Source organism: Amborella trichopoda, chromosome 6 (assembly GCF_054954075.1).
Source record: "Amborella trichopoda isolate Santa Cruz 75 chromosome 6, AtrichopodaSantaCruz75HAP2 v2.0, whole genome shotgun sequence".
NCBI classification, from domain to species: Eukaryota; Viridiplantae; Streptophyta; class Magnoliopsida; order Amborellales; family Amborellaceae; genus Amborella; species Amborella trichopoda.
Window position 1 is genome coordinate 25405739 of NC_142341.1, and position 144179 is coordinate 25549917.

A 144179-nucleotide genomic window follows, 5' to 3' on the forward strand; every position below is an offset into this window, starting at 1 on the left:
GCACACGTAATGCGCAGGGAACGGAGTTTTAAAGTGTTTAGGAAAAGCTTCTCCTCCTATGACGTCGTTCCCTCCCTCTTTGCTCTTATAGGCTTCTCCACAGGAGATGGCCCCCAAGCCATGGTATATGTTGCACAGGACTGGCTGAGCTAGGGCATACTCACGCCCTCTGGCCATGTCATAGGCTACGTATAATACCCCTAGACAAATGTTGTCCCCTCAACCAGGAAGCACAAACTTACATAAGAACAAGGCCAAGTAGGCAGCCAAGAAAATACGGTCATCACCAGTCTTCAGTTGATATATGAGAGGCGTCACTTTTGCAACTACCTTCCCTTTCCCCTTCAGAGTACCCTGACCGCCCTCGGGATAATCCCCATAAAAGAATTTCACCCATTCTGTAAAGGTGACCTTGCCATTAGTAGAACGGTCAACAATAGACTGATAGACCTCAAAGATATTTGGAAGACTGGCTGGCAGCTTTTCATCTCCCAAGTTAACACTACCGAAGATGACTGAGTTTGAGGGCACAAACTCGTCATACATGGCACTGAGCATCGGGAGACCTCCAATAAAGTGAAGATCCAGTAAAGAGATTCTTGTTTCGCCATGACCAAGAAGCCAATTACTACTCACATGGCTCCATGTCTCCAGCAATACCTCTACTGTATTAGAGCAACAGTCGTAATAGCTGCCCGAACACTGGACCACTACTAATAGTGAAGCACGCTCAAGAATGCTTCCATACGAAGACAATACCTTTGCAGTCCAGGAAGGGTATCCCTTCAGACATCGATGCTCTCCCTGAATTCAGAGGCCTTTTGCTGACCACCTAAGTAATCCCTTCGCCTAAACCATTCACTTCCCCAAGGTGGGCAAGTTCTCCCCAAAAGCTATGTTCTGATGCATACAGTGAAGAACTGTCGTCCCTTCTTCAATACAGACATTGCCATCATTGCCCTCCCGCACTTCAAAGCGGTCAGTAATGAAAGTGATGCTAAGAGGCCACTCTGGCTCGTACACTGGCTGGGTCAGGGTTTGCCCCTGATAAAACTTCACCCATAAAATCACAGGTGTTGATTTCCTCTTCCCTTGCGAGCCTCTTCACATTGCGGATTTAGTAAGAAGAACCAGCCATAACAAACGACTTAGTGGTTCACTCTTAAAAAGTTGCTAAGCCACTGGAACAGCGCCGGTTGAGTCTGTCCAACACTTAGCGCCGGTTGAGCCTCTCAAACACTTAATGCCGGGTGAGCTCCTTAATGCCCAGCACCGGTTACGCGTTAACGATTAGCGCCGGGTGAGTTTGTCGAACACTCATTGCCGGTCAAGTTTCTCAAAGCCTAGCGCCGATTGAGTGCCAACAACTAGCACCGATTGAGTCTTTCAGCACTCAGTGCTGGTTCAAATTGCCAACACCCCAGCGCCAATTCATTTTTTTAAAGGCCAGCACTAACTTAGAGAAAATCCCTCTGTCGTGACACCTCGAATTCAGTTGCACCGACTGACAACCATCACCACGTCCTTCAACGCTGCCTCGCACACGAGCTACTGATAACCATATGCTTTCCAAGGACGATAATTCACCTTTAGCAGCTGTACACCCCTCGCGACTATTAACCTTCAGCAACTGTATGCCTTTCCCCATGGCGGTCCACCTCCTACGACCGTTCGTCTTCCATCAAAACTTTTCCTACATGGCCAAAAACTCAGAGGAAAACCTTCCCGCCTATCTCTTTGGCCTCAACTTCACTAGAACCTCGTCGGGAAACCTCTGCGACACCAATAATAGGGTCAAAAAGTGGAAATAACCCCGGTAAACCTCTTGAAAGTGCCCGAAAACTTCTCCAACACCACGAGTGATGTCGAAAAACTACCACAACCACTGAGAAACCCCTACCAAAAAGGAAAACGACAGCCGGAATTCCTTCCCTTTAGCGAAAAACTTTCCGGAGGACTCCTTTCCCTGCCACACTCTCTGCAACATCACCAAATTCTGAGCAAAATCCGCACACCGAAGGTTTTCTCTGTAAAACCCATGCTGAAATCCTACTGCCTGACGAAGAATCTTACCTGCAGAGACTGTTGCTGAAGTCCCACTGCTCGCTAGAAACTTCAACCGAGCGCTCTCTCGTAACGGTTAAAGAAAACTTGAGTTTATGTTTTATTTTACCCTTGGTGAAAAATAAGGAAAGACGGGGTTTTACCGCCTTATATAAACTACACCACCCTCAAAAGCCCTTCACAAACTCAGAATACCAGTTGCGTCCAAGGGAAGCTAAGAAACAATGAGCCGGGTTGGGCTTCGACATAAGGCTTGAGGTAACTCTCATCGATCCATCCCCAGCACTAGTTGACGCAACACCGGGTGAATTTCAAAACAACCTTATCGTCGGTCGACTTAGCGCCATGTGTGTTTCCAAATAAAACCTTAGCACCGGTTGACTTAGCACTAGGTGTGTCTCCAAACAACCCTAGCATCGTTTGACTTAGCTCCGGGTGTGTTTCCAAATACTACCCTAGAGTCGGTTGACTTAGCGTCGGGTGTGTTTTCATATGCAACCTTAGCGTCGGTTGACATAGCGCCAGGTGTGTCTCCAAAACGACCCCAGCACTGGTTGTCTTTAGATAATACCACAGTTCAGTCACAACGCCAGCTAAATAGCGCTGATTGTGCTGTGAGAACTAAGCGTCGGTTGAATATTTGCAATAAACCATCAATGCTACACATGGCGTTGGCTGTATTTCAAGCAGTGTATACCCTACAATTATCCCTAGTGGAGTTGTACCCAAGCCAAAATGTGTCATCCCTAGTGGACTTGTCCCCCAGGTCGTTTCACCTAAATTGTGACGTCCCCAATGGAGTCAGGAGTTGTCCCTCATCCCCCACTAGGAGTCACACCCATATTGTGGCCCATCATCCCCACTGAAGTTAAGGTCACTCTTACTTCTCCAATCCCTAAACTGCTCGGTCTATATTGCATGACCCTAAACTGCTCAGCCTCGATCCATACTGCATGACCCTAAACTGCTCAGCCTCAGTCCATACTACATGACCCTAAACTGCTCAGTCCATACTGCATGACCCTAAACTGCTCAGCCTCGGTCCATAATATTTGACCTTAAACTGTTAAGCCTTGGTCCATACTGCATGACCTTAAACTCCTCAACCTCGGTCCATACTGCATGACCCTAAACTTTTCAGCCTCAGTCCATACTGCATGACCCTAAATGCTCAGCGTTAATCCATACTACATGACCCTAAACTACTCAGCCTCGATGCCTCGGCCCATACTCTAAGACCCTAAACTGCTCAGCCATGGTCCATACTACATGACCCTAAACTACTCAGCTACGGTCCATACTGCATGACCTAAACTGCTCAACCTCGGTCCATACTGCATGATCCTAAACTGCTCTGTCTCGGTCCATACTGCATGACCCTAAACTGCTCAGACTCGATCCATGTTGTACAACCCTAAACTACTCAGCCTTAGTCTATATTGCATGACCCTAAACTGCTCAGCCCCATAGTCCACAACGCATGACCCTAAACTGCTCAGCCTCGGTCCATACTGCATGACCATAAACTGATCAGCATTGGTCTAGATGAACAACCCTAAACTGCTCCGTCCATACTGCTCAGCCTCGGTCCATACTACATGACCCTAAACAGCTCAGCCTCGGACCATACTGCATGACCCTAAACTTCTCAGCCTCGGTCCATACTGCATGACCCTAAACTGCTCAGCCTAGGTCCATACTGCATGACCCTAAACTGCTCAGCCTCGATCCATCCCTAAACTCCTCAGCCTCGGTCCATCCCTAAACTGCTCAACCTCGATCCATACTGCATGACCCTAAACTGCTCAGCCTCGGTCCATCCTTAAACTGCTCAGCCTTGGTCCATACTGCATGACCCTAAACTGCTCAGCCTCGGTACATACTGCATGACCTTAAACCACTCAGCCTCAGTCCATACTACATGACCCTAAACTACTCAGCCTCAGTCCATACTGCATGACCCTAAATTGCTCAGCCTCTGTCCATACTGCATGACCCTAAACTGCTCAACCATGGTCTAGATGCACGACCCTAAACTACTCGGTCCATACTGTATGACCCTAAATTTCTCAGCCTCGGTCCATAATACATGACCTTAAACTGCTTAGCCTCGTTCCAAACTGCATGACCCTAAACTTCTCAGTCTCGGTCCGTACTGCATGACCCCAAATTGCTCAGCCTCGATCCATACTGCATGACCCTAAACTGCTCAGCCTCGGTCCATACTGCATGACCCTAAACTGCTCAGACTGCATGACCCTAAATTGCTTAGCCTCGATCCATACTGCATGACCCTAAACTACTCAGCCTCGATCCATACTGCATGACCATAAACTTCTCAGCCTCAGTCCATACTGCATATCCCTAAACTACTCAGCCTTGGTCCATACAGCATGACCTTAAACTGCATAACCACTGTCCAACTGTATAACCTTAAACCATAGTGCATGTCCTAGCCGCATGATGATAAAAAGCTCAGCACCACGGTCCGAACTATATGACCTTAAATTGTAGCAGAGGTCTAGTTGCACGACCTTAAACTGCACGGTCTTAGTTGTACGACTTTAAATTGCATAACCACGGTCCAGTTGTGTAACCTTAAACCATAGTACATGTCTTAATTGCACGACGATAAAAGGCTCACCACCATGGTCTGACCTTAAACTGTAGCGGAGGTCTAACTGTACGACCTTAAACTGCATAGTCCTAGTTGTACGACTTTAAACTGCATAACCATGGTCCAGCTGTATGACCTTAAACCATAGTGCACATTCTGGCCGCATGATAATAAATTCCTTCGCGCAGGTCCTAGAGGCATGACCATAAACTCGCCACCACATACGCACACACGCCTTTTTCATGCACTTTCACGCATGCCTTCTCTAACCTACCTGTTAGTGTGTGTGCACCACCTTCATTATCTCCCTAGTGAGTTCATTCCTTTCATCATCCTACATCATTCCCCAGTGAGTCTCACCCATGCTCACAAAGCGGCGAACCATCCTGCCATTCATACTCGTCATAAGTTAGTGGGTCACCATCATCCACTCACATTTCATACATCGTCCATCTCTCATAGGTAGCCTCGAGCCATCTCCTCAAGTGAGCCAAACCACCACCATACTCACTCCATGGCCTTCATAGACTGCCCTCCATCACCATTACGGTCCAGCTGTATGACCTTAAACCATAGTGCACGTCCAGGCCGCATGACATTAAACTGTTTCACACAGGTCCTGAAGGCATGACCTTAAACACGCCCTCACAAAAAATATATATATAACAGGCACGGTCTATACCTGAACAAGGGAATGCTATGAGTAAAAATGATGGACGGGAATGGTCACGAAACCATGAGTAAAAGAGTTCTATGAATAAAAACTTGGCACAGTAAAAACCCGAAAGGGCATTGTGAGTAAGAATGGACAAAAGGGTGGACATGGCCGAAGGGTCATGGGTAAAAGAGCCCCAAATACAAAGACGTTGGTGAAAACCGTCTCCACGGTGCCGCTTTCCAAGTTCAAGCAAAAATCTGCAAAGGACACTTGGACCAATAAACAGGTTGATGCAGCACTCGTCTCAACAGGCAGCTTCAACCCTCACTCCAAGGAAGAAAATCCCTGGTGGGATAAAACCAGGGATCCAAAAATATGAGGTTCAAGGAAAGGATTCCGACAGTTTGAGTCTAGTTGCAAAAAGGACTTGAAAGGCAGAAGACTCGCCAAGATGATAAGATAAGTCTCATGACAAAGAGCATCATTCTCACAAGGTCATCAACATACTTTCAAAAATGTTGAATATGCCCCAAGGAAGTTTAGTCAGCTATGACCTTGGACCGACAATCGAGGCGATTGTCCTAGCTGCACAGCTGTGGGTAGGGGTGGTTATACCCAGAGCTAGTCACCTCGACAAACTGAGGTACCCCACTCCCCAAGGAATAACGAGTCAGTCAGACTTTGGACCGGCAATCGGGGTGATTGTCCTAGCTGCACAGCAGTGGGTAGGGGTGGTTGTACCTAGAGCTGGTCACCTCGACAAACTGAGGTACCCTACTCGCCAAAGAACGACTAATTCATAAAGCAAACGGCGCCGACACAAGCCCCTTCAGCACACCATCCATCCGCGAAATGTGGATCAACACCAGAGGATGCAAGAAAACCCATACCAAATGGGAACAATGCCCTTCGACATGCCACTCAATTGTCAGATGGGTCTGATTCAAAATCACAAACAGTCCATATGAGGGTGAGGACTTTGAAAAGATCCCTCATAAAAGTCTTTCTCCCCCTAAAGTCTCCATGGACGGATCCGCAAACAATGCATCCCTATGTCTGGGCAGCCTAGTTACACCATTACATGAATCTTCTCGATGTTCATGTGGTCCTGTGGCTAGGAAGGAAAAAAGAAAAATCATAAGGAAACTTTCCAAATTCTTGTCCTTCTCACTTCTCTTGAATCACAACATTCGGCAGGGCAAGCTGTTTGAATGTATTTTTCATCACCTTTGGTCCCTGGTAGGAAGCAGATCAATAAAGCCTACAAAATAGTGGAAATTCCCGACAGCCTCAAAAATGTCCCTCGGAATGGGTCAAGATCGTCATCAGCACTCAAAAATACCACCTGCCAAGTTTCGTCGCATTCCGATATGTCTAAGGCAGTGAACACAAGGGAACAGTTTTCGAAAAAATGGTCTCTAACACCTTGAAACAGACCCTACAAGTGGAACTACTTTTTCAGTGTTTCAAATCACTTTGGGACCACTTCCATTGGATCTGAAACAGTCTAAAACCCTTATGGGCCAAGTTTCAATTTAATCAGATACTCCAAAACAAAGGTATGAGAAAGACAATGAAACAGGAGGGACCGCACACTATTCCCGTGTGGCCTCACTGTACCAAAACACCATTTAAGGTGGTTGTTTTTACAGTCATGGGAAGTCACTTTTGGGGCTCGTAACTCACTCGTTCTAAATCGGATCGCTCCTAAATTTGGTGAGAGTATTCGTCTCATCAAGACGAACAATTGGATATATGGCACGCCTCAAGACAATGTCTGAACAGGGAGAAAAGCTAGAGAGAAGTTGTCAATCCGTGAAGAAACTGCTGAAAATTTAACAGCTCACTCGATGGACCAAATCACGACGCTCGTGCAACGAATCAACGCGAAACCAATTACATTGTGTGTGTAAGGTCCAGGGCTACCATTGGTATCCGTACATGATGGACAGTCAGATTTCGTGCACAAATCTGACAAAATAACTGAAATTCCTGCCGTCGAATTCTAGATTCTGGCCAAAACTCAAAAATTGTGAAATCTTCGTTCGGGCTCCAAACCATGTCCCATTTGTTGCCACGCAATTGTGACGGCATGCTCAGTGCAATACGACGAAGAAATCACAGAAAAACATTCAGGAAACACCACACTACCAATCCGTTCAAAAACTCAAACTGCACTACCAATCCGTTCCAAAAATCAAACAAATTTCAAGTCTCGTGATCATGGCTCAAAAACATGATTCATGGCTCGAAGTTGGTATCAAAACGATCGTCATGCCGAGTCCTATAAGAAAACAAAAATCTTTTAATTAAATGGGCATCAGAACACTCGCAGGTCAGCCATGGAAGATCATGTAGATCTCGGGCAGCACCAGGGACTGTTATGGAATTCCACGCATTGTTAAGCAGGGGTAAAACAGTCATTTTACACCCATTTTTAGAAATTCTTTTAATTCTATTAAATCTTAATTTTCAGCAATTAGGTCTAATTTTGATCAATCTACCCATGTTTGGGCACACTTCTATATAAACAGGCATTGCCTCATTATAAAAGGGCCCCTCCTGGCCTTCAGTTGATTCTTTGAAGATTGAATAAAATTTTTGATTCCTTGCTTGAGCCTGTGAGTACATCTTGGAGAGAGAGAGAGGAGAGAGAATGAAAGGGCCGATACCCTTTGAATAGACAACTTTCTCTCTCCTCCCCTCTCTCTTCTCTCTCTCTTTCTCTCTCTCTTCTCTCTCTTTCTCTCTCTTTCTCTCTCTTCTCTCTTTCTCTCTATTCTCTCTCTTCTCTCTCTTCTCTCTCTCCTCCCCTCTCTCTTCTCTCTCACTTTCTCTCTCTTTCTCTCTCTTTCTCTCTCTTCTCTCTTTCTCTCTTTCTCTCTTCTCTCTCTCTTTCTCTCTCTTCTCTCTTTCTCTCTTTTCTCTCTCTGTTCTCTCTCTCTGTTCTTCTGTCAACTGACGAGACCTAGCGCTGGTTGGTCTTTTCTATCTTCTTTTATTAACTAGCGAGGCTTAACACTGGTTGGCCTTCTCTTTCTTCTTCTACCAGTCAGCAAGACCTAACATCGATTGGTCTTCTCTCTCTTCTTCTATCAGTTGGTGAGACCTAGCACCGGTTGGTGTTCTCTCTCTACTTTTATCAGTCAACGAGACCTAACACCGATTAGTCTTCTCTCTCTTCGTCTATCAGTCGGTCAGACCTAGTATCTATTGGTCTCCTCACTCTTCTTCTATCAGTCGGTGAGACCTAGTGCTAGTTGGTCTTCTCTCTCTGCTTCTATCAATCGATGAGGCCTAACACCGGTTGGTATTCTCTCTTCTCTTCTACCAGTCGGTGAGACTTAATGCGGGTTGGTCTTCTCTCTCTGCTTCTATCAGTCAGCGAGACTTGATGTCGGTTGGTCTTCTCTCTCTTCTTCTATCAGTCAATGAGACCTAACATCTGTTAGTCTTCTCTTTCTTCTGCTATCAGTCGACGAGACTCAGCGTCGGTTGGTCTTCTCTCTTCTGTTATGTCAGTCAGCGAGACCTAGCATTGGCTGGTTTTCCCTCTCTTCTTCTATCAACTGGCGAGACTTAGTGTCAGTTGGTTCTCTTCCTCTCTTCTCATCTGACACAGTCGGCTAAGCCAAGCACGGACTGCTTCTTCTCTCTCCCATCTCCTAAAACAGTTGACAATGTTTAGTGCCGATTGCATCTCCTCTTCCTTCTTCGCCCTCCTCCCTTCCTTCTTCTCTCTCCTTTCATCTATTCCCTTCTTCTCTTTAATTATTCCTCTACTACTCTTTCATTCGACCAAAAGGGATCGAGGTTAGCATCTCATGGAAGTCTTGTCGTCTAGCCGTAATGTTGTTGCTTCAGGTTCGCTTGGCCCGCTTTACTGCCACGACAGACTGACCATCATGCTTAGCTAGTCGATATTGACAATAGCGTCTAGTAGCAATCCCGTGAGCCGGTCTCAGTTACTGAGCCCGTTTCGCTACCATGTTATGCTAATTATCCACCAGCCTAGTCACTACTATGATCTTCTCGCTTTGTCAAATTCTTCTCTCCCCCTCGTCCTTCTTTCTTCTTTTTGAATACACGTGCCTATGTATGATCATGAATGAGGAAAAGGATGAGGCCTAACCCACCTGGCCCATAACCTTTGCCATATATGTTTGTGATTGCAGGAAAGCAGAAAATAAGAAGAATACGAGCCAAGCGAGGTGATTCTGAACCAATTTCATCACTGGGGGGCTTTCTTCGTGATCTAAGAGGGCACCCACGCAAGGCAGCCCGAGTAAGTCCCGAACCCACCTTTAAATTCCTCTCTCATCGGTTGGTAACACCTACCCCCGTTTTCGAACAAGGTTCCCGAGAGAGCGATCTCACAAACGTCCTGGGTCTCTCCAGAAACCCGAGACGCGCACCGCCCTATCCTCCAAGGATCCGGAGGGTGAGATCGAGGCACCTAACCAAGGTGCTTACCTAAAAGAGGAGGAGCAGGTAGGAGAAGGGCAAACTCATGACGATGCCTGAGTCGGAAGCGAGGGGCAATCTGTGACAGCGACACGTGTGTGCCCCTTGGAGAAGGATCACAGGTGACTTGGGGATCAGCCAGGACTCGAACAAGTGGTCTGGCCTTAGGAGGCCAAGAACTGTTAGTAGGTGTCTGTTAGAGAATAGGTGGAAGCTTGCCCCTAGCAGAGTGTGTTAGTGTGTGCTGAGTAGGAGGACGAGGGGTCGTCTTTCATGTACTCGGTCGGGTTGACGCAGCGACGGCGTTGCCCCGAGTAGTAGGATGCACATGCATAACATATGCAAGACCCGGCCTTAGGAGGCCTGATGTCACGACCCTGCCCCCTGACCCTTGCTGGAGGGCGACAAAGTGCGAGATCGCTACCAGAGGTCGCGAATGTCACTCAGGTGGGAGTGGCTCAATGCATAAAGCACGAAATCAAGAGCAAACCATGAAAGAAAACTAGAATAAATCCATTCAATAGGCACAATTTTTTACATCTCTTCCAAGGCACTACTGGCTCATAATACACCAAATAAAATGTTTAGCATATTGCTGAGACCACCAAAACATGCTTTGAAAGTCTTCGGAGGACAGCTTTCCAGCTTCTAAACTTCAAGCTTCCACCCCCAAACGGCCACCCACCTAAAGCACTTATGCCACCACTCTTCACTCTACAGTTATGTAAATAAGATGGAATGAGCTAAAAGCCCAGTAAGCAGATCTACACCATTGTATTTCAACTAGCATAACAATGATAACAATATGTATATATGTGTTCACAAGGTATCAAATGAAGTTCCTCAACACCCTTCTCAACATTATAACAGTAATATGATAAAAGCAGTTCAATATACAATGCATAAGTCACAATCACCTTACTTAAAGTAGAACAATGAGGACAATAGCTCACAGTAGTAAGGCTTACTCCCAAAGTAGAAGTCTCATCTCTCTGGTTAAGCTAATCATATGGCTTGAAACCTCTACCTTCAATCACTAGGGAGGACAATGACAAGTGGGTGCCCCACTTCGTAATGCCCTCACACACACATACACACATCCCCAGTGTGCTTTGGGGTTTTTAATAGGCAGTGGCCTTACAGGACATGACCCTCTCCGTATTCCCTTCTAGCAAGAGAGTGTTACACTAACATTATGTGACTCAATGGGTAGTGCCCATATAGATCTGAGGGCGCGACCCTCCCAAATATTCACATCCTGACTCCCATCCTATCATGGAGAGTTAGGGAAGGATGGCCGCTACCGACACCATCATTCACACAGTAGGTGCCCTTTCCATCAGGCAACTGCCACCACCATCATTCACACAATAGGTGTCCATTTACTTATCACATAAGCAGCACGATACCATCATTCACACAGTAGGTACCCATTCACATATCACATAAGAAACATGGTACCATCATTCACACAGTAGGTACCCATTCACATATCACATTTTGATAGTGGCATATCATATTTAAGCAATATCATAATGACAGTACCATAGTAATAGTGACATTAGTCCGGTTAAGCCTTACCGCTCAATTTCCTACCATCAAGGGCAAGGACATGTACTCACCATTAGGGTTGTAACTTTTGGACCGTGTAGAGTTTGAAGACGGTTCCAAAACCAATTTTGTACTAAACACAGCTATCTTTCAAATGAGGGTGGTTTAAAGATAATTGGATGCTATTTGGCCTCTTAAAGGTTCAAAGAGGTGAGGGTTTTCTAGCTGCACCCTACTTTGTATAGTGGACAGGAACATACCTGCTTCATACCACTATAACTCTCAAATCGTGAAGCAACTTGTGACGGTTTCAAAATCAAACTTTAATCCAAGACATATATCTTTCTAACAATGTAAATTTGACGTAATTTGGACTCCATTTGTATTTCAAAGATTCGTGCCAAACAAGATAATAGTTCTAAATTTTATTAACACTGCCCATAGTGACCTACCTTCATAAAATGAAGTATAACTGTCAATCTAAGAAGGGTTTCAAAACAGTTTCTCATGCAAATTTTAGCTCATTCAAAGATCTTTCAAATGGCTATGGTTTGGCTGAAAATGAACTTCGTTTGTTTAGTTAAAATCAGTGACCACAGTGGTATTAGTGAAAAATTCAGGAAAACAATCAACATTGATATACCCTCTCCATTTGAAAAATAACTTCATTTTCATTAAGGAATTTCAATAGTGGGAAAAAACAAACATTTTGCTACATACATACACCTTTCCAATGACAGTGATTTAAGGTCAATCAGACCTCGATTGTTTATTCAAAAATCTCTTTCAAAAACACACATATTTCTAAAATTTCTTAGTAGCATATGACATGTTTCAAGAACACATTCCATAACCATCATTCCATGGTAAAGGACACGATAACAACCATACTCTCACAATGTACACAAATAACATGAATTTCTTACATAATCTAAGAATCATACATTCATTCTGAGCATCCACTTCCATTATAGAGTAAAAACCCCAAGTTTCAATGAAAAAGGCATAAGAATTTCTACCTCACTTACACATTCATTACTCATCTCACAAGCATAAGGCTCATGCATCTTTATGACTACTATGCAATGGTGATGGATCCACTTACCTGAACAAAAATGGTGCTTTCTCCACTCCTCTTCTCACAGCTCACACCCACCCAACAATGGTTGCTCACCAATCTTCCCCAACCTTACCTTAGAGAGAGAGAGAGAGAGAGATGAAGGAAGAATGAGTGGGGTGGGTGAGAGAAGAGGCTAAAGTACTCTTGTGTTTGAGGTGGCTGACCAAGTGTCACCAAGACGCTCAAAAATCTGGACAAGTGGCTCTTAAATCAGCATGCATTTAACAAGTGTCACCTACCACTCATGCATGTCAAGGACACAGCTAGCGACAGCCCACTCTTTGCACGACGTTACCTTTTGCACATGTAGCCCTCACTCGCCTCGCCTCGTGCCCTTCACTTCATCGCGCGCTCTTCTCTTCGCCACGCGCTCACTCGTCGCTTGCCCTATCGTCGTGCGCTCTTCACTTTGTCACGTGCTCTTCTCTTCGCCGCACGCTCACTATCAACATGCACTCTTCTCTTCGATGCGCACTCACTATCGTCGTGTGCTCTTCACTTCATCGCTCGCTCTTCTCTTCGCCCGCGCTCACTCGTCGTGTGCCCTATTGCCACGCGCTCTTCACTTCGTCGTGCACTCTTCTCTTCGCCATGCTCTCACTATCGACGCGCACTCCTCACTTCCTCCTCCCTCCAAATCCCTCCATGCACGCTAACTGGCCGGGAACAGTCTGAGTCATCACACCCGATCCTGGACGCTAGCTCAAGGTAAAATAATGGTTGCCCCGAGGTGTGGCTCGAGTGGATGACTCACAAGCCTTAGGGTGTGTGCGAGAGGTGGAAGATCCATGGTCTCTGCCTCGATGTGTCAAGCCTTTAAGCATAAAGACTCGTGGTGGTGCAGAAATGTAGGGGTAGCCTTGTGGCGACCCACTGAAGCAATGATAACTTCCTTGTCTTTTGTACAAAGGGATTGGGCAGCCTTCCAGCATACCTCAGCAATACGACCGATAAGTGACTTGCCACTGACAGGGTACATTCTGTGAGTGGTGGCGTGTGTGCCACCGATGCAGAGTGCTTTGGTGGAGGTTCCACTAGAGCTAGGAGATGGGGAATTAGGGACTTTTAAGTCCCTTCTCACACTTATTCAGGACCTAGGAGCTAGACACTGGGTCTTTGCCTAGAAGGAAAGTTGGGAACGAAGTTTGAGGAACTCGTTCTCTGGGGACGCTCGTGAATGCAGGGATGAGAAAATCCCTTATCCGGATAAATGGGTTAAGAAACCTAAAAGCAATGTATGTGCAGAAAACAAAAAACAAAGGAGAGACTAGCCAAACAAGGACGATCCGACGAAGGGGTGGTGTGTCCCCAGTAGAGTCGCCAAGCTGGTTAGGTGCCTCGATCTCGCCCTCCGGTTTAGGTTGACCTGGTGGCACGTGTCTTGGAACCCGGGACTTGAGATCGCTCTCTCGGGAACCTTGTTAGGAAACAAGGGAAGGTATACCAACTGATGAGAGAGGAATTTTAATATGAGGCATGACATACCTCACCTGGGTCCGTGATTCACTAGAGCTGACTCGCGCGAGCGCCCTCTCAGATCATGACAAAAAGCCCCCCAATCCTACAAATGGTTCGGAATCACCTCCCTTGGCATATACTCTCTTGTTTCTGCAATCACATACACAGTTAATTTATAAGACAAGTGGGTCGAGTAGCCCCCCCTTATCTTTGGGCAAATGCACAGAGGCATGCACATTCAAAAGAAGAAAAACAAAAGCAAGAGGATAGATGAAAAGAGAAGAGAGAGATAGAATAAAGGAATGAGGAAGATAGGAATATGACCAAGTAGCTAGACTAACACAGTAGCTAAAACAGCAAGTGATTGACTCGACGTGGTAGCAAGACGGGTACGGTAACTAGACCGGCACAACAGCAATACTACTAGACGATAGAACGATCATCAACCAGCCTGATAGTAACACAGACACGATAGCTAAGACCGGCACAGCGATAATACTGCTAGAAGATCAGACTACCATGACAGTGTTTGACTTAGCCTCCCTTGGTCAAACGAGGGGGAAAGGAGAAAGAAGAGAGAGAAGAAAGAGCAAAAGAAGATAAAATCAAAAAGGAATAGAGGAGAGAAGAAGGGAGGAAAAAAGAGGAGGGAGAAGAAAGAGAAGGGAGAAAAGGGGGAACGAAGATAGAGAATAAAGAAGTATGAAGAGAGAGAAAGAAGAGAGCAAGGAGAAGAGAGAGAAAGAAGAGAGCAAGGAAAAGAGAACCATGGACGGCGATGAGGTTCCACCGTCTAAGACAGAAGGGGGAGAAAGGGAAAAGAACATGGATGGCGATAAGCTTCCGCCGTCCATGACAAAGGAAAGAGAAATAAAAGAAAATATGGACGGTGATGAGCTTCCGTCATCCATGACATAGGAGAGAAAGAATAAAAGAAAACATGGACGGCGATGAGCTTTCGCTGTCCATGACAGAGGAGAGAGACAATAGAAGAGAACATGGACATCGATAAGCTTCTTTTGTCCGTGATAAAAGAGAGAGAAAAAGAAGAGAACATGGACGGCGATGAGCTTCCACCATCCATGATAGAGGAGAGAGAGAATATAAGAGAGCATGGAGGGTGATGAGCTTCCACCGTCCATGATAGAGGAAAGAGAATAGAAGAAAACATGGATGGCGATAAGCTTCCACCATCCATGACAGAGGAGAGAGAGAATAAAAGAGAACATGGATGGCGATGAGCTTCTGTCGTCTATGATAGAGGAGAGAGAGAGTAGAAGAAAACATGGATGACGATGAGCTTCTGCTGTCCATGACATAAGAGAGAGAAAATAGAAGAAAACATGGATGGCGATGAGCTTCCATCGTCCATGATATAAGAGAGAGAAAATAGAAGAAAACATGGACGTCGATGAGCTTCCACCGTCCATGATAGAGGAGTAAGAAGAGAGAGAAAACATGGACGGCGATGTGCTTCCATTGTCCATGACAAAGGAGCAAGAAGAGAGAGAAAACATGGACGACGATAAGCTTCCACTGTTCATAACAGAGGAGAGAGACAAGGGAACTTTGACAGAGGCTTGGCCCGTCACTCGGGTTAAGGCCTGGCTCACTGTGTATGTCCCAGGAAGATGAAGACATCATACCCAACGATAGGCTCTGCCATGCATGAATGGAGAAAAGAGAGAGAGAACAGGGAGAAAGGAGGAAGAGATAGATTAGGAAAAAGAGAAAAAAGAGGAAAGATAAAAGAGAGGAGGAAAGTGAGTAAAAAAAATCAGGAAAGAGAGAGATAGATAAGAGGAGGAGAGAGAAAGAGATAGACAAGGGGAGGAGAGAGAAAAAGATAAATGAGGGGATGAGAAAAAAAGAGATATAAGAGGAGGAGATAGAAAGTTACCTTCACCAAAGGGTACCAAACTTTTTCTTCTCTCTCCTCTCTCTCTCTCTCCAACACCTACCCACAATTTCAACATGAAAACTCTCAAATTTTATTCATCAGATTGAAAAATGAGGGGTGCTTTGACAATTAGGTTTAGTATGCATTTATAGAATTGGGCCCAAACATGGGTGTGTGCAAAAAAAATATCCCAACAGATGATAATTATAATTTATTTGAATTAAAGAAAAATCTAAAAATGGGTGCAAAAGGACTGTTAGGTCACGATTATGCGACTCAAAATTTGTATAGATCTTGAAAACTTATGATCGATAGTGTGCTTGTTTCTTGATGTTTTTCTTTTGTTTCTTCGCTGAATTGCACTGAGCATACTGTCATGATCACGTTGCAACAAATGCAGCTCTATTTTGTGCCCAGACAAAGTCTTGAGTTTTTTGCCAGAATCAAGAAATCCGGCGATCGAAATCTGCAGCAATTTTGACACCTCCGTGTGCTTAATCCAACCGTTCATCATATGCAGGGTTTGGACCAGACATAGCCTCAGACCTTACGTATATAATGCAATTGGTTTTGCATCGATCGGGTTTGTGAGCGTCGTGATATGGCTACTTGAGCGAGGTGTGTTGCTTCTAATTTTTTACAACTATCTTCACGAATCACCAAGTTCTCTCTAATTTTCCCCCCTTCTTGGGTATCGTCACGGGTCGTGCCACATATCAAAATGCTCGTCTTGACAAGATGAACATGCTTGCCAAATTTGAATGAGATTCGACATGAGATGAGTGAGATACGAGTCTTCAAAATTGCTGCTTATGACTATGCAAACCAGTCTCCTTTAATGGAGGGTGAGGAAGGCCACATGGGAATAGCATGCGACCTACCCATTTTTAATGTTTCACCCACAACTTTGTCTTGAAACGTTTGTTTAAATCAAAACTTGACTCCTAAGGGTTTTTGAATGTGTTGGATCCAATAGTTGTGGTCCCATAGTTATTTAACGTACCGAAAATGGAGTTCTAGTTACGAGGTCCGTTTTAGGGTGTTAGAGGCTGATTTCTCTGAAATTGTTTCTTTGTCCATGATGCCTTAGATATGTCGGATTGCGACGAAACTTAGTAGGTGGCCTTTTAGAGTGCTTAGGAAGATTGTGACATATTTTGGGAAAATTATGAAACTGTCAAAAATTCCACTGTATGTCAAGGCTTTATTGACCGACCTCTCTTTGTATTTCGCATCGGGGACCCAAGATGTGGAAAAATTTCTTCAAACAAAGAGCTCCTGGTGTGGACCATGGGCATTCCATGAGATGTCCTCCACCAGTAGCTCAAGTCTCTTCTCCCCCCTAAAGTCTCCATGTCTAGGTCTACATGCCCTTAAGCACGACCCCAGATGTCTGAGCACCTTGGTCACCCCTCCGGGAAGAATCTTTGCATGAGTATCCCTTCGACGTTCGTGTGATCTGGTGGTAAGGAAGAAAACTAAAGTTGAATGACAATTTTGATTCCAAATGTTGTTCTTCTCGCTTCTCTCGAAGCACAACATTTGGCAGGGCAAGCTGTTTGAAGGTATTTTTCAATACTTGTATCCCCAATGTGAATAATGACAGAGCACTCCGTAAACTAGATCTACAGGTACCGAAATACCCATAGACTGCAGAAGCTGTAGGGCAATAAGCCTTGATCCAAAAGTGAAATCTTTAAAATGTCTCAAAATGGCCCAAGAAAATTCAAGATCATGCTTAAGGATCTCCTAAGAACACCTGCCAAGTTTCATTTTGATTCGATAAGCTTAAGACAGTGCAGACGCAAAAATAGTTTGGAAAACCCGGCCTCTTTCGCCCTGAAAATGGACTTTATAACCATAGCCCTATCACCAGAGCATCAAATTACCATGAAACCACTTTCATTAGATCCGAAATGTCCTAAAACTCGACTTGATCGGATGTTTTTGGACCAAGTTATGGCTAAATTACCCAAAACAGTTAGGCCTCACACTATTACCATGCACCCTCAGTGAAGTATTTTCTATTAATGGAAACTGTGTTTTTGGGTTTTGAGCTGAACTTTGGAAGGCCATATCTCTCATGTCCCAGGTCGGATCAAGCTCAAATTTTGGGAGCATGTTCATCTTGTCGACCTGAGCTTTTCAACATGTGGCATGACCCATGTTGTGGCACGAGCCGGGAGAAAAACAAGAGAGAATATTGTGATTCAAGGCAAGGTTGCAGAGACAAAAACTCGATCGAGCTTCCATATCACGATGCTCACACATCGGATCTGCATGAAACTAGACCCATTATGAGAACGAGGTCAGATGTTTCATCTGAGCCGAACCTCGCACATGATGGACGGTCAGATTCAATGCACGATGAGTACGAATTTTTTACACTTTTCAGCCACTGGAAACTAAATTCCGACCAAAAAACCAAATTTGGAAAATGGTCGTTCGGATACCAAATCTAGCTACGTTCGTTGCCAAACGCTCCTGACGGCATGCTCATCAAAATACAGTGAATAAATCATGAAAAAACACTGAGAAATTAAAGATCGTACTTTTCTCACAATTCTCACGTGTCGCGATCGTGGCCCAAAAGTCCGATCCATGGCTCGAAATGGGTATCAAAATGATCGTCTTCCCAAGCTGACTAAGAAAAGAATAATCTTTTGGCAGGATGAAGATTGAAAGGACCCCGAACGGATCTCGGAAGATCACAGAAGTTGCATGGCCATGACAGGGACTTAATTGGAATTTTTTAACTTGTAGGTGAGGGGCAAAATCATCATTTTTCCCCGAATTTCTTAATTTTCTTTAATTCATTTAATTCCTATTTTTCCACAATTAGGTTAAGAATTAGGCAACCACCACTGTTTGGACTTAAAATTTATATAAACATGTGTTGCTCACATGTAAATGGACCCTTCTTTGCCTTAATCAAATATTTAGGCTTCCCTTTGAATCTTGGGTCATGTTTCTCTTTGCTTTGAGAGAGAGAGAGAGGAGAGAGAATATTTTGGATGGTACCCCTAGCCATCTAAGTAACTTTTTCTCTCCTCTCTTATTTCTCTCTCCTCTCTTCCTTCTCTCCTCTCTTCTTTCTCTCTCCTCTATTCTTTCTCTCTCCTCTCTTCTTTCCCTCTCTTTTTTTCTCTCCTCTTCTTCTTTCCTTTCTCTCTCTTCTTCTTTCCTTTCTTCCTCTATTTCTTTCCTTTCTCTTTCTTCTTCTCTTTCTTCTTCTCTTCTTTCTCTTTCTTCTTCTTTCCTTTCTCTTCTACTTCTTTTCTTTCTCCTCTACTTCTTTCCTTTCTCTCTCTACTTCTTTCCTTTCTCTCTGTTCTTCCTTCCCATCTCTTTTCTTTCCTCTTTGTCTCTCTTCTCTCTTTTCCTCTTTGTCTCTCTTCTCTCTTTGTCTGTCACGATGGAGTACATTGTTGTGTGCAATCTTTCTCTCTCTTCTCTCTCTGTCGGGCACGGTGGGCTATGCCGTCGTGCACGATCTTTCTCTCTCTTTTCTCTCTCACTGTCTGGCACGACAGAGTACACCGCCGTGTGCGATATATCTCTCTCTTCTCTCTCTCTGTCTAGCATGGTGGGGTACACCACCGTGCATGATCTTTCTCTCTTCTCTCTTTATTTGGCACGACGGGATGTACCGTCGTGTGAAATCTTTCTCTCTCTTCTCTCTCTATATTTGACACATCTGCGATCTTTCTGTCTCTTCTCTCTCTCTGTCTGGCATGGTGGGGTACACCGTCGTGCACAACATTTCTATCTCCTCTCTTACATCTTTCTCTCTCCTCCCCTCTTTCTCCCTTTTGCTTGCTTGACCGAATGGCAGGCTGAGACTTTTGCTGCGATGCTTGTCTTATCACAGAGAAGTTTAGCCGTCATGTCGTTTTAATCACCATGCCCATCTAACTGCCACACCAGACTAGTCGTCATGCCAATCTTGCCGCCGTGCCAGTCTTATCATCGAGCAATTTAGCTATAGTGCTGGTCTAACCATCGTGCCTGTGTAACTGCCGTACCAAACTAGCTGTCGCGCCAGTCTTACCACAATGTCAGTCTTGCCGCCATGCCAATCTTGTCGTCGTGATAGTCTTGCCGCCATGCAGTTTAGCTGTCGTGCCAGTCTAATCACCATGCCCGTTTAACTGCCGCACCAGACGAGCCACCGTGCCAGCCTTGCCAATATGCCAGTCTCGCCGTCGTGCCAAACTAGCCGATGTGCCAAGCGTTTCCTCTCTCTTTCTTTTCTCACTTCTCTTCTTTTCTTCTCTCCTTCGTCTCATCTCTTGTCCCCCTTTTGAAAGGTTTAGCGAGAGCCAAGCTAACCTTCACCCTCTTTCTTATTCCTTTCTTCTCCCTCTCTCTAGAACAAAAATTTTTCTCTGAAGAGCTAGGTGAAAGTCAAACTATCCTTCGTTCCTATTTTCTTACTCGACTTTATTTCTCTGAAGAACTAGGTGAAAGCTAAACTGGTCTTCGTTCCTTCATTCCCCTATTTCCTCACAATTCTATCTCTTCTCTTTCCTCTTTTACTTTCTTCATCTCACCCCCTTCCTTCATTTTTCCACCAAGGAAAAGATGTTTTAAGTCCCCTATTAAGAAGATGCTAGAAGGTTGTCCAATTGACACGGATCCAATAGTATCACTCACTCATTTTCCCCTCGGATGCACACGCTTGTGTGCATTCATTCAAAGACAAGGCGGTGTCTTCTGACCCACTTGTCTGTATTCTAACATGTGTGTGTGGTCGCAAGAAAGAAATAATAGTCAAGGGAGGTGATTTCAAACTGGCCACAAGTCAGGGGACATTTCCTGTGAGCTAAGAGGGTGCCCATGCAAGCCAGCCCGAACGTGTCATGGATCCAGGTGAGCTAAGTCCCGCCTCACGACCCAATTCCTCTTTCATCGGTTGGTATTCTTGCCCGCGTCCTCCTTACGTGGTTCCCGAGATAGCGATCTCAAGTCTCGGGTCCATCTTGAACCCAAAACCACGCCACCAGGTCATCCCTACCAGGAAGGAGAGATCGAAGCACCTAACCACTCACACTTACGAGGTACATGGCCTCCTTTGTCTCCGTGGTCACCCCATTGAGGACCTCACCGAAAGCACCAATGCACACATTATCAGTAGGGCCAACTACCGAAAAGGGACTCCCACTGGTAGAGAAATGGGCATTAATCAGAAGCTCACAGGCCTCCCCTGGCTCCCTAAACACAGCCTTCGTCTAGACAATTTTCAGCATGTAAGGACAGGCAGCATCCATGAGACTTCCATTAATCTCGTATGTCCCACAGAAGTATACCGAAAGCCACCCAAGGACATAGTGGACTGGGAAGCTCATCGTGAAGCGCTCGGGAAAGCCCTTGCCTGATAGGACCTCGCTCCTGATATCCTTCGAGGGAGCCATGTTGTGCGCAATGGACCTCAACCAGTGGTAGATACTGCACAAAATAGATTGTGTCAATGCAAAAGCCTCCCCCTGGGCCATCATGCAAGCCACATAGAAGCTGCCCGGCCAAATGATGTAGCCCCTCACCCATGGTAGAGCAAACTCGCACAAGAAAAGGACCAAGTAAGCGACTAGGTACACACGGTCCTTCTCCTCTTGCCAGAGAGGGGTAATTATTCTCTTTGCAGCCTTAATTGCCTCCGCTCTTAGCACCTCATTCATCCACATGGAAATAGTCTCTCCTTGCTTCAAAATGTACCCCTCCAAACTTGAGTTTGGTCTCCGAGTGCAAGAGTTAGTAAATCTCAAACAAATCACAAAGACCAAGAGGGGCTGGCTTATCATTAATGAGCTAATTCCCAAAAAAAGCCCCGTTGCTAGATACAAACTCTTCATACATCTCTCCCAGCATAGGCAAATCGCCCATAGAATACAAATCCAGGGGGGTGATTCTCACCTCACCTCCATCCAAATGCCAACTATTGGTCCTATAACACCACATCTCTAATAGAGCTTTGATGGTGTTGGAGTAGTGGTCATAATAACCAGCCGAGCACTAGCACGCTGCGGCTAGCCCACATCCTCTCAAAATACTAGAATTAGTGTTGAGGACATCAAATATCCAAGTGCTGTACCCTGACATATATTGGTGTTCTCCCTCAAAACGAAGAGCACCAGGGGCAAAGTGAAAATTCGTCTTGGCCAACATCCTCTTCCCCAACGTAGGCAAATCCTCACTGGAACCGAAATTCTTGTGAAGAGCATGATAAAGTGGCACACCATCCCTTTGAACGAGAGGTTCCCCACCAACATCTTCGTACCTACTGAGCTGAGCATTCTCTCTTACATAGGTGATGCTCGGAGGCCACTTTAACTCTTGAGAATGTTGAGGGTCCCAAGAGAAGTCCCTCTAACGAGAGAGACACTGGTATAAGAATCGGTTCCCAATTCCCCTTCACAAGGCAATCGGTTCACGTTTAGGATTTTCACTGCAAATAACCAAAATAGAGAACAAGAATAAATCGTGCAATAAAACGTACACGTGCAAATTCGAGTACGCGCAAGAACAAGCGCGCAAAAGAATGTGCACGCACAAAGCAAAGCACACGCAAATGACCAAGCCTGACTCAAAGCATACACACCAAGTCTTACCAAGTCTCAGCAACACATGAGATGCCTCGTGTAAGCCTTCTCAGCCAAGAGCGAGATTTGCTCACAGCTAACCTCGTCGAACCAAGCCACGGCTTGGCTGGAAAGCCAATGACCCACGAACACAAGCATAAACATGCTTAAGCACTATCAACACAAACCAAGCAACCATAAACAAAAGGCAGCAAAAGAAGTTTTCAACAAGAAGAAGATTCATGCCAATAGGACTCAACAGACAGCAAGAATAACTCAAAGAAAAAAAAAAAAAGAAAAAGGAAGCAACGCCACGGTTGTCCAAACATCCAAGACTCAGTAGAGGAACAAGCACAATAAAGAGAAAAAAAAAAGAAAAAGAGACCAAATCAAAGAAAAAAAGGGACCCTACCTTGAGGAGGGGCCAAATTGGTGCTAGCCATTACTGTTAATAAACACTCAAGTATAAAAGATTATACTCAAGAACGGCGGTAAAAAGAGGCGCAGGCAGAAAAAATTAGGGTTTTTTACTTCGGATAAAAATCTCAAGAAAAACAAAGGAAACTACCCATGCGTGCCTCTTTTATAACTGAAGAAGGATAGTGTATCATGCAAGCCAATGAACTGACATGTGGCCCAGTCACATGGAAGCTTGAATGGCACGCGAGCAAAATGTTGAGTGATTCAGGTGCGCGGAAGCACGATCGACATGCGAAGTGAAGCGTCACACGAGCGAAACGTCGCGTGATTTAGGTGTACAGAAACACAAAAAGGTATATGAACCGAAGTGTCACATGAGCAACAGGTCGCATGTTTCCGTCCCAAGGAAACACAAGAGGCATGCGAAATGAAACGACACATGTTTCCATCACACAGAAGCACAAGCAACCACTCATTTGAGTGAACTTTTAGAGGAGTACCGACAAATCTGTATTGAGTGCAAGAGAACGAAATGACGTGTTGAAGGCCTGAGGATAGTTTGTATCAAAACCGTGCTGGCTGACAGCCGGACTTCGTAATTGTTCTAAGAGGGTGAATTGTCCCGGTGTGTCTCGAACCTCAAACGATGAGGTAAGCGTCTAAAACGCACCCGCATCTCAAAATCTCTCTCTTTGTTGGTTCTTATCCGCGTATAGGAGAACACGCGTGCACACACAAACGTGCATCGCGGGTGGACCCTCCACGGTTGTTTGAGAGAAGATTTTTCTCGCTGTACACCTGAGGAAAAGTCAGGCTCGACCACAAACCTCAGCTCTTGTATTTCAATTCAAAGGAGAGTTCTTTGGAGTTTTCGAGTAAAACAGTCTTGCAGAATACAACATACTGCCCCTGAGTGCTCGGAATATCTTTGAATTTCCAATTTCGTTCCTTCACCACCTACCTTTCGAAGGCTAGATGATTGATATCGTTAACCATGTTTTACTAGGCTAATGCTCATTGATTTTTTTTTTACACCATTTTGACTCAAGAAAGGGACTTTAGAGAAGAGATGAAGAGACATGACTTTCTACTTTTTTCTCTTTTTCTTTTTTTGTCACCCCGGGGTCACTTTCGGGTGTTCAACCCAATAGTCTTTTTCCAATGCTTGGGGTTCTTTTCAGATTTTCAGCTCAGTAGATTTCTTTTTTATTTATTTTTCATCGCCCTAGGGTCCATTTCAGTTGTTCAGCCTGGTTACCTTTTTCCAATTCTTGGGGTTCCTTTTAGATTTTTATCCCAGCGGAATTCATTTTTATTTATTTTTGAAGAGGCGATGGCAAAGGAAGAGGAGTAGGAGGAGTAGGAATATGGTGCCCTTCTTCTTCTCTTTTATGGCAATTTGCCCTAAGATCATGTAGAAATTTGATCATTTTTCCTTCTCCAAATGGGAAGGAGGTTCTAATATCGGTTATCTTCTGATTTCCCTTGCCCCAGGTTGGCATCCAATATCTCTTTAATAATGCTCGTCGAATTCCCCTTGGACTTGTCTTTTGAATTTCCCTACTTGAACCTTGATTTACAAACTAAGAAGCACTCTCAGTTTCCTAATCCCTCAATCTTTTGCTTGGACGGACAAGTTCATTATGTTTTTCATGTTAATGGGATAATTTATGTTACTCATTAGGCATTAATGCCTTTTGAAGTTTGAGGCGTGAATGCCTAATTTGGTTATTTGCAAGGGATGAGTGATCGCCCAACTCCTTTTCAATTGTCTCTTTCATTCTAGATTTCGTGTTTCATTTTAGGAGTTAATTACTTAGTAGGGTCCTTCTCAGTGCTTAAGCTCGGGTGAGACTCTTGCACAAGAAGAGTGACTGAGTTAACATTGAATGACCTTATGGCACGTTGGGAGTTAACAAATAAGAGCTCAATCTCATTAACTGCCCCTGTTGCTTAATAGGAGATTGCCCCTATTAAGCAGTTTGATGGGGTTGCCCCTACATGGGGTGCCTCGATTATTAGAGTCATGCTCATGTCGTTAATTACTTTTAGAGAGTCTGCCTCTTGAGGAGGTAACATGGTTGGATTTTCAATATCCAGTTTTTCATTCCATATTGGTGGATCATTCAAGAAATCTTGCGAAGGTGGTTCAGGAGGTCCCTTTAGCATTGTTAGAAGGTCATCTTTCCTTAGTGGTTCTGGTTATTGAGGTGATAAGTTTTCTTAAAAAATTTGTTCTTGTCTTTCCTCTTTAATAACTATCCTTGAACTAGATTTGTCTCCATGATTCCAGGAGTCACTAGTTTTGGAGCCTTGATCGAGTTTATCTCAGGTTCATCTCGGATCCCTCGAGAGTTTAATTCACCATCCCATGTGTGTGTCATCTTCTATTGCATTCACTTGGAATTATGGGTTAAAAGAATCATCAATGGAAGTGAATTCCCTTAACGTTGAAGTATGCATCCTCCATGTGTTTGAGTAAGTTTTAGTCTCTTCTCATGGCTGGTTTGCAGAAGGGTCGCTTTTCTCGATCAAGTTCACATCTCCTTCTTGAGAGGGTTCTTTGCCAGTCAAGTTCTCATTCCCTTCTCTTTCTTGTGGAGGGTCGACTATCATTAGGTTATGAAAGGCTATGAGCTCATCCTCCTTGGCTCGCTCATATCATGATACTCTTTCAAGCATAGCATCAAAAAAGCAAGGGATCGCCCCCTTGCTGAAGAATGCAACATATTCAAGGGTCATGTTCTCTAATGTCATGCCTATCTTCGCAAATTTAGGGAGGGGAGTTTCAACAACTCGCATAGCAGCATCTCTAAATCTTATTATAAAGTCAAAAGGAGACTCCCCTGGTTTTGTTTGATGGAGTTAACTCCCCAAGGGTGATAGGTCTTGGTCTTCCCCAACAATGATAGGAAGAAAATTACCTGAGCATTTCATCAAGAGTTGCTTGAGAATTATCCTTCATGAATTTTTTATTCCACTTTAGAGGCTCTTTTGATAAGCTATATGAGAACATGACCTTAAGTTGGTTAGGTAGATTTCACAGTGTATGGACAATTAACAAATAGGCATTGATGTGTGCCTTAGGATCCTCTTTCCCAAAAAAATTATTTATGAATCGTGGCATCATAAACCCTACTCATAGATCTTCTAGGTATCTTAAAGTCTCTTATACGTAGGCTTTAGGAATTGAGAAATCTCATATTCTCGTTCTCTCAAAAGAGTCTTGGAGGTGTTTCATGTTGATGAATTGGGTTGTTGGTATAACGATGACCTGGCTTGGTTGCATGGTCTGTTGAACCTGAGTATGCAGTATATGGTTTGCATAAACTGGCTGGGGAAAGTGTTGAACTTGGTATGTCGATTGTCGGCTTATAGACTCACCCGAATTGAAATGGGCTAGAGTTGACCCATCGACTGGAGTTTGAACTACGTGGCCATGCAAGAAGGCTTGCAGGATAGGATCACCACTTGACTACGATAGGCGATGTGAGCTGCTATGATGACTAGACCTTTGACCTTGGGCAGTGAGGCCCGCCTATCCCTGACTTTGGCTAGATTTAGGATATTATCTTGCTTTAGTGTTAGATTCAAAGAGTAAAGGAAGGCCAAAACTACTACTAGATGGAGTATGCCCTCGAGGTAATCCGAAACTAGAGTAATGACTTGAGATAGTCCCCTGGCCCTTGGATGGATTGACAGGTTAGCATCCCTAGGGTTATCTTAGTTTGAGCCGACAAGTTGGACATGACCTATAACTTGAGCTTCTGACCTAACTTGCATAGATTAACTATGCTGGATGGTGTACCCTCGGTCAAGTCTTGAAAGAATGCATGCACCTTAGGATTGTCTTGATTCCGAGTTAGGTTAAACCCTGACCTTTATTAGTGTTGGGTTGCTTGGGTAGACTTTCCCTAGCTTTGTGTGAACCCACTTGCCCCCTAACTGGTTAATTGTTAAGACTGTAATGTTGTGCTGCTAATTGAACATCGGGATTAACCCGACTGGGATTGACTAACTCAGAGATTTGGGTTGAGGCCTTATTGGTATGTCGACTGAATATAAGACTAACCCCCATGTCTTGGAGGATTGCCCCAGGCTTAACTCCTTGACTGTTCAGGGTGTTATGAATCCTACGAACCTGTTGGCTTATGACTTCTAAATCATGGCCTTGAGGGTTACCAATTGGGCGGCTTAGACCACTAGGTATGGTTCCATGCAGGTTGAAACTTAGCTCACTGACACAAGTACTATAGATTTGTGAGGGAGCATTGTGACGGTGCCTCTCAGACAGACTAGGTTCCCTAGATTTAAGCTAAGCTGGAGCATAGGATTGGACCTTACTCTTCTTTGATCCTTGGCCATGACTCCTAGACTTGTGCTTGATTAGAAAGGTTGGACCTAGCTTGGGGTTGGACCTAGACTAGGCTATGACTTGAACTTAACTGGACCTAGTTGGACTAAGACTTGAATCTGGCTAGACCTAGGCTTAATATAGGTTAAAATGAGGCCTAGACCAAGGGTGAGCTTTGTTTGGATTTTATGGACAGACTTGAAGTCAAAATCTGGTTTAGACCTGATTCAAGAGTAGAGCTTAATTAGGCATGAGCCTTGTCCTAAACCTAGAAAGACCTGGGTCTTGACTTGATGAACTCAGGTTTGAACTCTAAACTAAAGTGAACCTAGTCTAGTTCTAGGGGCAACTCTATACTTAGAACTAGGCTAGGACCTAAAAAGGATGGATCTTGCTAGACTCGATGGGTTTTGGTTTGAACCTAAGCTAAGATGAACCTATTCTAGTTCTAGAGGCAACTCTATACTTAGATTTAGACTGACATCTAGGCTAGATGGGTCTGAGTCTTGGCTTGGATCGAAAGGGGGGCTAGGTTCGAACCTGGGCGTGAACCTGGTTCGGACCTAGGTTAGGCTGAGTACAAGCCTGGGCTTGGACCTATAAGGATTGGATATCAGACCGGGTGTTGACCTGGACTGGATCAAGGTTGGGTTAGGCACGAGCCTTGGCTCAGATCAAAAGGGGGCCTAGGTTCGGACCTAAGTGTGAACCTAGTTCGGACCTGGGCTAGGCTGGGCATAAGCCTGGACTTGGACCCAGAAGGTTTCAAATTTAAACCGAGTGTAGACTCAGACTAAGGTATAGGTGAGATTTGGTGTGAGCCATGGCTCAGACCAAAAAGGGGACTAGGTTCACACTTGGGTGTGACCCTGGTTTGGACATGGGCTAGACCGAGTACACGCCTGGACTTGGACCCATAAGGTTTCAGCTTGGACCAGAAATGGATCTGGACTAAGATCTAAGACTAATCAACTCTAATAAGCAAACAAAGCACTCAAAAACTTTCCCCTAAACTATGGGTAGAATAGATCTGAGTGGGTTACTAACTATAAATATGTAACTAGGATGAGTGAGTCCTTACGTAGATCTTAGCCACATGTTAAAAGGAATCATTCATGTCCTATTGTGTGTGGAGTTGCTTTGAGGCTAAGGATTATGGAGGGGCACTCACTGTCAAAGTTAAACAAATCCCAACTGCCTTGGCTCTCAAGGCTAGGTTCCCCTCACGACAGTTAATGTCGAATTTTGGGGGTTTTCAAAAAAAAATGTTGGTTTCCCTGGCTTCCCTGATCCGTTGTATACAGTATGTGTAAAGGAACACACAAGTGAAAAGAAAATAGCAAATAAGCAAATACACAATAAAAGAATGTGAGCAGTTTGTACAGATTGTGCCAAGTGATGTGTGCTTCAAGTATGAATTCAACCGATCGAGAGCACAGTTGTGGTATAGGGGTGAACAACCCTTAAGAATATAGACAGTTAATAAAAGTGGAACCAGGCACAACCCATGCCTAGTTGAGCACGCCCCGAGTCGAGGGTGACTCGACCAGGGCACAATTAGAGAGAGAGTATATGTGACTCTTGAAAGTTTATCTTTTTTTATATATAAAATGAATTAGAGAGTAGTGGCCAATGCTGAATTAGAGAGTAGCTCAGAATACCCAACGTTGGGCACCAAACTGTTTTGGGAGATCTTCAATTGAAGATCCCTCAGATCTGGACACCACAAACTCAATTATTAAAAGTGATAGAGAGTGGGGGTCAATCGAATTTTAATCTGAGGCCATATCTCATCAGAAATGAGGAGATCTTCTCTCATATTGGTAGCAGAAATAACATTGATAAAAAAACACAAAATATTAAATGAAATAGGAATAAAATCCTAGATCTAATAAAATAACTGAAAAATAAAAGAAAATAGGATGAGAAAAATACCTGGTCGGGCTAGTTGGCTCGGCAAACCCGAAGCTTCAAGGCCTCGCCCTTATCAGGATCGCGACTGTAATTTCCACCACCGTGGATCATCCATATCTCTCTTCAATGTTGACCAAGCCTTGGCTTGGTTGAATAGTTTTCTTAGATCTAATCTGAGCTTAAAGATGCAGGTTTAATGGCTAGGGCTTGTTCTGTTTTTTTTTAGATCTAGGGTTTCTCACAAGTTCTCTTTGGTCTCTAGAGTCTCTCATTTTCTCAGCTTTTTCTCTCTCTGATTTCCTAGGTTAAGCACGTCTAACCCTAAAAGAATACACATCCCCCTCAAAAGAGGTACACACATAATTGTATTTTCAAAAGAGGTGTAGAATGGATAACTACTAAAAAAATCACAAGATTAAATGGGTGTAGAATGAATAACTACTAAAAACCACAAGATGATGTGTATGTTTTATAGATTCAAAGGGGTGTAGAATGGATAACTACTAAAAAAACCACAACATTAAATGGGTGTAGAATGAATAACTACTAAAAAACCACAAGATGATGTGCCAAGATACTAGATCAGGATGAGGACCAGGATGAGGACCATGGATTAATATGTTTTATGGTTTAAGGGATTTCTAGAATAGAATATCACAAAAGTTTTCAGTTTTAAAATGAAGTGTCTACAGTAGCGCTCATAAATAAACATGAAAATACAATAAGAGACCATTTACTTTAATACAAGGAGGTCATATTCAAATGGGTGGTTGTGAATGTATTGTTGACTAGACTCAAAGTTGATGTTTTTTTGGAGAAAGCTTTCTATGCTTCCCCTACAGCATAGAAGCTTCCCCCACTTTTTCAACCATTGATTTAAAATAAAGAGCTGAGATTCGTTCACTCAAGTTGTCACAAAATGGGGGCACGGGCTCAACCGGTAACCCATTTGAAATAGCCCGTAGTACAGAGAGATAGTGTCCAATTTTTAGGTTTAGAGAGAGAGAAAGTACGGGAGAAGAAGGGAGAAACACAGGTAAGATGGTCTATTCCACTAAAAATTCTTTCACTTTTTGTTTATTTGTTTTTGTAGGTTTTATCTCCTTACTTTTTTCTTTGCAATAACAACTTTGAATCTCCATTAATGGTCGAATTTGCAAAAAGAACTCTCTGTGAAGTACAACCCTAAGCTTCATTAAAAGACTTTATAGCATAGCTTGTTCTTTGAAAGCTACTCCAAGCTTCTTTAATTGCAGATTTGTAGAGGAAGCACTGAAACATAGGCAAGGACTGCATTGCGGAGAAACTGAGCTCTATTAATGGTGGATTTACAGATTAATCTCTAAACAGAGAGGACCAATCTTACTCTTTTGTAGAGAGCCAGAGAAATACGTTGAGTTTTGTAAGAACCAATTGGAGCTTCATCAATGACGGATTTGCATGGGAAGCTTTGAATAGAAAAGACCATCTCTCTCTAGTACGGGCTTATTTCAAATTGTTATAAGTTGAACCCGTGCCCTTATTTTGTGACATCTTGAGTGAATGAATCTCAGCACTCCATTTTAAATAAATGGTTAAAAAGGTGGGAGAGGATAGAACTTCTATGCTATAAGAGAAGCATATAAAGTTTTCCCTTTTTTTTTTTTTTCAAATTTTGTGAAACACCCTTAGCCATTTGGTATTTAATGGCAAGTAGCAATTGTGACCTTCTTATAAGGAAAATAATTGGTCTCATATTACATATTTGGTGTGTGTGAATATACTTCATATAACTTGAAAGAAATTCCTTCATGTGATTAGGTGAGAAAATATTTTCACACTAATTAACTTTTAATTAGCGTAACATAACGCTTCGTAATTAATTAGCCAAAAAAAAAAAACAAAAAAAAACCTACAATTTATTATTATTATTATTTTTTCACTAAAACACTTTATCGCAAGTATTTTCACACGTTCTTGACAGCTGGTGACTCAAAATGTCTTCATATTTCAGATCGCCTCCCTGAGGTTTGCAGGCACTCAATTCCAATGATGTTTTGAGAAGAGCATGAGCCCCATCGATTCTCTCTCCCCAATGACTGACAATTCCTGAGATGCATCTCTTCTGCTTCAATAAACACACGGACAGTAACATCAGTGGAACCATATAGCATCATCATTCCTTGTTCTAATATTGTTTCCATGAAACTGGTTCGCAAGGATCTCATCCCTAATGGTCCTGGCAGTGCCAAGGTTATTCTCCCAAATCCTTTTCTTCTTTTCTCACAATAATATCCTCTCCAAATTCATTTCTTTGCCATCTAAATTCAGTTTATTTGCACCTAAATTTTTTATTTATTTTCCATCTAAATTCAGTTTATTTGCTTTATAAATTCAGTTTATTTGCATCTGAATTCATTTCTTTCCCATCTGAATTAAGTTTATTTACTTTTTCCTTTTTGTGCTGCAGATGATTCCCGAGGAACCTGATGATCTATGGCATGTCTACAACCTTGTCTCTCAGGGCGACAGGGTTATGGCTGTCACTGTGAGGTATACTTCCTCTTTATCTTATCTCCTTTCGTTTAGTGGGGTAAAATTGTTGTATAGTTCCAGTACAGATAAAGTTTTTAATCCATATCTGTTGTTTGAACTTCCAAATTTGGTTGTTATTTAGTATCATATTTGCTGTGCATAACTCATTGTATTAGATGCAAAATTGTAGCTTCAATTTCATGCAATGGGTCGTAAGAAGTTGTCATTTATTGTTTTACATGCAAAATTTGTTTGGAGCTAGAATGCCTTCTTTTTTGGTTGTTGTTTGACTTGATTTGTGTTGGTCTATGTCGGTTTTTGGTCATTTGGGACATGCAGAATTGATTGTAAAGGGAATGGATTTCACATCTAGTAAATACCCATCTTTGCCTAACTTGGTTTTCGGCTAGGGCTTTCTTTCCTTGGCAGAAAGTGGTTAGTATGGCTTGTTAATGGGTTTTCTACTTTCCATCCCCTTTGGTCCCCATTTCTATTCTGGGTAATCCTTTGTCCATAAAATAAGGTAGACATGAAACTAAAATTTGGCTATCTGCAATTAGAAACAGTAAATGTTTTGATGAGCAATGCTCCTTTTCAGGTGAAAGAGAAGTGATGTGAGGCTGTGAACTGCCTGAACAGCTACAAAAAGCTTTCCTCTTTGACTCAAAAAAGAGGAAAATCCACCCCAAGAACTAGAAAATTTACAGTCAAATAAGTAAAGGACAATGCAGCCAGCATATGTAGACTTGAATTAATAAAGTCAATGTTAGGTTTCACATATTTAAATTGAACTTCTTCTTGTTGTTACTGAAGTCCATCTTGGAAAATAGCGACTGTTTTTACTGATAAAAAAAAAAGAATGAAAAAACAATGCTGCTGTTTTCTTATTCTATATTTATATTCACCATTTAGTTCTTTGAAAGCCAACCAAGAAGCTGATTGAATCTCATTTTTGCTTCTGGTGTGAGTGCCTGTCTCCTTCAAGCTAAAAAAAGTCAAATGGGTGATTGCATTGCATGATTGCTTGCATTGCTTTCCTATTTATCTTTCTGATACTTATTTATCACAGTTTCCCATTGGGTTTTTAAACAATTGGGGTCTCCTTTTTTAAGATTTACGGTCTTCTAGGAGTTAGATTTGACCAATAAGTTGCTGCTGCCATATTTAATCAATGTAGTTTTACTCCCAGCTATTTTTTACGTTGTTACAGGCTACAGGCATTCATTAATTGGAATAAATACTTTCAAGCTTAGCTCTAGGAACCCTAATCAACTACGCTGTTTGCCATTGGATGTGCTTTCTCTTTGTGTGATGTGCAATTGTAGCATTAAGGTGGCTTTTGGAAAGGCTTCTGAATGGACTCTATTGCTATATACATGAGATGGTGTTGGCAATCAACAGTGCTGGTTTGCCGACATCATGTCCCTGATATAATTCAAAATGCCACTAAAATTGGTGTTTGGCTTTCTAGTTGAGAAGGACTCCTTACAGTTTCAACAAAGTGCTGATACTAATGGCTCAGTCTCATCACCCAATACTGATTCCAAATGAAGCATAAGTTTTGCATATAACAGAAATTCAACAACAGAAATTTTGGAAACAATGTAGTAATTTAGCAATATTCTAGTGTAATTTTTAAAGAGCACAAGTTTTATGATGCCAGCTGATATGGTTTAAAGAGTCTCCCTCATTACCCAAAGGAAATGAGTTAGAACCAATAGTAATTCTGAGCCCACAGATTACTTCTTCCTACTTTTAGCGCTATGAATTCTTCCATGGCATTGCTCTCAGTTTGTGGATAGAGTTGATATCCAATCAATAACAAGTCGGACAAGTCTCAAAAGTGTTCCTGCAGGTGCAACCCCGTGATCACTGGGAGGGAATTCTTAGATCTATAATTCATGTGGAATATCTCTCTCTCTCTTGCTCTTATATGCATTTCATGTATGCATATACATGCTGTCTAACAATGAATAGCTGCACTAAATTTGTATATCTTTATGCTTTCTTTGCTTTTCAAAGTTTATGAATATCTTGAAGAGAAAAGGCTTGTTGCATCACTCTACTTTGGAATTTAAGCTCTATGGGTGAGTCCTAACGTGATCCAATTATCAATGGTTGCTTGAAGTTGTTTCTTCAAACCTGCTTCACTAATACATCTGAAAATAGTTATTAATGAGTTTTTGGAGTGCGTTTTATAATTTGGAGTATGGAATAGTCTTTTGGGGCTTCTTACTCAGTAACTTTTGGAAAAAGTTATGATTTCTATTGGTCCCGGTGTGCTTTTTGACATATATTTGATAATTTATAGGAAAGTCCAAAGGGAAATGGTCTCTGGAGGAAGGGATGTTGAACGTGTGAAACTAAAGCTGGAGATTGAAGTTGAGGTATAATAATGTGCTATTAAAGGGAACATTCTTCAGTTTTCTTGGTAGTAAATAACTATTTCATTTTGTGCAGTTTTTCTTCTTGTTATACAAAAGATGTTTAGGATGTTCCTTAATCGTTATTTTGTAGTTTCCTAATCAGTTTATTTTCTTGCTTTAATGCAAATATTGACAAGCATTTAATCTTGTACTAGTAGATTTATGTGCATTGCACATAGAAATATAATTAGAGAACCAAAAAAAAAAAAAAAAAAAAAAAACTTTATATGAAACAGAAGTAATGGCAAAATAAAATAAATAAAACATTTAACAATAAAAATATAGGAAGTAATTTATAAAGAGATGGGAAACACATACCTCCTTGTGAACTTCAATCTTATGAGTGGAGATCTCTACATTTCATTAAACTTTCAACCAACAAAAGCATTAGAAATCCAAATTGGAACAGTTCATGTTTCATCAAATGCCAAAAAAAGGAACAAATTCAGATTTCAAAGAAAAGAAATACTAAAGATAAAAAGGAATATGAAGACAATAATTTTAAATTATAAAAACTATAATTTTATGGGTGTGGTTTCTATAAGGTTGCAACCTTAAACAATCCAATTAAGGCGCACCTCCAAATTGTACCATAACATGTAATTTAGGTGAAAACAATTATTAGGATTATCTCAAAATCTATTTTTATATCTCATTATAAAATTTAAAACTCCAAAAAAGATTAAAATTAAGTAGATCTATAAACATATGAAAATCTTGAAATGGACGGTCTAGTAATGTATTGCAAGATGTATTATTTTTTAGACTCAATATATATATTTTTTTCCATAAGCATATAGCTCGATGTCGAGATGACCAATTAGAGGTTTTTGCAACATTAAAACAACATTTTCCGATGGATTTTTGAGGTGCATCTGTAATTCTACATTTTATGGTTGCAGCCTTATATAAACTTTTTCCTTTAAAAAACAATATATTTTAACAATAATGATTTTAAAAATTATAACTTTAAATAAGTTCTATAAAAATTGTTTAAAATAAGTGCGAATGTTTTAAATCATAAAAATAATATTTAAAATAATAATTTTAGATAATTAGTTTGAGTTGGTTTATTGAATATCAAGGTCACCTGCCCTACATTTTATCTAGGAACAGTCTTGGTGTATTAAGCCAAGTCCAAGTGACACATTTTAAATTTTTTTTGTCATTGTAAAACAATAAAGCTCCAAATACATTGGTTTTACATTCAAATTGTCAAGAGTACATAACTTCCAGCCACTAAACTTGGCTTTACACACATTTGAAAATAAAAATACAAGTCTAATTGGTCCCTTTGATAAAATCCAAACTCAAAATACAAGAAGGAGATTGAATAAATACAAGACTCTACTCAAGTACTCAAGTGCTCAAGTTTACAACACTGTACAAGTTAAATTCCGCGTTAGAATTGCATCGAACACTTCAAGATCAATACCCTTCTCCACCCAAACATATATTTATATATACATAATTGACTTGATCATGGTAAGGAAAAATTCAAAATTCAATTTGCGTGGTCTCTGGACAATGATTTATGATGGCATTAAGGCATAGGCTAAATGACATAAACACAAACATACTCCAAATATAATCTGCTCAATTCCTCATGGCACAAAATTTATTTACTCTAAATTGCAGCAAATAAAATTGTAAGCAATCAATGGGAAGCCAATGGTCGAATCTTGTGTGCCCGAGTTACATAGGCAAACCTTTTAAGGACTTAGTTTTGTCTCATAGATGATAGCACGGATGACTTATGTCATAAGGGCTAATATCACTCACACAAATGGGAAGCTTATTATGCTCACCAATATACCACTTGATTATACTCAAAATGAGAGAGAAAGATGAAAATTTAAAGCACAAGACCATTTGATGAAGCCAAGTGCGAACAACTCATTTAGAGCACATGATTATAACCATATAGTGAAGCAATTTCTCAAACACTTTTCTCAAAACACATACTCTAGAAAATGGTATTCAAATGGTCATGAAATACTCATTGATTCTCATGAAAGGGGTGCTCAAAATCTCAAAAAAAACAGGTGCATTAAGTTTGAAGAAAATGGTGCCTAATGGTAGGATCAAAGGATTATACTATGCCTATTATGTAGTATACATGCATAATTTAAAAAAAGCTAGTACAAGATCATAAAAAACTCAATGAAATATAGGAAAGATGCTACTGTAATGGACGATTTACAACAAGCAAACTATGAGGAAAAAGCGCAAAATAGGAAGGGAAAAGGTCATGAGGATTAGAAACCTTAGATCATGAGGATTTGACACGTTAAATTTACCTTTAATCATGAGGACTAGACACTTTAGAGCTTAGCATGCACAACCATTGTCATGTGGCTTCACCAAGGGAAAGAGAAGAGAAGCTTAATAGAGGAAAGGGAGAAGGCTCAAAAGGAGGGGCGTGGAGGCTACTCTCTCTTCTTTCTCTTTCTAGACAGGCTCTCAAGTGTGTAGAGAATGGGGTTGGAAAGGGTTTAAATAGAGTTATGATAGTGAGATATTTATGAGTGAATGAATCTAAGCCTTTTATGCTATTCATCTATGGCATATGAGAGGGCTACAATTCTAGCCACACATCCATGTCTAGCCATCGAGATTAATGGATGTGATTTGCACACCATTATCACTCCATAAAACCCTAGATCAAACCCATTTTACCAAGTTGTCCTTGTCCTATAAAACGTTTTCTCATATGCCAGTTACTCATTTCATAATTGTCCTTAGACTTTATGAAAATAATAAAACACCAAAAGGGAAGGGGCATGCCTTATGGTAATTTAGAAACTTTATTCCACCTAAGATGATATGTCACATATAAAAACAAAAGGATTAGTCAGTGGGGATTTGAGCCCCTACCCTTTGGTGAGAATGGAGTCAGAGACTTCATTGTAAGTCTCGTTGGTACTACCGCTAAGGCCCCAGCCCATTCTTAGATATCTCACATATAAGCCAATCACAGTGTGCCATTTCATGGAGTTCACGTGGAATTTACATGGGCTTAGCCAATAGAATCAAGCCACCTATAAATTTAAACATGTTATCTTTTAAATAGAATACCATATTCAAAATCTAATCCTTTACCATATGAACTTTGAAAGGAAAGAAACCTTTCTGAGGATTCCTCAAGTTCTGATAATGTGCTGATTTAGTAAGGCTCCTTGATCTTAAGAGGCCCAGTCTTGGACTTAGATCTCTAAAGTGTGTTTTTGTGGGCTGTGCTGAACATGAAAAAGCCTCTAGAGTTTTGGACCTAAAATCTAATGTGATTATAAAGTCCATGAATGCAGAATTTTGGAACATATTTATTGGTGAGCAAGATAATGATTATGAAGAATGACATGGCGAAGGATAGATTTTGGAGAGCATGAGAGGTGTGAAGAGTTAGAACCAATGAGAAGAAAGAGAAACATGACATTAACTGATTTTGGACCTGATTTTCCTATGTATCTTTGGAAGAAGATCCTTAATGCTTCAAAGAGGCCATGTCCACATAGGACGTTCCTTTTAAAAGGGTAGCCAATGATGAGATGGAATTTATATTGGAGATTGACACTTGGATACTAGTGGATTTACCTCTTGGTGCTAAGCGTTTGGGATGTAAATGGAATTTCAAAAGGAAACTAAAAATGGATGGTACTTTTGAGAAATATAAAGCAAGACTGGTTGCAAAGGCTTTAAACAAATACAATGTGTCAATTTGTTTGACACATATGGCCCGGTCGCTCGAATAACCAACATTTGAGTTCCCTTGCCTTTAAATCGATTTACCACCTTGAGATTCACTAGATGGATTTCAAAACTGCTTTTCTCCATGAGAACTAGATGAGCAAATTTATATTGAGCCACTGAGGGATTTGTCCTTAAGGAACAAGAACCCAAGGTTTTGTGAACTTGTGCAATCCTTGTATGGATTGAAATTAGCACCGAAATAATGACATGAAAAATTCAATACAATTGTCTTATTGGATATTAGATTATCGATGCTAATACATATGTGTACGCCAAAGTTTGCGATGGTGCAGTTGCTATTATTTTTATGTGTAGATGATGTGCTGATACTAGGTAATAATATTGTACGCATTGAAGACACAAAAGTACAAATTTTTTGTCTTTTGAATATAATTTAAAAGACATGGGGTAAGCTGATGTGATAGTTGGAATTAATATAACAAAGAACCTATTGGGTATATTTTAACCCAGAGCCACTATATAGAGAAAGTGCTCAAAAGATTTTATAACTTTGAATACAAGCTAGTTTCAACCCCTTATGGTGCTCATGTTAAACTCAAGAAGAACCATGGTGGGCCTGCATCCCAATTGAACTATACAAGTATGTATTGTCATGTACTTGACATGATATGGACTTTGCTATGAGAAAATTGAGTAGATAGTCTAGTAACCCAAATCAAGAGCATTGGAATGTGTTCTATAGGTTCTTGAGATATCTCAAAGGAACTATAGACTATGGCCTATGTTATGCGGGCAAGCTCGTTGTATTGGAAGGATACAAGGATGTAATTGGATTACAAATTTTAAGGAATCCATGTCTATTGGTAGATGGATTTACACATGGTTGGGGGGGTGCCGTTGTTTGGGGTTTTAAAGAGCAGACTTATATCTCCAAATCCACGATGGAATCAGAGTTAATTGCCTTGGAAGCTATTAGAAAAGAGGCTGAGTGGCTAGGAAATTTGTTGGTAGATGTACCAGTGTTTAGGGCCCATGCCTGCAGTCTCACTATGGTGTGACCGTGAAGCTACTTTATACTGAGCGAAAAGTAAAATTTACCCAGAAAATCTTGATACATTCACTTGGTACAAGTTGGTGAGACTTTTGCTTGGAGATGGAGTTATATAAGTACTCCATATCCTATTTAACAAGAACTTGGCATATCCACTAACAAAAGGCCTTGTAGGGGATCAAGTTTGGATGATAGTAAAGGTATGTGATTGAGGCCCATGTATAATATACCACATAGTGATGGGAACCCTATGTAAGGACAAGGAGATTCCAAGTCGAAGGTTTAAAGAAACAAGTCACTTGTGTGATGTCTAATGTAGGTATGTAGCACAATATTAATTAATTAATTCTGCCCCATCCTTGGTTGTGTAGTAAAATTTACTGAAATGAATGGAGAGGTTGAGCTTTGCTCTTAATGATCCCATTTTTCTAGATGATGTAAAACCTAGACTGGGGTGTCACAATGCATGACATCCTCCTTGGAGTCACCTATATGAGTGTGAAAATGGAGGCTACTTCCTATGAGAATTGGGCATTCTCCAGACCCGTCATAAAAATCCGGGATGAGCGCAAGGCCTTTAACATGCAAGCCTTTAAGAAAACTCTAGCTCTTTGAAAAAGAATGGGTAGCATGTAGGGGGCTTATCTATAATGGATATAGTTCACAGTTCGTTCACTCAATGTCCTGGTAAGCATTTTGTGTAACACCATGTGGAGGTTCAAGTCTATAGGACACCTTCATGTATACATATCTTGATATGTTAAGAGACAGTCTAGTTGTTTTGAAATAGGTGGGGGATTGTTAATCATTTTTTTTAGAAAAGTATTTTCAAAACAACTTAAATTAATTTTATGGGCTATTATGTTATGTGGCTTAGGATCTATATTTCATAGATAGTCACGAGAGCATTATTAATAAGGACCATATTGCTTAGTGTGGTACTTGAGGACCACACTAGCTTACCTCTTTCACCATTTTTCTTGGCACGTCCTCTTTTCAATTTACCTTTTTTTTAATTTCACCATGAGTGGTATGTGGCACCTTTTTTATCTCTTATCATTTATTGTTGGATTCATGAGAAAGAGCCCATATCTCTTTTTTTTGGTTATGGATGAGTTAACTAGACATCTATAGGATAAGGTACTGTTGTGTATGTTGTTTACGGATGACATAGTTTTAATTGATGAGACTAGAGATGTCGTCAACACAAAGAACTTTGGTGGGATGCTCTAGAATCTAAAGGTTTTAAACTTAGTCAGACAAAGATAGAATATATGGAATGCAAGTTTGATAATAATAGGAGTAGAAACAAGGAATTAGTTAACACTTAATATAGATGGCCAAGATGAAGGAAAGTAGACTTAGATGGTCTGGGTATGTGCTACGTAGACCTAGAACAACACTGTTTAGGAGGGGCGATTTGGTTCAAGAGGAAGGCTTTAAAGGGGTAAGGGGAAGGCTCGAAAGGACATTGATGAAAGTAGTGAGAAGAGATATGGTGATTTAGGGTATGATTTGAGGCTATAGCCCTTGATAGAGCGGAATGGCGGAGCGACATTCGTATAGCCGACCTTAAATAGTTGGGATATGGCTCGGATGATGATAACGATAATGATGATGATGATGATAATCATTTATTATTTGATGGTCCTTCAACACATCTATGATGATGTATGCCCATAATATAAGAATGTCTTGCATGTGATGATGTGGTTTTTTGAGTTGTTCATGTGATGATGTGTTATTGTTTACTGTCTCTTTACAAAACCAATAGTTCATTCCCTTCTTCCGAAAAGGAACTGAGAAGCAGTAAATTCATTAACCGGGGCCTTCCAAGTTAAATAAAAGAACTTCTGGTCGTCGAAAGAGTGATTTATAGAAAAAGGTTTTGCATGTTAACCCCTTTAAGTTTTGAACCAGTGTTCATATAAATTTACTGATTTGAGGGTGTATCAACATTAAAAGCTGTGTTTTAGATAGGTTATTAGGAGTGCAACCCAATAAATTAGGAAGTGTAATACTGATGCGGTTGTATCTTGGGAGTGCACTTGCCTGGATTGATTGTATCTCATAATTTTTACCATGTCGGGGCTATCTAACATTCAAAGAAAGTGAGTCCATCTCGTGCCTTAGGTCGTTTAGTATTATATTATCTACCTTTACATCTCTGTCCCTGTTGCTTTAAAACTAGACCTAATCCCAAGAGTAATTTTGTCCTTATAGACTCTGAACCTAGACCTAATCCCTCAGGGGTTAACTGGAATTAGGAGTATCTTTGATACTCTGACAAAAGTTGACTTCGGTCAAGGCGAGATTATGTTGAAATTTTGTTACAAGGAACTCAAGAAAAACTTACAGAATCATCATGATATAATGTAAATTGAATTCTTAAAACATTAAATAAGACCCCAAAAAAGATTATGATAGCTTTGATGGGTCTAAATTTCCATGAAAGAATCCTTAGAATCAAGGTATAATGTGTGCATACAATCAAGGTATAATGTATGCATACACTATATTCATACTATACTTTCATATATTTAAAGCGAAAATATATAACCATCGTGATGTAAAGTACATTAAGAATTAATTTTTTGAAGGTTTCAACTTAAAAATCAGAAAGATGAGGACTTGGACACAAGTTTTAGTAGTGAACCAAAAATATAAAAAAGGTATTTTTATGGAGGACTTGGTACGCACAAATTTTAGGAGATAAAATTTGTGAATAACAATTACAAATGAAAGATTTAAAGAATTCAAGTTTTTGAGAATTTATCCTAACGTGATTATGTTCTGAAGGATTTGTTTTGTTTAAAATATAAAAAAATACCCTATATGAATGTCTTGGACTCTATTTATTTTCAGGATTCCTATCTTATCCCTTTGTATTCTTGTGACATGTTTCCACTCCTGAACCGTGGCTTAATGATATAGCATACATATAGATAATTCATCTCAAAAGTCCATTTAAATGGCCAAATATAATTTAATCCGAGAGACAGGTGGAATTATCGCCTAAAAAGGACCTCAGATCATTGGCCCCTAGTGGTCTCTCCTGAAAGGACTATTCCAATGGAACCCAAACCTTTCAAATATTTGGTAGCCTGGCAGTTAGCTTCTAATTTTATAGATCTTATTAAAACTTCCTGGCGAGGGTGAATTGGAGGTACTCCTATGTATCATTTTATTGCTAAACTCAAATATCTCCGAGGCGACATCATTAAGTGGAATAAGTCGGTTTTTGGAGACATCGTGGTCATAATCAGGGAGTCTCGTGATAGATTATCAGAATTTCACGACCTTCTCCATAGAGTTCCTCTTAATCATGTTTGGGTGTAGGAAGAAAATGATTGCACCTTGTCTCTAAACCACTTTCTCTCTCTTGAGGAAAGTTTTTGGCGGCAGAAATCGAGGGAAGTCATGCTCAAAGAAGGTGATTGTAATACCAGATTTTACATGTCTACTTTGGTGAGGTGCTGAAGTGATATGATCTTTCTTTACGATGCAACCTGAAATGTTATCTCTGGTCATCTTGATGTTAAATCCCATTTACTGTCCTCTTTCAAGAACTCCTCGCACCAGTAGATCAAGTTCCACGACGCACATTACTTTCTGATTTCTTACCAGAGGGGTACTCTCCAGTCAGCAAAGAGAAGATTTATCTTGAGAGATCTCGATGGAAGTAATTAGGGAATGTATTTGGAGTATGAAGAGCAAAAATGCGCCTGGACCAGATGGTTTTGGGCTTGAGTTTTATAAATTTAGTTGGGATATTATTTGCCAGGATCTTTTTGCACCGTTCAAGGATTTCTTTAATAAAAGTAAGTTCTTAAGGGAGGTTAACTCTACTTTTATTTGTTTAATCCAAAAGAATAAGTCACCTTGTACCATGAAGGACTTTAGGCCCATAGGTTTATGCAATGTTCTTTACTAAATCATGAGCAAGATTGTGGCTAATAGACTACGTATTGTCTTGGATGCTCTATTATGCCTTATCAAGCGACGTATCTGAAGGTTAGACTCATCACTGATAATGTGCTTATGGTAATGAAATTATTTCGATGTGCCACAAACTAGCTAGCAGACCCAAAATGTGCCTGCAATTAGATCTTAGCAGTGCCTACGACATGGTGTCTTGGGACTTCGTGCTGAAGCAATTGACAACTTTGGGATTTTCTGATAAGTTTAAAACCTGGGTGAAGCAATGTTTTAGTTTTCCTAGCTGTTCCCTAGCTGTTCCATATTGGTTAATGGCTCGCCTAAATGTTACTTCAAAAGCAAGCAGGGGTTGTGACATGGAAATCCCTTATCTCCTTACTTATTCTTAATTGTTATGGGTTTTCTGAGTAGGCAACTGGAGGAGGCCTTTAAAAATGGCATCATACCAACAACTTTCCTCTCTGGGTCGACCTATGGGGTGATCATGTACTATATCCAGATGATATCTTGATTTTCTATGAGGCATCTCCAAAGGCGGCAATTGCAGTAAGGAACATCCGGGATTCTTTATGTGGGGTCGCAGGGCAAAAAACACAATGCTATGAAAAACAAAATTCTATTCTTTGGTGGTGGTTATGGACTCAAATCATAAATTAAGGTTGTTCTTCATTTTGGGGAAAGGGGGTATGCTAGAGAAATATCTAGGCTTACCTCAGGCTTTGGTGGGGAAGACAATGGCCAAAATATGATCCTGGCAAGCTTTAACGCTATCTTTTGTTGGCAAACTTCAGCTGATTAAGTCGGTCTTAAGTGCTTCCTTGATCTACTGGACTCTATCCTTCAGCTAGTTTGCAAATGCAATGTTTTAGAGAGATGTTAGTGAAACTTTCTTTGGGCAGGTACTTCAGATATGAATGATTACATCTTCTAAATTGAGAGACTATCGGCCTTACCTTTGAGGAGGGCGGTCTTGGTAGTAGGCATTTACGAGATTTGAACCCGGCTGGCATGATGAAACTTGCTTGGAGGCTGGTTGCAAACCCCTCCCCGCTTATCTCTACCTTTTTCCAACATAGGTATTTCAGAAACTCCTCCATATGGCAATTTAAAATCAAGAATTTGTGTCACGCTTGGAGGGGCATCTCCCCTAGTTTAGATAGACTTAGGCACAATTTTAAGAAGGTTGTGGGTAATGGTAATTCCATCTAATTTTGAGCTGATCCATGGTTATTGGAGGTCTCTATTTGGGACAAGTTTGGACATAACATACACAAAGACTTGGGTCTACTTGCGAAATGTCGTATGGCTGATTTTCTCTTTGTTAACCCCCACAGTGATGTCTGCCTGATCCCACCACTGGGCCCTATTCTTTGTGAAGAACTACTACTGGGCCTTTGATTCGAGCCTGGCAAGCAGTAAAGACTTTCATAGTTCCTGTAAAGCTTTTTGATGATTTTCTTGTATGGATTCACTCCTCGGATGGATCTTTTTCTATTAAGAGCACTTGGAATTGTATTAGAGATAGGCTCCCACCAGAGAGATCTCCAAATATTTTATGGGTTTCTCATTCCCACCCTCGGGCCAAATGGTTCAATTGGCTTTCCCTTCATCTTCGCCTCCCTACATCAGGGCTACTCCAGTTCAGAGGGACTCGTCTAGCATCTTGTTGCCGCTTGTGCTATAATGAGGGTGATTCTTTTAACCATATTATTCTGTTATGTACTCTCTCGCAAGTTCTTTGGCATTCTATTATGTGGCGAAAGATTCCCCATGAGCTCATCCACTCCTTTAATATTTGAGAGTTGGGTCAAATTCCGGTTTGATCAATGGGATTATGTATTGTTTGGAACTCTCTATTCTCCCTAAACCATCTGGCTCTTGTGGACTGAAACGAATTTGTGTATCTTTGAAGGAAAGTCTCTGTATATCTTTGAAGGAAAGTCTCTGTATATCTTTGAAGGAAAGAGACTCAAAAGGGAACAACAGTTGCACTGGATCATCTCTGTTGTTACAGGCTTAGCAAAGGTGAAAGGATGGACTTTCCAACTGTCAAAGAAGCATATAGTCGACAACCTCAAAATTCAGTGGCGCCCTATGCATCCTAAAGCTTAGATTTTGGTCTCATGGTCTCCACCCCTTTCAAGTTTCTATAAATTAAACATTGATGGCTAGTCTCGTGGCAACCCTGGACTAGTTGGTTGTGGAGAAATAATCAGAAATGATATGGGAGGGTTTCTCGCCACTTTTGTTGTTCCTCTAGGGCACACGTCCAACAATGTACTGAATTTTCGGGCCTTGAAAGTCGCCACTTTTTCTGTTCCTCTAGGGCCCACATCCAACAATGTTACTGAATTTTCGGCCCTTGGAAGGGTCATTCAGCTAACTATTGAGTTGCATTGTTTTCCATTGCTCATTGAGAGCGACTTGCGGATTCTGGTGCATTCCCTTCGAGGCAGCCATAAAGCCCCTTGGAATCTCTGTATTGTGACAACAAACTGCCTTTAACACCTGGATGGTCGCCCTTGGAGTATTTCGTATGTCTACCAAGAACAGTCCATCACCTGGCCAACATTGCCGGAAGTCTATAAACTCTATTTTCTTTCTTCACGTATATCTTCTGATATGGCCAAGACTTTGCACAAAAGAATTGTACCATAAACTATATATCCTTTGTAACATTCTTTCTTACTAATGAAGAACAAGTAGGGGCCCAAATCCCTATCGATTTACCAAAAAAAAAAAGAAAAAAAACCGGAGACATTCTTTATTTTTCTAGCACGACTTAGAGTGCTTTTCTTTATATTTGTCATCTACTGTTTGTAAAAAACACTGTTGTCAATAGTTTATCTATCCTTTCTGATTTTCTGTATGGTTATTTGTTTTGGTTGATATAATCCAGTTATTGTTGATTTTTGGCTTTCAACAAATAATAATGTGTATCATTCCACATTGATTTAGGCTGTAGACTACGATAATGTGGGTTCGGTCTTGCGTGTACGTGGTAAGAACATCCTCGAGAATGAACATGTGAAGGTAAACGATAGTCATCATCTATTCATTTGTGTTTCCAGTTCTTGCCATAACCTTTACGCATTGTTTGCAGATCGGTGCGTTTCATACACTTGAAATTGAGCAACATCGACCATTTGTTTTGAGGAAGGCATGTATAGAAAACACTATTGTGATTTTTCTGTTCTTGATTGTTGGTATAAGTGCAATACCTCATCTTGATATCAGTCTCCATTGTTTGATTTACTTGCTGTTATTTGATATACGTTTTTGGCTACTGATTTTTGATAGTTCATTTCTGTATTTTAATCTATGAGTCCATCTTGTCTTCATGTATTACACACTGATTTTCCTTGTTTGAGTGGATTACACAGCTTTTGTGAGTTTTGAAATTGTTAAGGTATTTGGTCCTGTTTAATGTGAATAACGAGCATGTCTTATAGGGTTTTTAGGCTGTTTGTTTTGTATAGCCTTGTAGTTTTCTTATTCTGGAAAAAAGATGCATTAATGTTTCCACAAAATTTGAAATGTTTTGTTTCGGTATCAACTCATGCTCCCTTACCATTTCTTTTCTTCCAAATTTTCCTCATTTCTTTTGAATGACTTGTTACAAATGGAGGTATTACATCTGGTTTGATGAGCAGGTTTCTTTGGGTATGTTTAGCGGTGTATGTTTAGCTTGATGGAGGTATTACATTTGGGTATGAGCAGGTATTTACATCTGACTTGATGGAGGTGTATGTTTAGTGGACATAAAAAATGTTATATCAGCTTGATCAGCAGGTTTCTTTGGGTATTTCTGGATGACAGCGTTAAGTTTATCATTGGGTTTGTATAAAGTTGCTTTTGTCATTTGTTTATTTATTTGTATTTAATCACAGACAGCAGTCCATCACAGTGGCAGCTGAGTATGTGATAGCCCTCTTTGCTTATGGGCATGTGTGATGTTTTTTAGATAATTTTAAATTATGGGCATGAATGCTCATCTTTCTCTTATCTCCTACCTTTTCTGTGATATCTAGCTTTTTTGAAATTCTAATTAATTTTAGGGACTGCATTTTTCAACTTTACCGGTGGATTATTAAAGTTCTTTTGGCATTTGTGAGAGAACTGATATACATTTGGTGTCACCTTTGAAATTTGGATAAATATTGGGTATTTAGTTAAGTTGACGTGGATGTAGTTTAATAATTCTCAGATAAAATGTAGGAGAAATAATATCATCTATACTGATTGAATTTGATATGTAGCTTCAAATTACCTACATTTATTCTATTTGTATTTGTTATAAATCATATGTGAAGTATTACTAACGTTGTATTTGCTATAAATGATTGTAGGATGTTTGGGATTCTGTGGCACTTGATGTACTCAAACAAGCCTGTGGTATGCTTTTATCTTAACTCTGGAGTTTTGTTGGCAATGTCATGGCTTTGATATACAACTAGCAAAGCTCTTCAATGCTGAACAATAGCATCTTTTAGATATAACCATGGATGCTTGCATAATGGAGACACAAAGTAATGAACAGAAATATGTATGTCTATTAAGTTTTATCTTCTGGCTTGTCTTTCTTTCATGTTTTTTTCCACTTGCTGCTTTCTTGAATTTCAGATCCTGCTGCAAGTGCTGACCTAGCTGTGGTTTTGATGCAAGAAGGATTAGCTCATATTTTTCTTGTTGGTAAAAGGTACATCAAAGTCTTCTTGGTGACGTTGATTGGAGCTGAATATTGTTTTGAACTGCTTTGTTTACTTGTAGCATCACATTTTATAGTATTGAACGATTAGGCCTTGTTGGGAGCATTAATTGTCAGAGTGAAGGATCTTTATGGGAAACCTGAAAAGCCATAGTCTTTAATGGTCATAGTAATATCAAAAGCAGCCCCTTGTTGGGAACATAGGGAACATAGCTTCTTTTTTTTTCTTTCTAGTAGGAGTAGGTACAATTCGGCAGCCTTTTCAACACGTGGGGTTTGAAGTGAAGTAGCCCGTGGCTTGCCATGCTAGAATGCCTAACATTGTATTATAATTCTAACAGAAGTTGGTTTTATGGCTAAAACAGTATGCGTGCAAGCTTGGCCCGAAATGTAACCCTATTTGTATTTCTTCTTCGACTGAGTGTGGTTTCTGGTACCATTTCCTTTTTGGGATACAATTATAATTTATCATAACACAAATAAAAAATTCTTAGGATTGGAAAACTCGGTGCCTCTACTAGGTCTCACCCTTAAGCCAAAGGTTTGTTTGATGTTCATGTCGCTGCTTGCTCAGAGATTTGTGTGTGACAAAAAATTATAACGATATAGTTGAAATAGGATTACACATATGGTGAGGTATGTTTTTTGCGAATTGAAATATAAACTCGATGGGAGGGTAAAGGTATGACTAGTGGCAAGGGGATCCCAACAGATCTACTGGTTGATTATGAGGAATTCTCTGCTCCTGTGACGGAGATGGAAACTGTTTGAGTATTGGTATTAGTCCCTGCAAACAAAGTATGATCACCAACTTGGTGTTGACAATTCTTTTCTTAACTAGGATCCAAATAATTAATGTTTGTTATTCCTTCATCATTTCCTTCCGACAATGCGCCATAGCATGGTTTGCAAGTATCTTAGTGCGATTCTGGGAACAACCTTACAATGGGGCACTTGCTCTTGTTGCAAAGATGACGATAATTTGAGTATTGATGGAAGTGGTTGCAAAAAAAGAAAGGCTGTTATACTAACTCAAGTTAAGAATGACTTTCTTTGGGAGCTAGACAAGATGCTTTACAGACTAAAAGAAGTAATATGTACGATTTGACATGGTCTTCAAATGCCTGTTTGGTACTTTCAGACATGCTGTCATGTCTATAGCTTCCAAAGGATGCTCATAGTGTATGTTGACGATCTTGACAAGATATTACTTATGACTGAAGATTTTAGGGAATTTAGCATTATCTTTAATTAACCTTTAAAATGAAACTTTTGGGAACTTTTGGATGCCTTGTTGGAACTGTGCTTAGTAGAGTTCGTTCAGGGAGTTTTGATATTTGAAAAAAAACAAATTGTGCATATTATGCATGATTGACATACCTGCACCAACTTGAGGTGCCGAGCACTCATTTATGAGTGCTTTGCCTACATATTTGTATTGTTATATATGGAGTTCTGTTTGTCACCCTTTTTTCCATTTTTCTTCATGTATATGCTAAAACTATTTTGAGGCATTTGCATTATTATTTATATGTCTAGTGATGCATGATATTATTACTATCTAGTTGTTTTGTGCTACTTTATGGTCCTGAAATCGTAGTAAGACAGGGATTTGCAGACTAAAGACCCTAAATCCTGCTTCATGTGTGGGTCTGCTGATTCACTGCCAGGTTGAAGGGGTTGCTCAAGCCTTTTAGTTGGAGATGCCATGTTTCTTTGAATTTGGATACTTTCCCACATCTTTAACTGTTACAAATTTGTATTCTTTGCTATTCCCTAGCTTCTTGTACTTTACACTAGCTATTGGAGCTGCTCTTTTGATGCTATGCAGTGCTGTTTATTTTACTAACCAATGAATCTGAGGGTCTTCCTCAGTGTTTGCATTTACACTTTATCATAAGTATGTAATAATATTATGATAGCAGCATGAAACAATTTGTTTGTGGGGAGAATCACCATTACTTGCTTGAGTAGGGTTTGTGGCATGAATGCATTGTTTGCTGAGGAATCTATCCATATTCCAATTCGGGGCATTGCTCCATTTTTGTTCCAATATTGATTTTGTAGCTTGGCTGTAACTATGTTTTTTATTTTTATTTTTTATTTTTTTATTTCTCTTTAGTTTTTTGATGGCTGTAGATGTCAACATTTAAAAAAAATAATTTTTTTGATGGCTGTAATCTTTCTGTAGGATCTGGTACATATGTGGAATTTTGGATGTCTTTTATGGATGAGACTTGCTGTTCCGACCATTTCCCAAAACTCTTATTTGTTAAGGATGGCTTTCTTTGCACTTTAATGGTCTATGAGAATTTCTGTTCAATGTTCAGAGCATGCTGAAATAATTATCCGTCGTCTTCCTGGCATGTTGCTACTGTTCAATGAATTTGTTGTGCCTAAATATCTGACAGTGTGACAACAACTCGCTCCAGAATAGAAGCTTCAATTCCTCGTAAGCATGGCGCTGCTATTGCTGGTTATGAAAAGGTACATATGGTGCTTACCATGGTATTACTTAGGTCACTGAAATCTACGCATTGACCCATTATTTGGTTCTTTGATTCTAGTAAATCAGTAGAGATATTATTCCTTCGAGCATTATAATTCTTTTCATTATGACTCTGCACTGAGGTGGATTTGTATATGCTTTGACAGGCTTTGAACAAGTTTTTTGAGAGTGTTTTGCAGGTAACTTTACGATTAAATAGGGACTGAATTTTTGTTCTTCTCCTTCCTATTGCATTTCCTGAGGCTGATGAATGGCTAACAAAATGGGCCATGCTTTACTTAGGCTGTTCTGAAGAACATTGACTTCAAGGTTGTCCGTTGTGCTGTAATAGCAAGCCCGGGCTTTACAAAGGTCACTAAGCTTAACACCACTCTCATTATGAATTCTTTAAATCACAATGTGGCTCTTTATGTGCAAGGTTTGGTTTTTTTAGGACTATCTCAAGATATCTGTAGGGTACAAGTTCGAGAAGAGAAATGTGACATATCTAGACCTCAGTTCTAGCAATGCCTGGTAAACATATATGGGGGTCGAAGCAGGCAAAGAAACAATCTTTTTAAAAGGAATATCCTAAGAGATTATAGGGGAGTTTTAGTTTTAGAAGCATGAGTATTATCCAAATAAGAGGTGCTTGTAAAAAAGACCTAGCTTTTGAGATGAGTGAGCATATGGACAATCCATATTGCTGGTTCATGTGGCAACTGATCGAAGTCAATTAAATAAGGGTGGCAACGGGACGGGACAGGTCGGGTCGGGTCGGGTCTGGTCCAGGTCCGGGTCCAGTCTAACCCGAACCCAAAAAATGTAGTGTGGGACTCGGACTTAGACCTGGACCCTATCGGACCTGACCCAAAAATTAAAATATTTATGTATTCAACTATATTTAAATATACATCATATATTGAGACCTGAAAACTATCATCGGACTCGGACCCAGACCCTAATAATGTTTGGGTCCAAGATTTGGACCCGGACCCGATCCGCCGGGTCCAATTTCTGGACCCCATACCCGGACCCCGATTGGGTCTACCCCTCGGGTCTTGGGTTGGTCCGGGTCCATTGCCATCCTTAGAAATAAATAAGGTTTTTCACTCATTTATTACTTTCTGTGAGTCCCAACCATATGAATTAGTTGTCTAATGTGGGATACCATCCATGTAATTTAGATTATTTATCCTAGTAGCAATGATGTATTAAATTATTTATCGTAGTATTAATGTTGTATTACACTACTCAGACTGAGGTTTTCGCAAGCAGAAAACTTGTTATTGTAATCTCAATCTTGTGGAAGTGGTCATTCTAGGGGGGCCCCATAATTGTTTAAACTTTGGTGATGGAAAGTAACTTCAGACGAGTAGTTTCTTCTTTTTAGTAATGCTGTTTCCTTTACTATCATGTGTAAAGAAGGTTTAAATTTACTTTTATCATTTCTTGCAAATGTATTCTGTTTTGCCTTTACCAACTAATGTCCTGACCGTTAATTCACAACTAGTTAATATATGTAAGCGATATTGCTGAGGATAATGGCTTTGCTGTTGAAAACTGTACTCCTTTTTATGTCCTCAGGATCAGTTCCATAGTTTCATGCTCCTAGAGGCAGAAAGGCGGGAGCTGAGATCAATAATAGAGAATAAATCACGTATACTGCTTGCACATTCGACATCAGGATACAAGTATGTTAGAAGCCTCATCTTGTAGTTATGTTCTGTAATTGAATATTTAGTTTTTCTGTGGAAGTAAATGCAAAGTCTCTTCATGGTTGAACCATATTGGCATTGACTTGGCTAAGAGCAATATTTGACCATCAGGTTTATATGATGGAACATGCTGCTGAATTCTAAATGGGGTGCACTAGTATTTGTAGCATGCAAACTGCAATTCCATAACTAGGTTTCTTTGCGGGTAATTTGGAGTTAAGAGGAAATATGAATCACTTGCCTGATTTATGTCTGTAATGTGGCCAACATTATAATTCTAACCAGTTTCCAGTACTCCAGGACTCTGCCACTGCTTGGGGCGAGTTGGCTTGGAAAGTCCTGAGTCAATTTGCTTTGTCCTGTCTTTAGAAAGACATAGTTTCTGAAACATATTTGCTGGAGGTTTTGAAGACTAGCACAAATTCAGGGAGGCTTGGTCAGACTTGGGTTGTATGAATCTCGCTCATCCAGAACTTTTCCTGTTTAGAGTAACTTGGGTGAGTCCAAGTCTGACTCACCTTGTTCTGAAACACTGATTATAGCTCTTGGTTAACTAATTGGAGCCATTAGAGTTAAACTGGATACATTGACTTTATTGTATTCCAAAAGCACATTTGTATCAAAAACATCGCTTTAAATGTCATGTTGAAGTGCAGTTGGATACCTTCTCCAGGAAGATTTACACTTCGCTTTAAATGTCATGTTGAAGTGCAGTTGGATATCTTCTCTAGGAAGATTTAGATTATTTTATTTAATACTTAATCTTTTTTGTTTAAGCGTTTCATGCATAATATGTTAGGGTGAGACGTAACTTTATACTATTGAAGTGTTTTCATGCATAATATGTTAGTGAGAAATTAAACTTTGATAGTCTTCACTTGGTAACCTGGCGTTGCGGGGTTCAGTGGTCTCTTTCCAAAAACTCCTGATGGATCATGTGTCCTCTTGGGGTTTGTGAGTCATCGTAGGTGGAGGCTTGACCACTTCTTGTTGGCATTTAGATCTCTTTGCCGATTAGTCATAAAGTTTGTGTCATTTTATATGATTCTCGTAGCCATTCGTAAGTCCTTTTTTTTTTTTTTTTAATGCCCTTAATTAGTTAATTTGGTTATGAAGGCGATAGGATACTATATTCTGCCTTTTGAGCCAAATTTCTAAAATTTGAAAGATGTGAGTCGGCAGAACTCATTTGTTTTTGTACCATCTACGAATCATGTCACTTCCCCTTTGGTTACTTTAGAATAATCATGACCCTTCGATGTAGCTAAACATCGATTCTTCTTCCCATCCGTTTGTCTTTTCTAGATTTATTTGTGAGGTTTCTCGTCTTGCCACGGGCCCTTCCTATTGTTTGTCCTTTTCACAAGCTTTACTGATGCTGTGAGGATTGTTTTCTTCCTTACTGATAGCAGGTTGTGGATGAGTATTTATAGTCTCTCTATAAGAATGAGACCTGGGACTTTGTTTAGGGTAGACTTCATCAACCATCAATTGGGTTTACGAGGTAAAGAATCAATCTGAGGGTACACATGTGGCTGCAAGGACCATCGTTTTATGTGAGTGTTTATTTTAAAGTGTAGAAATTTAAGGGAGAGTTTCTCAATATTTGTGAAGATCATCATATTTCGGATCATCATTGCTGGTCCTACTGTTTGACGTCAATATAGCAGTTTTTTGAGATAAAAGAATTTGGATTCATTTAAGGAGGAGTTAGAATCCATTTTTTCGCCAAATCCATGATATTCTTTTGATGTTCAACACTTCACCATTTGCCACCGTCCATTTGGCTCCTTGCGCATGGGCTCTATTGTGCAAAATACTGTTAATATGTGGCTTTTTGCATTCTATTCTAAAAGAGGTCTTGACCCTTTCCTATAGTGGAGCAATAAACTCCAACAGGGAGTGTGGTTCAGAGGGACCAAAAGATTATTGTGCAGAGGGCTCTAGATTGGAAAATGATGTTTGTCGAGACTCAGGGTAGGCTTAATGAGCTAGATTGGTCGAGTCATAAAACCCTAAGTACCCGGGCATATAGCACAACCAATGAGGGTTGTCCTTTGATGAGGTTGGAGTTGCTTAAGGTAGTGAGCCAAGGGATTGTGTGACCTTTGTGTGTGATGGTAGGCCTGAAGGGATGAGGGCCAAAGCCTCATCTTGAACCATCACACGAGATGTACATATAGTAGCCGTAATGGGAGAGCAAATCAGCATTAAAGGTGATACGTGTACATGTGCGAGAGATAACCTTCATATGCATCATAGAGTTGTGTGTGCACAGGTCTGTGTGACCTTGGATTGTCCTCAGGGGAAACTTGTAATCCATAAACTAGCATTGTATCTTGTCACCTATTGGCTGACTTTGGTAGCCCAATCATGAACCCCTGCGATGGTTTGTGGGTCATGGGAAATGCTGGGTCAGTTTGAGAAAATGAGTGTGAATTATAGTCCTCAATAGAAGATAGAGTGCTTCAGCAAAATTGATATTTACTTTGCTTCAGCAAAATTGATATTTACTCAACATCAAATTAATTTAGAATTAATTAATTTGATCTTAAATGATTTTTAGATTTATAGAATGAATTTTTATAAGCCTCTGGATATTTTACTTTCTCAAAATTGATTTATGAAGTGTCTAACATTGAATTTTCAGTATTTTAATATGTAGAGAAAAATAAAATAATTATCTTTTTCTATAAATCATTTTATTTATTTTATAAATTATAAAATATAAGGGGCCCCATCATGGGCTATGGGGCCCACAATAATTGCACATGTAGGAAGTACGTGTTTCCACATAAGGGCCCCATGAGAGGCCCATCCCTCAAAGTGGGGCATACTTCTTTCCTTATATTATGTCGAGGCCATCAAGGCACTCAATCAAAGTTGAAGCAAAATAAAGTGTTCTGGAAATTAAGGATATTTGATTTTCAAAGAAAGCATGTGTAAGAGAGAACATGGAAAGGAAGATATAATATATTTTTTATATTTTATTTATTTGATGGGATTGGGTTAAGGAAGCTAAAGGATAATGTTGTAGTACCTTCTTTGTAATCATGATGGCTGATTTAAGGATTGTAAGTCTAAGACCTCTCACCTTATAGGTTTCCTATGATCAATGGTTTGGATCTATTTTCTATAAGGATGGCTAACCCTAGAAAGCCCTAACCTTGATATGAGTTTATAAATAGCCTCTATGGGGGGTCTCAAATATCTACATCTTGAGCTCTCTCTCTCTCTCTCTCAAGGCTCCACACTCGCTCTCTTTAGATCTGGTTTTCTCATCTCTCTGTAAGCCTCGCACATCACTCAGAATACTTTTGAGAAGAAAAACAGGGGGCATGCCCCAAGCATAGTGCCAAGGATAGGCAAGCCCCATATTAGGTATTGAGACCTAGGCTACCATACTAACTATTGAGATCTAGTCTATCGTACTAGGTATTGAGACCTAGTTTTCCATACTGGTATTGAGAGCTAGCTCACCATACTAGCTATTAGATTACCATGCTTAGGCATTGAGGCCTAGTCTTGCTTCTAGTTTCAGCATTGCTCTCTTATTTAAAAGGGTTGATAGCTTATGGTCGCTTATCTGGCCACCCTTGTGGTCATCGAGGACAAAGGAGATGTCTCGGTGCCCCTCGTCGTTGAGAAGCTCCTGGAGGAATTTGCTGATGTGATGCCCCCAGAACTCCCAAAGTCCCTTCCTCCACGTAGGACTGTGGATCATAGGATCAAGCTCGAGCCAAGAGCTCGACCCCAACCTGTGCCCTATATTGTATGGCCCCATCAGAGCTAGCTGAGCTCCGCAAGCAACTAAATGAGCTTCTGGATGCTGGCATGATCCAGCCATCCAAGTCCCCCATTAGTGCCCTAGTCCTCTTCTAGAAGAAGCACGATGGCTCAGTAAGGATGTGCATGGACTATCACACACTAAACAAACTGACAATCAAGAATAGGTATACCCGTGATCAACGACTTGTTCGACTGCCTGGCCCAGGCCAGGGCATTCAGTAAGCTTGACCTTCGATCAGCCTATTGACAAGTGCGCATTTGCAGAAGGAGATAAAGAAAGATGACATGTGTAACCTGCTATAGGTCTTACGAGCTTCTTGTGATGCCATTCGGGCTAACTAATGCCCCGACAACCTTTTGTCATTTAATAAACAATGTATTAAGTGGGTATATCAATGAGTTTGTAGTCGTGTACTTAGATGTTATTGTCGTGTATAGCCAGACCTTAGATGCCCATGTTAAGCATCTTAGGCTGGTGCTGGAAAGACTAAGGGCTAACCGACTATATGTAAAGCTTGAAAAGTGTGTATTTGCCCAGGAGGAGAATATGTTCCTTGGGTACAAGGTGGGTAGGGGGAAAATTGAAATGGATGATCAAAAGGTGTGAGCCACAACTTAAGGCCCTCCATGTGCTACACTCCTTCTTAGGGCTAGCTAACTACTATTAACGCTTCACTGAGGGGTACTCAAAGAAGGTAGTGTCCCTGACTAACTTTCTTAGGTAGGGTGTCAAGTGGGAGTGAACAAAGGACTGTGAGCAGTCCTTCCAAAACCTAAAGAGAGCAATCACCAACAAACTGGTGTTGTGGCTTCCAGATTTCGACAAATCTTTTGAGGTGCAAATTGATGCATCAAATTACGCAATCGGTGGGGTGCTGATGCAAGGTGGCAACCCAGTGGCCTTCAAGAGTTAGAAGCTGGATAAGACTGAGCAGCAGTACTCAGTCCATGAGAAGGAGATAATCGCAGTGGTGCCTTGCCTAAGGGTGTGGCGGCATTACTTACTGGGGAGTAGGTTCGTTTTGCACATAGAAAATGTGGCCACGGTCTACTTCACCATGCAAAAGAAGTTGACCCCTAAGCAGACGCCATGGCAAGAGTTCCTGAAGGACTTTGACTTCACCCTGGAGTACAAACCATGGAAGACTAATGTGCTGACTAATGCACTCAATTGGATTACTGAGCACCTAGTGGTGGTTTCGACCGTCACCTGAGTGGAGGGCGACCTCCTAGCTCGCATTTGCGGGGAGGTCAAGAAAGACCCTATAACTCAGAAGTTGGTACAACTAGTCCAAGAGGGACCCACCTGGCGGTTTTAGCTAGAGGGTGGCACCCTTTATGCCAAAGGCTTGCACACTTACATGCCCAACACTGGTGGTCTAATGAGGGAGCTGTTGAGGGAGTGCTGTGATTCAACGGCAGCTGGCCATCAGGGCCAAGAGCAGACCTTGGGTCTATTATCCCACGGCTTTTATTGACCTAACATGGACCAGGAGGTTGAACACTACGTGAAGACCTGCCTTGTGTGCCAGCTAGATAGGACTGATCGGCATAGGTCTGTTGGCCTACTTGAGCCCCTCCCCATCCCTAAAGTTTCATGGGCAAGCCTGTCCATGTAGTTCATAAGGGGCTTACCCAAGGTGCATGGGATGAGCCAGATCATTGTTGTGATGGATCGGTTTTCAAAAATAAAAAAATACGCAACCTTCATTGCAGAGCACTGCAGTGCAGAGACTGCAACACAACTGTTCTTCACCCATGTGGTGAAATGGTGGGGTGTCCTGGAAGACATAGTGAGCAACCATGATGCTCGCTTCGCAGGAAGGTTCTGACTACTGTTTGACTTAATGGGGACTAAGTTAAACTTCTCCACTAGCAATCACCCATTGACTGATGGTTAAACTGAGAGGGTGAATGCAATACTGGAGGAATACCTACTCCATTATGTGACTGCCAACCATCATAATTGGGTCAGCCTAATTGACGTGGCCCAGTTTTGCTGCAACCTACATCAAAGCTCTTCCACAGGGAAGAGCAGCTTCGTGCTAGCCACGGGCTGACAGACCTTGGCGCCCAATGATGTGGCCCTGCAACAAGGTTAGTCCTAGTGCTCGGCAGCACTGCGGCTGGCTAAGCAAGGACTGAGCAGTTGGAGGAATCTCGTGGGTGCCTTGACCAAGCTGTCAAGCGCATGAAGTACGTCGATGCAGGACGGTGGCCCTTAGAGTTCCGAGTCACGGATTGGATGATGTTCAAACTCACTCCCCAAAATTAAAAGAAGATTAGTGCCAAAACAGCACACCGTATGGCTTGATCCAGCGGTATGATGGCCCATTTGAAGTAACCTGAAGGATAGGGAAGTTATACTATTAGTTCACCCTTCCCAATCGGTATTAAGGTTCCTCCAGTCTTCCATGTGAGCTTCTTGAAGCCATACCACAAGGATAAAGATTCAAGCAGGGTCCAAGCCCCACGAGCTCCACCAAACATAAGAACCCAGTTTGAACATAAGGTGAGGGTATATTGCCCCGATGGGTGCTGGTCCAAAGTAAGAAGAACCGAAGGGTGGAGTTCCTTGTCAAGTGGATGGGCTTGCTTAAAGAAGAAGCTAGTTGGGAGAAGGACGCTACGCTCTGGGAGTATGAAAGTTTGGTGCAAGAGATCTTGGCTAGCGTCAGGAATTGAAGGTGGGGGAGGCTTGTCAGGACTTCTGCTGGCCGCATGCACATTGATCAAGGATGAGGCTCACAATCCTCTCTTGGTGTGTCGCTGAGCTAGCTTGAGGACTCGCCTAGCCCTTCTACTACCTTGAGGCATTGCTCTGCAGACCTCACGCACTAGCCCGGTGCACAATCAAGCATCATCTGTGCATCGTGCCAAGTTATAGTACTTGGACGCTGGGTACGGATACACTTGGGATCGATGTGATTTAATCTTCCACTTCTTATTGAGGGGATGATGTGAGCCTCGGGTCAACTGGTGGGCAGCAGGCCTATATGCAACATCATGGTGCATAGGTGCAGGAGCCTGTGCACCACGGCCTGGCACAAGCTAAGTGTGGGCTGACTGTGGGCTTTATAGGCACCTATGAGCTGAGCAGGTTCCAGGTTCAAAATTCAAATGCACCTTGACTAAGCAACGTGGGTGAAACGACCAAGTTGTGGCATAACATCTAGGGACATGGACCCTAAAGATCGGCGACGGTTATGATGCATGGGTGTGATGATGCATTGATAGGCCTCACCCTAGGACGTGGCTGAGACTGGCAGCCTCATGCGTAACCGCTCAGGATGTGGGCATCCTGGCTGCTTGCTAGCTGCCCATGACTAGGCCCTAGGCTGTGGTTGGCCACCACCTGTATACAGATTGAAATTTGTAAAACGACTGTAAACGAGGCTTGTATAAGCCCTTGGCTCAGACCCTTGAGGGAGTAGCTGTGGTAGCATACGAAGCAAGTGTATAATTAAATAAAACGGGCCACGACCCTTAGACCTTTATCTTTGTGCTTGGTGTGAGTGTGTGTGCATAAGTCCTTTAGACAGTGTGAGTGTGGTGAGGCTGAACTTGACCCTTAGCAGCTTGGTTAAGGGTCAAGGCCGCATGGTGTTAAGTTAAAGACTAGGCCCTTGAACGCTCCGAAAAATGTATTGTCAGATTTAATCAATTAAAAAAACAAGGTTTTATGAAACACAAGACTCCAAGTGAACAACCAGAGGACAACACATTCGGGGCCAAATTTGCCCTGCATTCCTCATCATAGAAACATAGGTTTTTATATCATATATTGGGAACGGACAAGTTCCAGAGGTTTAATCCTCTGTTACAATTTACATTAGCTTGACTTAGGCCGAATACCCTTGATTCGGGCTTTGAAACCTATACATTCAATTCTAGGAAAGAAAATATGTAGTCAGACATAAATAAAAAAAATACCAAGGGTATATGGGCCCGTATAAATGAGCTTAAACACAGGGGAACTGTGGTATGACTTGTTTTTCTTCGAGATCGAGCTTCAAGTGGGCCTGGAAAACTATAATATCTCTCCCTATATCAGATATGGCTTAGGAAACAGTCATAGAAGGGACTGGTTCTGGTGATACAGCCACTCTTTATCTCTCTCCCACACTATCACGTTGATTCAATCCTCTCAATTTAAAGGAATCAAACCCCCCTCTTCATCAAGGAGGAGGTATATATAGATTTGTCAACTCTTAACCACAAAATCTTCAATCCTTATCCGTCTATTGATCTGCATTCTCAAAATTACGGTGTGATAAACTCGAAAAGTGCGATCCTCGTATCTTTTGATCGTACTTCTTCATCCGGTCTTTAAATTGGTAATTATGTATTTCAAATCCTCGTACAAGTGTCTACTGAGGATAATCACACGTCATAGTCAATGCTCATCTTCAATTTGAATTCACAGATCCCAGATTCAACGGAGTCATCACGTGAGAAAAATTAGGGATTCTGTTATCTCTTATCAAGTGTAAGTTAAGCTTTTGTAGTATAGCCTTGACATGTCTTCGTATTTCTTCAACCGCTTTCAAATGGTAGATCCATTGGTTATGAAATTTAGAGGGATGAAAGAGGACTTAGAGATAAACACAATGGTCCAAATCTCACTTCAAATGGATCACGGATGAGAAAGATTTCGACCATCAAAGTTAATATATTTCTGCTGGAAATTGTGTCAGTAGAACCAATATAATACTCGTAGATTGCGGGTGCAACCTCTTCTCAATGAAAAATCCTTTGAATGTGAAATTTGGTGAGCTGAAAGAGGACTCAAATACGAACACAATGGTCCAAATCTCACTTCAAATGGATCACGGATGAGAGAGATCTCTTCCGTTAAGTTAACCTATTTCTGCTGGAAATTACATCAGCAATACCAGTGGATTGCGGGTACAACCGCTTGCAAATGACAAATCTTTTGAACATGAAATTTGTTTAGATGAGAGACGACTCAAAGATGAAAACAATGGTCCAAGTCTTGCCTCAAATGGATGTCAGATGAGAGAGATATGGTCCGTTCAAGTTACTGTGTTTCTACTGGAAACAACATCAGCATAACCAGTGGATTGCAGATGCAATCGCTTCCAATGTACAATTCAATCAATGCTGCACCTTTTAAGGGTGATAGAGCATTGAGTCGTGCATCCAATGGTCTTGGTCCCTTCAGAAAATTCGTCATATTGAGAGAGAACTATTAATTTTGGTGACTGGGTGTCATACTGTCTGTAACGCACAGGGGATAGAGATTTTAAGGCTCCAACTGTCGGGCATACGGATGATGGGTTAAGCCACCTTCGCTTGATATGAAACTTCAGGGAGAGGGTTATAATGACTCAAACATGGGTCCCTGAGAGTCTCAACTTGATTTCGAAAAAATCAAGTTTTGAGGTATCTGTTAAGGAATATTTTAATTGACGATGGATATGGACATGGGTTAAGCCAAGTCCAAGTATTGCCCAAGTTATATCACTCCTGGACTTTAAGGCATATGAGGCCTTCACATGTATATCTTCAGGGATTTACCTCAATATATTAACATATGGTGAGGTTTCCCTTGTACTCCGTCTGTTAAAACCCTATAGTCTTAACTAACGGGTTAAAAGAGTCATATCATATGTCACCCAAAAGTCCTACCATAACCAGTGGACTGGCATCCATGTTATATGGGAGTATATGTATCCCAAAGTTTCATCTCAAATTGAAATCTCTCCATTATCTCTTGTCATAGACCGTAAGTTACGATGCACATGTGTAACTAACAATAGATTTAAGAAAATATGTATATCAAACCACATCAAGTTCCTCCACATATGATATAGATAGGCATATAAGGCCTTAAGAGTATATGTATCTTAGAACTTGTCTCAAAATGAGATGGCTTCCATATCTTCTATCATCAACTGTAAGTTAAACTTGAACATGCTTAACTAACGAACTATTGGTATCATATCTTTCATTGGATGTAAGTCAGTATATATAGGGGTTGACTGACAAGACAGGGTTCCGAAGGCATATTGGGGCCTTCATAACATGAATCCTGAGCATATCATATTTTTCATGTCATATCTTCATATCATGGGGCCGTCACTTGGTGTCATGGTAAAAGGTTTGGGTAGCTAACGCAAGAGCGCGGGTTCGAGTCTTGAGACTGGCCACTTTGTGCATAAGCCAAAGGTTAGGATCGTTTCCAGATCACCCCTCCCGGGACTCTGCTTAGGCGGGACAAGCATCGAATTACGACTCTTTATCTTCATATCATGGGGCATATCTGAGCAGGTGTTATCAAGAATCGTGCTCATATTTTATCGATCGTTTGTTAAGACAGTTATCAAGCGTGCGTTAGAAACTCTGCTTTATATTGACATCTTCAATCTATCAAGCATTCGTTAGAACACCCTTAGTCTTATATTAGGATTAAGAAACATGTTTATTAGCGAAGATATATCTTCAAAGGTTAAGCTTGTCGAACTTATATACCTTCTATCCAGCATTTGTTAAGATAGCTTATCCAGCGTTCGTTAACTCACGCTTTTATTAATACCTCTATCAAGCATCGGTTGGAGTATATTAGCCTCATATGTGACTAAAAACACACCCAACAGCCCTATGACACATACTAAGCATTGAGGTCTAGTCTTTCATATTAGGTATTGAGACCTAGCTCACCATACTAGGTATTGTGTGTCATGCTCCCAAGATCAAGTTTATGCAATTTTGTTTGTGCAATAAAGAGTTGTTAAAATAGCAGCAAGTGAGAGCCCTTGGATTCTTTGTGTTTTTTTTATTGTTTATCAAAATGTATTTAGACATTTTTAAGTAATCTGGGAGGTGAAAATAAAGAAAAGAAAGAAAAAATTAAATCGGTATACACTTGCCTAGATTACATAGGCCAACTTTCATGTAATATATGAAGTAGATTTATCTAGGCGCTCATACATAAAGATATGAATAAATTAGGTTGGGCCAAAACAAAAAACAATTGTGTCATGCTAGGAATAAATTTTTAAAAACTAGAATGTCCAACAATTTCTCTTGGGTTGTTTCTCTCCATCCTTTTTTGCTAATGATCTCTTCCGCAATTCAAGAGTCTTTGACAACAAGGAAAGTAGCTTGAGGCCTCAAAAGGCAAGTTTAGTGTCGTAATCACCATTTGGGCCATAAACCGGAAGGATTTCCTATCTGGTCCATGTTAGATTTTGCTTAAAAGTGGGGGCCTTCCCCAAACTACTAGCCGTATGGTGATTAGAGCCAACCTATAGCTGCCTTTGGCTCCTAGTGCAATCAAGCGGAACTTTGATTGTTGTCCTATAGGTAACCCAGGTCCTGTGGGCCTCAGGGGGACTTTAGATCTCATGCTCACTATTTCATACTACCCTATTGAGGCCCCATCGACACAGCAAACTCAACCAAGGCAGGCTGTATCTTTGTTGGAGGGCAACTTTTCAGTTCCAATAGGGGCTACTGTTCTTTGAGTGCATGGGGTCACATTGAATGTTATTAGATAGGCCTAAAGAGAGCTTCCCTGCCCTTGGCAACTAGAATACTTGTTTGATCAAATGTTTGAGATTTACGGTGCTTTACTAGTTTCTGTCAAACATGTGCGGCACGAGGCAAACATTGCTGCAAATACATTAGGAAAGGAGGGTGTAGCAGCCAGCATTTTTTTGTCTTTAGGGCTCAGCCCTAAATAGGAATTTTTTGTATAATTCATTGTACACATCAATTTTTTGATACATGTCCATTTTTTAACATATACTGCTGTAATGCATCGATGTAGATTCTTTTACTATATTATTAATGCATAGTCAAATTTCCTTGTTCTTTAAATATATTATTAATACATAATCAAACTTCCTTGAATAAAATAAATGTTTTACAATTTTTTATGATGAAGAGATTAACATCCTTTTGTCACTCCATTTGTTTTCTGTTGATTAACAGGCACAGTTTAAAGGAAGTTCTAGACGCTCCAAATGTCATGGCTTTAATAAAAGATACAAAGGCTTCTCAGGAGGTATTGCAGTCCATACATATTCATTGGTCATTCTGTATATTCAACTTATACTAAATATTTTTATTTTTATGGTCATTTTTATTATTTGTGTTCAGGATTGTCCTTTAGATCCTAAATGATTTATTGTTTTTTTCAAAATTCAAGGTTCAGGTGCTCAAAGACTTCTTCGACATGCTTTCAAATGTAAGGTTGTAAACTCCAGTTGATCTTTTGAGGTGTATTTGTTAATTGTAAAATTGTTGTATGATTTCCTGTCTAATGTGCTTTTGCATCTTTAAAATGGAAACTAAAATTGTTCATTTATTGTCGGCATTAGTGAGTGAATGACTATGCGCCTTATTTGTCCCCTCGTGTCGTCCTTAGCCTAAATGCTCTCTACATGATTTGGCTATATAAATGAATTCACATGAGTGATTCCAACATCAATATCTGATTCATGAAAAATATCCAGGAGACAATATTTCTACATCTATATTTCATTTTATTGAATTGTGATTTATTATAACGCCCTCTTGGATGTTCTTTTTTATTTTTTGATGATGATTGATAAAGTATAGAACCATAAAAAGAAAATTCCATGATTTGATTGATTAACCAAACTAAAATATAAATAACTCGAACCTTCAATATCTCATGCAACTAGAAATGTAACAATCATCCCTTTTCAAGCATTACCACACCCATTAAGCCCTTCACACTCAGTTTCCCATGCCTATCTTCCAACCTTGCTGGCAGGTCTCTCTTTAGGTGTGCTTTTGTCATTCATATACTCGTTCTAGTCTTTAACCTCATCTATGTCAGAGACAAACCTTGAGCCTGGATGCGGCTCCCCACCACTTCAAAAGAGTTTCCCTACAAGACTAAACTGATATCCTTGTTTACAAAAGAAATTTATTTGTAATGATGTTACCTTTTATTGAAAATACTCGTCTTTTTTTTTTTTTTTTCCAAAAGATGGTCTTTCTTTTGTCCTGCTTCGAAGGAAGCCTCAAAGTGCTCATCTTGTATAGTTCATCTTCTTATTTCTATCGATACTTCTTCCCCTCAGTTAACTGGCCCTGCATGACTATTACTTTTACACACCATGATGTCCGTTAGGAGCAGCCCATAAAGGATTACACGAGAGGAAAGTGAAGGATGGACACCCTCCACCGTTTCAGCTAACCTTTCAATCTGTGAAGGTGCATATCACCATCTGTAAAGGTATAATGTCATGTACTTGACATTGTATTGCTCATTTTATTACCTCTATAAATTTGTCTCCATCCTATCGAAGTTTTTCTTTAGCTCTTTCAACCATTTCTATCCTTAATTCTTATCAAGAGGTACTTTCTAGCCGGGTGGAAGAAAGCGATGGAAGAGGACATTGATGCACTCAACTTGAATGATACAAGTGAGTTCACTGAGGTACCAGTTGGAAGGACTGTTGGGTGTTGTTGGGTTATGTAATAAAATATCAGCTTGATGGCACTGTCGAGAGATTAAAAGGCGGATTGGTTGCCAAATGATAAAATTGAGCCTTTGGCATTGATTGCAATTTTTGCTCCTGTTGCAAAATTTAATTCAGTTTGATATGAAAAATTCGTTCCTCGATGTTGATTTACAAGAGGTGTATATGGGGCAATCAGCTGAGTTTGTTGTGTAGGGGAGTCTAACAAGGTATATTACTTGAAGAAAGTGATTTATATTTTTAAAGTAGTTCCCATGTGCATGGTTTGAGAAATTTAGCGAGATTGTTGTGGCCGATGGATTTCGACGCAGCTATGCAGATCATTCGATATTTATTTGGAAACAAGACTCTAGGATAATTGATTTAGTATATGGCGATGATATTTTCATTATAGGCAACGATCGGGAAGGAATCATTCATTTGAAGAGACATCTAAAAACAATATGTTCAGACAAAGGATTTGGGTCAGCTAAGGTACTTTCTAGGAATTAAAGTAGCCAGATCAAAGCATAACACTAGCTTGTTTCAAAGAAATTATGTGACTGAATTGTTGATAGAAACTAGAATGTTAGGTGCTAAACTTGTCGATACTCATATGGATTCAAATACAAAATTATTGGATGATAAGGGGGAGTTGTTTGATAATCAATGCAATAAAATGGGAATAGAGAAGGTGAAAAAGATGCCTTCAAACTAGCAAAAATGAGAGAGGAAGTGTAGGGTCAGACCATATGAAATGCATTAAAAGTGAGGATCAGGTCTTGGCGAAGGATGATGATATCAATGAATGATGGAGAGTTTATTTTAAAAAATTGTTTAATGACGAGCCTTGAACCTTTGGCATAAATGAAGGTAGGGGTCATAAATACATTCGCAGGATTATGATATCTGAAGTGAAAGAAGCTTCGAGGAGGATGAAGATAAGAAAGGCTTCAAGACCATATTGTATTGCGATAAAGGTTTGGAAGTGCATGGCGGAGATTGGGATATGTTGGCTGACCAAGTTGTTCAACAAGACATTGGGAACAAAGAAAGTGCCAGACGAATGAAGAAAAAGAACTGTGCATTTACAAGAGCAAAGTAGACATACATAATTGTGTGAACTATCAAGTGATCAAAATTATAAGCTACACTACGAAGCTGTGGGAGAGAGTGATTGAGCAATGCATAAGGTATGAAACAAGTGTATTAGAAAATTAATTCGATTTTATGCTAGGGAGGTCAACAATTGAAGCCATTTTTCTACTTAGGCAACTGATGGAGAAGTTCAGGGAGAAGAAAAAAGATCTCCATGTGATCTTTATTAATTTATAGAAATGGTCCAAAAAACAAGGGGAAATGTTCAAGGGTGCCTGGTTTGCTAGGCGGGCTTCCCGATTTTTGGGCAGCCTAGGTTGAAGAAGTGGGGCAGCCATGGGAATATGAACATACGACATTACGAATTTAAGACTATTAGACTATTCCGTTTGGCAATAAATATGAGTAAATGACAATAACACATTAACACATCATAAAATATTAAAAATCCCATAATCCAAAGTTTCAAACCATTGTAATAGACTACTAGAACAACCAAAAATATAATATCATAGTAATAAAAGCACAATCCATAATCCATACTTCATAAACCATTCTCTATGCTCCACAGTCCATGCGATTCTATAATCCATAGTTCCATACAATGGTGTAAGCATTCACATAAGGATAGAAAATATGAAAAAGAAAATATGCACTCGAAGACTCACGAGTCAAGAGTCTTCAGTCATCATCAGAAAAGTGGGGTAAGCCTCATCATATGCATCGCAGTCGAGTCCATCATAATTAGAGCCATCTCCTGCTTTAATATAATGCTTGTCCCCCTACATTTCTTCTGAATATGCTCTTCCTCCTCTTCTTTTGCCGCCCTTCCCATTGCTTTGTGAAGATGATCTAGAGGCCCTAGGAGTGTTTGCTGCTCTACTTGATGTGCTTGTCACCCTTTTCTTACTTTTTGTGTTCTACCAAACTCAAATATTGCTTAATCACCTACCTGATTTCTTCAGGAACATTCTTACAAGGGGCAACTTGCCCCCTAATATCGGCAAGGTATTTCTTGAACAGGTAAATACCCCCATTAGTATCCTTTCTACAATAATTACACCTTATACAATTTTTTCCATTCGGATTTGGGTAAAGAACCTGGAAAAGACATTTCTGTATAGCAAGAGTTATTTTCTTATTTTCTTGGTTTTGCCTTCAAATATTATCTAATCTCATCCCTAATAGCTTCAAGAACCTTTTTACAATAGAACATTCCCTTTAATACTGGCAAGGTGTTTGTTGAACCAGTTTATAGCCCCCATTGGTATCTTTTTCACAAAAATTATATCATATACAATTTTTATCATTTGGATTCAGGTTACAAGTATACTCCTAACTCGGATCACCACTTTTAGAAGAACCAAAAGAAGACTTATTCAAATGAAAAGGCTCCTTTTGTCTTTTTTGTGTTTTACCGAACTCAAATATTACTTAATCTCCTCCCTAATAGCTTCCTGAACCTTTTTACAAGGGGCAGCATTCTCCCTAATACTGGCAAGGTAGTTTTTGAACCGGTTTATGCCCCCATGGGTATCTTTTTCTCAATAGTTACATCTTATACAATTTTTTTTTATTTGGATTTGGGTGAAAAGCATGCTTCCAATCCGGATCATCACTTCTAAAAGAGCCCAAGGACGACATTGAAATAACAAATAAAATCTCAACTATGAAGATTCTTAACTAACCTTTTTGTTTGATTTTCAATCGTCAATGTTTGATATGTTTCTTAATCTCAAATGCTTCCTAAAAACCCTTTAATAAGCTTAGAAAATCTACAAAACCAAATCCAAATTAAAAGGATGATGTTTGAATCGATTTTTCAAAATTTTGAAATACCAAATTCGATCTTATAGAAATGCAAAAATGTGTGTTTATGTTTTTTTTTCCTTTTTTTTCAAGTTTTTTTCACTCCAAAAGGTATCGAAAGGGGTTTAGGTCACATAAGAACCTAACCAACCCCCTTTCCCCCATATTTGGAAGGAAAAAGTTTCATGCCCATCCCCCCTTGGCACACCTAGGTAGGCCACTCTTTGAAACAAGCTACCTAGATGAATGGAGAAAAAGTACTGTGGTACCTATTTACAAGAACAAAGGAGGCATAAGGAGCTATGGAAGAGAGTGATTGAGCAATGATCAAGACATGAAATGAGTATATCAAAAAATCAATTTGGTTTTATGCCAGCGAGGTGGGATCATTTTCCTACTTAGGTAATTGTTTGAGATGTTTAGGGAAAGGGAAAAAGAACTCCATGTGGTCTTTATTGATTTAGAGAAAGCTTATGATAGGGTACCGAGAGATTTAATTTGGTGGGTGTTAGAAAAGAATGGAGCCTCCAGATGCTATATTGACATGGTGAGAGATATGTTTAATGGAGCGCTTACTAGGTTGTTGACAACTAGTGGAGAGACAGGTGAGTTTTCAGTGACATTAGGCCTAAATCAGGGATTAGCGTTGAGCTAATATCTTTTTGTTTTAATATGGACTTGTTAACTAGGTACATACAAGATGGGATACTATGGTATATATTATTCGTGGTTGACATAGTTTTGATCAATGAGACTAGAAGCAGCATCAACGCAAAGTTAGAACCTTGGAGAGATTCTACATAATCTAAAGGTTTTAAAATTGGGTGCGGTTTGTATAGAGCCTAGGCTCTAAACAATCAAATTAGAGCCTACCTTCAAAGTCTTTGTGATAGACTTAAAATATATTTTCATCTTTATTTATAAAGTTTAAAGATTAAAAAATAGTGTAGATCGACAGATTTATAAAAACTTGAAAATCTTGAAATTTGACTATTCAAAAATGCGTTACAAAATACAATATTTCCAAAATTTGAAATCTTTTTTTTCTCATATCCATGCATATTGATGCCGAGATGATCAATTTGAGGATATTTGGGCATCAAAGCAACCTCTTCTAGTGAAATTTTTGAGGTAGGCTCTTATTTGATTGTTTAGAGCCTTGGCTCTGTATAAACTTTTCCCTTTAAAATTAGCTTGACTAATATAAAATATATGGAATGCAAGTATAGTAATAATAAGAGTAGAAACGAGGAAGTAGTTAAGATTAATGGCTAAGAATTATCTAAAAGAGGGTATATTTAATATATTTTTTTTGAAACTGTTAACAATAATATTTTCGATATCTTGGGTCGATAATTCAGGAAAATGGAGATTGAAGAAGATATTGTACATAGAGTTAGAGCTAGATGGGTGAAGCGGATATATGATTCCGGGGTTTTATGTGGTCATCACTTATACCAATGAAGCTGAAGAGAAAGTTCTATAGGACAACTGTGAGACTAGCTTTGCTTTATGGGATGGAATGTTGGCAGCCAAGAAACAACATACCTATAGGATTAGTGTAGTTGAGATGATGATGTTGGGATGGATGAGTAACATGATAAAAAAAGATAGAATTCAAAATGATTTCATCTGAGGGAACTGAGGTGTGGCTTCAATGAGTGATAAGATGAGGGAAAATAGACTTTGGTTGACTGGCCATGTGCAACACAGACCCAATATAGCACCAGTTAGGAGGTATGATTTGGCTCAAGGGAAAGACTCTAAAAGAGCAAGGGAAAGGCCCAAAAGGACATGGATGGAAATAGTGAGAAAAGATATGGGGACTTATGATCTTACCATGAGTATGGCCTTTGATAGAGCAAAATGGCAGAGTAAGATTCATGTAGTCGACCCCAAATAGTTGGGATAAAGCTCTGATGATGATGATGGTGATGAAAGGGGAGTTGTTTGAGGATCTAGGAATGTACAAAAGATGGTAGGAAGGCTGATTTATTTGACCATCACTTGGTTTGATATTGTTTGTAGTAAGTATAGTGAGTTGGATTATGTACTTTCCCATGATTCCCTACAGGGATATTTTTCATAGAATTTTGTGGTATTTGAAGGGAGACCCCAGTCGAGATCTAGTTTACAAGTCAAATAATAATTTGATCATTGATTTACTTAGATGATGATTGAGAAGGTGCTTCATGTGACAGGCAGTTTACCACATGCTATTCTACATTTATTGGTTGAAATCTGGTTCTATAAGGAAGTAAGAAACAATTGTAGTGGCTAGATCTAGTGCAGAGGATGAATATAAAGCAATGTCATATACTATATGTGAATTGATGTGGCTGAAGACAATGATGCAGGAGATGGGGTTTATTATTGTTGAGTATATGAAGTGCTAGCAATCCAGTGTTTTCATGAGAACTAAGTTTATTGAAGTTGACTATCACTTTATTTGGGAGAAGAATACTAGTAAGTAGGTATCTACTGTGTATGTGAAATCTAAGGATTAGTGGCTGACATCTTCATCAAGACCCTTAGGCTTAATATGTTCCAAACAATTTGTTCTAAGTTGGGCATGGGTGATGTTCATGCTCTAGCTTGAGGGGGAGTGTCAGAAGTCCTTATCTTTATTTGTTTGTTGTTTAAGTTATTAGGACCTATATGTCCTATTTCTAGTTTGTATGTACAATATTGCCATTTTTCATATTTCAAATAATATAAAAGAAGATATGAGAGGCGTATGAGGTCTGTTGGACTCTCACGTCACTCTCTCTCTCTCTCTCTCCCCCATCTTTGATGGAACAACTAGAAATCATGTCCAAGTCTGTTAAGGGAACCTCAACTATGATGGATTGCAACAACAACTAATAATTCTTTCCTTTTTTTCACTAGAATTTGACTCTCAAGCACCTTTTCTCGGCAAATCCCATTCTTTCTCTTACTGGTGGGTTTAAATTGTTAGGAGTTGTCTACGTGTTTTTTTATATGCTTGTTTTCTATAAGACTATTTGTTTGGTACAACAAAGTCATAATTGCGCCTAGCAGTCAGATGTCAAATTGGTTCTTTGCACAAAGTTTGAGCAAAATGTAATCAGGCTTTGAGCAAGGTCAATGGTACGCCGGCTGATTTAACATGTGATGGCTAGAGGTGCTTGTGACCTTCTACTGAAGATAAATAGCCTTATCTTGTACTTTCTCATTTTGTGTTTGTTGCCTTATTGGGGTGTATTTGAATCTTGTATTGTCCATTCTGACGATAAACAAAATCTCAAAACCCACCCCAGTTAATGGTTTTTAAGTTGATTCACTTCTTACTTTTCTATCGTTATGCTCTCTCTCCCCTCACTCTCCTCCAAATTTCGGGTACTCAACAAAAGGAATTTTCTAAAAGAAAGGGGTAAAAAGGCCTCTTATACACCATAAGATGGTATATTTAAATTACATAAGATCATTACCCCCATATATATATATATATAGGAAAAAGTTTATATAAAGATGCAACCTTATAATGTAGAACTACGGATGAACCTCAAAAATCCATCGGAAAAGGTAGTTTTAATGTTGAAAAACCCTTTCATCTCGACATCGAGATGTATGACCATGAAAAATAAAAAGATTTTAAGTTTCAAAAATAGTGCATTTTACAACATATTATCTACACCATCCATTTTCAAGATTTTCATATGTTTATAGATTTAGTTGATTTTAACCATTTTTGAAATTTAAAATTTTATAATTAGATATAAGAATAGATTTTGCGACAATCCTAAGAACATTTTATGTCAAAATTATATACCATGTTAAAATTTGAAGGTGCACCTTACCTCTACAGCTACAGATGCATCTGTATGCCAACTGCACCCATATATATATATATATATATATATATATATATCCTATTAGCCTACTAGCTGAAGGAATAGTTTAAGTCCAACGGCCCAGATTGAATTTACGCTAATCTGATGGTCGTGATATATATATATATATATATATATATATATATATATATATATATCCTAGTAACCCACTAGCTGAAGGAATAGTTTAAGTCCAACGGCCTATATTGAATATACTCTAATCTGATGGTCATGATTGTATTTCGTATTTGAATTTTAATATCTTTTTTACAAATCCAAATCACTTGAAATTTAGAGCATCCGCTCTTCTCATCAAGCTGCACCTAATAAAAATGTTGAGAACTTTATTCACAAAAAATAAGTGAATCAAAATACCCTTGTAACTTTCAGGGGTATTTTTTTTTTTTGGAAATTGTTTTTTTTAATATTTTTATTAGGTTTTCTTATTTTTCAAGAGTAAATGCTCAAAATTTAAATTGAATTTGTAAAAAAAATATTAAAATTCAAATACAAAATGCAATCATGACCGTTGGATCGACCTAGATTTGATCTGGCCGTTGAGTGTTTATTGTAGTTGTCAGCTAGCGGGTTGACCTTGCATCAGATATGGTTTGATAATTTTGTTTCCAAAGTTGCTTAGTGATTTTGAGTTGTATCATCACTTGATTAATGAGGAACTCAAAGTCTTTCACTGGATTTCCTTTTGTCTCTCTTATGTTATAATTTTATGAATCTACATGTGCACCTATGTCGAAGTTGATTGTATCTATTCACGGGGGTTTTGCCTGTGTGATATAGCCATAATTTGTTTAAATACCTCATGGTTGCCTTTCATGTTCTGGCATTTCATTATCTTTGTGAACATGGTTTTAAAAATATCAGTATTTTTCATTACCTAATTCTGAGACAATCTTGTTGGCCAATCATGATGTTTTTGAGCCTGAACTGAACAGACATCTATCTGAACTGCACATTCTTCTTCATACTACATTTTAAATCTTTTTTTCCCATAGATAGTTTAATGTGGAATTCAAAACTTTGGACATTGTGCTGCTGCTTGAATGCCCTAACCTTTGAACTGGGAGCTCTAATCTCCCTACATGGGAGTAAATTAGCATAACTTGCTTTGGTGTAAACCTAAACTTCTTGGCCCTGCTCATGCAAACTGGGTCTTTGCTTATGTTTTTTTTGGTTAGATATGTTCCTTTTTAGGCATTTACTGTTGTTAGAGTTTGGATGTTTTGATATCGATGAGTTAAAAGCATAACTTTGGTGCTAGACTACCTAACAAGAGGCGTACTATGGATTATATTTTTTTGGATGAATCAATGTTGATGTTAGGCCCCTACCTATGCACTGTGGATTATATACCACATCTAAAATTTACTCAACTTTCTAGGATCCTGCTCGGGCATGCTATGGACCCAAGCATGTTGAGGTTGCCCATGAAAGATTGGCTGTTCAAACTCTTCTAATAACTGATGACTTATTCAGGTAATTCATTCGACCTTTACTTTTGATCATAATGTATTGAATGTCATCTTTTTTTCTTTTAGAGTGTTAGTGAGAATGGAGGCCGTAACCTTTAATTGGGGCTCAGGTGGCACTCCCACCACAACCCCAGCCCCATTATCTTGGATGCCATCGTTTTTCTTTTTTTGTTTCCATAAATTGTGTCTATATGACAAAAAATTCTATATTTAAAAATTTACTCAATTTGGTTTTCCAATCATGGATCCTCTACTGTTGCCTTGAGGCAAAGTGACACTAATTATTGCCGTATTATTCTCCTTGGCTTCTGGAGTGTGCCTTGGTGGAATGGTGCCTGCTTAGGGTTGGAGCACCTGGCCGTGGATTGTACAATTTGCTATAAATGTTTTTTAATACTACTGAAGACAAAACTATTGTATGTAGTATTATAATCAAATATATATTACACACACACAAATTTATCAAATATATATTAGACACGTATATATATATTAAACTAGAAATCTAATATACTAAACAAATCGTATGCAGTATTTATATTATGTAAAATGTGAAATTCATATATGTCTTGCTTAATGACACAAAACACCCTTACCTAAAAATGCTTGCATTACCTGGGTGTGGAATGTTAGAAAAAACATTTGGTGTGCATATGCATGTTTACAATCAGAGGTTGATGGCTTACTATTTATGGACGCACCTTTCCATTGTATATCCTGCTACTAATGCTTGTTATACAGTGCCCTAATTGTAAATGGCACCATGTTGACAATGTCTCTGGGCCAAGTTTTTATATTTTCCTTCAGTAAATTATGTGAGGGTATAGAATATGTTGCCCGTCCTTTGTATGTGGAATGTGCATATGTACATTGAGATACCTCGCATAGATTTGTTTCTTTCTGGTGGGGTTTATTCGTTGTAGCTGCAGCATGATAATGGGGTACACAAAGATTTATGCAGGTAGTTGATTTCGTGCAGGAGAAAGTCTATATATTTTTGAGTAATTGTCCTAGCAGTTATCAAGTTATTTGGGTTATGCATAAAATCAAGTGTTCAGAGTGCGTGGTGTTCAATCTCTTCCTAATGATCCTATCATGATTGGATGTAATTTCAGAAATTCTGATATTCCAACAAGGCAGAAATATGTTAACTTGATTGATTCTGTGAAGGAGACTGGGGGCACGGCTCACATATTCTCTACCATGCATATTTCTGGCGAACGTAAGAGCCATATATGACATATCTCTTAATGGTTTTTCTCCCATTGTTTGAATAAGTTATGGTGTTTATCTTACATATTGGTGAGTTGCAGAATTGGCACAACTATCTGGTGTAGCTGCTATTTTACGTTTTCCATTGCCAGACTTGGAGGACATGGAGATGTAGTGGAGATTGGAGTGACAATCAGGCCTATGAACCAGACAAGAACCACTGGGTCAGGTTCGTGGTGAACGTAAGAGTCATATATGTCATCTCTTAATGGTTTTTCTCCCTTTGTTTAAATAAGTTATGGCGTTTATGTTACTTATTTGTAAGAACTGGCACAACTATCTGGTGTAGCTGCTATTTTACATTTTCCATTGCCAGACTTGGAGGACATAGAGATGTAATGGAGACTGGAGTGACAATCAAGCCTATTAACCCGACAATAACTACTGGGTCAGGTTTGGGTTCATAACCCTGGATGCAGACTTTCCTGGGTCCGGTCTGAGCTCAAGGGGATTCAAGGTGGGTCCTATTGTCCTAATATTTATGGGGTTATAGCATGTGTATAACTATATATATTCAATATTTGTTGAAGATAAGTTTTACTTTTCTTTTTTGTTTTGGCAAATAAGATCACGTTTACTTTTCTATTACTTAATTAAAGTTTGGTTCGTGGAACACTACCCTTGCGTTTTCAAGACTTCTGATATATATATTCTTGATTGTTACTTTGTAATTTGGTCTTTTTTTAGGGGTGGTGGTGTAATGTTTGAAAAGTGATGTTGGGGAGAGAGAGGGTGATGGCTTTTAAATTTGGTGGGTCTACATTAATATCTCAAGTAGTCTTCCATTATTTATGACAGACAGATGTTGTGACGGAATAATATATACCTTATTTGGTGTTCATTCAAAACCAGGCGATTGTGTATATTTTAAGGGTGCAGTTGGCATCGGATGCATCCGTAGCTGTAGAGGTAGGTAAGGTGCACCCTTAAATTTTATCATGGTATATAATTTTGATGTAAAATGTTCTTTTAGGATTATCTCAAAATCTATTTTATATCTAATTATAAAACTTTAAATTTTAAAAATGGTTAAAATCAAGTAGATCAAAAACATATGAAAATCTTGAAAATGGACGGTGTTGATAATATGTTGTAAAATGTACTATTTTTTATGTTTAAAATCTTTTTATTTTTCATGGTCATACATCTCGATGATCAATCAAAGGGTTTTTCAACATTAAAACTACCATTTCTGATAGATTTTTTAGGTGCATCCATAGTTCTACATTATACGGTTGCATCCTTATATAAACGTTTTCCATATTTTAATATGTATCAAATATTTTACATTGGTGCAAATGCTTACCCCCCATCAGTGTTTCAAGACCTAGATAGGTGGGGTGGATCGTCCCCACGTGCATATCACATTGTTGGATCGGTTATTTGGATCATTTTAAACCGGTGAAACATAATATTAAAATAAAAAAAAGAAGAATAATAGAGGTTTATGGGGTGGGGAGATTTAGGGAGGATGTAAGAAATATTAAATAAACTAAAAACAAAACAAAAAAAATTTTAAAACGTTTTCAGGGGAAATTTTGGTTGGGATTGATACTTCCCCAAAACTAGTTTTGAGTACGGTCCCAACCGATTTTCTTGACCTGAATCCACGATCCCGATCGTTGGATCTTAAAACATTGTCCTCAATATGCAAATGCTTTTACCATGTTACACGTAAGCTTGATCCTTTTTGTGGGCAATGCGAAAATATTTAAAGCCAAAAGATTTTGAGTTTCGGTGGGAGCAATTGGACATTTACTTGCACGGGTAAAGCCCTATGGAGGAGCCCTTCAAGGGCCTTGAAAGTTTCGGGATGTAACATTGTTAATCTAATTACTAGTGTTAGCTTAGATAAAATAAATAAATAGACAAATTGATATGCCACTCCGCGAAAGAAATTTCCTAGAAATTGGACAATGATTTGATTGAAGTGCGTGGCAACTCAATTCCAATTTTTCCCCTTCAAAATACTTATATGGTGATTTTGAAGTAGGTCCTGAAATTTTAGATGATAGTGTAACCATTTGAGCTTTTTCCTGAGGGAGCAAGTGTACGATATAATCATCTGGGCGAACGCTATTTGTGCTAATCTTTGAAAGCAAAGGAAGGCATCTATTTTTGAGCCAAAAGGAGAGATTTTATAGTTTAGTAAATTTCGTATATTTTGGCTAGGGAAAAACTGATAGATTAGCAAACCTTCATTGTTGGAGAGAGAGGCATTTACAATGGCATCTTCCCTAGTGGCTTGGATAAATTGTCCCAAGGGGCCTCCGCTACTGAAGAATTCTATGCTATTCAAAAACCCTTGGATGCAAGAGACATTTTCAATGTTGGAGAGCTCTGTTTTTCCTTCATAGAATCTCTATTAGAGCAAGTTTTATGGGAGATTTGGAGAAAGAGAAATCAAAGGACTTTTGAAAGTGTAGTCTTGAATAAGGAAGATGTTAAAGATGTGAGGAGTCTCAGGTTTTTTTGAAGAGATTCAATGTCCATTAATCAAAATGATTATATAAACTTGTCTTTTATAGACAATTATAGATGATAATAATAGAAATAAATCACACATACCTATACTATACCCCGACTTACCATAAATACAAGATATTGTGCGTACCCTTATCATATATATTAATTACAGTATATACATTCCATAATAACTTGGTATACAAGATATACTTTTCTTTCACACTCCCCTTCAAACATAAGATGCTATGAGAGAGAGCACCTGGAACAAGCAGTTGGAATCTTTAGGTGCATACTCATATTGCTTGATCAACAATCACATAAAAACACCAAAATAGCGTAGACTCAAGCAATTACAAATCAACAAGCCTCATAAACAAGAACATGAACATAAGAAGCTTGAGCAGTAGCCAATCAGTAAGCTTGAAAAATAGATGGCTCGAATAGAGCAAGCTCGAGCAACAACAGATCAACAGGCCTCAAGAACAGACGGCCCGAATCGAGCAAGCACGAGCAACAATAGATCAGCAGGCCTCAAGAGCAGACGACCCGAATAGAGGAGGCTCGAGTAATAGACAAAAACTTTAGATCATCACTAAAGACAAAAAAGCAGTTGAAACAACTTAAAAAAATAGAATTGCACTCGGAAGATCCAATAGATTCAAATGAAAATTGAAACACTACTGGACAACTGTGACCATGCGATGAAGTTTGAATGGTAATAAGAGTAGGTGAAATCACTGTTCAATTTCGCCTATAGGCATTTTGTAGTATCTTCGATATATATATATATATATATATATATATATATATATGGAGGAAAAGATCTTGTGAGCCCATGTTGTAGTCGTTGCACCAGGGGACAAAACTAAGAAAAAACTCAAAAATAAAGGGCAGGTGGGATGGGGTGCTCTCCGTGTAATTCTTGGAAAAATATAAGGAATACCGTAACAAAACATCTTTTGACAATATTTGATGGCTGCCTTAATTTGATTGTTTAGGCTTCACCCTTATAAAGACTTTTTCCTTTTAAATAATTGACATGTTTACTTACAAACCCATCTTTATATCCCCAGTAAGCTTTATCTAAGGTGATAGGTGGGGGACGGCACATTATTGCGTCATAATGGCCTTTCGGAACCTTTTGCCTAGAGCTGGCAATGGCGGCAATTGTGGCGTGAGGAGTGGGCCAGGGCTGAGCCACCACAGCCAAGGATAGTGCCAGATTAGGCGTTGGCCAAGGCTATGACGGGCTGGCTTGGCCAGACCTTGTCCAGACCTTTGTTTCCTTTCTTTTTGGCTTCAAGTGAATTGGGCCTGGCCTCCTGATGGGTTTGGTCCAGGGCTTCTTCCACTCGGGCCAGGCTCGATTGACCCTTTAGGGACGAGGGTCGGGCAAGGGGGCCCGGGTTGCCCTCACCCAGGCTTGTCTTGCTGCCTGCTCTACACGTGCCAAGGTACCCATATTTTTTTTTCCCAAAGGCAACGTACATCATCCGCATCTGTTACCAACATTTTCTCTCATTAAATTAAATTTAGTGCGAAAATTTTACATTTGACGCCACCTACGTAAGATGAATAGAACCCCTATTCTTGGCCGTCTAATATGAATCGATATTTGAGATACTTCAATTTTTTGCATGAAAATTGGGGAGTATCCTCACCCTATTGGGACACAGCTAGTAAATATAAAAAATACTTCTAATTAAAAGAATAACCAAAATACTCATGTAAGTTCTCGGGGTATTTGGTCATTTATCTAACAAAACCATTTTAATTAGAGTTTATGTACTTCCAAGAGCTATGCATCAATGAAAATCAGATCGTCTGAAAGAATTGTCTTAAATTATCTAAACAGTCTGTTCAAATTGGACAGCTACGCACAAAAATAACATGTCCTATAAGTGGGTTACTCATAACGTTTCCCATATTTAACTAAGGTAGGGGCAGGCTAACTTAATTCTCATCCAATTGGTGGGCCCTAGAGATCGAGCCCCCACTTCTCGCTCAGTGCACATGGGACAAGAGGACCTAGAAATCTGTGTCCAACGAACCCATGGCCTTATGAAATAAGTCTTTGTGAAGCCACTTTCTGGGCATGGTTCAGCAATGGACCTTAGTAATTGGTGTCCCCCTTAAGGTGTTCCATGGAATGCAGTAAACTTGGCCCCTCATTCAAGATGCCCTGCCTAACGGAGCTGTTATCTTACTTACACCACAATTTTGGTTGTGTATTATGTGCGTAAATTTGTGTAGCCAATTTCAAATAATTAAAAAACTGAAAAAACGAGAAATGCTTCTTTCTAAGCATATTTCTTTCTTAATTGCAGTAATTGTAGCATCTCATCAGTCACACAGATAAATATTAGTTTAGTTCATTACATGACAAACACAGAGACACACAAATTATAGGGCAAAGTCGACTCGCTTAAGAGTTAGTATTCCCATCGCTGCCCACGTTACTATTTCACACTGCTGTCAAGGACATTGACATATTCATACGTAGATAGATAGATCCACTGATTTATTTAGTGAAGTTGGTGATATTATTTTAGGGTTCTTCAACAACAGCGGCCTCATTTGCGTGAGAGCAACAGTGCCTGCACTGGCCGTGATACATGTAGCAGCACCCATGTTTGCAGTGGCCATGATCTTGTTCTGCCTATGTGTTCGCAACAACGTCGTCATCAACCTCGACCTTGGCCTCATTAGGGTGGGAGCAGGAGCGTCTGCACTGATGGTGATACATGTAGCAGCAGCCATGCTTGCAGTGGCCATGGCCCGCTTCTGAGCTCCACCACTACTTCTCCTTGTTGCTGCTCTTCTAGTGGGGTAGGGCAACACTTTATGCAGCCACGTGCTCCCTTCTTGCAGCACCCATATTTGCATTTTTTCCCATCAGCTTGCTATATACAACAAAATAACACACGTGCAGAAAAAAAAGAAAAATACTGGACATGTATAAAATGCTCCCTCGGGAACATAGTTTACTGGTACTCCAGTGTTCAAGAGATTTACCTGGGAGGATGTTTTCAATTTGAAATATTGGGAATCACCTAAGAATCACTAGATGATTGTTCTTAGGTGAAAAAATTGAAATTTGAATTTTCTACCACTTATATCTCACCATCTAAAAATTGGATGGTCCCTATTCATTCTTGGAACATTATTTCTTTCAATAGCATAGATGGTGCAATTAGGCATTTTTTTTTTTATTAAAGTTAATGTATGAGTTGAAGATGTTACATCTCCAAAATTTGGTGTTCTAAAATTATTTCTGCATAGGGTTTTACCAGAGGCAGTAAGTGGACAACGTATTGCTGCAGGAGTATAATATATTTTGGCTAATTTACCATTATCACATGTATCAACCTAGTAATTAATTACCAATAATAGGAGCGGGCATACGATACTATTTTAAAACTTGCACTGGTGGGTTGAATTGGTCATCTATGAGCTTTGAGCTAGCTTGAAACCACCTCTTGCCCATGAGGTTTTTATCCAAAATATAATATAAAATAAAAAAATTCCCTCAGAATCCTAGGGTCTCTAACTTGGGACCCCAACCCTTCCAAGGGAGCTTAGCGATTTTTAAAACATTGATATAACATGGCACCTGTCTAATACACAAACCATATATTGCACGTCTCCTCAACTTGTTGAGTTGGAGTGCTTTTGGGCCCAAATATGTCATCAACATAATGTTGATATGAAATGCTCAGGTCTTTCAAAATGAGGTGACATAAAACAATTTTGTGGGCTAATGACATTGTTAATAATGTTGGAAATATGACTTATCAGGCCCTTTTATCTGGAGAATATCTCGGGAATTTATTTTTCAATAAGGTACAAAAGCCACATTGTATAGTATATATGAATTCTCATGTGGTTAACATGAGGCAATAACATATAGAAGGATCCATTTTTGGAGCTTTTATAGGAAGATGCATTGAAGGGAAAACCCAGTGTCACTGGAGGGAAAACCCAGTGATGTGTTTGGATTCTTTGTAAGAATTGTTTTTCTATATTATAGATGTACAAAATTATTTAATTTCTAAATATCTTTTATCAAATTATAGGAATTTTTAGATAACATCCTATTATGTTTGTCATTAGTGTACTAATGACAAGTTTAGCTCATTACATAGGATTAACAATTTGGTGACAATTTGTTAATCCTAACTAGCTGAATTTAAGGGAATTAAAGTAGGAGTTATACTTGGATCTCAACTCCTATAGAACATGAATGTAAGAGTTACAAACTAAATGGTTCTCCATAAAAAGACGTTAACCCCTCAAGAGATAAAAGGATAGAAAAAAAGAGATGGAAGGTGAATGAGATTCACCAAAGATGACTCTCAAAGTTGCTTGTTATTAGATGGCTTGGTCTATAGGATTTGGTTATGCAACCTCTTGTGTGATTTAAGGACATATCCGAGTAAGTTGATTATCAATTTTATTTATTTTATTGGGACTAACAAATAACCCATGTGATAAACCACCCATGACTATAGAGTAGCAGTAGTAAGCCTATATGTAGATGTTAGTGCCAATCTCGACATTAGCAGTAGCAGCAGCGGTCAATAGTAGTAATAGTGGTAGTAATAATACCTGTAATCTGTTGTTTCGCGTCCACCTTCTCTTCGCAGTCGGCTGTGTAGACGAGTAAGGTGGCTATAAGGAGCGATAGGGTGATAAAGAGGAAGGCTTTTGCTGCAACCATCGTCTCTCTCAGTCAGTAGGATACACTGCTCTTCTCTCACTCAAAAAAGAAATGGATGCTTGTTTGTAGAGTGAGTGAGGAGGGGTATCTATAGATGTTTACCAACGGTTGTCAACTTCACCTGAGATACAAATTTTTCAAAGCTCATCTCCTCTGGATGAACATATATTCAACTATTACCTTCACTACTCCCCGCCTTCCTTTCTTGACCTCTTCTCTCAATAACACCACCACCCCTGCCTTGAAGTCTCTGGTACGCAGTTTATTATTCATGTTTGGTTGTTTTTTCAAAGAGGTACTATTGAATAAAGCTGCCTACCAATACTAAATTCTCTCTCCCATCATTCATTGGTTTTTAAAGTACAAGTGATTTCACATATCCACTATGAACTATCGAGAATTAATTATCCATTCCGGATATGGACTTCTTTCTGAACAATCTATTTTATCTTGATCAATCCGATGTTACATTCGTATGCAACTTGACTTTGGTAAATAAGTACCTCCTAGTATTGTTGGCTAAGTATGTAGATGAGCCTCCAGTCTTTCTTTCTTTTTTATTTATTTATTTTTATTTTTTTGGTTTTTTTTGGTTCTTTTCTTTGATAATAAGAACATTGCGATGAGCTTCCATTCTTTTTCCATCCAACTGTCTTGCCCTAACGAAAAGTATATGTACTTACACTCGGCCAGCCAGCAAATAAGCTAGCTAGCAATGTTGGGTGATATTTTATCCATCTCCTCTGTAAATAAGAGCCTACTTCATCTTAATAACAATTATAGTTTTTGGGATATTAGCGACTAGAAATTTCATCAGGGTATTTAGTTACAACAGAATCTCTATAACAATTACTATGGTTTGAATATACTAAGTTGACATAATATATTTAGAGGTGAAAAAACATCGGATTATAAACAATGAGACCATTTACCATTGATACAAGAAGGTCACAATTACTTATGACCATCTGATGTGAAATCCGATATCTTGAGTTTATCACAAAGTTTGAGAAAATTTATTTTGAACTTTGAGCTTAGTCAATGAAATAAATGCAACCACCCAATTTTACGTCCAATGGTCAAGATTAATTGTGACCACCTTGTAACAAAGGTAAATGGTCTCTTTATTTACTCTCCCATATATAAAACAATTACAATGGTCTGAATATACTAAATCAACATGGTATATATATAAGTGAAAAAAGGAAGAGATTTTATAAAGGAAACCATTTATCATTGGTACAAGGAGGTTACAATTACTTATGACCATCCGATGTGAAATCTGATAAATTGGGTTTGTCACAAAGTTCAAAAAAATTTCTTTTGAACTTTGAGCTTGGTCAATGCAATAAATGCTACCACAAATTTCACATCCAACAGTCAAGATTAATTGTTACCACTTTGTACCAAAGGTAAATGGTCACTGCCAAACCAAAATATACATTAGATGTCTATCAAAGAACTCCATATTTAACGTAAACTGGAGGCAAGTTATCACAGATGAATTAAATGCTTTATAAAAAACTCATACATGAGCTCTTGTTGTTGATTTACCTCCTAGAAAATTTGTTGTTGGTTGTCAATGAGTCTACAAAATTAAGACTAATTCAGATAGAACAGTTGAATGATACAAAGCACATTTAATTAAAAAATGCTTCACTTAACAGTATAGGACTGACTATAAAGACATTTTTGCACCAATTACTCAAATAACCGCATTGCGGACCTTAATTGTTCTACTTTTTATTCGTGGTTAGGTTTTTTTATCAAATGGATGCCAAGAATGCCTTCCCTCATAGTGACATGCATGAAGAAGTTTATTCCTCTTTGTCTTCCACATCAACCTCAATAGGTTTGCAAGCTTTGACATGCATTATATGGTCTCAAATATACAACTAGTGCACATGTTGAGAAGTTTTACTCTGCTATCATCACATTGGGGTTCATTCCAAGTGTTCATGATTTTCACTTTTTATTCGACATTTACCTCATGGTCTTACACTATGGGTTCTTTAGGTTAATACATGGTACTCACTGGTAGTGATTCTATTGGTATCCATGATACTGAACTGCACTTGACCAAGTTCTTTGAAATGAAGAACCTTGGGTAACTTCATTATTTTCTTAGCTTTAAGTAGATTCCTTAGCTAGTGGGTATGTTCCTTCTCAAGTAAAGTATGTATCTGATCTCATAACTTGGATTGCTTTAATAGACGACAAAATTGTTGACACTCTACTTGAGTTGAATGTTAACCTTCGCCCTACAGACAGAGAATTGCTTTTTGATCCTATATGATACAGGAAGTTTGCAAGAGGACTTAATTATTTAATTATCACTCACCCTGCTATCATCATGCCATGTCTTGTTGTTCACTATGTTGTGAGTCAATTCATGTCGTGAGTCAATTCATGTCTACACCCTGCTCTGTTCACTATGTTGTTGTATTTCGCATCTTATGCTATGTTTGAAGAACATGTTTCAAGTTTTACTTATGTCTTGCACTTTAGTTCTTCAACTCTATACTTATTCTGATGTGGATTGGGTAAGGGGTGTTACTGATCGTTCTTCTACTACTAACTTTGTTGTTTTCTAAGGTGATTCACTTATCTCATAGAAAAGTATGAAATAAAAGGTGGTTGCTCACTTAAGTGTTGAAGATGAGTACCAAGCTCTTGCATGTATTGCTACTAAATTTGGCTGGTTGCGGGGGCTTCATTGAGATATGGGTGTTGTTCAATCTAATCCTACCACAATTTGTATGACAACAAAGCATATAAAAATTGATTGTCATTTTGTCCATCATCATTTTCTTCAAGGCACTCTTACTGTACCCTTTGTTTATTCGGACGATCAGCTAGTAGATCTTCTCACGTAAGAGGCCCCCTCAAGTGTTGTTCGTGCTTCTTATTGTCCAAACTCTTGCTACTCTCTCTCTTAAAGCATCTTGAGTTTGAGGTGGAGTATTATAGAAAGTGAATATTGTAAATGTTTAAATATATTTTCATTAACAATGTATATGGAAGGGTAGGTGTAGTATCATAGATTTCATAGTAAGATTGGATGTATTGTAAGTTGCGAAATATCTTCCTATTCTTGTCATATCTTATTTTATATGCAGAGTTTGTATGATGATCAATATACAGAGAGCTCGATATTTTATAAAAAATATCACCACACTAATGCGTTATCCATTTATTTTTCAAACAAAGAAGATGCACTATAGAAAGCAAGATTCTCAAAATGGTCACCCCCATGATAGCATGTCTTCCAAGCATACTCCATCGAAATCCTTCTCTGTAAAAATCAACTATTATCATCTTTCGAATTATAAAACCCCCTCACACTCACCAAACTGTGCATCACCCTTTGATCGCTCCCATGAAGAAAAAACACAATTAAACCTTTGAAACTTAGGAAGCACTATCTTAACAAATCCTAAATGTACAGAAATGACTACAATCGTCGGCATGCTAAACCTCTGATCTTTCCCATTAAAAAAAACAACCATTAAACCGATACAACTTAGGCAATTGTTGGACTTCTGTGGCCATTAAAAGCCTTATGAGAGCATGTAATCAATATCTGATATAGTGGAATATAAACTCAGTGGGAGTGTGGTTAAACGCTATTTACCGATACTTAGGATTGGCTTAACGAGCTAGGCCAGTTGAGACGGCCCTCAAACCTCTCTCAAACTTGCTGGCCTTCCTAGCCTCCGTGTTGATGATATGAGACGCGTATCAGGATAACTTAGAAAATTTGGCTACATACTGATCAACTGTTAGATTCCCTTGCAGTAACTCTATGAATTCAACCTCCTTCCTTTCCTTTATTGATTCAGGGAAATATTTTTCATTGAAGACCTCTAAAAATCCTTCCCAAGTAGGTATTATCTCATCCTCTTCCTAGGCCTGCTGGACCTAACGCCACCAAAGTTCAGTGTCCCCTTTAGCATGAAGGCACATAGTCTCAACTTCTGCTCATCAGAGCACTGTAGGACTCTAAAGATCTTTTCCACTTGCATTATCCATCTCTCTGGTTTCTCTACACTTCCCTGCCCTAAGAAAGTTGGGGGTATCAGCCTCCTAAACCTCTCTATCAGGTTACTATCATTCTGTCTTGAGGTAATGGTGGATACGGCTGGCATCGACTCTTTCATCAATTGGGTCATAGCCCCCAGTGTTCTATAAAATTCGCCGAGGGCCCCAGTATTATAGTCGTTGGAACTCACATAGTAGCCACGAGATCTTTACATCTTCAACGTAGTCACAAGAACACCCAGTCACTATTCTATTCTAAAGCCACTTTAAGGACACTCCTAAAATCTCCCGACGTCAAGGAATCTATTCTGGCTGCTCTAATACCATAACTGTCACGACCCTGCGCCCGACCCCCTTGTCATACTTGTCGGAGGGTGGTCGAGTGTGAGTTCGTGATCCATAGGTGTAGCGTATATCACTCAGGACGGAGTGAACTCAACGCTATAATGCGGTAAACGGAGCAAACCATGGAAAAGAACTAAAACAATCATACAAAATGCAGATGAACATAGAAAATTCCATACACAAAATCCACTTTATAAAATTCTTCCAGAATATTACACTTCTGTTGGGGAAATTTGGGCCCAATATTACACACATCCACAATGAACAAAAACTCAGGGCGAAAGCTGCCCAAAAACAAACAAAATCAAGTATCTTTTTTAAGAATCTGGCTTCAACTCCCAGCTGCAAAACACGAACTCCAGGCCCCTGAACCTGTCGCTATCAATGTACAAGGAGGGGAGAAATAGTGGAATGAGCTGTAAAGCCCAGTTAGTAGATCTAGATATAATGCATCAATATTACGTTTATCCATGTGTCAATAAACTGTTTTCTCAATGATAAGTCATCACAGTTTAAATATCATCTAAATCAGAAATCTCAGCAATGCATCTATCACATGCGTCATTTCAAATATCAGAATTCGCATTTGTTCAATACTGCAATTATCATTCACATTCACAATGCAGATAACGGATATCATAAGAAATAATAGTTCAGAAAAACCCTTTTCTTTAGAAGTATCATCATATGCATAATAGCCATGCATTGCACACCATCACTCATACTTCTATAACTGCATAGGGTTCACCACATATGTTCTTATCACAACAGAGCATACCTTCATTTCATCATAGAGCATATAATCATTTCACATCAGTCACAAGGTCAGGTCATACAATATGTCCAAAGCATGCACCTGGCTGGTATCAGTCACATAGGCGGACCCTGCAATACTCTTAAAGCAGACATCCCCCAACGTCAATGTTTGGTCATGCAATACGCCCAAAGCATGCCAAAGATTTGTCATAGCATCTAACATTTCAGTCGTACCACCAATGGGTGTCCCATTGCGTAGTGGTGAATATCACAGTATCATATCAAAATAGTACCCACTACCAATGTGTGGCCCATTGTGTAGTGGTCATTATCACAATATTTCAACAGAGCAGTCAAGTGTTAATTTTTCTCGTACCTAGTCAGTACCTTATGACAGGCAATTCTAGCCTCATTATGCAAGATTTGAGTCTTGTTCAAAATTTTACAGCTGTCATGAAGCACTATGACACTTAAAATGAAGCATCCATCATAATAGGACTATCAAGTGTCACTTACACTTATCAATTAACATTTATGACACTTGTCACATTAGCACTACAACATTTATCACGTAACTTTATCGTTGAGCTATCACATGACATTTGTACTCATCGATCATCATTTACTGCATGGTCACATAGCATTGTTCACATTACATCATGACCCTTAACATGCAGCATTCCTTATATGAAATTATCACATAGCATTTTTGCTTAGCGATTATCACTTGTAACACTTTGTCACTCAGGTCGATCAGTGAACAATTAATTTAAAAGAGTATACAATTCCACTACATTCACCACCAATGTATTTTCATGGCAAAAAGGCATCATTATCAAACCGTGGAGGGTTCCAGTGTGGTTTCAAAACCAATTTCGAAATATACTTACTCATTATTCATATAAAAGTGATTTGAACACAATTGGGGAAGGTTTTAGTGTAAAAACATTTATTTCTCAAGACAGGTACAAAGCTGAAAATCTTGGTTACGAGTGGTAGTGATGTACCCCTCTTCTCGAGGGCATAACTCCCAATCTAGGAAGAATTTTAAAATGATCTAAACATAAAAGTTTAAGTTTAAACAAGGATATTCAAAATAGCGGTGGTTTGAAGAAGTTTGGGGGATATTTGATAGGTCAAAAGCTCAGCACAAAGTGAGTAACAGTTGCTGGAATTTCCTGCAACTGTGAATAGTGATATGTCCTCACATTTCGGGGCATAACTCTCAGCCTACAGGGAATTTCAAAAAGAGTTCAACATACAACATTTAGTACACATACAGATCTTTCAAATTACAGTGATTTGGGAACATTCAGGCTCCATTTAGTTAGTCAAAACTTATGACAATAGAGGCAGTAGTTGTGAAATCTAGAAAATTCAGCTAACAGTGACATATCACACATTTTAAAGCATAATTTCTAATTCATGGGAAATTTCAAGATGATATAAATATAAAAGTTGAATTATATAGCCATATAACTTATTCAAAACCGGTTTGGGTCCATTTAGACTCAGTTTGGCTACTGGAAGATTAGATGCAAGAACAGTCACAGTTTTGGAAATTCTCATTCTCAAGTTTAACATGCTTTAAAGAACACTTAACATTTCACAAACCAAGATAAATCTTGATGCAAAACCTTGTCCATATTAAACTAGTATTACAAGTAGTTTATCTCACAAATTTTCACAATTAGCACGATCATTCACATTGCTCAAACAATCATGGCATGTAGAAGCACAAATCTGGAATTTGAAGTTCATTTAACCCATTCACATCCATACCTCTCATCTTGCTAATTTACCCACTTCCAACACTTCAAATTTATTTCTACAACAATTTTCGGGGCATAGATGCTAAACATACTTACCTGATGCTCACAACACCTCCAAAACTACCACTTGCAGGCCACTTCAAGTTCCATGCAATGACGTTCCAACGACAACAGCAAAGAACTCTAACCTTGGGTTTTAGAGAGAGAAAGTAAGGGGTAACCATAATGAGATGGAAGGGGAGAGGGGTTTAAGTATCCAAGGTATGTGGGAAACACTATGGCTGAAAGGGTAGGTGAAGGTCACTGTAGCTGACGTGTATGACTCTGACAAGTGCGGCACTAGCATCAATCATATCTTCCCTCTTCTCTTACGACGTTAACTTTTAGCTCATGCACGGCGCTGCTCCTTTGCTACCTTCATAGGCGACGATAGCCATCCACATGAGCGGCAATGCTCCAAACAACGTTAAACTTGCGGTGATGATCCAAACGACACTACAATCGCGGTGATGCTCTTCCATCTCTCTCTTCATAGTTGATAATGCACATCCCTATCTTCATGCATGGCACTGACCTTTCACACGCAACACTGACCTTTCACTTTGTCTCTCCTCTTCTTCACTTCACAGGTGGTATTGGGTCACATACGACACTAAGCTCTTATGCACGTGCGGCGATGCTCTAAATGACACTAGGCCTCTGTTTCACCCTCCATCCCTGTGCGCATCTCTAGACTAGGAGAAATTGTGGTCCTTATATCATCCCTCCCTTAAAAAGGATTTTGTCCCCAAAATCATACACACGAAACTAAAATATAGGAGGAGGGTACCCAAATAGACATTGACGCCTAATACATTTGTCTACAGCATAAACCTAACATCTCAAAGCCTAAACTCCGAGTGTCACGCACTAACAAATCAGATACCTTACCAATCCAGTCATGCAAACATAAAAAAATGGTTACACATAGATCAGCTCATTTAACTACAAGCAATCTCAACAGATCAGCAACTACCAGCTGACTCACTGGTATCAATCTCTATGTCAGGTCCGACCACACTGGCAAAGCGGGCACCTTATCAATATCAATCACGCAATACTCTCAAAGCACACACCACAGCGTCACAGAATCACAAGACCAAGCCCAGCAATAAGTTCGAAGCATGCCAATCAATCACATGTCACAGTATGGTCATGCAAAGCGCTCAAAGCATGCTAATCAATCACATATCATAGTATGGTCTTGCAATACGCTCAAAGCATGCCAATCAATCACATATCACAGTATGGTCATGCATTACACTCAAAGCATGTCAATCAATCACATATCACAATATGGTCATGCAATACACTCAAAGCATGCCAATCAATCACATATCACAGTATGGTCATGCAATACGTTCAAAGCATGCCAGTCAATCACAGATCACAGTATGGTCATGCAATACACTCAAAGTATGTCAATCAATCACATATCACAGTATGGTCACGCAATATGCTCAAAGCATGCCAATCAATCACATATCATAGTTTGGTCATGCAATACGCCCAAAGCATGCCAATCAATCACATATCACAGTATGGTCATGAAATACGCTCAAAGCATGCCCCACAAAATCACAAGGTAAGGTCCTGCGATATGCTCAAAGCAGGCACCTCATTGATATCAATCACAAAGTCAAGCCCTTCAATACACTCAAAGCAGGCACCTACAAAATCAATTATGGTCATGCATTACGCTCAAAGCATGCGCCACAGAATCATAAGGTCAGGCCCAACAATATGCTAAAAGTAAGCACCTCACTGATATCAATTACAAAGTCAGGCCCTACAATATGCTCAAAGCAGGTACCTTATCAGTATCACATAGTCAGGTCCTACAGTATGCTCAAAGTAGGCACCACGGTACAATTACAATATTAGGTCCTGCAATACGCTCTAAACAGGTGCCCTATCAGTATCAATCACATAGTTAGGCCCTACAATACGCTCAAAGTAGGCACCTCAATACAATATCAAGTCTTACAATATGCTCAAAGCTGGCACCCTACACGCATCAGTCATGGTCATGCAATACGCTCAAAGCATGCCCAAAAACCGCGTAGCACTCGGTACACTCTCACTTTGTTTCATACATCACATTCAATTCATCACACCATTGGCCATACATGTCGTATCATAAAATACTTATCACTTCAATTACATGGCACATATTAGCCCTCAACTAAAAGGGATAGGGCATACCCCTAAAGCAAAGTTCTATACATTTATCATACTAGAGGATCTCTATAGGATCCCCAGTCAGTCGCACACACAATTTAAGCACAATCAGATAATAAAAGTTCAAATTTTATTATATGTGCCAAAATATAGTGTTACCATAATAGTGAGAGGAAACAAGGTCCAACGACATTTTAGGTTTCACATTTCAATCAAAGCACATTCTAGTTCTCCGAAGTCGAGACCTTAAGTCCTTCCCCAACAAGTGTAAAGATTCGACCCTGAGTCTTTGGTTGGGATTTATCCCTCAGAGTTGGACAATATCTAATCAGGTGGTCTGACTTGCCACACTTGAAGAACGCCTTCGTCTTCAGCCAACATTCGGAAGCCACATGGCCTGGCTTCCCATAGGAGGTACAATGCACTAGCTAGTTTTTCTTGACATTACCCTGGGAGGTCTTTTGGGTTTTATAATTCCTTCGATTTCCTTTTTCTCGTGAACCCCTAGAGGGCAGAAGCCCTATCTTTCGCTTCTCCTTCCTCAAATGATAATCATCATAATCTTTTTCTATCTTCCTGACCATATCCACCAATTGAGAAAAGGCCTTAAGATTGGTCGACAAAACTCTGCCTCTGATATCGGGCCGCAAACCTCTCTCAAACTTGCATGCCTTCCTAGCCTCTTTGTTTATGATATGCAGCGCGTATCGGGATAACTTAGAAAATTTGGCTACATACTAATCAACGGTTAGATTCCCTTGCTGCAACTCTTTGAATTAAACTTCCTTCCTTTCCTTTATTGATTTTGGGATATATTTTTCATTAAAGGCCTCTAAAAATCCTTCCCAAGTAGGTATTATCACATCCTCTTCTTAAGCCTGCTGGACTGAACGCCACCAAAGTTCGGGGTCCCCTTCTAACATGAAGTGCCTAGTCTCGACTTCTGCTCATCAGAGCATTGTAGCACTCTAAAGATCTTTTCCACTTGCATTAACCATCTCTTTGCTTTCTCTACACTTCCCTGCCCTAAGAAAGTTGGGGGTGTTAGCCTCTTAAGCCTCTCTATCATGTTACTATCATTATGTCCTAGGGTACGGGTAGATAGGACCGACATCGACTCTTTCATCAATTGGGTCATAGCCCCCAGTGTTCTACAAAATTCATCGAGGGCCCCAGTGTTATAGTCGTTGGAACTCACATAGTAACCATGAGATCTTTACATCTTCAACCTAGTCACAGGAACACCCTGTCACTACTCTATCCTAAAACCACTTTAAGGACACTCCTAAAATATCCCTAAGCCTAGGAACCTATCCTGACTGCTCTGATACCATAACTGTCACGACCTACTCCTGACCCGCTTGCCATACTCGCCGGAGGGTGACCGAGTGCGAGTTCGTGATCCATAGGTGTAACGTATGTCACTCAGGTCGGAGTGAACTCAACACTTTAATAATACGGTAAATGGAGCAAACCATGAAAAGGAACTAAAACAATCATACAAAAGGCAGAGGAACATAGAAAATTCCATACACAAAAATCCACTATATAAAAATCTTTCAGAATATTACTCTTCGGTTGGGGACATCTAGGCCCAATATTACCCACATCCACAATGAACAAAAACTCAGGTCTAAAACTGACCAAAAAAAAACAAGATCAAGTACTTTCTTCAAGTATTTGGCTTCGACTCCCAACCGCAAAACACGAACTCCAGGCCCTTGAACCTGTCGCTAGTAATCTATAAGGAGGGGAGAAATAGTGGAATGAGCTATAATGGCCAGTAAGTAGATCTAGGTACAATGCATCATTATTAAGTTTATCCATGTGTTAATAATCTGTTTTCTCAATGATAAGTAATCACAGTTTCAATATCATATAAATCAGAAATCTCATCAATGCATCTATCACAGGCCTCATTTCAAGTATCAAAATTCTCATTTGTCCAATACAACAATTATCATTCACATTCATAGTGCAGATAATGTATATCATAAGAAATAACAGTTAAGAAAATCCCTTTTCTTTAAAAGTATCATCATATGCATAACAACCATGCATTGGACACCATCACTCATACTTCTATAATTGCAGAGGGTTCACCACATATGTTCTTATCACAACAGAGTATACCCTCATTTCATCGTAGGGCATATAATGATTTCACATCAATCACAATGTCAGGTCATGCAATACGCCCAAAGCCTGCACCTGGCTGGTATCAGTCATATAGGAAGACCCTACAATACTCTCAAAGCAGGCTCATTGGCCTGACGTGGTAGCAAAACGGGCTCGGTAACTAAGATTGGCTTACAGGATCACTACTATACATCATTACCAATACCGACTGACTAGGCACGATGGGCGATCTGTCGTGGCAATAAAGAGGGCCAAGTAATCCTGGCGCAAAAATATTATGGCTAGACGACAGAACTACCATGAGAGGCTAACCTCAATTCCTCTTAGTCAAACGAAGGAGTGGCAGAAATAAGGTTATGATGAAAGAATAAGAAGAGGAAAGGGAAAGAAAGGAGGAGGGAGAAGAAAGGGAGAAAAGAGTATGAAAGATGAGAGGATAAAGGAGGGAGACGGAAGGAATGCGCAGATGGGGCTAAACATTGTCGATTGTGTTAGAAGGAAGAGTGAAATCCAGTCGGTGTTAGGCCTCACCGACTGACAAAATAGGAGAGAGAAAACCAACGGACGCTAGGCTTCGTCGATTGACAGAAGCAGAGAGAGAAAACCAGTCAATGACAGGTCTCACCGATTTATAAAAGAAGAGAGAGAGAGAACCAGTCGACGCTGGGTCTCTTTGACTGACAGAAGAAGAGAGAGAAAACCAGTCGGTGCTAGGCCTCGTCGACTGACAGAAGAAGAGAGAGAAAACCAGTCAGCACTAGGTCTCATTGACTAACATAAGAAGAGAGAGAAAACCAGTCATAGTGATTGGCACCCTAAATGGTCACTCCCCCATTCATAATGATTAGCACCCTGACGATGTAAGCTCTTAGCCAAGGAGGCGTAAGGGTAGTGTCTTGCAAGGTCAGTGGCTATAAAAAGTCCCAAAGAGTGCTGGGAACTGTGTGTGTGTGTGAAGGCATTATGAAGTGGGTCATCCACTGGTCATTATCTTCCCTCTTTAGAGATGGTAGAAATTCTAAGCAACAGGATTGGCTAGGCCAGATGAAAAGGGCTTATACTTCAAGAGTAGGTGAATTAAGGAGTGAGTTGGTTAATGCCTGCTAATGGTGGTGTGAATGCTTACTACGAGACTTCTGTTGTTATGAATGCATGTTTGATCATATCTGATACTCGATGGTAGTCATGTTTTAAACTACTAAAGTTAGATTATTGATGATCGTGATATGAATCGTATGTCAAAGTGGACTTATCTGGTTACACCGGCAGGGATTATATGGACTCATCCGGTACGCGAGTGAGGTTTGATTGGGCTTACAGGGATTATTTGGACCCATCCAGGACATTGGTGGGATATATAGGTGACCTACTTAGGACACCAGTAGGGTATTTTGTGAAGTCTTTTGAAGGATGCATTTCTGTTAAAATGTTTATATGCATTTCAATCATTTGGATTATGTTAATTGTATATTTGTGAAAGTGAAATTGTTATTCTTTTGCTCGCATTGTTTTAAGTAGACCTCCCTTTTGAAAATGTTTATATGTTCCAACCATGATTATTTTTTAGGACCATGATGATCACTTACTGAGTAGCCAAACTCATCAAACTATGGTAAATATTTTTCAGGGTAATTGCAATCTCATAGTTCAAATGCAGTGGGACCATCTTTGAAGAATTTGTAGACATGTTTGACCTTCCCCTTGTAACTTTTGATCAAAGGCACCGATGTAATTTTTGTTCTATCAAGAGATGTATATATCTAGCCTTCATGTTAATACCAGTTGTGATCAAACTTTGTACAAATTTTTAATTAATGAAAAAATCTATTTTGGTACAGTATTTATAGAAGTAAGAATTTGAAGTTTTTCTAGTATAAGAATAGTCTATCGCACTTCAAGAATATTAGTAAACTTGGGGTGTGACAGGTCAAGCATTAAATTTTCTCGTACCTAGTCAGTACCTTATGACAGGGAATTTCAGCCTCATTATACAAGATTTGAGACTTGTTTACAATTATACAGTTGTCATGAAGCACTATAACACTTAGAATGAAACATCCATCATAGTAGGATTATCAAATGGCACTTACACTTATCAATTAACATTTATGACACTTGTCACATTAGTACTACGTTATTTATCACGTAGCATTTATCGTTGATCTATCAGATGGAATTTTTACTCATCGGTCATCACTTATTATATGGTCAAATAGCATTGTTCACATAACATCATGACCCTTAACACACATCAATCCTCATATGTGAATATTCCTCATATGAAATTATCACATAACATTTATGCTTAGCGATTATCACTTGTAACACTTCGTCGCTCAGGTCTATCAGTGAACAATTCATCTAAAAGAGTGTACAATTCCACTACATTCACCACCAGGGTATTTCATGGCAAAAAGTCGTCATTATCAAACCGTGGAGGGTTCCAGTGTGGTTTCAAAACCAATTTTACAAATTCATATAAAAGTGATTTGAACAGAATTGACAGGGTTTTAGCATAAAACAATTTATTTCTCAAGATAGGCACAAAGCTAAAAATCTTGGTTACGAGTGGCAGTGACGTACCTTTTTTTTCTGGGGCATAACTCCCAATCTAGAGAGAATTTCAAAATGAACTAAACATACAATTTCAAGTTTAAACATAGATTTTTAAATGACGGTGGTTTGAAGATGTTTGAACGACATTTGATAGGTCAAAAGCTAGGCATGACGTGAGTAATAGTTCCTAGAGTTTTCTGCAACTGTGAACAATGATATGCCCTCACATTCGGGAAATAACGCTCAGCCTATAGGGAATTTCTAAAAGAGTTAAACATACAAATTTTAGTGCACACACGGATCTTTCAAATGACAATGGTTTGGGAGCATTCGAACTCCGTTTGATTAGTCAAAACGTGTGACAACAGAGGTAGCAGTGACAGACCCACACATTTTGAAGCATAATTTCTAATCCATGGGGAATTTCAAGATTATATAAAAATAAAAGATAAATGATAAAGCCATATCTCTCATTCAAAACTGGCTTGGGTCCATTTGGATGCTGTTTGGCTACTGAAAGATTTGATGCAATAACAGTCATAGTTCTGGAAATTCTCATTCTCAAGTTTAACATGCTTTAAAGAACACTTAACAATTCACAAACCAAGATAACTCTTGATGCAAAAAGTTGTTCATATTAAAATGGTCTTACATGTAGTTTATCTCACAAATTTCCACAATTACCAAGATCATTTACATTGCTCAAAAAATCATGGCATGTAGAAGCACAAATCTGGAATTTCAAGTTCATTTAACCCATTCACATCCATACCTCTCATCCTACCATTTTACCCACTTCCAACGCATCAAATTGATTTCTATAACCTTTGTATTTTGTAGGGTTGTTAACTCTAGACAACCCTATCATGAAGGGACAATATAAACTTCCCAACCCTTCAAATTACAAAGGTTTAAAGATAAAGAGAGTGCTGAAGGGTGGATTTACTAATTTTGAAGTTTATTTTTTTTAAAAAAGTATCATTTGTAATATCTTCATCATTAAGTAAGGACAATTTTGTAAATATTACTACAAGACAAGGGGTATTTTTGTTATCTCCATAAGGCGTAAAGTTGAAATTTTTACCAAATGACAAGGGCACTCTACTAATAAAATTCTTGGACACTAACTTTCAAAATGACAGTGTACATTTGCAAAAATTTTGAATTTTCCATTGCATAATAGTTAAGTTACCTATTAAAATAACTTTTTAAGCAAAAAATAATGATGTTTTTGTTAAACACACCCATCACAACTCCTTCTAACGTTAACCTTTGTATTCGAGGGATTGTTAACTCTAGAAAAACCCTTTCACTGAAGGATAATTTAAACTTCACAACCTTTGAAATTATAAAATTTAATGATATAGAGAGTTGTGAAGGGTGGATTTACTAATTTTGTAGAATATATTTTCTTAGAAAAGTTGCTTTAAGGAATAAGTAAGGGCAATTTTATAAATATTATTACAAGACAAGGGGTACTTTTGTCATCTCCATAAAGGGTAAACTTGAAATTTTTACTAAAAGATAAGGCCACTCAACAAATAAAATTTCAGGATGCTTACTTCAAAAATGGCATTGTACTTTTGTAAAAATTTCAAATTTACCCTTGCTTAATAGTTAAGTTACCTATTAAAATAATTTTTTAAATAAAAAGTTATAATCTTTTTGTTAAACATACCCATCACAACCCTTTCTAACTATAATCTTTTGTATTTTGAGGGGTTGTTAAGTCTAGACAACCCTATCATGAAGGAACAATATAAACTTTACAACCCTTCAAATTACAAAGGTTTTAAGATAGAGAGAGTTGTGAAGGGTGGATTTACTAATTTTGAAGTTTATTTTTGAAAAAAAGTATTTTTTGTAATATCCTCATAATTAAGTAAGGGTAATTTTGTAAATATTACTATAGGACAAGGGGTACTTTTGGCATCTCCATAAAGGGTAAAGTTGAAATTTTTAACAAAAGACAAGGCCACTCCACAAATAAAATTCCAAGACACTAACTTCCAAAATACCTTTGTACTTTATAAAAATTTAAAATTTGCCATTGCTTTATGCTTAAGTTACCTATTTTAACCTCTGTATTTTGAGGGATTATTAACTCTAAACAAACCCTATCTTTATAGGATAATCTAAACTTCACAACCTTGCAAATTACAAGGTTAATGATAGAGAGAGTGGTAAATGGTGGATTGACTAATTTTACAGTCTATTTTTTTTTAAAAAGTAACTTTGTGTGATATCTCTACCATTAAGTTAGGGCAATTTGGTAAATTTTAGTGCAAGACAAGGATTACTTTCGCCTTTGTACTTTTGTAAAACTTTAAAATTTGCCCTTGATTTATGGTTAAGTTACCTCTTAAAATACTTTTTTAAACAAAAAGTAAAGATCTTTTTGATAAACACACCCATCGCAACCCCTTCTTACTTTAACCTTTGTATTTTGAGGGGTTGTTAACTTTAGATAAACCCTATCACTAGAGTTGTGAATGGTGGATTTACTAATTTTGTTGTTTAATTTTTTAAAAAAGTTATTTTTTGTCATATCTAAATCATTAAGTAAAGGCAATTTTGTAAATAATATTAGAAGACAAGGAATACTTTTGTCATCTCCACAAAAGGTAAAGTTGAAATTTTTACTAAAAGACAAGGGCACACTACAAATAAAATTCCAAGATACTAACTTCTAAAATGCCATTGTACATTTGTAAAAATATCAAATTTACCTTTGATAAATGGTTAAGTTACCCATTAAAATGATTTTTTAAACAAAAAGTAATAATCTTTTTTATAAACATACACATCACAACCCTTCTAACTTTAACTTTGTATTTTGAGGGGTTGTTAACTCTAGAAAAACCCTTTCCCTAAGGGATAATATAAACTTCACAACCCTTCAAATTATAAAGCTTAAAGTTAGAGCGAGTTTGAAGGGTGGATTTACTAATTTACTAGTCTATTTTTTTAATACAAGTTACTCTTTGTGATATCTTTATCCTTAAGCAAGGGAAAATTTGTAAATATTACTGCTAGACAAGGGGTACTTTTGTAATATCCATATAGAGTAAAGTTGAAATTTTTACTAAAAACAAAGGCACTCAACAAATGAAATTTCAGGACACTAACTTCTAAAATGCCATTGTACTTTTGTAAAAATTACATATTTGTTCTTGCTTAATAGTCAAAATACCTATTAAAATGATTGTGTAAACAAAAAGTAATAATCTTTTTGATAAACACACTCATCACAACCCCTTCTACCTTTAACCTTTGTATTTTTAGGGGTTAACTCTAAACAATCCCCATCACTAAGGGATATTATAAACTTTACAACCCTTCAAATTACAAAGGTTAAAGATAGATAGAGTTGTGAAGGGTGGATTTACTAATTTTGTAGTCTATTTTTTAAAAAAGTTACTTTTTGTGATATCTTTATTATTAAGTAACTGCAAATTTTTAAGTATTACTACAAAACAAAGAGTACTTTTGTCATCTCCGTAAAAGGAAAAGTTGAAATTTTTACAAAAGGACAAGGGCACTTTACAAATAAAATTCCACGACGCTTACTTCGAAAATGCAATTGTAGTTTTGTGGAAATTTGTGCTTGCTTAACTGTTAAGTTACCTATTAAAATAAATTTTTAAACAAAAAATAATGATCTTTTAGATAAACACACCCATCACTACCGCTTTTAACTTTAACCTTTGTATTTGGAGGGGTTGTTAACTTTAGACAAACCCTATCACTAAGGGATAATATAAACTTCATAACCCTTCAAATTACAAAGGTTAAATATAGAGGGAGTAGTGAAAGGTGGATTTACTAATATTGTAGTCCATTTGTTTTAAAAAGTTACTTTTTGTGATATCTTCATTATTATGTATGGGAATTTTGTCAATGATACTACAATACAAGGGGTATATTCGTCATCTCCATAAGGGGTATAGTTAAAATTTTTACTAGAAGATAAGGGCGCTCTGCAAATAAAATTTCAGGACACTTACGTCAAAAATTCCATTATACTTTTCTTGAAATTTCAAATTTGTCATTGCTTAATGGTTAAGTTACATATTAAAACAATTTTTGATACAAAAAGTAAAGACCTTTTTGTTAAACACACCCATCACAACCCCTTTTAACTTTAACCTTTGTATTTTGAGGGGTTATTAACTCTAGACAACCCTATCACTAAGGGACAATATAAACTTCACAATCCTTCAAATTACAAACGTTTAAAGATAGTGAGAATTGTGAAGGGCGGATTTAAAAAATTTGTAGTTTATTTTTTTAAAAAAGTTATTTTTTGTAATATCTTCATCATTAAGTAAAATCAATTTTTTAAATTTTACTACAAGACAAGGGGTACTTTTTTCATCTCCAGAAAGATTAATATTGAAATGTTTTCTAAAGGACAAGGACACTCTACTAATAAACTTCCAGGACACTAACTTTCAAAATGACATTGTACTTTTGCAAAAATTTAAAATTTGCCATTGCATAATGGTTAAATTACCTATGAAAAAAAAATTTAAACAAAAAGCAATGATCGTTTTGATAAACACACCCATCACAACCACTTCTAACTTTAACCTTTGTATTTCGAGGGGTTGTTAACTCTAAATGAACCCTATCACTAAAGGATAATCTAAACTTCATAACCCTTCAAATTACAAAGGTTAAGGATAGAGAGAGTGATGAAGCAAACATGGGCACTCTACAAAAAATTTCAAGGAAACGAAATTCCAAAATGCTAAAGTATTTTGGTAAAAATCTTAAATTTGCCCTTGCTTAATGATTAAGATACCTATCAAAATAATTTTTTAAACAAAAAGTAATGATCATTTTGATAAATACACCCATCACAACCTCTTCTAACTTTAACCCTTATATGTTGAGGGGTTGTTAACTCTAGACAAACCCTATCAGTAAGGGATAATCTAAACTTTACAACCCTTCAAATTACAAAGATTAAAGATAGAGAGATTTGTGAAGGGTGGATTTACTAATTTTGTAGTCTTTGTTTTAAAAAAAGTTATTTTTTGTGTTATCTTCATCATTAAGTAAGGAAAATTCTACAAATAAAATTCCAGGACACTAACTGCCAAAATGCAAGTGCACTTTTTTAAAAAATTCAAATGTTCCCTTACTCTTTGTGATATCTTCATCATTAAGTAAGGGTAAGTTTGTAAATAATATTACATGACAAGGGGTACTTTGTCATTTCTTAAAGGATAAAGTTGAAATTTTAACTAAAAGACACGGGCACTCTAGAAATAAATATCCAGTATACTAACTTCCAAAATACCATTGTACTTTTGTAAAAAATTCAAATTTGCTTTTGCTTAATAGTTAAGTTACATATTAAAATAAAATTTTAAATAACAAGTAGTGATCTATTTGATAAACACACCCATCTCGACCCCTTCTAAATTTAACCTTTATATTTTGAGGGATTGTTAACTCTAGACAAATCCTTCCTCTAAGGGATAACCTAAACTTCACAACCCTTCAAATTACAAGGGTTAAAAAGAGAGAGAGTGATGAAGGGTGGCTTTACTAATTTTATAGTCTATTTTTTAAAAAACGTTACTTTTTGTGAAATATTCATCATTATGCATGGATAATTTTGTAAATATTACTACTAGACAAGGCGAACTTTTGTCATCAAAATAAAGTTTAAAGTTGAAATTTTTACTATAAGACAAGGGAACTCAATAAATTAAATTCTAGGACACTAACTTTCAAAATGTCGTCGTACTTTTGTAAAAATTTCAAATTTGTCCTCGCATAATGGTTAAGTTACCTGTTAAATTTTTTTTTTTTAAAAATATTAATCTTTTTGATAAACACGCCCATCACAACCCCTTACAACTTTAACCTTTGTATTTTGTGTGGTTGTAAACTCTAGACAAACCCTATCTCTAAGGCATAATCTAAATTTCATAACCCTTGAAATTACAAAGGTTAAAGTTAGTGAGAGTTGTGAAAGGTAGATTTACTAATTTTGTAATTTATTTTTTTAAAATAGTTACTTTAATCTTCATCATTAGGTAAGGGCAATTTTATAAATATTACTACAAGACAAGAGATATTTTTGTCATCTCCATAAATAGTCAAGTTGAAATTTTTACTAAAGGACAAGGGCACTCTATAAATAAAATTTCAGGACACTAACGTCAAAAATGCCATTGTACTTTTGTAAAAATTTCAATTTTTCCCTAGCTTAATCATTAAGTTACCTAGTAAAATGATTTTTTAAATAAAAAGTAATGATATATTTTATAAACACACCCATCACAACCCTTTCTAACACTAACCTTTGTATTTTGAGGGGTTGGTAACTCTAGACAAACCCTATCATTAAGGGGTAATCTAAACTTCACAACCCTTCAAATTACAAAAGTCAAAGATGGAGAGAATTGTGAAGGGTGGATTTACGAATTTTACAGTTTTTTTTTTTAAAAAGTTACTTTTTGTGTTATCTTCATCATTAAATAAGGGAAAATTTATAAATATTAATACAAGACAAGGGGTACTTTTGTCATCTTTATAACGGGTAAAGTTGAAATTTTTACTAAAAGATAAGGGGAACTCTACAAACAAAATTTCAGGACGCTAATTTCAAAAATGCCATTGTACTTTTTCAAAAAGTTCTAATTTTCTAGTGCTTAATGGTTAAGTTACCTATTAAAATAATTTTTTAAACAAAAAGTAATGATGTATTTGATAAGCACACCCATCACAACCCCTTCTAACTTTAACCCTTTTTATTTTGAGGAGTTGTTAACTCTAGAAAAATCGTATCACTAAACGATAATTTAAACTTTACAACCCTTCAAATTACAAAGGTTCAAGATAAAGAGAGTTGTGAAAGGTGGATTTATTAATTTTGTAGTCTATTTTTATAAAAGTGTTACTTTCTATGATATCTTCATCATTAAAAAAGGGCAATTTTGTAAATATTACTACAAGAAAAGAAGTACTTTTGTCATCTCCATATAAGATAAATTGAAATTTTTATTAAAAGACAAGGACTCTATACAAATAAAATTTCATGACACCAACTTCCAAAATACAATTGTATTTTTGTAAAAATATCAAATTTGCCTTTGCTTAATGGTTAAGTTACATATTAAAATAAATTTTTAAACAAAAAATAATGATATATTTGATAAACACACCCTTCAAAACCCCTTCTAAATTTAACCTTTGTATTTTGAGGGGTTGTTAACTCTAAACAAACCCTGCCATTGAGGGATAATCTAAACTTCACAACCCTTCAAATTACAAGGGTTAAAGACATAGAGAGTTGTGAAGGGTGGATTAACTAATTTTATAGTCTATTTTTTAAAAATCGTTACTTTTGTTGATATTTTCTTCATTTTGTATAGGCAATTTTGTAAATATTACTACTAGACAAGGGGAACTTTTGTCATCTCTAGATAGGGTAAAGTTGAAATTTTTACTAAAAAATAAAGGCATTCTATAAATAAAATTCCAAGACCCTAACTTTCAAAATGTCATTGTACTTTGTAAAAATTTCAGATTTGCTCTCGCTTAATGGTTAAGTTACCTGTTAAAATAATTTTTAAACAAAATGTAAAGATCTTTTTGATAAACACACATCACAACCCCTTCTAATTTTAACCTTTGCATTTTGTGTGGTTGTTAACTCTAGACAAACCCTATCTCTAAGGGATAATCTAAACTTCACAACCCTTGAAATTCCAAAGGTTAAAGATAGTGAGAGTTGTCCAAGGTGGATTTACTAATTTGTAGTCTATTTTCCTATAAAAATTACTTTTTGTGATATTTACATCATTAAGGGCAATTTTCTCAATATTACTACCATACAAGCAGTTCTTTTGTCATCTCCATAAACGGTAAAATTGAAATTTTTACTAAAAGAAAAAACGACATTCTACAAATAAAATTTCAAGATATTAACTTCAAAAATACCATTGTACTTGTAAAAATTTAAAATTTGCCCTCGCTTAATGGTTCAGTTACCTATTAAAATAATTTAAAAAAAATTTAATGATTTTTTTGATAAACACACCCATTACAACCCCTTGTAACTTTAACCTTTGTATTTTGAGGTGTTGTTAACTCTAGACAAATCCAAAACAATGGGATATTCGTAACTTTACAACCCTAAAAATTACAAAGGTTAAAGATAGAGATAGTTGTGAAGGGTCGATTTACTAATTTTGAAGTCTATATTTTCAAAATAGTTACTTTTTTGTGATATCTTCATCATTAGGTAAGGGAAATTTTATAAATATTACTACAAGAGAAGGGTTACTTTTGTCATCTCCATAGAAGGTCGAGTTGAAATTTTTACTAAATGACAAGGGCACTCTACAAATAAAATTCTAGGACACGAATTTCAAAAATGTCATTGTACTTTTTTAAGAATTTCAAATTTTCCGTTGCTAATGATTAAGTTACCTAGTAAAATAATTGTTTAAACAAAAAGTAGTGATCATTTGATAAACACACCCATCACAACCCTTCTAAATGTAATCTTTGTATTTTGAGGGGTCGTTAACTCTAGACAATCCCTATCACTAAAGGGTAATCCAAACTTCACAACCCTTCAAATTGCAAATGTTAAAGATAGAGAGAGTTGTGGAAAATGGATTTACAAATATTGAAGTCTATTTTTTTTAAAAAATTATTATTTTTTATATCTTTGTCATTAAGTAAGGGCAATTTTTAAATCATTACTACGAGACAAGTTGTACTTTTATTATCTCCATAAAAGGTATACTTGAAATTTTAAATAAAAGACAACGACACTCTACCAAAAAAATTCCAAGACACTGACTACCAAAATGCTATCGTACTTTTGTAAAAATTTAAAAAGTTACCCTTGCTTTATGGTTATGTTACCGATTAAAATTTTATGTAAGCAAAAAGTAATGACCTTTTTGATAAATACACCCACCACAACCCCTACAAACTTTAACCTTTGTATTTTGAAAGGTTGTTAACTTTAGACAAACCCTATTACTAAGGGATAATCTAAACTTCACAACTCTTCAAATCACAAAGGTTAAAGATGGAGAGAATTGTGAAGGGTGGATTTACTAATTTTGTAGTCTTTTTTTCTTAAAAATAACTTTTTGCGTTATCTTCATCATTAAGTGAGGAAAATATTGTAAATATTACTGCACGACAAGGGGTACCTTTGTCATCCCCATAATGGATAAAGTTGACATTTTTACAAAAAAATAAGGGTACTTTATAAACAAAATTCAAGGACGCTAATTTAAAAAATGCCATTGTACTTTTTTAAAAAGTTATAATTTGCCCATGCCTAATGATTAAGTTACTTATTAAAATAATTTTCTAAACAAAAAGTAATGATTTTTTTGATAAACATACCCATCACAACCCCTTCTAACTTTATATTTTAAGGGGTTACTAACTCTAGACAAACCCTACCACTAAGGGATAATCTAAACTTCACAACCCTTCAAATTACAAAGGCTAAAGATAGAGAGAATTTTGAAGGGTGGATTTTACTAATTTTTCAGTCTTCTTTTTAAAAAAACTTACTTTTTGTATTATCTTCATCATTAAATCAGGGAAATTTTGTAAATATTACAACAAGTCAAGTGGTACTTTTGTCATCTCCATAAAGGGTAAAGTTTAAATTTTTATTAAAAGACAAGGGCACTCTACAAACAAAATTCCAGGACACTAATTTCAAAAATGCCATTATACTTTTTTAAAAAGTTCTAATTTGCTCGTGCTAAATGATTAAGTTACCTATTAAAGTAATTTTTTAAACGAAAAAGTAATAATAATCTTTTTGATAAACACACCCATCATAACCCCTTCTAACTTTAACCTTTGTATTTTGAGAGGTTTTTAACTCTCGATAAACCTTATCACTAAGGGATAATCTAAACTTTGCAACCCAGCAAATTGCAAAAGGTTAAGAATAGAGAAAATTGGGAAAAGTGGATTTACTAATTTTGTAGTCTATTTTTTAAAAAAAGTCACTTTTTGTGATATCTTCAGCATTATGTAAGTGTAATTTTGTAAATATTACTACAAGACATGGAGTACTTTTGTCATTTCTAAAAAGGGTAAAGTAGAAAATTTTACTAAAAGACATGGGCAATCTATAGATAAAATTCCAAGAACAATAATTTCTAAAATGTTATTGTACTTTTGTAAAAATCTTAAACTGAACTTTGCTTAATGGTTAATTTACCTTTTAAAGTAATTTTTTAAGCAAAAAGTAATGGTCTTTTTGATAAACACACCCATCACAACGTCTTCTTACTTTAACCTTTATATTTTGAGGGGTTGTTAACCCTAGACAAACCCTATCACTAAGGGAAAATCTAAACTTTACAACCCTTCAAATTACAAAGGTTAAAGATAGAGAGAGTAGTGAAGGGTGGATTTACAAATTTTGTATTTTATTTCTTTAAAAAAGTTACTTTTTGTGATATCTTCATCAATATATATGGGTAATTGTGTAAATATTACTACAAGACATGGGGTATTTTTGTCATCTCTATAAAAGATAAAGTTGAAATTATTACTAAAAGACAAGAGAACTCTACAAATAAATTTCCAAAACACTGGCCTACAAAATGCAATTGTACTTTAGAAAAAATTTCACATTTGCCCCTACTCTTTGTGATATCTTCATCATTAAGTAAGGGCAATTTTGTAAATTATACTACAAGACAATGGGTACTTTGCCATTTCATAAAGGGTAAAGTTAAAATTTTAACTAAAAGATAAAGGCACTCTACAAATAAAATTCCAGTATACTAACTTCCAAAATGCTATAGTACTTTTGTAAAAAATTCAAATTTGCTTTTGCTTAATGGTTAAGTTACATATTACAATAAATTTAAAACAACAAGTAATAATCTATTTCATAAACATACCCATCACGACCCTTTCTAAATTTAAACTTTATATTTTGCAGGGTTGTTAACTCTAGACAAATCCTATCACTAAGGGATAATCTAAACTTCACAACCATTAAAATTACAAGGGAGAGAGTTGTGTAGGGTGGTTTTACTGATTTTAGAGTCTATTTTTTAAAAAACCTTACTTTTTACGAAAACTTCATTATTATATATGAGCAATTTTGTAAATATTACTACTAATCAAGGGGAACTTTTGTCGTCAAAATAAAGGGTAAAGTTGAAATTTTTACTAAAAGACAAGGGCACTACGTAAACATAATTCTAAGACACTAATTTCCAAAATGTCATTGTACTTTTGCAAAAATTTCAAATTTGTCCTCGCTTAATGGTTAAATTACTTTTTAAAATAACTTTAAACAAAAAGTAATGATCTTTTTGATAAACACACCCATCACAACCCCTTATAACTTGAACTTTTGTATTTTGCGTGGTTGATAACTCTACCCTATCTCTAAGAGATAATTTAAAATTCACAACCCTTGAAATTAGAAAGGTTAAAGTTAGTGAGAGTGTTGAAAGGTAGATTTACTAATTTTGTAGTTTATTTTCTTAAAAAAATTACTTTTTGTGATATTTTCATCATTAAGGACAATTTTGTAAATATTACTACCAGTCAAGGGGTACTTTTGCCATCTCTAAAAAGGGTCAAATTGAAATTTTTACTAAAAGAAAACGGCACTTTACAAATAAAATTCCAAGACACTAGCTTAAAAAATGCCATTGTACTTTTTAAAAAATTTTAAATTTTGCCATGATTAATGGTTTAGTTACCTATTAAAATAATTTTTTAAACAAAAACTAATGATTTTTTCGATAAACACGCCCATTATAATCCCTTTTAACTTTGACCTTCGTATTTTGAGGAGATGTTGACCTTAAATAAATAAAAAAACTAAGGGATATTCTAAACTTTACAACCCTTCAAATTACAAAGGTTAAAGATAGAGAGAGTTGTGAATGGTGCATTTATTAATTTTGTTGTCTACTTTTTAAAATAATAACTTTTTGTGATATCTTCATCACTAGGTAAGGGCAATTTTGAAAATATTACTAAAACAGAAGGGATACTTTTGTCATCTTCATAAAAGGTCAAGTTGAAATTTTTACTAAAGGACAAGGGCACTCTACAAATAAAATTCTAGGACACTAACTTTCAAAATGCCATTGTACTTTTGTAAAAATTTCAAATTTGTCATTGCTTAATGATTATGTTACCTAGTAAAATAATTTTTTAAACGTAAAGTAGTGATCATTTTGATAAACACACCCATCCCAACCATTTCTAACTCTAACCTTTGTATTTTGAGGGTTGTTAACTCTAGACAATCCCTATCACTAAGGAATAATGAAAACTTCACAACCCTTCAAATTACAAAGGTTAAAGATGTGAAAGGCGGATTTTTTAATTTGAAGTCTATTTTTTAAAAATATTTAATTTTTGTGATATCTTCGTCAATAAGTAAGGGCAAGTTTTTAAATATTGCTACAAGACAAGTTGTACTTTTGTCATTTCCATAAAAGTTGACTTGAAATTTTAAATAAAAGACAACGATCCTCTACAAATAAAATTTCAGGACACTAACTTCCAAAATGCTCTCGTACTTTGGTAAAAATTTAAAATTTCTCCCTTGCTATAGGGTTAAGTTACCAATTAAATTTTTTTTTTAAGCAAAAAATAATAAAATTTTCAAACCCTTCTCAATTTGACCCTTGTATTTTGAGGGTTGTTAACTTTAATCAAACCCTATCACTAAGGGATAATCTAAACCTCACAACCCTTCAAGTTACAAGGTTAAAGAAGGAGAGAATTGTGAAGGGTGGATTTACTAATTTTGTAGTTTTTTTAAAAACAGTTACTTTTTGTGTTATCTTCAACATTAAGTAAGTGAAATTTTTTAAATATTACTACAACACAAGGGGTACTTTTGTCACCTCCGTAAAGGGTAAAATTGAGATTTTTTTAAAAAGACAAGGGCAATTTACAAACAAAATTCCAGGACACTAATTCTAAAAAGCCATTGTACTTTTTTACAAAGTTATAATTTGCTCGTGTTTAATGGTTTGGTTACTTATTAAAATTATTTTTTAAACAAAAATAATGATCTTTTTGATAAACATAGCCATCACAACTCACAATCCCTACTAACATTTAACCTTTGTATTTTGAGGAGTTGTTAACTCTAGACAAACCCTATCACTAAGGCGTAATCTAAACTTCACAACCCTTCAAATTACAAAGGTTAAAGATAGATAGAATTGTGAAGGGTAGATTTACCAATTTAAATGTAATATTTTGTATTATCTTTATCATTAAGTAAGGGAAATTTTGTAAATATTACTACAAGTCAAGGGATACTTTTGCATCTCCATAAAGGGTAAAGTTGAAATTTTTATCAAAAGGCAAAAGGCATTCAACAAAAAAAATTCCAAGACACTACTTTCAAAAATACCATTGTACTTTTTAAAAGAGTTCAAATTTGCCCAAGCTTAATGATTAAGTTACATATTAAAATATTTTTTTAAACAAAAAGTAATGATCTTTTTGATAAACGCACTCATCACAACCCTTTCTAACTTTAACCTTTGTATTTTGAGGGGTTGTTAACTCTAGACAAACCTTATCATTAAGAGATAATCTAAACTTTACAACCCTTCAAATTACAAAGGTTAAAGATAGAGAGAATTGTGAAGGCTAGATTTACTTACTTTGTTGTCAATTTTTTTAAAAAAGTTATTTTTTGAGATATCTTCATCATTAAGTAAGTGCAATGTTGTAAATATTACTACAAGATTATGAGTACTTTTGTCATCTCCATAAAGGGTAAAATAAAATTTTTTACTAAAAGACAAGAGCAATCTACTGATAAAATTTCAGGACACTAACATCCATAAAGCTATCGTACTTTTGTTAAAATTTTAAATTTGACATTGCTTAATGGTTAAGTTACCTCTTAAAATAATTTTTTAAACAAAAAGTAATGATTTCTTTGATAAACACACCCATCACAACTTCTAACTTTAACCTTTATATCTGGAGTTTGTTAACTCTAGACAAATCCTATCACTAGGGCATAATTTAAACTTTACAACCCTTCAAATTATAAAGGTTAAAGATAGAAAGAGTTGTGAATGGTGTATTTACTAATTTTGTTTTCTATTTTTTTTAAAAAAAAATTACTTTTTGTGATATCTTCATCATTATATAAGGGCAATTTAGTAAATATTACTACAAGACAAGGGGTATTTTTGTCATCTCCATAGAGGGTAAATTGAAATTTTTACAAAAAGAGAAGGGAACTCTACAAATAAAGTTTCAGGACACTAACTTCCAAAATGCAATTGTACTTTAGTAAAAATTTCAAATTTGCCCTTACTCTATGTAATATCTTCATCTGTAAGTTTGGGCAATTTTGTAAATAATACTACAAGACAAGGGGTACTTTGTCATTTTATAAAGGGTAAGGTTGAAATTTTAACTAAAAGACAGCAGCACTCTACAAATAAAATTTCAGAATACTAACTACCAAAATGTCACTGTACTTTTATAGAAAATTAAAATTTGTTTTTGTTTAATGGTTAAGTTACCTATTAAAACAACATTTAAACAAGAAGTAATGATCTATTTGATAAACACACCCATCATGATCCCTTCTAAATTTAACCTTTATATTTAGAGGGGTTGTTAGCTCTAGACAAACCCTACCACTAAGGGATAATCTAAACTTTACAACCTTTCATATTACAAGGGTGAAAGATAGAGATAGTGGTGAAGGGTGGATGTACTAATTTTATAGTCTACTTTTCAAAAAACGTTACTTTTTGTGAAATCTTTATCGTTATGTATGGGCAATTTTGCAAATATTACTACTAGGAAAGGGGAACTTTTGTCATCTCCATAATGGGTAATTAGAAATTTTTACTAAAAGACAAGGGCACTCTATAAATAAAATTCAAGAACGCTAACTTCGAAAATGCCGTAGTATTTTCGTAAAAATTTCAAATTCAATCTCGCTTAATGGTAATATTAACTGTTAAAATAATTTTTTTTAAAAAAGTTATGATCTTTTTTATAAACACACCCATCACAATCCCTTACAACTTTAACCTTTGTATTTTATGTGGTTGTTAACTCTACACAGACCATATCTCTAAGGGATAATCTAAACTTCACAACCCATGAAATTACAAAGGTTAATGTTAGTGAGAGATGTTAAAGATAGATTTACTAATTTTGTAGTCTATTTTCTTAAAAACATCCTTTTTTGTGATATTTTCATCATTAAAGCTAATATTGTAAATTTTATTACCAGCCAAGGGGTACTTTTGTGATCTCTATATGGGTAAATTTGATTTTTTTTTATAAAAAAAACGACACTCTACAATTAAAATTCCATAACACTAATTTAAAAAATGCCATTGTACTTTTCTAAAAATTTCAAATTTACCCATGCTTAATAGTTCAACTACCTATTAAAATTATTTTTTAAATAAAAATGAACGATCTTTTTGATAAACACACCCATTACAACCCCTTCTAACTTTAACCTTTGTATTTTAAGAGGACGTTAACTCTAGATAAATCCTTAAACTAAAGGATAATCTAAAGTTTACAACCCTTCAAATTGCAAAGGTTAAAGATAGATAGAGCTGTGAAGGGTGGATTTATTAATTTTGTTGTCTATTTTTTAAAAAGAAGTTACTTTTTGTGATATCTTCATCATTAGGTAAGGGTTATTTTCTAAATATTACTAAAAGAGAAGGGATACTTTTGTCACCTCCATAAAAGGTCAAGTTGAAATTTTTACTAAAGGACAATGGCACTCGACAAATAAAATTCCAAGACGCTAACTTCCAAAATGCCATTGTACTTTTGTAAAAATTTCAAATTTGCCCTTTTTTAATCATTAACTTACCTATTAAAATATTTTTTAAACAAAAAGTAGTGATCATTTTGATAAACATACCCATCACAGCCCCTACTAACTTTAACCTTTTTATTTTGAGGGGTTGTTAAGTTTAGACAATCCCTATCACTAAGGGATAATCAAAACTTCACAACCCTTCAACTTACAAAGGATAAAGATAGAGAGAGTTGTGAAAGGTCGATTTATTAATTTTGTAGTCTATTTTTTTTAAAAAGTTACATTTGGTGATATCTTCTTCATTAATTAAGTAAAGGCAATTTTGTAAATACTACTACACAACAAGTTGTACTTGATTGATCGATGCAAGCTCGTTCTCCAAGAGCTGAAGTCGAGCATCTTAGTCTTGGCAAAGTTATTTGCCAGAGTATCCCAAGCCGATTTTGGAGTATCAGCTTGCCGAATATGTTCTAACAGTTCTTTCTGAACCGTGGTCTTTAAAAAAAGATAATGCCTTACCCGCCTTAATCCGCCATCTTAGTAGTGCTGCTACATCTTCTTCTGCTGGTGCGACAGTGTCGTTACCAATCACGATCTCCCAGAGATCCTGGCCTCGCAGGTATGACTCTATGCACGAACGTCAATGGTCGTAGTTGTGGTTTTTTAGCTTCTCGAGTCCTGTCGTTGCGTTTGCAAGGTCCGGCATTATGATTGGTGTGATCACGCCCTAATCCTTACACCAAGAAGCTCAGTCCCGGCGAGGGGCAGGTCATACTTGAAATTTTAAATAAAAGACAACGACACTCTTCAAATAAAATTCCAGGACACTAACTTCCAAAATGCCCTCGTAATTTTATAAATATTTAAAAATTTACTATTGCTTTATGGTTAAGTTACTGATAAAAAAAAACTTTAAGCAAAAAGTAACGATCTATTTGATAAATACACCCATCACAACCCCTTCTAACTTTAACCTTTGTATTTTGAGGGGTTGTTAACTCTAAACAAACCCTATCACTAAGGGATAATTTAAACTTCACAACCTTTCAAATTACAAAGATTAAAGATGGAGAAAATTGTGAAGGTTGGATTTATTAATTTTGCAGTCTTATATTTTTAAAAAGTTACTTTTTTCTTATCTTCATCATTAGGTATAGAAAATATTGTAAATATTACTACAAGATAGAGGGTACTTTTGTCATCTCCATAAAGGGGTAAAGTTGAACTTTTTACTACATGACAAGGGCATTGTACAAAAAACTCTAGGACGCTATTTTCAAAAATGCCAATGTATATTTTTAAAAAGTTCTAATTTTCCTATTCTTAATGGTTAAGTTACCTGTTAAAATAATTTTTTAAACAAAATGTAATGATCGATTTGATAAACACACATATCACAGCCCCTTATAACTTTAACCTTTGTATTTTGAGGGGTTGTTAACTGTAGACAAACCCTATCACTAAGGGATAATCTAAACTTCACAACCCTTCAAATTACAAAGGTTAAAGATAAGGGAAGTGTGAAGGGTGGATTTACTAATTTTGTAGTCTTTTTTTTAAAAAAATTTACTTTTTGTTTTACCTTCACCATTAAGTAAGGGAAATTTTGTAAATATTACATCAGGTCAAGGGGTACTTTTGTCATCTCCATAAAGGGTAAAGTTGAAATTTTTACTAAAAGATAAGGGCACTCTACAAACAAAATTTCAAGACACTAATTTCAAAAATGCCATTGTTCTTTTTTAAAAAGTTCTAATTTTCCTTTGCATAATCATTAAGTTACCTATTAAAATAATATTTTGAACAAAAAGTAATGATCTTTTTGATAAACACACCAATCACAACCCCATCTAACTTTAACCTTTGTATTTTGAGGGATTGTTAACTCTAGACATACCATATCACTAAGGGACAATCTAAATTTTGCAACCCCTCATATTACAAAGGTTAAAGGATGAGAGAATTCTGAAGTGTGGATTTCCTAATTTTATAGTCTATTTTTTAAAAAAAGTTACTTTTTTTGACATCTTCATCATTAAGCAAGAGCAATTTTGTAAATACTACAAGATATTGAGTACTTTTGTGTTCTCCATAAAGGGTAAAAATGAAATTTTTATTAAAAGACAAGGGCAATCTACTAATATGACACTAACTTCCATAATACTATCGTACTTTTGTTAAAATTTAAAATTTGACCTTGCTTAATGCTTAAGTTACCTCTTAAAATAATTTTTTAAACAAAAAGTATTGATCTTTTTTATAGACACACCCATCACAACCCCTGCTAACTTTAGTGAGGGGTTGTTAACTCTAGACAAACCCTAAGACTAGGGCATAATCTAAACTTCACAACCCTACAAAGGTTAAAGATAGATAGAGTTGTGAAGGGTGTATTTACAAATTTTGTATTCTGTTTTTTTTTTAAACTTACTTTTTGTGATATATTCAACATTATGTAAGGGCAATTTTGTAAATATTACTACAAGATAGGGGGTACTTTTGTCATCTTCATAAAGGGTAAAGTTGAAATTTTTAATAGAAGATAAATGAACTCTACAAATAAAATTCCAGGACACTAACTTCCAAAATATAATTGTACTTTAGTAAAATTTTCAAATTTGCCCTTACTCTAAGTTTGGGCAATTTTGTAAATAATACTACATGACAAGGGGTACTTTGTCATTTCATAAAGGGTAAGGTTGAAATTTTAACTAAAAAACAGGAGTGATCTAAAAATAAAATTTCAAGATACAAACCACCAAAATGCCATTGTACTTTTGTAAAAAATTCAAATTTGTCTTTGTTTAATGGTTAAGTTACATATTAAAATAAATTTTTAAACAATAAGTAATAATCTACTTGATAAACACCCTCATCACGACCCCTTCGAAATTTAACCTTTATATGTAGAGGGGTTGTTAACTCTAGACAAACCCAACCACTAAGAGATAATCTAAATTTCACAACCTTTCATATTACAAGGGTGAAAGATAGAGAGAGTGGTGAAGGGTGGATTTATTAATTTTATAGTCTATTTTTTAAAAAACGTTACTTTTTGTGAAATCTTCATCATTAGGTACGTGCAATTTTGTAAATACTATTACTTGGGACGGGGAACTTTTGTCATCTCCATAAAAGGTAAAGTCGAAATTTTTACTAAAAGACAATGGCACTCTATAAATAAAATTTCGGGACCCTAACTTCGAAAATGTCGTAGTACTTTTGTAAAAATTTCAAATTTGTCCTCGTTGAATAGTAAACTTACCTGTTAAAATAATTTTTAAACAAAAAGTAATGGTCTTTTTTATAAATACAACCATCACAACCCCTTATAACTTTAACCTTTGTATTTTGTGTGTTTGTTAACTCTAGACAAACCCTATCTCTAAGGGATAATCTAAACTTCACAACCCTTGAAATTAGAAAGGTTAAAGTTAGTGAGAGATGTGAAAGATGGATTTGCTAATTTTGTAGTCTATTTTCTTAAAAAAATTACTATTCTTGATATTTTCATCATGCAACTTTGTAAATATTACTACCAGTCAAGCCGTAATTTTGTCATCTTTGTAAAGGGTAAAATTGAAATTTTTACTAAAAGAAAATGGCACTCTACAATTAAAATACCAGGACACTAATTTAAAAAAGGCCATTGTAATTTTTTAAAAATTTCAAATTTGCCCTTGCTTAATGGTTCAATTATCTATTAAAATAACTTTTTAAGCAAAAACTAATTATCATTTTGATAAACACTCCCATTACAAGCCCAACTAACTTTAACCTTTCAAATTACAAAGGTTAAAGATAGAGAGAGAGTAGTGAAGGGTGGATTTACTATTTTTGTAATCTATTTTTTTTTAAAATAGTAACTCTTTGTGATATTTTCATCATTAAGTAAGGGTAATTTTGTAAATATTACTACAAGAGAAGGGATACTTTTGTTATTTCCATAAAATGTCAAGTTGAAATTTTTACTAAAAGACAAGGGCACTTTACAAATAAACTTCTAGAACACTAACTTCCAAAATGCCATCGAACTTTTATAAGAATTACAAATTTGCCCTTTCTTAATGATTAAGTTACCTATTAAAATAAATTTTTAAGCAAAAAGGAATTATCATTTTGATATAAACACCCATCACAACCCCTACTAACTTTAACCTTTGTATTTTGAGGGGTTGTTAAATCTAAACAATCCCTACCACTAAGGGATAATCAAAACTTCACAACCCTTGAAATTACAAAGGTTAAAGATAGAGGGAGTTGTGAAAGATAGATTTACTAATTTTGTATTCTATTTTTTTCAAAAAAGTTACTTTTTGTGATATCTTTGTCATTAAGTAAGAAATTTTGTAAATACTACAACAAAACAAGTTGTACTTTTGTCATCTCCATAAAGGGTATACTTGAAATTATAAATAAAAGACAACGATACTTTACAAATAAAATTTCAGGACACTAACTACTAAAATGCCCTGGTACTTTTGTAAAAATTTGCCTTTGCATTATTGTTAAGTTATCGATTAAAAAAAAAATTAAGCAAAAAGTAATGATCTTTTTGATAAACACACCCATCACAACCCCTTCTAACTTTAACCTTTGTATTTTGAGTAACTCGACAAACCCTATCACTAACGGATAATCTAAACTTCACAACCCTTCAAATTAGAAAGGTTAATGATGGAGAGAATTGTGAAGGGTGGATTAACTAATTTTGCAGTCTTTTTTTTTTAAAAAAAGTTACTTTTAGTGTTTTCTTCATCATTAAGTATGGAAAATATTGAAAATATTACTACAAGACAAGGGGTACTTTTGTCATCTCCATAAAGGGTAAAGTTTAAATTTTTACTACAAGATAAGGGCACTCTACAAAAAAAATTCTAGGACGCTAATTTCAAAAATGCCATTGTACTTTTTTATAAAGTTCTGATTTTGCCCGTGCTTAATGGTTATGTTACCTATTAAAATAACATTTTAAAGAAAAAGTAATGATCGATTTGATAAACACCCCTATCACAACCCCGTCTAACTGTAATCTTTGTATTTTGAGGGGCTGTTAACTCTAGACAAACCTTATCACTAATGGATAATCTAAACTTCACAACCCTTCAAATTACAAAGGTTAAAGATAGAAAGAATTTTGACGGTTGGATTTATTAATTTTTTAGTTTTTTTTTTTTTAAAAAAAATTACTTTTTGTGTTTCGTTCATCATTAAGTAAGGAAAATTTTGTAAATATTACAACAAGTCAAGGGGTACTTTTGTCATCTCCATAATGGGTAAATCCAACCTCCATGAAGGGGTACTTTTGTCATCATTAAGCAAGGGCACTTTACAAACAATATTCCAAAACACTAATTTGAAAAATGCCATTGTACTTTTAAAAAATTCTAATTTGCCCATGCTTAATAATTAAGTTACCTATTAAAATAATTTTTTGAACAAAAAATAATGACCTTTTTGATAAACACACCCATCACAACCCCTTCTAACTTTAAGCTTTGTATTTTGAAGGGTTGTTAACTCTAGACAAACCATATCACTAAGGGAAACGTAGCTGTACTATTTTTGTAGTCTAATTTTTTAAAAAAGTTACTTTGTTTGATATCTTCATCATTAAGTAAGAGTAATTTTATAAATATTACTGCAAGATATTGAGTACTTTTGTCTTCTCCATAAAGGGTAAAGTTGAAATTTTTACTCAAAGACAAGGGCAATCTACTGATAAAAATTTCAAATTTACACTTGCTTAATGATTAAGTTACCTATTAAAATAGTTTTTTAAACAAAAAGTAGTTATCATTTTGATAAAGACACCTATCACAGCCACTTCTAACTTTAACCATTGTATTTTGAGGGGTTGTTAACTCTAGCCAATCCTTATCACTAAGGGATAATAAAAACTTCACAACTCGTCAAATTATAACAGTTAAAGATAGAGAGAGTTGTGAAAAGTGGATTTATTAATTTTGTAGTCTAGTTTTTTAAAACAGTTACCTTTTTGTGATTTCTTTGTCACTAAGTAAGGACGATTTTTTAAATATTACTATAAGACAAGTTGTACTTTTGTCATATCCATAAAGGGTATACTTGAAATTTTAAGTAAAAGACAACGACACTCTACAAATAAACGTTCAAGACACTAACTTCCAAAATGCTCTAGCACTTATGTAAAAATTTAAAAATTTCCCCTTTCTTTATAGTTAAGTTTTCGATTAAAAACTTTTTTTTAAAAAAAAGTAATGATCTTTTTGATAAACACACCCATCACAACCCCTTCTAACTTTAACCTTTGTATTTTGAGGGGTTGTTAACTACAGACAAACTTTATCACTAAGGAATAATCTAAACTTCTCAACCCTTCAACATACAAAGGTTAAAGATAGAGAGATGTCTGAAAGGTGGATTTACTAATTTTGTAGTTTATTTTTTTGAAAAAGTTATTTTTATGATTTCTTCGTCATTAAGTATGGGCATTTTGTAAATATTACAACAAGACAAGTTGTGTACTTGAAATTTTAAATACAGACCACAATACTCAACAAATAAAATTTCTGGACATTAACTTCCAAAATGCTCTAGTACTTTTGTAAAAATTTAAAAATTTGCCCTTACTTTATGGTTAAGTATCCGATTAAATTTTTTTTTTAAGCAAACAGTAATGATTTTTTTGATAAACACACCCATCACAACCCCTTCTAACTTTAACCTTTATATTTTGATGGGTTGTTAACTCTGAACAAACCCTATCAGTAAGGCATAATCTAAACTTCACAACCCTTCAAATTACAAAAGTTAAAGATAGTAAGAGTTGTGAAAGGTGGATTTACTAATTTTGTGTTATATTCGTTTTTAAAATGTTACTTTTTGTGATATCTTCATCATTATATATGGGGAATTTTGTAAATATTATTACAAGTCATGGGGTACTTTTGTCATCTCTATAAAGGGTAAAGTTGAAATTTTTAGTAAAGATAGGGGCACTCTACAAACAAAATTCCAAGACGTTAATTTCAAAAATGCCATTGTACTTTTTTAAAAAGTTCTAATTTGCCCGTTCTTAAAAAGTTCTAATTTGATCGTTTTGATAAACGCACCCATCACAACCCCTTCAAACTTTTACCTTTGTATTTTGAGAGGTTGTTAACTCTAGACAAACCCTATCACTAAGGGATAATCTAAACTTCACAACCCTTCAAATTACAAAGGTTGAAGATTAAGAGAGTTGTGAACGGTGGATTTACTAAGTTTATAGTCTATTTTTTTACAAAAGTAATTTTTTGTGATATCTTCGTCATTAAGTAGGAGCAATTTTTTAAATATTAAAGCTGAAATTTTTACGAAGAGACAAGGATACTCTACAAATAAAATTCCAGGACATTAACTTTCAAATTGCCATTGTACTTTTTTAAAAATTCAAATTCGTCCTTACTTAATGGTTAAAGTTACCTATTAAAAAAACAAATTTAACGGAAAGGAAAGATCATTTTGATTAATACCCCTATGACAACCCCTTCTAACTTTAACCTTTGCATATTGAAGGATGTTAACTCTAGACAAACCCTATTACTAAGGGATAATCTAAACTTTACAACCCTTCAAATTACAAATGTTAAAGATAGAGAGAATTATGATTTATTTAATTTTGTATTCTATTTTTTTAAAAACAGTTACGTTTTGTGATATCTTCGTCATTAATTAAGTGCAACTTTGTAAATATTACTACAAGACAAGGAGTACTTTTGTCATCTTAATAAAGGGTTCATTTAAAAATTTTTACTAAAAGACAAGGGCATTCTACTGATAAAATTTCAAGACACTAACTTTCAAAATACTATTGTATTTTTGTAAAAATTTTAAATTTGACCTTGCGTTCTGGTTACGTTTCCCTCCTAAAATAATTTTTTAAACAAAAAGTAATGATCAATTTGATGAACACACCTATCTCAACCCCTTCTAACTTTAACCTTTATATTTTGAGGGGTTGTTAACTCTAGACAAACCCTTTCACTAAAGCATAATTTGAACTTCACAACCTTTCAAATTATAAACGTTAAAGATATAGAGAGTTGTGAAGGGTGGATTTACTAATTTTTTAGTCTGTTTTTTTTAAAAAACTTACATTTTGTAATATCTTCATCATTTTGTAAGGGCAATTTGTAAATATTACTACAAGACAAGGGGTACTTTCGTCATCTTCATAAAGGGTAAAGCTGAAATTTTTACTAAAAGATAGTGGCACTCTGAATTAAAATCCTAGGACACTAACTTCTAAAATGCAATTGTATTTTTTTAAAAATTTCAAATTTGCCCTTATTCTTTGTGATATCTTCATCATTAAGTAAGGGAAATTTCGTAAATATTAGGATATGACAAGGGGTACTTTTCCATTTCATAATGGGTAAAGTTGAAATTTTAAGTAAAAGACAGGGGCGCTCAACAAATAACATACCAGGATGCTAACTTCCAAAATGCCATTCTACTTTTGTAAATATTTCAAATTTGCCTTTGCTTATTGGTTAAGTAACTTATTAAAATAAGTTTTTAAACAAAAAATAATGATTTATTTGATAAGCACGCCCATCACGACCCGTTCTAAATTTAACCTATATATTTTGAGGGGTTGTTAACTCTAGACAAACCTTACCACTAAGGGATAATCTAAACTTCACAACCCTTCAAATTACAAGGGTTAAAGATCATGTAGTTTTGAAGGGTGGATTTACTAATTTTATAGTCTGTTATCTTGATCATTATGTATGGGAAATTTTAACAAATATTATTACTAGACATGGGGAACTTTTATCATTTCCATAAAGGGTAAAGTTGAAATTTTTACTAAAAGATAATGGCACCCTATAAGTAAACTTCCAGGGCACTAACTTCCATAATGCCATTGTACTTTTGAAAAAATTTCAAATTTTCCTACGCTTAATGATTAAGTTACCTATTAAAATAATTTTTAAACAAAAAGTACTGATCTTTCGATAAACACACCCATCACAGCCCCTTATAACTTTAACCTTTGTACTTTGTGTGGTTGTTAACTCTAGGCAAACCCTATCTCTAAGGGATAATCTTAACTTCACAACCCTTGAAATTACAAAGGTTAAAGATAGTGAGAGTTGTGAAAGGTGAATTTACTAATTTTGTTGTCGATTTTCTTAAAAAAGTTACATTTTGTGTTATTTTCATCATTAAGGGTAATTTTGTAAATATTACTACCAGACAAGGGGTACTTTTGTCGTCTCTATAAAGGGTAAAATTGAAATTTTTACTAAAAGAAAACGACACTTTACAAATAAAATTGCAGGACACTAACTTCGAAAATGCCATTTTGCTTTGCTAAAAATTTCAAATTTGCTCTTGTTTAATGGTTCAATTACCAATTAAAATAATTTCTTAAACAAAAACTAATGATCTTTTTGATAAACACACTCATCACAACCCCTTCTAACTTTAACTTTTGTATTTTGAGGACAATTCCTAAAACTAAGGGATAATCTAAACTTTACAATCCTTCAAATTAAAAAGGTTAAAGATAGAGAGAGTTGTGAATGGTGCATTTACAAATTCTGTAGACTATTTTTTTAAAGTAGTAACTTTTTGTGATATCTTCATCATTAAGTAAGGATAATTTTGTTAATATTACTACAAGACAATGGATATTTTTGTCTTCTCCATAAAAGGTAAAGTTGAAATTTTTACTAAAAGACAAGGGCAGTCAAGATATAAAATTCTACGACACTAACTTCCAAAATGCCATTGTACTTTTGTGAAAATTTAAACTTTGCGTTTGTTTAATGATTAAATTACCTATTAAAATAATTTTTTAAACAAAAAGTAGTGATCATTTTGATAAAAACACCCATCGCAACCCCTTCTAACTTTAATCGTTGTATTTTGAGGGGTTGTTAACTCTAGAAAATCCCTATCACTAAGGGATAATCAAAACTTCACAACCCATCAAATTACAAAGGTTAAAGATAGAAAGAGTTGTGAAAGGTGGATTTACAAATTTTGCAGTATATTTTTTTAAAAAAGTTACTTTTTGTGATATCTTCGTTATTAAGTACGATCAATTTTGTAAATGTTATTACAAGACAAGTTGTACTTTTGTCAACTCCAAAAAGGGTATACTTGAAATTTTAAATAAACGACGACGACACTCTACAAATAAAATTCCAAGGCACTAACTTCCAAACTGCTATTGTATTTTTGTAAAATTTCAAATTTTCCCTTGCTTTATATTTAATTTACCTATTAAAAAAGAATTTAGTAAAAAATAAGGATCTTTTTGATAAACACACCCATCACAACCCCTTCTAACTTTAATATTTGTATTTTGAGGGGTTGTTAACTCTAGACAAACCCTATCACTAAAGGACAATTTCAGCTTCACAACCCTTCAAATTACAAAGGCTAAAGCTAGAGATAATTGTGAAGGGTTGGTTTACTAATTTTGTAGTTTTGTTTTTTTAAAAGTTACTTTTTGTATTAACTTGATCATTAAGTAAGGGAAAGTTTGCAAATATTACTACAAGATAAGGATACTTTTGTCATATCTATAAAGGATAAAGTTGAAATTTTTACTAAAAAACAAAGGCACTCTATAAACAAATTTCCAGGACACTAATTTCAAAAATGCCTTTGTACTTTTTTAAAAAGTTCTATTTTTCCTGTGCTTAATGGTTAAGTTACCTATTAAAATATTTTTTAAAACAGAAAGTAGTGATAAATTTGATAAACGCCCCACAACCCCTTCTAACTTTAACCTCTGTATATGGGATAATCTAAACTTCACAACCCTTCAAATTACAAAGGTTAAACATTGAAAGAGTTATAAATGTTGGATTTACTAATTTTGTCGTCTAGTTTTTTAAAAAAGTTACTTTTTGTGCTCTCTTCAACATTAAGTAAGGGCAATTTTGTATATATTACTATAAGACAAGGGGTACTTTTGACATCTTAAAAAAGGTATAGTTAAAATTCTTACTAAACGAAAAAGGCACTCTACAAATAAAATATCAGAATACTAACTTCCAAAATGTCATTATACTTTTATAAAAATTTCAAATTTGCCATTGCTTAATAGTTAAGTTACATATTAAAATAATTTTTTAAACAAAAAGTAATGATCGTTTTGATAAACACACCCTTTTAACTTTAACCTTTGTATTTTGAGAGGTTGTTAACTCTAGACAAACACTTTCACTAATGGATAATCTAAACTTCACAACCCTTCAAATTATAAAGGTTACAGATAAAGAGAGTTCTGAAGGGTGGATTTACTAACTTGGCAAACTACTTTTTTTAAAATGTAACCTTTTGTGATATCTTCATTATTAAGTAGGAGCAATTTTGTAAATATTACAATAAGATAAGGGGTATTTTTGTCATTGCTATAAAGGATAAAGTTGATTTTTACTAATAGAAGAGAGCACTCTACAAAAACAATTCCAAAACATTAATTGCCAAATTGCCATTGTACTTTTTATAAAAATTTCAAATTTCCCTTTACTTAATGGTTAAGTTACCGATTAAAATAATTTTTTAACAAAAAGTAAATATCATTTTGATAAATACACCTATCACAACCCCTTATAACTTTAACCTTTATATATTGAGGGGTTGTTAACTCTAGACAAATCCTATTACTAAAGGATAATCTAAACTTTACAACCCTTCAAATTATAAAGGTTAAAGATAGAGAGAATTGTGAAATGTGGATTTACTAGTTTTTTAGTCTAGTGTTTTAAAAATGTTACTCTTTGTGATATCTTCATCATTAAGTAAGGGCATTTTTGTAAATATTACTTCAAGACAAGGGATATCTCCATAAAAGGTAAAGTAACAATTTTTAGTAATATATGGTGGATTTATTAATTTTGTAGTCTATTTTTAAAAAAATTTACTTTTTGTGATAACTTCATCATTATGTAATGGCAACTTTGTAAATACTAATACAAGACAAGAGGTACTTTGATCATCTCCAAAATGGGTAAAGTTGAAATTCTTACTAAAATACAAGGGCATTCTACACATAAATTCCAAGACACTAACTTCCAAAAAGAAATCATAATTTTGTAAAAATTTCAAATTTGCCAATACGCTTTGTGATTTCTTCATTATTAAGTAAGGACAATTTTGTAAATATTACTATATGACAAGGGATACTTTGCCATTTCACAAAGGGTAAAGTTAAAATTTTATCTAAAAGTCAAGGCACTCTACAAATAAAATTTCAAGACACTAACATCCAAAATGTCATTGTACTATTGTAAAAATTTCAAATTTTTCTTTGCTTAATAGTTAGGTTTCAAATTAAAATAAATTTTTAAACAAAGAATAATGATCTATTTGATAAACAAACCCATCACAACTCCTAAATTTAACCTTTGTATTTTAAGGGGTTGTTAACTCTAGACAAACCCTACCACTAAGGGATAATCTAAACTTCACAACCATTAAAACTTTCAAATTTGCCCTTACTCTTAGTGATATCTTCATCATTAAGAAAGGGTAATTTTGTATAAAATACCACATGACAAGGGGTACTTTGCCATTTCATAAAGGATAAAGTTGAAATTTTAACTAAAAGACAAGGACACTTTGCAAATAAATTTCCAGTATACTAATTGCCAAAATACCATTGTACTTGTGTAAAAAATTCAAATTTGCCTTTTCTTAATGGTTAAGTTACATATTAAAATAAATTTTTAAACAACAAGTAATGATCTATTTGATAAACACACCCATCACGACCCTTTCTAAATTTAACCTTTATATTTTGAGGGGTAGTTAACTCTAGACAAACCCTATTCAAATTACAAGGGTTAAAGATTGAGAGAGTAGTGAAGAGTAGATTTACTAATTTTATAGTCTATTCTTTAAAAAATGTTAGCTTTTGTGAAATCTTTATCATTATGTTTGAGCAATTTTGCAAATATTACTACAAGACAAGGAAAACTTTTGTCTTCTCCATAAAAGGTAAAGTTGAAATTTTTACTAAACAACAGTGACACTCTATAAATAAAATTTCAAGGCACTAATTTCCAAAATATCGTTGTACTTTCAAAAAAAAAATCAAATTTATCCTCCCTTAATGGTTAAGTTAACTGTTAAAATAATTTTTAAACCAAAAGTAATGATGTTTTTGATAAACACACCCATCACAACCCCTTATAACTTTAACCTTTGTATTTTGTGTTAACTCTAGATAAACCCTATCTCTAAGGGATAATCTAAACTTCACGACCCTTGAAATTGCAAAGGTTAAAGTTAGCGAGAATAGTGAAAGGTGGATTTACTAATTTTGTAGTCTATTCTTTAAAAAATTTACTTTCTGTGATATTTTCATCATTAAGGGTAATTTTATAAATATTACTACCAATCAAGGGGTACTTTTGTCATCTCTATAAACGGTAAAATCGACATTTTAACTAAAAGAAAACAATACTCTACAAATAAAATTCCAGAACACTAACTTCAAAAATGCCATTGTATTTTAATTAAAATTTAAAATTTGATCTTGCTTAATTGTTTAGTTAACTATTAAAATAATTTTTTAAACATAAACTAAGGATTTTTTTGACAAACACACCCATTACAACCCCTTCTAATTTTAACCTTTGTATTTTGAGAAGATGTTACCTCTAGACAAATCTAAGAATAAAGGGATAATCTAAACTTTAAAACCCTTCAAATTACAAAGGTTAAAGATTGAGAGAGTTGTGAATGGTGGATTTACTAATTTTATAGTTTATTTTTTAAAATAGTAACTTTTTGTGATATCTTCATCATTAGATAAAGGTAATTTTGTAAATATTAATACAAGAGAAGGGATACTTTTGTCATCTCCATAAAAGGCTAAGTCAAAACTTTTACTAAAGTACATGGGCACTCAACAAATAAAAGTCCAAGAAACTAATTTCCAAAATGCCATTGATTAAGTTAACTATTAAAATATTTTTTTATACAAAAAGTAGTGATCATTTTGATAAACACACCAATCATAACCGCTTTTAACTTTTAACCTTTGTATTTTGAGGGGTTGTTAACTCTAAACAATCCCTATCGCTAAGGGATAATCAAAACTTCACAACCCTTCAAATTACAAAGGTTAAAGATAGATATAGTTGTGAAAGGTGGATTTACTTATTTTGTAGTCTATTTTTTAAAAAGAGTTACTTTTTGTATTTTCTTCGTCATTAAGTAAGCGTAATTTTTTAAATATTACTACAAAACAAATTGTACTTTTGTCATCTCCATAAAGGGTATAATTGAATTTTTTTTAAAAAAGACAACGGTACTCTTCAAAGAAAAATCCAGGACACTAACTACCACATTACCATTGTACTTTTATAAAAAATTCAAATTTATCCTTGCTTAATTGTTAAGTTACCTATTAAAATAATTTTTTAACAAAAACTAAATATCATTTTGATTAATACACCTATGACAACCCCTTCTAACTTTAACCTTTGTATATCGATGGGTTGTTAACTCTAGAAAAACCCTATTACTAAGGGATAATCTAAACATTACAATCCTTTAAATTACAAAGGTTAAAGATAGAGAGAATTGTGCTAGGTGAATTTATTAATTTTGTACTTTTTTTTAATAAAAAAATAACTTTTTTGTGATATCTCTATCATTAAGTAAGTTTAATTTTTTAAATATTACTACAAGACAAGGAGTACTTTTGTCATCTTAATAAGGGGTAAATTTGAAATTTTTACTAAAAGACAAGGGCAATCTACTGATGAAATTTCAGGTCACTATCTTAACAAATGTTATTGTACTTTTATAAAAATTTTAAATTTGACCTTACTTAATGGTTACGTTACCTCTTAAAATAATTTTTTAAACAAAAAGTAATAATCGATTTGATAAATACACCAATCACAACCCTTTCTAACTTTTACCTTTATATTTTGAGGGGTTGTTAACTCTAGACAAACCCTATCACCAAAGCATAATCTAAACTTCACAAGCCTTAAAATTATAAAGGTTAAAGATATAGAGAGTTGTGAAGAGTGGATTTACTAAATTTGTAGTACATTTTTTAAAAGAAAGTTACATTTCGTGATATCTTTATCATTATGTAAGGGTAATTTTGTAAATATTATTACAAGACATGGAGTTCTTTTGTCATCTCTATAAATGGTAATCTTGAAATTTTTACTCAAAGACAAGGGTACTCTAGAAATAAAATTCCAAGACACCAACTTTCAAAATACAACTGTACTTTTGTAAAAATTTTAAATTTGCCCTTACACTTTGTGATATCTTCATCATTAAGTAAGAGCAATTTTGTAAATATTACAACATGACAAGGGGTACTTTGCCATTTCAAAAAGGGTAAAGTTGAAATTTTAAGTAAAAAAATAGCGTACTCTGCAAATAAAATTTGAGAACACTAACTTCCAAAATACCATTGTACTTTTGTAAAAATTTTAAATTTGCCTATGCTTAATGGTTAAGTTACGTATTAAAAGAAAATTTTAAACAAAAAGTAATGATCTATTTGATAAACACACCTTTCAAAACCCCTTTTAAATTTAACCTTTGTATTTTGAGGGGTTGTTAACTCTAGACAAACCGTACCATTAAGGGATAATCTAAACTTCACAACCCTTCAAACTACAAAAATTTAAGATGTAGAGAGTTGTGAAGGGAGGATTACTAACTTTTTTTAAAAAAGTAAACTTTTGTGATATCATCATCATTAAGTAGGAGAAATTTTGTAAATATTACTACAAGACAAGGGGTAGTTTTGTCAACTCCATAAAGGATAAACTTGAAATTTTTATTAAGAGACCAAGGCACTATACAAATTAAAATCCAGGACACTAATTTCTAAATTGCCATTGTATTTTTGTAAAAATTTCAAATTTTCTTTTACTTAATTGTTAAATTACCCATTAAAATAAATTTTTAGCAGAAAGTAATGATCATTTTGATAAATACACATATCACAACCTTTTCTAACTTTAGCCATTTTTTTTTAAGATGTTGTTAACTCTAGACAAACTCTATTACTAAGGGATAATCTAAACTTTACAACCCATCAAATTAAAAAGGTTAAAGATAGAGAGAATTATTAAGAGTGGATTTACTAATTTTGTAGTCTATTTTTTAAAAAACGTTACTTTTTATGATATCTTCCTCATTAAGTAAGGGCAATTTTGTTAATATTACTGCAAGACAATGAGTACTTTTGTCATCTCCATAAAGAGTAAAGTTCAAATTTTTACTACGAGACAAACGCATTCTATTGATAAAATTCTTGAACACTAACTTCCAGAATGCTATTCTACTTTTGTAAAAAATTAAAATTTGACGTTGCTTAATAGTTAAGTTACTTCTTGAAATACTTTTTAAAACAAAAAACAATGATCTTTTTGATAAACACACTCATCACAACCCCTTCCAACTTTAACATTTATATTATGAGGGGTTGTTAACTCTAGACAAACCTTATTACTAAGGCATAATCTAAACTTCACAACCCCTCAAATTACAAAGGTTAGAGATACAGAAAGTTGTGAAGGGTGGATTTTACTAATATTGTAGTCTAGTTTTTAAAAAAAAGTTATATTTTGTGATATCTTCATCATTATATAAGGGTAATTTTGTAAATATTACTACAAGAAAAAGGATACTTTTGTCATCTCCATAAAGGGTAAAGTTGAAATTTTTACTAAAAGACAAAGGCACTCTACAAATAAAATTCCATGATACCAACTTCCAAAATGCAATTGTACTTTTGTAAAACTTTCAAATTTACCTTTACTTAATGGTTAAGTTACATATTAAAATAATTTTTTACACAAAAAGTAATGATCTATTTGATAAACACACCATTCACAATCTCTTCTAAATTTAACCTTTGTATTTTGAGGGGTTGTTAACTCTAGACAAACTCTACCACTAATGGATAATTTAAACTTCACAACCCTTCAAATTATAATGGTTAAAGATAGAGAGAGTTGTGAAGGATGGATTAACTAATTTGATAGTCTATTTTTTAAAAATTGTTACATTTTGTGATATCTTCATCATTGTTTATAGGCAATTTTGTAAATATTACTACTAGACAAGGAGAACTTTTGTCATCTCCATAAAGGGTAAAGTTGAAATTTTTACTAAAAGATAAAGGCATTCTATAAATAAATTTTAGGACACTAACTTCCAAAATGCCATTGTACTTTTGTAAAAATTTCAAATTTACCCGCACTTAATGGTTAAGTTACCTGTTAAAATAACTTTTAAATACAAAGTGATGATTTTTTTGATAAACATACCCATCACAACTCCTCCTAACTTTAACCTTTGCATTTTGTGTGGTTGTTAATTCTAGACAAACGCTATCTCTAAGGGATAATTTATTCTTCATAGCCCAGAAATTATAAAGGTTAAAGATAGTGAGAGTTGTGCAAGGTGGATTTAATAATTTTGTAGTGTATTTTCCTATAAAAATTATTTTTTGTGATAATTACATCATTAAGGGAAATTTTTCCAATATTACTACCATACAAGCGGTTCTTTTGTTATCTCCATAAACGGTAAAATTGAAACACTACAAATAAAATTCCAAGACACTATAACTTCAAACATTCCATTGTACTTGTAAAAATTTAAAATTTGCCATTGTTTAATAGTTTAGTTACCTAGTAAAATAATTTTTTTAAAAAAACCTAATGATTTTTTTGATAAACACAACCATTACAACCGCTTCTAACTTTAACCTTTGTATTTTGAGGGGTTGTTAACTCTAGACAAATCCAAAAACAATGAGATATTCGAAAGTTTACAACCCTAAAACCACACAGGTTAAAGATAGAGATAGTTGTGAAGGGTGAATTTACTAATTTTGAAGTCTATATTTTTAAAATAGTAACTTTTTGTGACATCTTCATCATTTGGTAAAGGCAAATTTATTAATATTACTACAAGAGAAGGGATACTTTTATAATCTCCATAAATGGTCGACTTGTTAAAATAATTTTTGTCCACGCTTAATGGTTAAATTACTTGTTAAAATAATTTTTAAATAAAAAGTAATGATCTTTTTTATAAACACACCCATCACAACCCCTTATAACTTTAACATTTGTATTTTGTGTGGTTGTTAACTCTAGGCAAACCCTATCTCTAAGGGATAATCTAAAAGTCACAACCCTTGAAATTACAAAGGTTCAAGTTAGTGAGAGTTGTGAAAGGTGGATTTACTAATTTTGTTGTCTATTTTCTTAAAACAATTACTATTTGTGATATTTTCATCATTAAGGGTACTTTTGTAGATATTACTACCAGTCAAGGGGTACTTTGTCATCTCCATAGAGGGTAAAATTGAAATTTTTACTAAAAGAGAACGACACTTTACAAATAAAATTCAAAGACACTAAGTTAAAAAATGCCATTGTACTTTTAAAAAAAATTCAAATTTACCCCTGCTTAATGGTTCAGTTACCTATTAAAATATTTTTTTAAAAGCAAACTAATGATTTTTTTGATAAACACACCCATTATAACCCATTCTAACTTTAACCTTTGTGTTTTGAGGAGATGTTAACTCTAAACAAATCCAAAAAACTAAAGGATATTCTAAACTTTACAGCCCTTCAAATTACAAAGGGTAAAGATAAAGAGAGTTGTGAAGGGTGCATTTATTAATTGAGTAGTCTATTTTTCTAAAATAATAACTTTTTGTGATATCATCATCAATAGGAAAGGGCAATTTTGTAAATATTACTGAAAGAAAAGGGATACTTTTGTCATCTCTATAAAAGCTCAAGTTGAAATTTTTACTAAAGGACAATAGCACTCGACAAATAAAATTTCAGGACACTAACTTCCAAAATGCCTTTGTACTTTTGTAAAAAGTTCAAAATTTTCAATGCTTAATGATTAAGTTACCTAGTAAAATAATTTTTTAAACAAAAAGTTGTGATTAAACAGACCCATCACAACCATTTCTAATTGTAACCTTTGTATTTTAAGGGGTTGTTAACTCTAGACAATCCCTATCACTAAGGGATAATCAAATCTTCACAACCCTTCAAATTACAAAGGTTAAAGATAGAGAGATTTGTGAAATGTGGACTTTCCAATTTTGACGTTTATTTTTTAAAAAAATTTACTTTTTGTGATATCTTCGTCATTAAGTAAGGGAAATTTTTTAAATATCACTACAAGACAAGTTGTACTTTTGCCATCTCCATAAAAAGGTGTACTTGAAATTTTAAATAAAAGACAACGACACTCTACAAATAAAATTTCAAGACTCTAACTTCCAAAATGCTCTCGTACTTTTGTAAGAATTTAAATTTCTACCCTGCTATAGGGTTAAGTTACCGATTAAATTTTTTTTCTATGCAAAATATAATGATCTTTTTGATAAACACACCTTTCAGAACCCCTTCTCACTTCTAATTTTGTAGTCTTTTTTCTAAAAACTGTTACCTTTTGTGTTATCTTCAGCATTAAGTTAGGGAAATTTTGCAAACAATACTACTAGACAAGGGGTACTTTTGTCACATCCGTAAGGGGTAAAGTTGAGATTTTTTAAAAAAGACAAGGGTACTCTACAAACAAAATTCCAGGATGTTAATTTCTAAATTGCCATTGTACTTTTCTAAAACGTTCTAATTTGGCCATGCTTAATGGTTAAGTTACTTATTAAAATAATTTTTAAACAAAAAATAATGATCTTTTTTATAACCACAGCCATCACAATCCCTTCTAACTTTAGCCTTTGTATTTTGAGGGGTTGTTAATTCCAGACAAACCCTATCACGAAAGCGTAATCTAAACTTCACAACCCTTCAATTACAAAGGTTAAAGATAGATAGAATTGTGAAGTGTGGATTTACTAATTTTGTAGTCTTTTTTTTAAAAAAAAATACCTTTTTGTGTTATCTTCATTATTAAGTAAGGGAAATTTTGTAAATATTATGACAAATCAAAGGGGAATTTTGCATCTCGATAAAGGGTAAAGTTGAAATTTTTACCAAAAGGCAAAGGCACTCTACAAACAAAATTTCAGGACACTAATTTCAAAAATGCCATTGTACCTTTTAAAAAAAATTCTAATTTGCTCATGCTTAAAGATTAAGTTACATATTAAAATATTTTTTTTAACAAAAAGTAACGATCTTTTTGATAAACACACCCGTCACGACCCTTTCTTACTTTAACCTTTGTATTTTGAGGGGTTGTTAACTCTATACAAACCTTATCACTAAGGGATAATTTAAACTTTACAACCCTTCAAATTACAAAGGTTAAAGATAGAGAGAATTGGGAAAGCTGGATTTACTTACTTTGTTGTCTATTTTTTTTAAAAAAAGTTAATTTTGTAAATATTATTACAAGATTAAGAGTACTTTTGTCATCTCCATAAATGGTAAAATTGAAATTTTTACTAAAAAGCAAGAGCAATCTACTGATAAAATTATAGGACACTAACATCCAAAAAGCTATCGTACTTTTGTAAATATTTTAAATTTGACATTGCTTAGTGGTTAAGTTACCTCTTAAAATAATTTTTTAAAGAAAAAGTAATGATCTCTTTGATAAACACTCCCATCACAATTCCTTTTAACTTTAACTTTTATATTTGGAAGGGTTGTTAACTCTAGACAAACCCTATCACAAGGGCATAATTTAAACTTCACAACCTTTCAAATTACAAAGATTAAAGATATATAGAGTTGTGAAGGGTGTATTTACTAATTTTGAATTTTTTTTTTTTTAAAAAAAGTTATATTTTATGATATCTTCATCATTAGGTTAATGGCAAATTTGTAAATATTATTACATGACGAGGGGTACTTTTTCATCTCCATAAATGGTAAAATTGAAATTTTTGCAAAAAGACAATGGAACTCTATAAATAAAATTCTAGGACACTAACTTCCAACATGCAATTGTACTTTAGAAAAAATTTCAAATTTGCCCTTACTATATGTGATATCTTAATCTTTAAGTTTTGCCAATTTTGTAAATAATACTACATGACAAGGGGTTCTTTGTCATTTTATAAAGGGGAAGGTTGAAATTTTAACTAAAAGACAGCGGCACTCTACAAATAAAATTCCATGATACTAACTTCCAAAATGCCAGTGTACTTTTGTAAAAAATAAAAATTTACTTTTGCTTAATGGTTAAGTTACATATTAAAATAAATTTTTAAACAAGAAGTAATGATCTATTTGATAAACACATCCATCATGACCCTTTGTAAATTTTACCTTTATATTTAGAAGGGTTGTTAACTCTAGACAAACCCTACCACTAAGGGATAATCTAAACTTCACAACCTTTCATATTACAAGGGTGAAAGATATAAGTGGTGAAGGGTGGATATACTAATTTTATAGTCTATTTTTTAAAAAACGTTACTTTTTGTGAAATCTTCATCATTATGTATGGGTAATTTTGCAAATATTACAATTAGGCGACGGTAACTTTTGTCTTTTTCATAAAGGGTAAAGTTGAAATTTTTACTAAAAGACGAGCACTCTATAAATAAAATTCCAGGACACTAATTTCGAAAATGCCGCAGTACTTTTGTAAAAATTTAAAATTTGTCCTCGCTTAATGGTAAAGTTATCTGTTAAAATATATTTTAAGCAAAAGGTAACGATCTTTTTGATAAACAAACCCATCACAATCCCTTATAACTTTAACCTTTGTATTTTGTGTGGTTGTTAACTCTACACAAACCCTATCTTTAAAGGATAATCTAAACTTCACAAATCTTGAAATTACAAAAGTTAAAGTTAGTGAAAGATGGATTTACTAATTTTGTAGTCTATTTTTTTAAAAAAGGTACTTTTTACGATATTTTCATCATTAAAGGCAATATTGTAAATATTACTACCTGTCAAGGGGTACTTTTGTCATCTTCATAAAGGGTCAAATTGAAATTTTTCTAAGAAAAAACAACACTCTACAATTAAAATTTCAGGACACTAATTTAAAAAATTCCATTGTACTTTTCTAAAAATTTCAAATTTGCCCATGCTTAATGGTTCAGCTACCTATTACAATAATTTTTTAAACAAAAACGAATGATCGTTTTGATAAACACACCCATTACAAACCCTTCTAACTTTAAACCTTTGTATTTTGAGAGAACGTTAACTCTGAACAAATCCTAAAACTAAGGGATAATCTAAAGTTTACAACTCTTCAAATTACAAAGGTTAAAGATAGAGAGAGTTGTGAAGGGTAGATTTACTAATTTTGTTGTCTGTTTTTTAAGAAGAAGTTACTTTTTATGATATCTTCATTATTAGATAAGGGCAATTTTGTAAATATTACTAAAAGAGAAGGGATACTTTTGTTATCTCCATAATAGGTCAAGTTGAAATTTTTACTGAAGGACAAGGACAAGGGCACTCTACGAATAAAATTCCACGATGGTAACTTCTAAAATGTCAGTGTACTTTTATAAAAATTTCAAATTTTATCCTTTCTTAATGATTAACTTACCTATTAAAATAATATTTTAAACAAAAAATAGTGATCATTCTGATAAACACACTCATCACAACCCTTACTAACTTTAACCTTTGTATTTTGAGAGGTTGTAAAGTCTAGGCAATCCAAGCACTACGGGTTAATCAAAACTTCACAACCCTTCAAATTACAAAAGATAAAGATAGAGAGAGTTGTGAAAGGTCAAATTATTAATTTTATGGTCTATTTTTTTAAAAAAGTTACTTTTTGTGATATATTTGTCATTAACTAAAGGCAATTTTGTAAATACTACTACAAAACAAGTTGAACTTTTGTCATCTCTATAACAGATATACTTGATATTTTAAATAAAATACAACGACACTCTTCAAATAAAATTCTAGGACACTAACTTCCAAAATGCCCTTGTACTTTTGTAAAAATTTAAAAATTTTCTCTTGCTTTATGGTTAAGTTACCTATTAAAAAAAAATTTTAAGCAAAAAGTAATGATCTTTTTGATAAACACACCCATCACAACCCCTTCTAACTTTAACCTTTGTATTTTGAGGGGTTGTTAACGCTAAACGAACCCTATTACTATGGGATAATCTAAACTTCACAACCCTTTAAATTACAAGGGTTTTAAATATGGAGAGAATTGTGAAGGTTGGATTTACTAATTTTGCAGTCTTATTTTTTAAAAAAGTTACTTTTTGTGTTATCTTCATCAATAAGTATGGAAAATATTATAAATATTATTACAAGACAAGGGGTACTTTTGTCATTTCCATAAAGGGTAAAGTTGAAATTTGTACTAAAAGACAAGGGCACTCTATAAACAAAATTCCAGAACGCTAATTCCAAAAATACCAATGTACTTTTTAAAAAAGTTCTAATTTTTCCCATGCTTAATGGTTCAGTTATCTATTAAAATAATTTTTTAAACAAAAAGTAATGATCGATTTGATAAACACACCTATCACAACCCCTTCTAACTTTAACCTTTGTATTATGAGGGTTTGTTAACTCTAGGCAAACCCTATCACTAAAGGATAATCTAAACTTCACAACCCTTTAATTTACAAAGGTTAAAGATAGAGAGAATTGTGATGGGTGGATTTACTAAGTTTGTAGTCCTTTTTTTTAAAAAAAATTTCTTTTTGTTTTACATTCATCATTAATTAAGGAAACTTTTGTAAATATTACAACAAGTCAAGGGGTACTTTTGTCATCTGCATAAAGGGTAGAGTTGAAATTTTTACTAAAAGATAAGAGCACTATAAAAAAAAGTTCCAGGACACTAATTTCAAAATGGCAGTGTACTTTTTTAAAAAGTACTAATTTTCCCTTGCTTAATAATTATATTACTTATTAAAATAATTTTTTGAACAAAAAAAAATGATCTTTTTGATAAACAAACTCATCAAAACCCTTTCTAACTTTAACCTTTGTATTTTGAGGGTTGTTAAGTCTAGACAAACCATATCACTCTAAATTTTGCAACCCTTCATATTACAAAGGTTAAAGAATGAAATAATTGTGAAGTGTAGATTTACTAATTTTATAGTCTATTTTTTAAAAATAGTTACTTTTTTTTATATCATCATTAAGTAAGAGCATATTTGTAAATATTACTACAAGAGATTGAGTACTTTTGTGTTCTCCATAAAGGGTAAAAATGAAATTTTTACTAAAAGACAAGGGCAATCTACTGATAAAATTTCAGGACATTAACTTCCAAAATGCTATCGTACTTTCGTAAAAATTTTAAATTTGACTTTGCTTCATGCTTAAGTTGCCTCTTAAAATAATTTTTTAAACAAAAAGTATTGATCTTTTTGATAAACACACCCATCACAGCTCTTTCTAACTTTAACCTTTATATTTTGAGGGGTTGTTAACTCTAGACAAACCCTAAGACTAGGGCATAATCTAAACATCACAACCTTGCAACTTACAAAGGTTAGAGATAGATAGAGTTGTGAAGGGTGTATTTACTAATTTTGTATTCTATTTTTTAAAAAACATTACTTTTTGTGATATCTTCATCATTATGCAAGAGCGATTTTGTAAATATGACTATAAGATAAGGTTCTTTTGTCATCTCCATAAAGCGTAAAGTTGAAATTTTTACTAAAAGACAATGGAACTTTACAAATAAAATTCCAGGACACTAACTTCCAAAATGTAATTGTACTTTAGTGAAAATTTTAAATTTGCCCCTACTCTATGTGATATCTTCATCTATAAGTTTGGGCAATTTTGTAAATAATAGTACATAACAAGGGGTATTTTGTCATTTCATAAAGGGTAAGGTTGAAATTTTAACTAAAAGACGGAGGCGATCTAAAAATAAAATTTCAGGATACTAACTTCCAAAATTCCATTGTGCTTTTATAAAAAATTTAAGTTAGTCTTTGTTTAATGATTATGTTACATATCAAAAAATAATTTTAAACAAGAAGTAATGATCTATTTGATAAACACACCCACCACGACCCCTTCTAAATTTAACCTTTATATTTAGAGGGGTTGTTAACTCTAGACAATCCCAACCACTAACGGATAATCTAAACTTTAGAACCTTTCATATTACATGGGTGAAAGATGGAGAACATGGTGAAGGGTGGATTTACTATTTCATAGTCTATTTTTTAAAAAACGTTACTTTTTGTGTAATCTTCATCATTATGCATGGGCAATTTTATAAATATTACTACTAGGGAAGGGGAACTTTTGTCATCAACATAAAGGATAAAGTTGAAATTTTTACTAAAACACAAAGGCACTCTATAAATAAAATTCCAGGACACTAACTTCGAAAATGCCGTAGTACTTTTGTAAAAATTTCAAATTTGTCCTCCCTTAATGGTAAAGTTACCTGTTAAAATAATTTTTAAACAAAAAGTAATGATCTTTTTGATAAACACACCCATCACAACCCTTGAAATCAGAAAAATTAAAGTTAGTGAGAGATGTGAAAGAAGGATTTCCTAATTTTGTAGTCTATTTTCTTAAAAAAGTTATTATTTGTGATTTTTCATCATTAAAGGTAATTTTGTAAATATTACTACCAGCCAAGGGGTACTTTTGTCATCTCCATAAAGGGTAAAATTGAAATTGTTACTAAAAGAAAATGACACTCTACAATTAAAATTTCAGGACAGTAACTTAAAAACATGCCATTGTACTTTTCTAAAAATTTCAAATTTTCCCTTGCTTAATAGTTCAGTTATCTATTAAAAAAATATTTTAAACAAAACCAAATTATCCCCATTACAACCCGTTCTAACTTTAACCTTTGTATTTTGAGAGGACATGAACTCTGGACAAATCTTAAAATTAAAGGATAATCTAAAGTTTACAACCCTTCAAATTACAAAGGTTAAAGATGGAGAGAGAGTTGTGAAGGGTGGATTTACTATTTTTGTAGTCTATTTTTTGAAAATAGTAACATTTTGTGATATTTTCATCATTAAGTAAAGGCAATTTTGTAAATATTACTACAAGAGAAGATATACTTTTGTGATCTCCATAAAAGGTCAAGTTGAAATTTTTACTAACGGACAAAGGCACTCTACAAATAAAATTCTAGGACACTAATTTCCAAAATGTCATTGTACTTTTATAAAAATTACAAATTTACCCTTTCTTAATGATTAAGTTACCTATTAAAACAATTTTTTAAACAAATGTAGTGATCATTTTGATATTAACACCCATCACAACCCCTACTAACTTAAACATTTGTATTTTGAGGGGTTGTTAAGTCTAGACAATCCCTATCATTAAGGGATAATCAAAACTTCACAACCCATAAAATTACATAGGTTAAAGATAGAGAGAGTTATGAAAGATGGAATTACTAATTTTGTATTCTATTTCTTTAAAAAAGTTACTTTTTGTTATATATTCGTCATTAAGTAAGGGAAATTTTATAAATACTACTACAAGACAAGTTTTACTTTTGTCATCTCCATAAAAGGTATACTTGAAATTTTAAATAAAAGACAACAACACTTGACAAATAAAATTTCAGGACACTAACTACCAATTGCCCTTATCCTTTTGTTAAGATTTAAAAATTTGCCCTTAAATTATTGTTAAGCGACCGATTAAATAAAAATATTAAGCAAAAAGTAATGATCTTTTTGATAAATACACCCATCACAACCCCTTCTAACCTTTGTATTTTGAGGGGTTGTTAACTCAATAAACCCTATCACTAAGGGGTAATCTAAACTTCACAACCCTTCAAATTACAAAGGTTAAAGATGGAAAGAATTGTGAAGGGTGGATTAACTAATTTTGCAGTCTTTTTTTTTTAAAAAAAGTTACTTTTAGTGTTTTCTTCATCATTAAGTATGGTAAATTTTATAAATATTACTACAAGACAATAGATATGTTTGTCATCTTTATAAAGGGTAATGTTGAAATTTTTACTAAAAGATAATGACACGCTACAAACAAAATTCCAGGACACTAATTTCAAAAATGCCATTGTACTTTTTTAAAAAGTTCTAATTTACCCGTGCTTAATGGTTATGTTACCTATAAAAATAAATTTTTTAATCAAAAAGTAATGATCGATTTCATAAACACCCCTATCACAACCCCTTCTAACTTTTAACCTTTGCAATTTGAGGGGTTGTTAACTCTAGACAAACCTTATCACTAAAGGATAATCTAAACTTCACAACCATTCAAATTAAAAAGGTTAAAGATAGAGAGAATTGTGAAGGTTGGATTTACTAATTTTGTAGTCTGTATTTTTTAAAAAAGCTACTTTTTGTGTTACGTTCATCATTAAGTATGAAAAATTTTATAAATATTACAAGTCAAGGGGTACTTTTGTCATCTCCATAAAGGATAAAGTAGAAATTTTTACTAAAAGACATTGGCACTCTACAAATAAAATTTCAGGACATTAATTTGAAAAATACCATTGTACCTTTTAAAAAAGTTCTAATTTGCCGGCCGTTAATAATTAAGTTACCTATTAAAATAATTTTTTGAACAAAAAATAATGATATTTTTGAGAAACACACCCATCACGACCCCTTCGTACTTTAACCTTTGTATTTTGAGGGGTTGTTAACTCTAGACAAACCATGTCACTAAGCGATAATCTAAATTTCATATTACAAAGGTTAAAGATTGAGAGAATTGTGAAAGGTGGCTTTACTACTTTTGTAGTCTAGTTTTTTAAAAAAGTTACTTTTTTTGATATCTTCATCATTAAGTATAAGTAATTTTGTAGATATTATTACAAGATACTGAATACTTTTGTCTTCCTCATAAGGGGTAAAGTTGAAATTTTTACTAAAAGAGAAGGGAAATCTGTTGTTAAAAATTTCAAATTTGCACTTGTTTAATGATTAAGTTACCTTTTAAAATAATTTTTTAAATAAAAAGTAGTGATCATTTTGATAAAGACATCCATCCCAACCCCTTCTAACTTTAACCTTTGTATTTTGAGGGGTTGTTTACTCTAGCCAATCCTTATCACTAAGGGATAATAAAAACGGGGTTGTTTACTCTAGCCAATCCTTATCATCACTAAGGGATAATAAAAAGTTCACAAACCTTCAAATTACAACTGTTAAAGATAGAGAAAGTTGTGAAAAGTGGATTTATTAATTTTGTAGTCTATCTTTTTTAAAAAGTTACTTTTTGTGATTTCTTCGTCACTAAGAAAGGGCAATTTTTTAAATATTACTACAAGACAAGTTGTACTTTTGTCATCTCCATAAAAGGTATAATTGAAATTTTAAATAAATGACAACGGCACTCTATAAATAAAATTTTAGGACAATAACTTCCAAAATGCTCTAATACTTTTGTAAAAATTAAAAAAGTTCCCCTTTCTTTATAGTTAATTTTCAGATTAAAAAAATTTTAAAAGAAAAAAATAATTATCTTTTTGATAAACACACCCATCACAACCCCTTCTAACTTTAACCCTTGCATTTTGAGGGGTTGTTAACTATAGACAAACCCTATAACTAAGGAATAATCTAAACTTCACAACCCTTCAAAATACATAGGTTAAAGATAAAGTGATATCTTAAAGGTGGATTTACTAATTTTTTAGTTTATTTTTTTAAAAAAGTTATTTTTGTGATTTCTTTGTCATTAAGTATGGGTAATTTTGTAAATATTACAACAAGACAAGTTGTACTTTTGTCATCTCCATAAAGGGTACACTTGAAATTTTAAATAAAAGACAACGATACTCTACAAATAAAATTTCAAGACACTTACTTCCAAAATGCTCTAGTACTTTTGTAAAAATTTAAAAATTTTCCCTTACTTTATAGTTAAGTATCCGATTAAAAAAAAAATTTAAGCAAAAAGTAATGATCTTTTTTATAAACACATCCATCACAACCTCTTCTAACTTTAACCTTTATATTTTGATGGGTTGTTAACTCTAAACAAACGGTATCAGTAAGGCATAATCTAAACTTCACAACCCTTCAAATTACAAAAGTTAAAGATAGTGATAGTTGTGAATGGTGCATTTACTAATTTTGTATTCCATTATTTTTAAAAAAGTTACTTTTTGTAATATCTTCATCATTATGTATGGGCAATTTGGTAAATATTACTATTAGACAAAGGGTACTTTTGTCATCTCCTTAAAAGGTAGAGCTAAATTTTTTTTTAACAGACAAGGGAAATCTACGAATAAAATTCCAAGACACTAACTTTCAAAATGCAATTGTAATTTTGTAAAAATTTCAGATTTTCCCTTACTCTTTCTGATATCTTCATCATTAAGCAATGGCAATTTTGTAAATAATACTACATGACAAGGGGTACTTTGCCATTCATAAAGGGTAAAGTTGATATCTTAACTAGAAGACAAGGGCACTCTACAAATAAAATTCGAGGATACTAAAGCATAACGTAAATTTCACAACCCTTCAAATTACAAAGGTTAAAGATAAAGAGAATTATGAAGGGTGGATTTACTAATTTTGTAGTCTTTTTTTTTAAAAAAAGTTATTTTTTGTGTTATCTTCATCATTAAGTAAGAGAAATTTTGTAAATATTACTACAAGTCAAGGGGTACTTGTGTCATCTCCATAAAGGGCAAAGTTAAAAATTTTTAGTCAAAGACAAGGGCATTCCACAAACAAAATTCCAGGACGCTAATTTCAAAAATGTCATTGTACTTTTTTTAAAAGTTCTAATTTGCTCGTGCTTAATGGTTAAGTTACACATATGAAAATAATTTTTTAAACAAAAAGTAATTATCGTTTTGATAAACGCATCCATCACAACCCCTTCAAACGGTTACCTTTGTATTTTGAGGGGTTGTTAACTCTAGACAACCCTATCACTGACGGATAATCTAAACTTCACAACTCATCAAATTACAGAGGTTAAAGATCGAGAGAGTTGTGAATTGTGGATTTACTAATTTTATAGTCTATTTTTAAAAAAACAAACTTTTTGTGATATCTTCATCATTAAGTAGGAGAAATTTTTTAAATATTACTACAAGATAAAGGGTACTTTTGTCATTTTCATAAAGCATAAAGTTGAAATTTTTACGAAAAGACAAACGCACTCTACAAATAAAATTCCAGGACACTAACTTCCAAATTGCAATTGTATTTTTTAAAAAATTTCAAATTTTCTCTTGCTTAATAGTTAAGTTACCTATTAAAATAATTTTTCAACAAAAAGTAAAGATCATTATGAATAATACGCCTATGAAAACCCCTTCTAACTTTAACCCTTGTGTATTGATGAGTTGTTTACTCTAGAAAAATCCTATTACTAAGGGATAATTTACACTTTACATCCCTTCAAATTACAAAGTTAATTTTAAAAAAACTTTTATTTAAAAAAAGTTTCTTTTTGTGTTATCTTCATCATTAAGTAAGCGAAATTTTTTAAATATTACTACAAGTCATGGTGTATTTTTGTCATCTCCATAAAGGGCAAAGTTGAAATTTTTAGTAAAAGATAAGGGCACTCTACAAACAAAATTCCAAGACGCTAATTTAAAAAATGCGATTGCGCTTTTTTAAAAAGTTCTAATTTGCCCATGCTTAACGGTTAAGTCACATATTAAAATAATTTTTTAAACAAAAAGTAATCATCGTTTTGATAAATGCACCCATCACAACCCCTTCAAACTTTTACATTTGTATTTTGAGGGGTTGTTAACTCTAGACAAACCCTATCGCTAAGGGATAATCTAAACTTCACAACCCTTCAAATTACAAAGGTTAAAGATCGAGAGAGTTGTGAAGGGTGGATTTACTAACTTTATACTCTAATTGTTTATAAAAATAACTTTTTGTGATATCTTCATCATTAAGTAGAAGCAATTTTTTTAATATTACTACAAGACAAGGGGTACTTTTATCATTTCCGTAAAGGATAAAGGTGAAATTTTTACAAAGAGACAAGGGCACTGTACAAATAAAATTTCAGGGCATTCACTTCCAAATTGCCATTGTACTTTAGTAAAAATTTCTAATTTGCTCTTGCTTAATGGTTAAGTTACCTATTAAATTTTTTTTTTAACAAAAAGTAAAGATCATTTTTATAAATACACAAATGACCACCCCTTCTAACTTTAACCTTTGTATATTGATGGGTTGTTAACTCTAGACAAACCCTATTACTAAGGGATAATCTAAACTTTACCGGTCTTCAAATTACAAAGGCTAAAGATAGAGAGAATTATGAAAAGTGAATTTATTAATTTTTGTAGTCTATTATTTATTAAAGATAGAGAGAACTATTGCTACAAGATAAGGAGTACTTTTGTCATCTTAATAAAGGGCAAATTTGAAATTTTTTTACTAAAAGACAAGGGCAATCTACTGATAAAATTCTAGGTCACTAACTTCCAAAATGCTATTGTACTTTTGTAAAAATTTTAAATTTGACCTTGCTTAATGGTTACGTTACCTCTTAAAATAATTTTTTAGACAAAAAGGAAAGATTGATTTGATGAACACACCCATCACAACCCCTTCTAACTTTAACCTTTATATTTTGAGGGGATGTTAACTCTAGACAAACCCTTTCACTAAAGCATAATCTAAACTTCACAACCCTCAAATTATAAACGTTAAAGATATAGGGAGTTGTAAGGGGTGGAATTATTAATTTTGTAGTCTATTTTTTAAAAGAAAGTTACTTTTTGTGATATCTTCATCATTTTGTACGGGCAATTTTGTAAATATTACTACAAGACAAAGGGTACTTTTGTCATCTCTATAAAAGGTAAAGTTCAAATTTTTACTAGAAGACAAGAGCACTCTGAATTAAAATTCCAAGACACTAACATCTGAAATGCAATTGTACTTTTTTATAAATTTCAAATTTACCGTTACTCTTTGTGATATCTTCATCATTAGGTAAGCGAAATTTTATAAATATTACAACATGGGAAGGGGTACTTTGCCATTTCATAAAGGGTAAAGTTGATGAAATATTAACTAAAAGACCGGGGCACTCAACAAATAAAATGTCAGGATACTAACTTCCAAAATGCCATTGTACTTTTATAAATATTTCAAATTTTCCTTTGCTTGTTGGTTAAGTTACATATTAAAATAAATTTTTAAACAAAAATTAATGATTTATTTGATAAACACACCCATCACGACCCCTTCTAAATTTAACCTTTGTATTTTGAGGGGTTGTTAACTCTAGACAAACCCTACCACTAAGGTATAATCTAAATTTTACAACCCTTCAAATTACAAGGGTTAAAGACAGTGTAGTTTTGAAGGGTGGATTTATTAATTTTATAATCTATTTTTTAAGAAACATTAGTTTTTGTGAAATCTCCATCCTTATATTTGGGTAATTTTGTAAATATTACTGCAAAACAAAGTAAACTTTTGTCTTCTCCATAAAGGATAAAGTTGAAATTTTTACTAAAAAGCAATGACATTCTATAAATAAAATTCCAGGACACTAACTTCCAAAATGCCATTGTACTTTTGAAACAATTTCAAATTTGTCCTCACTTAATAGTTAAGTTATATGTTAAAATAACTTTAAAACAAAAAGTAATGATCTTTTTTATAAACACACCTATCACAACCCCTTATAACTTTAATCTTTGTATTTTGTGTGGTTGTTAACTCCAGACAAACCCTATCTCTAAGGGATAATCTAAACTTCACGACCATTGAAATTAAAAAGGTTAAAGTTAGCGAGAGTAGTGAAAGGTGGATTTACTAATTTTGTAGTCTATTTCTTTAAAAAATTTCCTTTTTGTGATATTTTCATCATTAAGGGCAATTTTGTAAATATTACTACTAGTCAAGGGCTACTTTTGTCATCTCCATAAAGGGTAAAATTGAAATATTTACTAAAAGAAAACGGTACTCTACAAATAAAACTCCAGAACACTAAGTTAAAAAATGCCGTTGTACTTTTGTAAAAATTTCAAAT

At 35.8% G+C, this 144179-nt stretch overlaps 1 protein-coding gene across 24 annotated transcripts; it reads left to right on the forward strand.

Moving 5' to 3' along the window:
* Positions 1 to 31103: 31103 nt before the first annotated feature.
* PEL1 (Eukaryotic release factor 1 (eRF1) family protein) lies at positions 31104 to 75097 on the forward strand. 24 transcript variants are annotated; one of them, XM_088870255.1, is made up of 17 exons: positions 31104 to 31330; positions 31548 to 31630; positions 33924 to 33999; positions 45698 to 45772; positions 45843 to 45899; positions 47089 to 47134; positions 47363 to 47438; positions 49859 to 49934; positions 50103 to 50135; positions 50239 to 50307; positions 51523 to 51629; positions 63402 to 63474; positions 63619 to 63662; positions 73064 to 73158; positions 74270 to 74376; positions 74468 to 74608; positions 74716 to 75097. In XM_088870255.1, the coding sequence occupies exons 1-14, from the start codon at positions 31280 to 31282 to the stop codon at positions 73137 to 73139; spliced, it is 942 nt and encodes a 313-aa protein (XP_088726381.1). In that variant the 5' UTR covers positions 31104 to 31279; the 3' UTR covers positions 73140 to 73158; positions 74270 to 74376; positions 74468 to 74608; positions 74716 to 75097. The 24 variants fall into 24 exon arrangements, with proteins under 24 accessions (XP_088726381.1, XP_088726380.1, XP_020526567.1 ...); XM_088870254.1 differs by having other exon boundaries at positions 74743 to 75097; XM_020670908.2 differs by having other exon boundaries at positions 74468 to 74595; positions 74743 to 75097.
* Positions 75098 to 144179: the final 69082 nt, after the last annotated feature.

Bases quoted from the DNA above. Each gene is read 5' to 3' on its own strand.
- PEL1 (XM_020670904.2), top strand. From the start codon at position 31,280: ATGAAACTGGTTCGCAAGGATCTCATCCCTAATGGTCCTGGCAGTGCC. The intron at 50,136-50,238 runs GTAACTTTACGA...TGCTTTACTTAG, and splicing joins TTTTTGAGAGTGTTTTGCAG to GCTGTTCTGAAGAACATTGA. The intron at 51,630-63,401 runs GTATGTTAGAAG...GTTGATTAACAG, and splicing joins CATTCGACATCAGGATACAA to GCACAGTTTAAAGGAAGTTC.